The sequence below is a fragment of the Arachis ipaensis genome, chromosome B10 (assembly GCF_059453495.1).
Source record: "Arachis ipaensis isolate K30076 ecotype BB chromosome B10, ASM5945349v1, whole genome shotgun sequence".
Classification (NCBI taxonomy): domain Eukaryota; kingdom Viridiplantae; phylum Streptophyta; class Magnoliopsida; order Fabales; family Fabaceae; genus Arachis; species Arachis ipaensis.
Window position 1 is genome coordinate 11,072,781 of NC_142435.1, and position 134,137 is coordinate 11,206,917.

The 134,137-nt window shown below is 34.9% G+C and overlaps 15 protein-coding genes, 2 non-coding genes and 1 pseudogene across 18 annotated transcripts in view; 12 read left to right on the forward strand and 6 right to left on the reverse strand.

Moving 5' to 3' along the window:
• Positions 1 to 1,289, forward strand: part of LOC107623431 (WAT1-related protein At1g68170) — a 5,064-nt gene extending 3,775 nt beyond the window's left edge. Inside the window, exons 5-6 of the mRNA XM_088505773.1 lie at positions 31 to 600; positions 668 to 1,289. Coding sequence (XP_088361899.1) covers positions 31 to 600; positions 668 to 890 — 793 coding nt within the window. The 3' untranslated portion in view covers positions 891 to 1,289. The remainder of the gene's footprint in view (positions 1 to 30; positions 601 to 667) is intronic.
• A 20,262-nt stretch (positions 1,290 to 21,551) lies between these two features.
• Positions 21,552 to 23,432, forward strand: LOC107623524 (WAT1-related protein At1g68170). The gene is made up of 4 exons (XM_016325841.3): positions 21,552 to 22,035; positions 22,134 to 22,656; positions 22,733 to 22,884; positions 22,952 to 23,432. Exons 1-4 carry the CDS (start codon positions 21,779 to 21,781, stop codon positions 23,139 to 23,141), a joined length of 1,122 nt encoding a protein of 373 aa, XP_016181327.1. The 5' UTR covers positions 21,552 to 21,778; the 3' UTR covers positions 23,142 to 23,432.
• Positions 23,433 to 24,624: 1,192 nt separating this feature from the next.
• Positions 24,625 to 25,621, forward strand: LOC107623526 (thionin-like protein). The gene is made up of 3 exons (XM_088505812.1): positions 24,625 to 24,889; positions 25,003 to 25,053; positions 25,312 to 25,621. Exons 1-3 carry the CDS (start codon positions 24,751 to 24,753, stop codon positions 25,338 to 25,340), a joined length of 219 nt encoding a protein of 72 aa, XP_088361938.1. The 5' UTR covers positions 24,625 to 24,750; the 3' UTR covers positions 25,341 to 25,621.
• Positions 25,201 to 25,274, forward strand: TRNAV-CAC (transfer RNA valine (anticodon CAC)). The gene has a single exon. It is a non-coding gene; the product is annotated as a tRNA-Val (tRNA).
• Positions 25,622 to 39,052: 13,431 nt separating the features above from the next.
• On the forward strand, positions 39,053 to 42,871 carry TLP10 (tubby like protein 10). Its single transcript, XM_016324574.3, has 6 exons — positions 39,053 to 39,298; positions 39,608 to 39,661; positions 40,187 to 40,622; positions 40,793 to 40,880; positions 41,669 to 41,801; positions 41,917 to 42,871. Exons 3-6 carry the CDS (start codon positions 40,275 to 40,277, stop codon positions 42,635 to 42,637), a joined length of 1,290 nt encoding a protein of 429 aa, XP_016180060.1. The 5' UTR covers positions 39,053 to 39,298; positions 39,608 to 39,661; positions 40,187 to 40,274; the 3' UTR covers positions 42,638 to 42,871.
• Positions 42,872 to 55,758: 12,887 nt separating this feature from the next.
• LOC107620101 (protein BYPASS1-LIKE-like) lies at positions 55,759 to 57,274 on the forward strand (annotated as a pseudogene). The gene is made up of 2 exons (XR_015905258.1): positions 55,759 to 55,932; positions 56,228 to 57,274. The product of XR_015905258.1 is annotated as a protein BYPASS1-LIKE-like (transcript).
• A 382-nt stretch (positions 57,275 to 57,656) lies between these two features.
• Positions 57,657 to 62,239, reverse strand: LOC107622611 (uncharacterized). The gene is made up of 15 exons (XM_021113624.2): positions 62,045 to 62,239; positions 61,874 to 61,959; positions 61,195 to 61,349; positions 60,825 to 60,886; positions 60,494 to 60,668; positions 60,297 to 60,365; positions 59,958 to 60,131; positions 59,724 to 59,857; positions 59,418 to 59,610; positions 59,261 to 59,320; positions 58,948 to 59,172; positions 58,572 to 58,830; positions 58,262 to 58,467; positions 58,107 to 58,157; positions 57,657 to 58,013 (listed from the first exon to the last, which is right to left on the reverse strand). The coding sequence occupies exons 1-15, from the start codon at positions 62,221 to 62,223 to the stop codon at positions 57,726 to 57,728; spliced, it is 2,316 nt and encodes a 771-aa protein (XP_020969283.1). The 5' UTR covers positions 62,224 to 62,239; the 3' UTR covers positions 57,657 to 57,725.
• Positions 62,240 to 64,735: 2,496 nt separating this feature from the next.
• On the forward strand, positions 64,736 to 64,809 carry TRNAN-GUU (transfer RNA asparagine (anticodon GUU)). The gene has a single exon. It is a non-coding gene; the product is annotated as a tRNA-Asn (tRNA).
• Positions 64,810 to 68,703: 3,894 nt separating this feature from the next.
• Positions 68,704 to 70,729, forward strand: LOC107609380 (bidirectional sugar transporter N3-like). The gene is made up of 6 exons (XM_016311330.3): positions 68,704 to 68,899; positions 69,335 to 69,371; positions 69,461 to 69,671; positions 69,754 to 69,915; positions 70,005 to 70,124; positions 70,214 to 70,729. The coding sequence occupies exons 1-6, from the start codon at positions 68,851 to 68,853 to the stop codon at positions 70,511 to 70,513; spliced, it is 879 nt and encodes a 292-aa protein (XP_016166816.1). The 5' UTR covers positions 68,704 to 68,850; the 3' UTR covers positions 70,514 to 70,729.
• A 9,612-nt stretch (positions 70,730 to 80,341) lies between these two features.
• Positions 80,342 to 82,004, reverse strand: LOC107620102 (akuammiline synthase 1-like). The gene has a single exon (XM_088505786.1). The coding sequence runs from the start codon at positions 81,763 to 81,765 to the stop codon at positions 80,482 to 80,484; it is 1,284 nt and encodes a 427-aa protein (XP_088361912.1). The 5' UTR covers positions 81,766 to 82,004; the 3' UTR covers positions 80,342 to 80,481.
• Positions 82,005 to 82,123: 119 nt separating this feature from the next.
• On the reverse strand, positions 82,124 to 82,607 carry LOC107624324 (bZIP transcription factor 12). Its single transcript, XM_016326824.3, has one exon. The coding sequence runs from the start codon at positions 82,605 to 82,607 to the stop codon at positions 82,203 to 82,205; it is 405 nt and encodes a 134-aa protein (XP_016182310.1). The 3' UTR covers positions 82,124 to 82,202.
• Positions 82,608 to 83,955: 1,348 nt separating this feature from the next.
• LOC148579142 (uncharacterized) lies at positions 83,956 to 85,892 on the forward strand. The gene is made up of 6 exons (XM_088488869.1): positions 83,956 to 84,485; positions 84,647 to 84,680; positions 84,920 to 84,962; positions 85,182 to 85,573; positions 85,689 to 85,760; positions 85,833 to 85,892. The coding sequence occupies exons 1-6, from the start codon at positions 83,956 to 83,958 to the stop codon at positions 85,890 to 85,892; spliced, it is 1,131 nt and encodes a 376-aa protein (XP_088344995.1).
• Positions 85,893 to 94,519: 8,627 nt separating this feature from the next.
• LOC107620103 (uncharacterized) lies at positions 94,520 to 96,110 on the forward strand. Its single transcript, XM_016322319.3, has one exon. The coding sequence runs from the start codon at positions 94,740 to 94,742 to the stop codon at positions 95,910 to 95,912; it is 1,173 nt and encodes a 390-aa protein (XP_016177805.1). The 5' UTR covers positions 94,520 to 94,739; the 3' UTR covers positions 95,913 to 96,110.
• Positions 96,111 to 99,547: 3,437 nt separating this feature from the next.
• Positions 99,548 to 101,860, reverse strand: COP9 (COP9 signalosome, subunit CSN8). Its single transcript, XM_016326772.3, has 5 exons — positions 101,562 to 101,860; positions 101,396 to 101,475; positions 100,865 to 101,046; positions 100,234 to 100,341; positions 99,548 to 99,860 (listed from the first exon to the last, which is right to left on the reverse strand). The coding sequence occupies exons 1-5, from the start codon at positions 101,643 to 101,645 to the stop codon at positions 99,721 to 99,723; spliced, it is 594 nt and encodes a 197-aa protein (XP_016182258.1). The 5' UTR covers positions 101,646 to 101,860; the 3' UTR covers positions 99,548 to 99,720.
• Positions 101,861 to 103,476: 1,616 nt separating this feature from the next.
• LOC107623936 (uncharacterized) lies at positions 103,477 to 107,190 on the reverse strand. Its single transcript, XM_016326344.3, has 2 exons — positions 106,224 to 107,190; positions 103,477 to 103,980 (listed from the first exon to the last, which is right to left on the reverse strand). Exons 1-2 carry the CDS (start codon positions 106,881 to 106,883, stop codon positions 103,894 to 103,896), a joined length of 747 nt encoding a protein of 248 aa, XP_016181830.1. The 5' UTR covers positions 106,884 to 107,190; the 3' UTR covers positions 103,477 to 103,893.
• A 1,706-nt stretch (positions 107,191 to 108,896) lies between these two features.
• LOC107623538 (uncharacterized) lies at positions 108,897 to 112,280 on the reverse strand. The gene is made up of 10 exons (XM_016325858.3): positions 112,058 to 112,280; positions 111,865 to 111,966; positions 111,704 to 111,769; positions 111,441 to 111,584; positions 111,239 to 111,352; positions 110,893 to 110,964; positions 110,411 to 110,494; positions 110,208 to 110,308; positions 109,779 to 109,863; positions 108,897 to 109,547 (listed from the first exon to the last, which is right to left on the reverse strand). Exons 1-10 carry the CDS (start codon positions 112,151 to 112,153, stop codon positions 109,149 to 109,151), a joined length of 1,263 nt encoding a protein of 420 aa, XP_016181344.1. The 5' UTR covers positions 112,154 to 112,280; the 3' UTR covers positions 108,897 to 109,148.
• Positions 112,281 to 116,722: 4,442 nt separating this feature from the next.
• Positions 116,723 to 117,703, forward strand: LOC107620104 (uncharacterized). The gene has a single exon (XM_088488882.1). It carries the CDS (start codon positions 116,723 to 116,725, stop codon positions 117,701 to 117,703), a length of 981 nt encoding a protein of 326 aa, XP_088345008.1.
• A 660-nt stretch (positions 117,704 to 118,363) lies between these two features.
• LOC148579143 (uncharacterized) lies at positions 118,364 to 119,083 on the forward strand. Its single transcript, XM_088488889.1, has one exon. It carries the CDS (start codon positions 118,364 to 118,366, stop codon positions 119,081 to 119,083), a length of 720 nt encoding a protein of 239 aa, XP_088345015.1.
• The last annotated feature ends 15,054 nt before the right edge of the window (positions 119,084 to 134,137 follow it).

Consider the following 134,137-nt stretch of genomic DNA (forward strand, 5'->3'; position numbering starts at 1 on the left):
GGTTGCTTATAAAATGCGTTTGTTGATCAGAATGGAGAGGTTGAATCTAAGAAAAGCAGCAGGGAAGGCGAAGATAATAGGAACAATGATTGGAATTGGCGGGGCAATGTTGATGACATTCTATAGAGGCGTGGAAGTTAAGATGCTATCCTTCCACATTAACCTCTTCAATCAGCGAAATGGCGGCGGCGCCGTACACTCGTCACATGGTGGCGGAGGGTTGTTCTTGCTGGGTGCTGTGTCGTCGTTCTCCAGCAATGCGTCTTATGCGTTGTGGCTGATCATTCAGGCGAAGATGAGTAGAGCATATCCGTATCCATATTCAAGCACTGCACTCATGTGTGTAATGGGAGCAATTCTTTCTGTCACCTTCACATTTTGTGTTGAGAGGGATTTGAGTCAGTGGAAGTTGGGTTGGAATGTCAGGCTACTCACTGTAGCTTACGCGGGTATAGTGGTTTCAGGAGTGATGGTGGCTGTGATATCGTGGTGCGTACGCATGAGAGGTCCCTTGTTTGTCTCTGTTTTTAGTCCTCTCATGCTAGTGGTTGTTGCCTTTGCTGGATCCACCATTCTTGATGAGAAGCTATATCTTGGAAGGTACGTACATATATATTATTACTGCACCCTAATTGCACACTTGACTAATGATGTGTGTTAATTACAGCATAATTGGATCGTTGTTAATTGTGTGCGGCTTATACCTGGTTCTATGGGGTAAAAGCAAAGAGAAGGTGAAGAATCAATTAGTGCCATCAAAAAGCGACAAACTTGAAATAGTGGTCAAGCCTCAAGTACATGGCATCCATGGGGATGATGAAGATCAAGATTCATTCAAAAAAGGAGGTGACATGCACCACAATAGAGAAAAAGGAGGAGAACAACATTAAATAACTAATTAATGGATTCTTAATCATGTGCCTAACATAGCACCCCCAAATTAAGGCATTATGTATAACTTTTACAGCTTCTGCACATAGATGTATACATAGTATTATAATGTGCCACTTGATTAATTAATTGCTTTGCCTTCCTTTTCGAATCGTGCCAACATCTGATGTAACCAATTTTCCTAGCGCATTGGGCTCATATGAAACCATATAATCATGAGGGTTAATTACAGCATAGTTGGATCCTTGTTGAATCAATTAGAGGCAGCAAATTAAAGCATGAAGATGAACATGGCGTTGCCAGTGAAGACCATGCAACACAAGAAGGATAATAATATTAATTATAATGTTTTCTCGTACAGACCAAATGAAGGCATTATATGCACCTTTGCTTTGCCATCTTTTTCTTTAGGGAAAAGGGAAACCACTACTTTAATTTCTTATGTTCTCTTTCTCATTTTATTTATGTAGCATTTATCTCTGTACTATTATTACCATTATGTTCCTGCTCTTAAAACCCAAATTAAATGTACTATACCTAGCTAGCTATAAGAAATTGTAATTCAATTGGAACATATGTAGATGCTGTCTTTCTTTAAGAGGTCTTTTGTATTTTCAACAAAAAAAGGTTGCATAATGTTTTTGTTAAAAAAATGTTGAATTTCATTAAATATAGCACAAATATTGAAATATAAAGTAGTAATAAGGTTTCTTTTACGTTAAATTTAGTTTTTTTTTTCATAAATATTAATCGTATACACTTTTTGAAGATCGTCTGCCACCACGAGCCACTCAGCTTCCTTTATGCAAAAGTTGATGTGAGTTGGGAGTAGCGCCATGTGTAACAAAACTGGAATAACCATGCACCAGTCATGGGCATAGATCTTTTTAGCATCCAACTTAAATCTTAATTTACATGACTGACGCAGGAGCAAGTAAAGTTAGTAGGTTAATTATATTAGTTAATTGTAATAAAGGAATATAAGTCTCATATTGTTTAGGATAATGAATTTTGTGTTATGAATTAGTCCCACATCATCCAAGTTATGAAGGCTTTTTCTTCTCCTACTAGTATAAACAACTCATGTACCTTTTGTTTATGAAATAGAAGTTGAAGTTGATTTTTGAATATGAAATAAGCTGTGTGCTTATTTTCCTCTAGACTCTCTGAGAGTAAGAGGTGCATCCTTGACTTGGCCAATCAAGATAGGTTTATGACTATTTTCACTATAGTGGGGTTGTTAATCTCGCCAAGATTGGTGAATCTAAACTATGTCACCATGTCAAAATTAGTGGCCCACGCGACGTCCCGGCGTCGATAACTAAAGTTAATTAATTGTAAAAAAAAATTCAATACAGGAGAAAGTGCCTTCCAATCTATACTTGATCAAAACCAAAAAGTGAAAATAAGCACTAAAAGGAATAAAATTGAAAACGGAAAATGGAAATTAAATACAAATGAACTCAACTGGACTGTAAAAATGTTCGTATATATTATTGCACATTGAGAATGTTAGGTGTGGAAAATGAACCCGAAACAAAAACACTAAAACAGGAGGCTAATTAAGTCATTCACCAACAAGGTTAGTTGAATGGAAGTCCCCCAATTATATTTGTAGTGGGAATTGAACCAATGTTATTTGAAACTTTAATTTTTGAAGCTTCAATTGTTAGCTTTATTCTAAGTGGAAGCTATAGCAAAAGTCTGCTTCTTCCCATTTTGGTGTGTCGCTACTTCCGCTACTACACACTATTTTTGGTGAAATGGACTTCTTAAAAGACAAAATTAACACGTATTCCTAAAAGTATAGGAAACAATGTAGATAGTAAACAATAATGTATATTTCTAGGTGAATGCTATGGTAACTATCACTTTGTGCTTAAGTTATTAAAAAAAGTAAATAAATAATATTTAATAAATTTTACATGATTTATTTTTTATTTTAAACATTTTATTTTTCACTTTAAAAGGGAAGTTAGATAATTTAGGTACCATAACAAAGGTACCATAAAACTCATCATATTCCTAATACGTATTCGCTGCAGTATCAATATTTTCTCGACAAGACCACGCAGCACATGCTCTGTCGCTGGATTGGTTCTTTGATCATCACTTGTATTTACGTTTTGCGCGTATGTTTGATCTAAGACTTCTACATCATCTCCTACGGCTTCGGAATCTATATGCTCAACCTCCTCGTCGACTTCCTTTCCCCTCAGGTTGATTCCAAAATTCAAGAATTCTACGACCACTACAACAAATAAGGGCTTTCACAACGGTCAAAAACCGTTGCCGTAGATTGAAAAACCGTTCCCAAAATTTTAGGCAACGCTTTGGCAACGGTTTTTGACCTGTGGTATATGCGGCCGTTACCAATGCTCAAAGGCAACAGTTTTTTACCTAAGGCAATGGTAACAAAAAAATCGTTGCCAAAGTTACTGGTATAGACAACGGTTTTGATAGAAAATTTTAAACAACGGTTTCGAACCGTTACTCGATAAGGAACAGTTTTAAACCGTTCTCTTTCATGATCCAACAGTTTAAAACCATAACTGAATAGGCAACGGTTTTAAACTGTTGTAGTTTTATTATTCACAAAGACAACGGTTTTAAAGCGTTATCGTTAGTGTCATTTTTTGACAACAGTTTTAATACCATTGCCATTTAATAATCGTCTAAGACAACGGTTTTAAAGCGTTACCATTAGTTTCGTTTTTTGGCAACGGTTTTTTAAAATCATTCCTTTTGTGACTTTTGACAACGATTTTTTGTAGTTATATATTTTTTTATTTACAATAATTTTCTCATATTGCATATATTCCAACTATTTTTTTTTAATTTAGTGTCAATAAATAACCTTAACTATTTGAATCAAATTACTAAAGAAAACTAATTGAATATTTACCACCAAATTTAATTTTTAAAGTATTCTATAAGATTCATACATATTTGTGAATGTTAGAAGTCAAATAAACTAAGATACTTTAAAATATCAAATTTGATTTTTAAAGTATTCTATAAGATTCATACATATTTGTGAATCTTAGAAGTCAAATAAATTAAGATACTATCAAATAAACTAAGATACTTTAAAATTACATAATAAGAGTCTAAGTCATAACCATATCTAATCATAAAGAAAAGAGATTGATATATTACAATAGCAAATAGATTCCTCATCATCTTCACAAATTGGTGATTTTTACTCTCTAATATTTGATCTTCACAATTTGTGTGATTAAGTTTTTTTTCTACTTCATAATAATTTTTCTGTGAACAAAAAAATTAGCAAATTAAATATAATGTTAAGCCTAATGCTAATAATTGAAGGAATGGAAGTTTGATTTAGGCTTACCAATAGCAGTAGTTATGTTGGATGTGATTAGGATTATCACATTTGGAGATGATATTAACCTGAAATATTCATATTTAAGAATTACTAACACACTACGCAAATACTCAAGAAAATCCAACATCTCTCGGTTGTATTTTTTAAATGATATTTAACATTCTCACACACTATTTAAAAAAAAAAAAGAAAAAAAAAAGGAATAACAGGAAAGAAAAGAGGTATTTTCCTCCAGGAAGGACCAGAAAGATTGGTATACCCGAATAGAATCTGAAGGTTATGAACCGGATATAGCAGCTTTCCTCGCCGCAGCAAGGCTTTCAACTTCATCTGCATGACCACACACTTAACCCAAAGCACATGACAAGCATATAGCATTAAGTTAAATTTTGTTCTGCCTCACCAATCAAAACAAATACTAGATTGCTTTCTTCTTTATCATTTCTTGAATCTTTTGAAAAAGTTTTGCAACCTAAATAACAAGGAAACACAATTGTGCATTCAGTGCAACAATACAACATAATAACAGTTCATCTATCAATAACCTCTGAAGTGATAACAAATTGGAAATTCATCAACTACAAAACATTGGTACTTCTAATAACTATTGTACATGCATACCAGCTTGCCATTTTCAAAAAACCATTTATTGAATAAAGAATGTGCATTCACTTCAATAACCTGGCACTATGAGAATCTGAGAATGTGGCATTCACTTTAATTCTATTTTTCTAAATAGAACTCATTATTGTTTGTTAAGAATCTATCCAACAATTTTACTTGCATTAGTAAAACTAGATTCAAATAAATAAAGGTAAACATGATTAGCTTAAAACACATTCAAAATGATATTATTTGTGCGAGTTCTATGCCATTAGCTTTTAGTTCAATTCTAATCCGTTGCTTCTAAATTTTGGTGAGATTACAGTCAACATCCCTAAGTTTCAGAATCCACAAGTTTCAGGTTCATATCACTTCATTTGATTAATTAATTATCAATTGGAAGTGGAGCCATATTTTCATAAACCAGTTCAGAGTTTTCAGCAAACAACCAACCTTCCAAGTGACTTATCTAAGTCTACAAAATAGATATGAACATGAAACTTATACTCACTTAAAATAGACTGATAGATCTTTAAAATCCTTTTAAAATCAACTCAAAATTCTGTTTAAATTAAAAGTTATAGCGTCTGCAAGTTGGTACTGCAGAACCAAAAAATCAGAAAAAACTGCAGCAACCACTAAACTTCAAAAAAATCATATCTTCCAAACCACTTGGCCAAATTCCCTGAAATTTTTATGGAATTTTCAAGACACACTAAAGTTTTACAGAAAAATAATTTCATCTAAAAATTAGGTCTGGACTGCTCCCAAAAAGTCATTCGTTCTGCTGCCAATTATGCATATTTCTGCAGAAATTCTGCACAAAGTATTTCTAACAACCTCACATACCAAATCCTATATTCAAGCCTAGGATTCATCTAAAACCACATTTCTAACTTTCTTTTCACTAACCAAAGTTGCCCAAGAACTCTTAATTTAATATATCACAATTTCATATCATAGGTGCAACGTAACCATATTATCATAGCATCCATTCTTCAGCATCTCATCTATAACAACATATCTCATGTTCTGATTCATCAAATGAATTTTCAGCAATCATAGCAACATTCCATACACAAAATCATCATCAACAAGTACTAGCAACAAGTATAACTTCAAAATACACAACATCGTCAATAATCACTACATTAAATCATTAAACCAATCACCAACTACAGCCATGATTCAACTCAATTCCAACAATTATTCACACAAAGCAACCATAAACCATTTGCGGTTACTCATTTAATTTTATTGGCATTCATAACTTAAAATATTTATTTTTAAAACAAATCTCCTACCTCAATTAGTCGAGACCGCAGAATTTAAACGCGACAAATCCTTTTATTCTAAATTCACAGCAGCAGCGGCTTAGACCCAGTAGTAGCAACAGCAGTAACATTATCAATAATCATAGCTATAGGGACTGAAATAAAATAAAACGAGAATAGGGTAACCAATGAAATAGCAGTAGAGCAAGAATGGAAACAGAGCAAATTAGAGGAAGGGATCTAGACCATATCAGAGGTACTTCGACGGCATCCCCCTTTTTTTGAAACTGCAACGGTGATCATGGCAGCAGCGGTGGCGGCTGAACAGCCCTCTGCCTCTCGGCACAAGCCTCACACGACTCCTTTCCTTGTTCTCAAGGCTCCTCTCTCCTTTTGCACATGCAACAGATGATGGCGGCCATAGAAGTAGCGGCAGCGCTAGAGCCTTCGGTGGTGACGACGGGGTCACGACGTGGCGGCGGTGACGGAACACAACAGTAGTGACGGTTCTAACAGCGACTGGTCCCTCAGCGGTGGTAGAACGCGACGACTCTTCTCCTCCGACGCGGACTCCTCTCCTCCTCGCGACAACGCCGGCGACGACTCCCCATGGACGGCGCGATTCCTTCCTCCACCGCGGTCCTTTCTCGCCTCAGTTCTAATCCGTAATGAAGATGACTTCGCGGACAGCAGCGGCGGCAAGGCGCGGCTTCCCCTCCTCTCCTCTTCTCCCTTCGGTTCTCACTTTCAGATCTCTCTCTCCCTCTATGTATGTTTATGTGTCTATGCATGTTTGTTTATTTGGTGTGTGGTGTATGCTATGAGTGAGTAGCGGTGAGAAATGGTGAAGTGGCTCAGTGGAGAATGAACAGGTGGTAGGGAGAGGGGTACATGTGTGTGTGGGTTGGGTAGAAAGGGGTTAGGGTTAATGAATTAGGAATTTGGGTTTAGAATTGGGAATTTAGGATTTGAGTAGAGTTTTGAGATAAAACTCAATTTAATCATTTGAGAAAAGGACAATAGGTCCCTGATCTTTCCTCCGTCAGGGACTGATCCGTCCAAATGTCTCCGTCAGGGACTGATCCGTCCAAGTTTTGTGAAAGTGAGGGACTTAAAAGTATTTTTCAATGGTCAGGGACGAAAATGTCCGCGGGACAAAAGGTCAGGGACCTATTTGTCCTTTTCTCTAATCATTTTAATCAATATAATTAATTTTAAGAATACTAATTTATTCTTCAAATTATAAATTATTTGTAATTAAATACTTTAATATAAAATTATAGATAAATAAATAATTTTTTTTAGTTCATAATATTAATCAAAACTTTAAATTATTTCAATTTAAATTATATACAAAATTCTCTTTCATCTCCAATTACTAAAATTCTGAATTTTAATTAAGCAAAAATCATTAATTTTAGTAAATCAAAAATATCTAATTTATAATTGAAATTTATATAAAACCAAATTAATTTAAAACATGAAGTCTCATAACCTTTCTAAAAAGAAAATCATATATATAATTATAAATAATTCATTATTTATTTTCTAAAAATCTGGGACTTACAAAAATTATCAACAAATATGATAAATTATAAATAAATTATTATTTAATTTTCCAAAAATTTGGGTTGTTACAAGTTTGGTATTGTTCGATGATGGCTCTAATGATGAGTGGTGTCGGTTATGGAGCGCTAGGACTAGTAGAGGAAGGAAAAATTAACAAGTCTCTATGTTTTATTTTGAAAAGAGGTTGTTGAAACCAAAATATATCATTGTTATAAATTTATCTTAAACTTATTTCTTCTATAAAGAATATTTGTAATATATTTATAATAATAATTTTGAGTGTTCTAAAAATTTAATATTTATAGAGAAAATTATTTAAATTTGTATAATTATTTAAATAATATAAAAAAATTATTGTTTGATAAAAAATTGTTGTAATGGTTATAAAACCGTTCTTTAAAATAGTCAAAGAGAACGGTTTTATTTTGTTGCTATAACGTAATAAAAAATTGAACTTCAACAGTAACACTGTAAAAACCGTTGTCTAAGATCATCTAATAGAACAGTTTTAAAGTGTAGCATTTTGGCAATGATTTTTATGCGTTTCTTTTGTACAATTATTTAAACAACAACAAAAAATCGTGCTTAAAACCAAATCATGGTAACGGTTATAAAACCGTTCTTTAAAATAATCAAAGAGAATGGTTTTAATTTGTTGCTGTAAAATAATGAAAAATTGAATTCAACAGTAACACTATAAAAAACCGTTGTCTAAAACTATCTAAGAGAACGGTTTTAAGGCGTTGCAAAATTTGGCGTTGCTAAAGCCTATATTTGTTGTAGTGGACGGTGCCATTCTCTCCACCAGGGTTCGATCTGATGAGTTCCATTTTTTCGTTAGCCGTCTCCCTAAGTTCAAGTTCTGGTATTCAATCATGACTAGTTCAGATAGTCATTTTGGTAGGTATACGAATGGTAATTTTAATTATTATGTGGATGGTTATTTGATTGGATTGAATTTAGGTATATACAATTAAAATATGCAAGATGTTCAATTCACTAAATATGCGGGTAATTATTTTTATCCTTAAATGGATGGTTATTTTCACTAGGAGTGAGCAATGCCGGTGACAATGCATGGCAAGCCAAGCAACGACGGCGAGGAGGAGTCCGACGATGCTGTTCGTTTTCGGTTTGAAGGAGAGCAACGCCGATGAGGGTCTTTGTTGACAAACCAACGGTTATAAAGAGGATCCTCACGGAGACGATAAGGGCTAGTTGGAGATCAAACGGTGGTGACAACGACAACAAATTTAAAGAAAATGCGGGTGGTTTAGTAAATTATGGTATAATAAATGATTAAAAATTTTTAAATTATTGAATGAGATTTTTTTGTTGAATAATTTGAGTGGAATGTTTTTTTTTTAATTTCGTTAGACTAAAATTCTAATTTATTATTCACGTTGTTCAGCTCCGTTTTCTACCTATCGGAACCGTGTTCCTATTTCCCAGTAGCTTCTGATTAAGCCATTGAATTAAAAATATTTAGGATAAATAAGTAGTGTAACGTAACTAACTAATGTATCTTGAAATTAAGAAGATAGTAGGAGAATTGAATTTGTGCGTCTTTATTACATTATGAGGCCAGGTCATACATGACGATCAAGTTTAGAAAAAAGGTAGCCAGGAATAATGACAGGATGAAAGTCAAAGTAAAAAAAGGAATAGAGAGAGAGAGTAGTTATTTTTTTTCACAACTCTTATGTTGTTTTGACTATTAGCTAGTAGTTATGGTGTCCCGTGGTGTGAGTGAAAAAAGATAAAAAGCAGTTTATATGTTAAATTATTAAATTAATGGAATGGTTTTGAAATATTAGAAGATAGAAAATGAGACTCCAATGTACTAACCTGAATCAAAAGCTACATACATGCATGCTTGCATGCGGTCTCCATGTTTTGCTTTTGCTTATATAATGCACGCAGAATGCAACCTAGTTTCTCAATTGCTTCATGGAAACACTCACACTTTGGGGGTGGAAAGAAATAGGAAGGAGAGAAATTGAGTAAAAAAAAAATAGAAAAAAAAATTGAAGTAAAATTTAATTTTTATGGGTGTATTTGGATGGAAAAAAAAAGATAGAAAAATATTGAAAGATAAATAATTTATATTGTTTGTTTGAAAAGAAAAATAGAGAGAAAAAATGAATTAAGTTATATAATGACAATATTACCCTCCATATTATATAGTAATGTTATTATGTATATAATTATATAAATATTCATAAATATAATTAAATAATAACAACAAAATTTAATTATATTCATAATATAACAAGTTAGGAATATAAATTTTATATAATAATAATAATAATAATAATAACTAAGTTAGCGTGATCTAATTAGATAAAATATAAATTTTATTTTTGTTTACTACTCATCCCAATACATAAACTGAAAATAATTTCAACAAGAAGAAATATCTAAATCAACAATTACATGTACATGATTTTAAAGAGGCTAACCAATCATCACATTATATCATTTGATTAATATATTATGCCTTATATTACACTTACAAATACACATCAAAGAAGTCTTACATGATAACACGTTAAGGTCAGCTAAAAACAAAATATACATATGAAACTAACAAATTTAATACAAGGACCTCTTTGATCAAATCATTACTAATAGCATAGACTTCTTTGACTAACTCATTACTAATAGCATAGTTAACAATAGTTATAGTTATGAAAGTCACAGAATACAAAGACATGAGGTATTATCATTATAAGCCTTAATTAAGTCATAGATATGTTACCCACAAAAGATAAAGATACTTGTACGTATCTTAATCTTAAAGTTATATTTGTGCTAGTCTCAAAATATTAGCCACATTACTAGGACTATTGTTCCTAGAGTGCACCTACTTCTTTCATCAATTCATATAATGTGGCAAGACATACGTCAGACGGAACACCAAAAAATTCTCTCTTAGTTCTATCTTCTCTGCATAAAAAGCGGTAACATCCCATGCGCAATTCTGGCATCACACCTAAATTCTCTAACTCAGTTCACACGTTATTTTCAGAGTAAATTCGAGGCCTACTTTGCTCAAGAATCACAAGACCCCTTTCAGCTATTCGCACTTGTTGTTTAGCAATTTGAACTTGCTCCTTAGTTACCTGCACTTGTTCTTCAGCTGTTAACACTTGCTTTTCAGCAATATTAATTGATCTCTCATAAAAATGATTCCCATCTTTCATCATGTCAGTCAATGCAAGAATGCCTTGACTCATTCTTTCTATTTCTGATTTTAATTTATCATTCATGGTTGTTTTGCGTTTAGTACCTCTTGATGATGTTCCTTGAGAGCCAGTTGATTGGTTAGATAAACCAATTTCAGGACTATGATCCATTGTAAAACTAGTAACATGAGGAGTAATTGGATCCTCATTCCACTGCTCCTCCATATTTAAGAAACTATCATCATCATTCAAGTTAATTGTTTCTTTATGTTTCTCCCACCTTTTCACTTTTTCTTTGGCACTTTCAGCATGTTTTTCAGTTGTCCTGTATGTACCATATATCTCAAATAGTTTATCATAGTGTTAGATTGGAGTACGCATCCACTTTTTCACTTCTGGTTTTGCCTAAATCAAATAGAAGAATATTTACTATGAGTATGTCTATATGTAAATATATATTATTGAAATACTTCTTCAATATTTACTAGTGACATTTAAAACCAAAAAAGAGAGTAAATGCATAAAGTTTACCTTAATCAATTCTTCCCAAACTTCAGCTTCACCCTCAAACATCTTTGTAATTGGATTCTAAGAAAATCCACTAAGCCCATGAAAATTATCATAACAAACTCCAAAATAATCCTTTAAAGTCTTGAGTCTATTCTTAAGATTCTCTTTGCAAATGTGGTTACCATAGATAGATCTCAAAAGTGAAAGTATATTGTCATATGCCATTGTAGTAAATGTGCCATCCACTCTATTACCTTTGCGAGATTCTTCAATCAAAGCATCAATGAAGATTGTATATATCCATTTCGTCGGTCCATCTTAGGGTATCCCAACTAGTGGCCTCACCTTGGCATGATGCTCTCTTTGCCATTAACACTTGTAAATCTACAAAACAAGTGGATAGAAATAACATCCATAATCTTAAATCAAACTATTTGTAATGTGTCTTATCAGTTATTCAACAAATAAAGGTTCAATTCACTCCATAAGTCCTACATGTGACAAGGTGATTCAATAATTGCACACCAAAGTCTAGAATATGATAACACTTCAAGAGGTAACATGAATTCAATAATAACAAATCATAGTTATAATATCAACTCAGCGCACACATAATACAACTAATAACTTTATTTGCAAAATTTTTTAAATGAGTGATCAGAGCCTTAGTTGATAGTCAGCCCACATTTGAGTAGCTATTTCATCCCTTAATATGGCCCCACCTATAGTCTTCATCTTGTTCATGTCGAATTACTTCATCCTCTTTTGGATTATTTTCTTGTAGTTCTCGGTCAACTTGAGCTATGAGATGTGGATCAGGATCTACACCCATTAAAAAGTTATGTAATATGCAACAAGCTAGCACAATTTCAGTCATAGTTTCAAAGTCATAATGTGGTTCAGTGCCACTTGTGATTATTGCAAATCTTTTCTTTAAAACTCCAAATGACCTTTCGATAACATTTCTCAACGAAGCACGACGAAGATTAAATAATTTCCTTTTTATTTTCTGGGCCACGTCTTGCATACTCTTTTAAGTGATACTTTACACCTTGATATGGGGTAATTAATCCATGCTTCAGCATAAATCCAACATCCCCAAGGTAAAATTTTTCTACAGAATCCATCATTAAAAATGATTAATTTAGTATAATCACACAAATTACTAATCTTTACCTACTAATGAGACAATATAGTTTTATGTACATGCTAACCTCGTGGAAGTTTAAGATTATCATCCCTCGATAATGCATTCTTAAGAATTTTTGAGTCAGATGCTGTTTATTCCCAACCCGTTAATACATAAGTGAACTTCATATCAAAATCACATGCAGCTAATACATTCTGTGTCGGCCAGTCTTTTCTCCCTCGAAATTTGGGTTGATCCGCTTTGGGTACTTTGACACGAAAATACGTTCAATCTATAGCTCCAATACAGTCCTAAATAATAGTCCATTATTTAATAAAGTAACATGAAATTGTATATATCAATCAAAATTATTTATTCATGTAACTGTACATGTTCATACCTTAAAATAAGGATAAAATCTATGATTATGAATGATCGCCGGAGAAATAATGGATGCAGATGGTTGTCGAAGGAATTCATCTTCTAGTAAAATAATTGCCCGTAACACAGCATGGAAGTGGCGGCTAACAGTTTCTCCAGACCGGTGGTAGAAAAAAGAAACGGTTCTAGTTTTCACATTATGAGCTATTATATACAAGAACCTAGCAACTTGCTCCTCTACTGTAACATGTTTTGTATCCCTCATTTGACGTGTTGCTCTTAATTTCTCACACAATTGAAGAAATGCATCAGGGCCCATGCGTAGGATGTCACGACACCTATGAGTTTCTCTTAACTGTTGCATTAAAGTAGCTCGAATTTATTCTCGCCCAACCAATTTATGGGAGATGAATTTGTCAACCCGCGTAGACATAAATCTCAATAAATATAACATATGCACGATGTAACATATCAGTGTTATTGTGCATAATTTCTGTCGTCTTTTCCAATCCTCCCTCAAAACTGTTAATATATGTTCTTGGTTTTCAAGGGTTAACATATTTTTCGGATTATCGACCCCAAACTTAAATGAAAAGTTTAGTGGGAAATCACAATTAAAGATGTCTTCCATATTGGGGACCAAAAAACTTTCTTCATGATCAGCCTTATCCATTTAACAAGCACTTTGTAGTTTCAAATGTACATATCATAGATTTACAGCACCAACAAAAACAAAAAATGATAGCATCATATATTAAGCATAAGCAATGCAGTTAAATAACTAGTATTTATATATATATGACCTCCTAATCGAATAATATAATTAGTTGTAAAAAAATCTCAACCAATTGAAAGATAACAATTTTTTATACTTTTCGAAAAAATTTAACCATAAACTACATATGAAAGAAAAAATAAAAAAATAAAAAACACAGAAAACAAAAGCAAGTAATAGGTGCTAATGTGGTTTTGGGTATAAATTTACATTAAAAAAAACTATAGATATATAGAAAACAGTATTTTAGAAGAAAAGTATTAAACAAGAGACCATATTAAAGATCTTATCTTAGTGGAAAATAAACAAAAAAATCTAAGTTGAACTTGAATTTGGTCGGAAACGGCATATGCAAAGTGCCTTGCAACTTTTTAAAGTTATTTGTTGATCTTGAAACAGATAAAGTAATGAACTCTTTGATAGTCATGCCGAAGAAAGATAATTTTTTTTATATATAAAGGCTATTCACATGAAGATAGTAATTAATTTGTTATATGTTATATCATAAATTAATTTAATTAAATAACTTAGCTCCCAAATAATAATAATCTGTGTGTTCTACGAAATTAATTAGGTTACCTAAACCAAGTTTACTTTAGCAGTTATATTTCAATTGAAGCATTTTATCAAATAGTTTATATACATAAAAGTTAACAAACCATGAATCAGCATTTTTTCATTGGAGCATTTGATCAAACAGTTTACATACATGAAAATTAACAAAGTAATAAATCAAACCAAAATATAATCTCTGTCCATATACTTCAAAATTAAATCACAAACACAGATCTATCAATATATAGCGTCAAATGGGAAATAAGAGCAACATAAAAAACTTATCTATAGTCTATACACATCAATTCTTTCAACTCTCATTAACTTTGAAATCAGTACCTTTGCATGTTTTCATTGGAGTATTTTATCAAATAGGTTACAGGCATGAAATTTAACAAACTCATAATTCGAACTAAAATGTAATCTCTATTCCTATACTGTAAAATTGAATCTCAAACACACAAATCTATGAATCTAATAAAGAATGAAAGGTGAAATAAGAGCAACAAGTTTTATCTCCAGATGCAAGATGCTGTGACCAAAATGATTGAGAAGTGGTGGAGGAATGGACCGTTAGTAACAGTTGCACTGGTTGATAGTATTGGAAATGGATAGCATGCATAACTGAATCTCAGGTTAAAGAAGAGTCTTTAGAAAAAGAGAAGGGTAGAGTTTGAAAATAATGCAGTGGAATGAGTTTTCTTTCTATTTTCTCGCCTTAGTTGGAGAAAAAAGTTTTTGGTAAGTCCTTTCATTTTTTGTTATTGTTGTATTTTTCTCTTAACATTTTTTTTAAAACCAAATAAGTGAAACTTTATATTTCCTTCCTTTCTCTTTCCGTCGATGTTCAATTCCCTCCAATTTCTATCTAAACAAACACAGCGTCAAGGTGTTGAAGCCAGCAATGATGATGGTAATAGTGCAGATTGTACTTGCTTCGGTAAATGTGCTCTATAAACTTGCCATTAATAACGATGACATGAGTGTTAGACATTTTCGCTGCAGCTTCTACTATTCCTCTTGGTCTTTTTTTTTGAAAGGTGATTAATAATTAACTTCGTTACCACGCACTCTGCAACCTAAAAGTAATTCATTAGTAGCACTTAATATTTTAATTTTCACGGAAGAACAGGCCAAAGCTGACTTGGAGAGTTGCTTTCATGTCATTCTTTTGTGGCCTCTTTGGATAAGTTTTTTTTTTTTTAAAGCAAACAGTACAACACAATAGAAGTGGAGCAAACAGAAGTACACAAAAAAACTATCTTAACAAAAATCACAACACAAAGATGGTTCTCATGTTATTTTTGGCATAGCCATCAATAACTAATTAAAGAGATTCACACCACTTCACTCGTTAGCACTGTTCGACGTCATGTTGATAATTTTTTTAACATCTTTACTTGTGTGCTGGAAAATTCTCCTATTCCTTTCCAACCATATATTCTAAATTATCGCACAGAAACACCTCAACCGCTGATTACACTCCTCTCTCCTCCTCGGTTCTTTTATCCAACTAAGAAAATGGCCTTTCATCAATTTCGGATAAGACCATTGTCGGCCAAAAGCTGAAATTCAAGCACTCCACACCTGCCAAACAAAAGCACAGTCTAAAAATAAGTGATATACATGTTTCACATCATTATTACAAAAAACATAAATAATATCGTCCTGACTGATGATTCCAAACTGACTTAGCTTGTCCTTTGTATTCACTCTTCCTATCAGAACAAACTAGACAAACAGCCTCTTTGAATAAGTAATAATAATAATAATAATCATCCTTCGCTCATCACGTTTACTTATCAATTCTTCTTCCTCCTTTTCTTGTTAGGGGAAGCTTATTCCAAAATCTTTACTACGAGTCTTTGGCATCGATATCAGCAGTTTATAACCTTATTCCTGCTGTTACTTTTATCTTAGCTGTTACATGCGGGTAATTTATTAAATCCTCTGAATTAACGAACATTTCTCATTACTACTGCCTCTAATTAGTAATAGGGGTGTCCATGGATCGGATTGTATCCGCAGATCCGCGGTAAATATCCGCATCCGATCCGAAAATTGCGGATACGATCCAATTCGCAAATTGATCGGATCGGATCACCTTTTGCGGATCGGATCGCGGATATCTGCTCTACATCCGCGTATCCGATCCGCGGATTCGTAGATCCGCACTATAATAATTAAAAATAAATAAATAAATATATGTTTGGTATTATATTTACTTATTTGTATGTTTTAGTTAGTAATTATTATTCATATATTGTATTATTTTATTTTTGTTATTTAGAGAGAGTTTGATTAAAAATATTTTAGAAATAAATAAGTTTAAAAGTATGAAAGAAATATTTTTATCGAGTTCTTTTACATAAAAATATGATTAAAAAGAGAAGGTTTAATTATGCGGATATATCCGATATCCAATCCGATCCGCAAATGTGCGGATCGGATCGGATCGGATCCGGTACTAAAAAGTGCGGATATCATATCCGATCCGATCCGATGAAAATTGTGCGGATCGGATCGAATTTTCGGCCATATCCGATCCGATCCGATCTGCGGACACCCTAATTAGTAATTATTATTAGTTTGGAAAGATTAGGGTTGGGGAGTGCAGCGGGGAAGGCTAAGGTGTTAGGAACCATAACAGGAGGGGCAATGAGTTGAAATTAACATTTGGACCTTCCACATTAACATCTTGCATCATAATGGAAGTAAACCCACAAATTAGGAAGGTATATTAATACATCCTGAAATCTTTATAATGATACATAAATGAAGTGACATTTATTAATAATGATAGATAAATGATGATTGTGATTTGATAGTGTAATTGGAGCGGTGCTAATAGCGATGGGGTTCGTCGGAGACCGTCACTGGTGGTGGTGATGATGATGGATTATTTGAAGAAAATGATAGGGAAAGTGGTGGATGTAACTGTGACAAACAGGATAATGATGGCGATAATTCATAGTAGTCATCATTCATCTAAGAGAAAAGAATAATATCAAGAAACTAGGGTTCAGATGAAAAGTGCTCGTAATAATCATATAAGAAGAATGGATAACAGAATCCGAGTACAGTGGATGCATCACATATACTTCGCATTTCGTATAATTCCAAGTTACCCACATATTTCAAAATAAATATCTTATATCAATCATTTATTTATTGAATTAATACTCAAATTCATTTATAAAAAAAAATTATTTTTAAATATTTTATTAATCATATTAGTCTCTAAAAAAAATAAAATTATAAATCACATTAGTTCTTTTATCTACTAGACAATAATACATTACTTTAAATGTCCCGTATCATAATAATATCATAGGTTAAAATTATGTTATAAAATAATTAGTTCATATATTTATGGTTATAATTGATTGTTTGCTGGAAGATTAATTAATTTACGGTTATAATTTTTAGAGATATTTGTTAAAAAAAAAAATTTAGAGACTAATATAATTAATAAAATTTTTTGAAAATTAATTTAAAAGATAAATTATATTTCAAAAACATATTGAAGTATTAACTCTTTATTTATTCATATTAAGAAATGTTGGAGACCACTTTAATAATGACACTAAAAATGCTTTTTTTTAAAGAGGCTTATATGTGTCATGTTATTATTGGACATCTTTATTAAATCGGTTAATAATTTATTTTTTAATAAACCAGAATAAAATCGGTTTATAATTATTAGACCCGATTTGATCCGATCGAATTACACAATCTAAATCGAATATCTTTAAATTTTTTGATAAAAAAATAAATATATCTCTGACTTTTTGTTTTGTAGACATTTGAATCTCTTAAAAATTTAAAAATACAATTAGATCCCTAACAAAAAAATTGGGTTTATTATTATTGTTATAAAAAAAATCGATTTTATTCTAATTTGTTAAGAAATTCAAAAATAACAAATTTATTAATACGTCCAATAATAATGCGGCACGTAAACGTCTTTACAAAAAGACGTTTTAAGCGTGTTTATGGAAGCATCCCAAGAATGTTATATTATTATAGCTACATTTGTGTATTTATGTGGTACGGTCTGTTATGTGTTCTAACTTTTCTACCTTTTTACGTTACCTCAAATTTTATTCCTTCTCTTCTCCTTTTAATTCAGCTATGGAATTATTCTTGGTAATTTTTTTTTCTTCCATAGTTGTTGTACTACTAAGTAACAGTACATGAGATATCTTTATCAATTATGATCGTGAATAGTTGACGAATCCTGGAACATTAGTTTATTAGGTTGGTTGATTAAATGAACCTGCACAATCTTCATTCCATAATAATTCCATTTGAATTTGGTATAGAACATAATGCCAAAATAGAAATAAGAAACATTAATATAACACGAGAAATGAACCTAGGGTAGTAGGCTAGGCTACTGTATTAGTTCTGTGTATATATGCTCACATAGAGTTGGCACAATATGGAGCTTACATTGTGCTGCATGCTTACCAAGAATCATTCAAAAATGCCCCAGCAGACCGCCATGCCCATAACATATGGAACTTAGAATATTTTTTTTTTTTAATTTTATTTTTGGCTTTCAATCAAACAAGATAAGTATTCTGTATTATTCCAGCATTTCATTTAATTTGGCTTACCCCGGACACAGCGAACGGTTTAGAATTCTTTTCTAAGAATAATATGCAATCTACCTGAAATATTCATTATTAGATTTAATGGGTCATAGCATGATGGCCCCTCCTTCATATTTGGGTTTGGGCCATACATGCTATACTTTATGCTCTCTTTTTTTTCTTTCTAAATTATAAGTTTTTTGTTTAATTTAAGTTAGTCGAGTGATCACTTTATTTATCTGTTTAATTAAGTGTTGAAAGTTTAAATTTTATTTTATATATGTAGCAATTTATTGGCTAATAGCAGATTCTTACGTAAAACTCAGATCTGCGATGAATTAGTTTTTAAACTGTCGGATTAAAAAATACTGCGAGCAAGTGAGCAAGCAAAAAACAATTATAGGTCTTCTCTAAGGAAGTGGAACCATGTTGTGACTTTGATGAACCTTGTACATTGAATAATGGCTTTCTACTTTTCACGGTGATAACAAGTTATAATTAACTCATTAGTTTCTTACTTTTTCTTTTTCTTTTTCTTTTTAATTTGGATCGTAAATAGTTAATGCCTACTATTACAATATATATATATATATGAATTTTGTCATGGACAAAAATTAGTCGTTGATGAAATTAAGAAAACTATGGAGATCACTTCTCGTAATTGACTTTGCAAAATACAGATAATAATACGTACTATAATATGTCGCGGCGGTTTGTTCAATGTCACATTCATGCTTCTGTTTCCATCCACCTTAGCTTCAGTATTATTTCTTTGAATGCACTTAAGGAATAAGGTTTTATATATATAAATATAATTAGATCGATTATTGTCAACTATATATTATGTATTTATTTGCTTGCTTAGAGTGTAATCATCCGATCCACACTCTAGCTAACTAATTACACCTCTTATATATATATATCATCATTCAACACTTAATTAATAATAATTTGACCTTTTATTCTGTGATATCTTCGCTGATTGTCGATCTCACTACACTTTTTCAATAGCAATTTGGTGGAGACATAGAGTTTGCACTTGAGGAGATTTGCCTAGCTAGGAAGGATACACGTAAATGTGACACCACTAGTACATCTTTCTATGATTTGTAGGTAGCAACAACAACAATAGTGGCACCTTTTGTTATAATGAGTTGTTTTGTGGCCACCAAAAGTGATTCCCTAGTTAGATAATTTGGATAACAACTAAAAGTATTCATCAGTTTGATTCATTGAATCAATGGTAGCTAGGTACATCCTATCATATCTCCCTTTTTGTTTTCTGAATTTTCTTCGGAAAAAAAAAATCAAACAAAGTTGATATACATACACACAATTATATTGCCTGTCTTGATGATGATTGATTAGGCCCTTTAATTAATTTGTTATATTTAATGTAATGTCTAAGAGAAAAGCATAAGATAAAGCAAATGCCTTCTTAATCACATGAATTTGAGTTGCTTTGGATCAACAATCAAATCAAAAATAATGTAGTTGAATTTCTTTCAATAAGTAAGCAAATAATCATAATAATAATAAAAAGAAAACGGATTTTGTGATACTTTTTGAAGACTTTAATTGGTTTGGCTGCGATTTTGTGAGAAGTTGTCGATAAGAAAGCGAGATTTTAGGATGTGGGTGGCTCCACCGGAGGAGGCTCTTTGAGTAGGTGGAGACGTGGAGTTAAATGTAGCACATGCTAGTGTATCATCATCAAATTCTTCTGTTTCTATGGGGATCACAACATGGAAATAAAAATAATATATCAAAAGGTGAACTCGTTCCCTGTACCAAAAAGTTATTTGTTCATTATTACCACGTTCTTTCAATTACTATTAAACTAACTTCAAATAATTGACATTTTCGCAGAGGCTCTTCTCAATTTGAAGTTGGACGTGCTTTATTTTTATATATATTTAAGCTCAATGATTATCCAAGTTGCTATTGAATTCTTGTATCTTTTTAAATTACCAATGTTTAAAAGTTCTAGCATCAAAATTGCATTCTTTTGCCAATATTACTTATTATAAGTTATTACCAAGAGTTCCTTACATTATATTCGACTATCTAAAAACCAAGTAAAAAAAAAAGAAAGAAAGAAAGAAATAGAGATATATATGATGGTCTAGTCACAAACAAGAAAGATAATAAAAAAGGAAAATACTAGACCGCTAGAATTTTATGCTGAGAATCATGTGCTACTAAGTCATAAGGTAAACCTTAGAATTAAGAAATGGTAGTTACTTTTTTTAATCAAATGTCGCGTCCAATCACCTCTTTAAATAAAATGTGGAGAAAATTCTGATAATACTTTTAGCAAATATAGAAATGAAGAATGGCAATTTCGATGAAGGACATGCAAACATAACACAAAAATACCAAAAGAGTTTTGATGCGAAATTGTGAATGGAGGGTCCTACAATAATATAAGTAGTGATGAGATGAGTCCACTAATTGATCGAAAATAAATAAAAGACATGTTCCAAGTACCTTACCGGAAAAAACATAAGGGGTCTAATTTGTCTAGCAATATCGTCCAATGTCTAAGTCTTTGTCTGAGAAAAGCACATGAATTAATTAACTTGAATTAAAGTTCAAAAAATTAAAGCCTAATGTCTAATTGGCAAGACGTCCTCATTGACCCTGCACAAAAATTAAAAATAAATAATAATACGCATATTTATACATAAATATATGTTAAAATGATTTTAGTATAGAAATAACATTTTTATTTGATTTGATAAGACGCACATGTGAAAAATAATTGAAAGCGTGCATGCCTCTTAGCTGTGTGTTACGTTTACGTACGTGAAAACAATTATTATAACGACTTGTAAAATTAAAACATACTCTTTTTTGGGAATCTGAATCTTTTTGAATAGTGCTATAGCTATAAATACCCCCTTATGTTGCTGCTCTTGTTGCAATGCAATCAAGCAAGTAGTGAGTAGTGAAGATGAAGGGTATGGCGAACGTATTGAGCGGGTTGAAACCCGTGATTCTAATGGTGTTGGTGCAGGTTGCATTCACTGCTGTCAATGTCTTCTACAAGCTTGCCATCAATGATGGGATGAGTGTTAAAGTTCTCACTGCTTATCGTCTCGCTTTTGGTGCTGCTTTCACTGTTCCACTTGCTCTTGTTTCTGAAAGGAACAAGAGACCAAAGATGACTTGGAGGGTGCTTTTCATGTCATTTCTTTGCGGCTTCTTTGGGTACGTATAAATGTTAGACGAACATCAGAATTTATTATTATTTTTTTTTATAGTTTTTATACATACATATAAGATTAATAGATCATATATTTTTACAGGGCAAGTTTGTTTCAGAACCTTTTCTATGAGGCACTGGCTTTGACGTCAGCAACGTTTGTGTCTGCCATCTACAACCTCATACCAGGCATCACTTTTGTGTTGGCCATAACCTTCGGTTTTGAGAAACTGAAACTGAGGGGAGCAGCTGGAAAGGCCAAGGTGTTTGGAACCCTGATTGGAATTGGTGGGGCAATGGTGTTGACTTTTGTCAAAGGGGTTCAAATTAATATATGGCCTTTCCATGTCAACCTTTTGAAGAACCCATCACATCATCATAATACGCATACAAGTAGTAACGACTTGTTGGGGGTTGTGTGCGCCATTGCTAGCTGCTTCTCTTATGCTTCTTGGCTCATCATTCAGGCTAAGATGACCAAGGAATACCCAAGTCATAACTCAAGCACAGCTTTGATGCTTACAGCAGCAGCTATTCAAGCCACTGTTTTTGCTTTTTGCACTGAGAGGGATCTCCATCAATGGAAGCTTGGTTGGAATATCAGGCTTTTGGCTTCTGCTTATTCGGTACATACATACATTATATTGTATTATTACTCTTAACTTAGCTTCTTTTTAATTAATTGGTTTGTTATTGGTGCAGGGAATTGTGGGGTCTGGAGTAGTGTTTCTCATCATAGCATGGTGCATACAAATGAGAGGGCCATTATTTGCCTCCATTTTCAACCCTCTCATGCTTGTGCTTGTGGCTGTTGCGGCTTCTTTCATGTTGGATGAGCAATTGTATCTTGGAAGGTACATATATAATAGATTATTATTGGTTTTGGTATTAGTATAGATATATGATTTGGTATATATGCAGTGTGATTGGAGCAGTGGTGATAGTGTGTGGACTATACATGGTTCTATGGGGAAAGAACAAAGAGATGAAAAAGGTAACTCAGTTGCTGCCATCTGAAATCATGCAATTACAGCAGCAGCAGGATCAACAACAGACTATACAAGTTGTTGTTACGTCCACGCCAGTTGTCAAATGTGAGCAACAACAATAATAAGGGAAAATTAGTGTCCAGCAAGAGAATAAAGATGAACATCTATTATTAAATATTCTAAATATAAAGTGTTGTGGACTAAGATAATGATGATGTTGTATATATTGGCATATGTGTCCTTGTCCATTGCTTGTGTTCCATAAATTAAATTCTTTTATCCACTAGCCGTAGCCGCCACTGATTACTGATTAGTGATTAGATTAGACAGATTTGCATCTATGATTCTATGTATTGGAGATATATGATATGGGCTTCTTAATAAACCAAACAACAAAAACCCTTCCTTATAAACTCATGTCTAGCTACTTGGACCCTAATAAAATCCCCGGCCCAAGTAAGAGAAACTAATATAACGGAATGATTGTCTATTAATACACACGGGACAAAATAAGTTGAGTGAGTCTAATAGTTAGTTTATTAATCTGTTTGAGGAAGTGTTGGAATTCGAATTCTATTTTTTATATGCAGTAAATTCATAGTTGTCAGAACCGAATCGGGTGATCGAACTAGTCAGGTCACTGGATCACTGGTTCAACCAATGGATTACTGGTTGAACTGGTTGACCTGGTCCTATGTAAATAAAAAATAAAAAATAATCAAAAGTTTAAAATTAAAATTTAAAATACACATTTTTACTAACATTAATATCAAGTTATTTTAAAACAATATGGAATATGAACAATAAATATTTTATTATTTTTACACTATCATAAATATTTTTATTTTGTTTTTATATTAAAATAACTATTATTTTTAAATTTTAATGATTTATTAATTAGTTTATATCTATTATACTATTATATACTACAAGTATTTATTAAAAAATAATATTAATAGATATTATATAATTATAAAAAAATAAGTGAGTTTATAATTAAAATAAAAATAAATTATTTGATAAAAAAATATCTATATATATTATAATTTGCATAAATTTTAATTAGAAGTATAGTGGCCTGGTAGTTGTAGAGTGCTTTTGTTTTCTTGAGGGCAAGAGTTTGAATCCTACTAGCATTTTGAAAATATTTTCACTCTCAAGTGGTTTGGTCGAACCAGTCTCATCGAGTTTAATCGGTTCACACTGGTTCATATTGGATTTGACTGGTTTGTACTAGTTCGATTTTTTGTACGGTCCAAACATTATATTGGATTGATATAGGGTTTGGTTTATTAATTTTTTGGTTGAACCGGTCGATCCGGTCTGATTTTTACAACAATGAATAAATTATTGATTAATGATAAAATTTTAAATAAAACGATGAATTAGTTATTCACCTATGGAGTTGAAGGATAATGTGGAAAAAAAAATTAATAATACACAGGGGACGATAAAGTTGAAAATATGAACATTGGATAAAAGAAGCATTAAATGGCACTCGATTACTTGAAACATACATTGGACGGAGGATAAGTGGGCACGATTGAAAAATTCAATAGTGGTGGCTGACAGGTACAAATGTATGTAGATGCAGTCAACAGCTGTAGGCACACATGCATGTGCTGGCTACTACTATACAGATAGAGATAATAACATCAATCCTGTTCCCTTTAATTAACTACATATAGAGATCATAGAGATCCCACCCTTGCTAATAAACTAAGGAAGAAGATGAAGATGAAGATGAAGATGAAGATGGGTGCAGTGGTGATGCTTTTGTTTATCATTTGTTCCCAAATGGAGAGCGTTCAGTCTGATGCTTTCGATTGCCTTGATGCTTGTCAAACTGGCTGTGTTACTCCAGGCGACTGTTAGTCTTCTCTTTCTCTTCAATTCTTCATATCTCTACCTTAATTAGCTTCTTCTATTATTGTACTACTTTAAATACACGACTTTATATTATGGTTTGGATGCATGATGCAGTAAGGCTTCAGCAAAGGTGTGAGCGCAAATGTCAGATTAAATGCGGACCAGGTAACCTATACCTACATATATTGCTTCTTAATACATGTATACAGTCTCAACAATTCTCAAAAACAACATGAAATTAATGTATAGGATATGCACTTTTCTTGTATTATATATTGTTTTATAAGAACTAGGGAAATTCATTAACATGTGGTCTGGGTGGTGTAGTTGGTTATCACGCTAGTCTCACACACTAGAGGTCCCCGGTTCGAACCCGGGCTCAGACATTGATTTTAACGGTTTTTTCCATGTCAAATTTTGCAGACTCCACAGTGGAGGAGGACAGGGGTTGAATGCAAGCAACCAATTGACCATGTCAAATTTTACACCCTCTTACTACTTCATTTCGTATCTGGTATCTGTAATAAATAATAATAATAACATTTTGATGTTTCTTCGTAGCTGTAGTGGTAGGACAATATAATTAATTAAATAAGGCATTGGTGAGAGGGTGGTTGTTGTTGAAGATAAACTCATTAAAGTTTGTTCATGTTTCGTGATTTCAAGGAACGTATGATGTATACTGAAAAATTTATTATTGGTTAATAATAAGAAGCAGAAACTTAGAGATTAATTACGAAAAGCAAATTAAATTCATCAGTAATTAGTATTAGTATTACCAACTTTCTTTACCGGCATTATTGCTTATGCTTAAGGCGTAATTCACCACATTCAAGGTCATCACTCATCAGTAAACTTCACTTTACTTCATTCACTGACCTCTGAAAATATGTTGTGACAACTGACACGACCAACATCAATACGCATGTGAGGTGTTTGGTACTAGCTAGTGCAAAATTTTAATTCAAAGATTAGTGCACAAATTAAAAGCAAGGAAAACAAACACGACACGAGTGGATCCTCGTGATTTAAGGCTCTGACTTTGAACATCACAATATTTTGACCAACACAAGAGATAAGTTGAATTCTTAGACTAGAAAATTGATAAAGAGGGCATGCGTGCTATTTGGTGCTTTGTGCCTTGACCTAGGAAATGGGGACCCCAAACCTCTTCATGAACAGATAAGTTTGGCTCCATAAACAAACAAAATAAAATTTTTAAATATTTAAATCGTATATTCTATTTTAATGTCCCAACATAGATTAGATTAGAGTAGTAGTTAGTTGAATAGAAAGGCATGCTTTTCCTAAGCGACAACTACTTCATTTCAACCAACATAAAACCGAACAACCTAAGGAGCAATGCATGTTGTGCCACGAAGGCTCAATAATAATGATGAAAGGATTAAGAGTCTAAGAGGGTTGTCAACGTTAGACTTTAACGATATAGCTCCAACAACTACCCCTCCAAAAAAAAGCAATCAATCAATTAATCAATTTAATCAAAGTTATGAGCAACGAACAAAGTAGAAACAAAGCAGCGGAAAGAAGGCTTGATCACAAGACAAAAATCTCTGAAGTCTCAAGTTGAATATCATTGTCAACGTCGAATCTGAGCAGCACATGCGTAATTCCGGGGTTTCTACCTCATATAATTCCCTGCTTTTAAGCATGTTTTACTTTACTATAGCATCTATATTCAACAATCTATTACTATTAATAAAGTCTAACATATTTAAAAAAAATTAAATTAATTCAAATAAAATTGACATTTGACCATCCTTTATATGAGTTTTTTTTTTCACGAACTTTATGAGCTTTAAGCAATGCTACCGGTAAGTTCAATTTGTTGTTTTTGCTCAACAGTTAATTAATAATATATAAAAATATTAATTAAAGTATAATAATAAATTAAAAAAGTATTGGGTTATTAGCTGAAATAAATTAAAACTGCTGATACTTAAATTTTTTTTTAAATTGTCTTTTTTTAAAAAAAGAACACCTTGCCCCGGGCCATACCAATTCGGAAAAGGATAAATTCAGATTGTATCCTCAAATGATCTTGGGCATATCCTGCATGATTTATTCTCGATCCCCAACAAATTTACCACCAAATATTATAAAGAGGTAAATACAAAATTCGTACTCTAAAAAATTTTGGAGCTAAAATGTATCTGATTTTTATTATTAATAAAATAATTTTTAAAAAATTTTAAAATTTGATAAAAATGTTATGTCAGTTAATAATTGTTATAATTATAAAAATTATCTATTTTTAATTTTTATAATTTTAAAAGCACTCTAATTTCAAATCACAAAAGTGAATAACTTTTGTAATTATAATACTTGTTAACTAATACGTCACCTTCTAAATTATAACTCCAGGTAACATAATTGATGGTTTCTCACTTTTATCAAATTTTAAAATTTTTTTGGGATTATTTTGTCAATAACAAAGATCAGATAAATTTTGTCAGCGCCAAAATCTTTTAATTATCGATTTGGTATTTACCTCTATTTTGAATAACAATAATGCTCCTCATACAAGTTATATTAGCAACCAAGTCCAACCAAGTAATTTACATACACGCGCGCACGTTTTTTTCTGCGCTCCTCTTGCCGCTTCTTTTTCTTATTCTTCTTTTTCTTCTTTTTCTTCTTCCAAATTCGTGCATGCAAGTTCCTCCTCTGATGATGTTGCATCTTCTTCTTCTTCTTTTCCTTTTTTGTTATCTTTCTCTTTTGTTATCGTCATCACTAACAACACCAATATTTTGCTAACATCTTTATTGTTGATTATTGAGTATTTTTACTGTTTGTTCAAATCTAAACTAATTTTGGTTCATTTGTGAATTAATTGACGTTCAATTGATGTTGCTGAAAAGTATTGACAAAGATTTTTATTCCTAAAGTAATTTATGTTTATTCTTTAGTTTAATTGAGGTTCATTTGGATCCAGAAATGAATTCGACGTGTTTTTATTGATGATAGAGTCTTTTTGACTGCTTGTTCAAATCTGAACTAATTTCGGTTCATTTGTGTATTAATTGAAGTTCACTCGATGATACTGATAAGTATTGATTAAATTTGTTATTCTTTAATTAATTTCAATTCATTTCTTAATTTAATTGAGGTTCATTTGGGTTCAAAAATAAATTTGATGTGTTTTTGTTGATAATTTAGTCTTTTTTTTAGCAAAGAAGAATGAAATTCTTTATTATCACTTTATTTAATTGTATTGGATTTCATTTCAGTCCATTCAATTTGTCTTGAAAGTTATCCCAACCATTGGGACAAATTGTTCATCGACAATACATTTGGACTGCAAATGAATCGAAATATTATTATAACAACATTATTGTGTAATAACAAATGAATCGAAAATTGTGCATTTTATAAACTCAGAAACTCCTGCATTCTATTCAAATTCAAATTCATACACAACATTAATTTTATCAAAGAATGATAAAATTATTCATTATCACTTTATTCAATTGTATTAGATTCCATTTCATTCAGAATTGTTGAAGATGACGATAACGAAGGAGAAACATAACGAAAAAGGAAAAGAAAAAGAAGACGCATCATCATCATCATCATCATCATCATCATCATCATCATCATCATCATCATCATCATCATCATCATCATCATCATCATCATCATCATCATCATCATCATCATCATCATCATCATCATCATCATCATCATCATCATCATCATCATCATCATCATCATCATCATCATCATCATCGGAGGAGGACGAACTTGCGTGTGCGAATTTGGAAGAAGAAGAAGAAAAAAATAAGCGTGAAGAGTAACGTTAGGGATTTTGAGCGTGTGTACACACTCTTTTAATAAGAGTGATTTTTGTTGATGTTGGACCTACTTAGTTGAACTTAAATGACAATAAAACTTAAATGTATAGCAAATCTGTATAAATAAAAGACTTAATATAAGTCCAAGGTATGTTATTTAAGCTTAAAGTCTTTGTCTTTGATTTTAGATCATTCTTAAGGTTTTGGTCTAAAATTGGGAAGAAAGAATTTAATTTGTGAATTATCCCCTTTAACAATGTCATCAAAGATAAGAACAAATTAAATAAAATACACATCATACTAAAATAGTCTTAAAAACTAATAACCAAGACATAGTTAACCAAATCTTGAAATAAATAATAAGTAAAATTATATGACAAAATATAAATAAATATCTTCTTGTTCGTTGTTAAGTAATCTAAATATTGTGTTTACCTTATTTTAATTTTTTCTCAAATGATTTCACTATGTTAATTATTCATATCATTCTAATTTCATAGATTTGTCTCATTCATCACACCTTCATTATTATGCGCTTATATCTATCTAATCTACTTCATTCAATAGTTATTCTTTGTCATAACTACATTCTCTCATTCTTTTCTTGCCTTAAAATCACCGATTCACCTATATTTTTAAATTTAACCTCAATATTTTGGGCCAAATATTTTATTTCATGAGCTTTATTTTTTAGGTTTTATTACTCCCAAAACGTACCTTTTTTTCATTTAACTATTTTATTATCCTCTTGTTATCAATAAAGATCACCATATCTTTTTTTTTACCTTTAATTCCTCCAATAAAAATTAAAGCACTAATTTGTACTTAATTTCGTACTTGTAATAATAACTTCACCCTCATATTTTTCAAGAATATTATTCTACTTCGTAAAATACTTTATTATACTATGAAAATCTTCAAAATATCTACCAACAACAAAATTACTATAACTAGGAGCATATATTTTATATACCCACCAAGCTCACTTTTCATTAATTTTCTCCATTCTTGCTAACCTAAATCCATCATCTTTCTTCTCTTTTACTACATCACATTGATTTATAAATGCATTAACTGCCAACTACTATTAACTTCAGGCTAAATAATCTAAATAATAACAAATAATAATCTATGCTACTTATTGTGTTATTATTCATAGCAATCAATCAATTCGAAGAGCGCAATTTGTGGAGGTCCTCCCTCACTCAATATTCCGTTCAGATGACTTAATTAAAGCCATTGATGTAGTATTTTTGTAATTTGATGTTTAGGGTTATTATTTTCTTAACATAAGAATTATGATATTTTTGTATGCAAATTTTTGTTATATTTTGTCTGATGATTATTAAATTATTATATGCACAAGTGGTATTTAAATTTTTAATACTTATTTAAGTAGATGAATATCAAATCAGTTGCAAACATTATTTAGATGCAGCTTACTGAAAGAATTCTTGGCCTTTCATATATTAACAAGTAGATAATACTCTCACGATCATTAGGGATGCACATGAACCCGATCCGGCTCGAAGGTCCGATCCGGTCTCGAACACTTTAGAAGCTAATTTGGTGTGATTTTATTGGGTTTAAAATCGGGTAAGGGTCTCAAAAATAGACCCGGTCATTATTTTGGGTCGGGTCCGGACCATAGCTCGAGTCATCCGAAGTCGACCCGGTGGCCCAGTCATCATGCACAGTTAATATTTTGTGTTATTAGTGATGGATCATGACTATTCTTATGTGAAATTTAAGTATTGTAAACCTTAATATTTTGTGTTATTAGTCATTATAAGACTATAAGTTAATGTTTTATGTTTAGAATGCATAAGACTTTAGACTAATGCATAATATTGTGTTATTTGTATTGATTTAAATATTTGGTATTATTAGACAATATTAGTATTGATTGTGGTTATACTTTAGTATTGATTGTGGTTATGCTTTAATTTTAAAGAAGGGTTAGTTTTTGTTATATTTTTCTAAGTGAATTTTACCATGTTAAATAATGGTTAGAGTCTTGAAAATTTGGATATTTTTACATGCTAGTTTACAAGAAAGTATCAACGTAATGTAATGTTAGCGGTCCGATTTTCACCCAGTATAATTGTGGTCCGAAAATGTATTGGTTTCATCGGGTTTAGGATCGAGTTTGGGTCTAATAAATAGACCCGATGTATATTTCAAGTTGGGTCTGTATCACATTAAACTCGTCTTCACCCCGCTCATGTGCACTCCTATCCTAACAATCATGATCTTTAATGTCATTGTTATGTGACCTAATTAATTAGGCATAATAAATAAATTAAATAGAGGAATATATATTGAGATAATTGCAATCCAGCAGCAAGAATTGATGACGAAGGATTCCATGTTCGCTGCCTAGACAGTACAACGTGTAGATGCTTCAATAATCCACCATGAGTGATTACGTTCGTTATCTTTTTTTTTTCTTTTATTAGAAAAAAAAAATAACTTTGATTGCCAAGTGCGGTGTTATCATGCAATATTTCGATATATACAATAGTTATTTAGAAGATACGATATATACAATAGTTATTGAGAAGGTAAATATATAATAACATTAAGGATAAAAAATTTATGGTTTAATTTGTGAAAGAATCTTAAAAAAATTAGAAGCAAAATATTTCTACGAAAAGAATTTTAAGTCTTAGAGTTTAAAGTTTAAGTTTTAATAAGAAAAGCATTAATATCTTTACTTTTTTTATATTTAGCTAAAAAGTAATATCTCAAATAGATTTCAAAAAATTTATGATTTAACAGGTTTCTTAAAAAAAATTTAATTAAAATTTTAGGCCTAATTTTTTTTATTATACATCATATACATCCCGAATCCAGTTTGAATCGGTTAAGATTAACGATGACGTCTTACATGTCGATTAATTGGCTGACGCGTTACGCGCAGGACAATTTAATCTCTGGCCACATAGACAAAACGACGTCGTACCATATGAAAATAGAACGACATCGTTTTGAAGTGGACAAATTAGTAAGAGTTTAGAAGTTAAAAGAATGAAACGACACCATTTTAAAGGGAGAGAAACTCCTTTAACGAAAAATCCATCATGATGGCGGAGAAGACGAAAACCACGGTAGAAAACTTAGCTCCGAATGAGCGATTGGCGCCAAGCTCATTTCCTATCCCGGGTGGAGACCGTGAGCCCTAAGGAGGAAGAGAATACGTAGATAAAGAAAGTGAGTTGGATGAGCACGTGAGATAGTGCAGACCGAAGAGCCATATGCGTCCGACGAGGGAGAGGAGGATGAAGAGGTTAGAGGCAGCGAAGGCAGCGACAACACTGACAATGCCGAGGCAGAGGTGCGTGACAAAGATGTAGTTGAAGGAGAAGTGAAGGAGAATGCCAACGAGAGAGGCTTGCAGGAGAGGGTGGATGATGCCCTTCGTGCGAAGGTAAATACGGATTGAGTGGAAGAATGAGTTTGTTACGGGGTTCGTGAGAAAGAAGATGAGGTAGTGTGTGCTATAGTGGCAGTGTCAAGGTGCTGGTGAAGGGCACGAAGGATGGCTAAGATATTGAGTCAGGGAGATTGGTATGGATCGGAGGAGAAGAGGAGGAGAAGATGATGCTGTGATGGAGTGTTGGTTACTCTAGGAATTAATTTGTCCATTTTGAAATGGCTAGAGATCAAACTGTTGACACGTCTCACTTAACAGGACACGTAAGTCAATTAATTGATACAGAAAACGTCGTTATCAGTCTTAACCAGTTTAAACTGGGTTGGAAACGTATCTGGCGTATAATAAAGAAAATCAAACCTAAAATTCTAATTAAATTTTTTTAAAGACAAATTCGTCGAATTGTAAATTTTTTGGAAACCTATCTTAAAATCTAGGAGATCAATACTTTTATTAAAATTTAACTAATATTTAATTAATAAAAAAAAGTAAATAATTTCATATAAATTTTATATCATTAAAAATACTAATAATAATTAATTAATAATTATAAATTACAAAACTTATTGATACTTAACACTCTTCTTTTTAAGATATTACTCTAACTAAAAGAAGTGAAACATTTTAACTCATTTGCTAATAGAATATAAAAACGCATGATAACAATATAATGATGGATTGGTTTTTTTTGTCAAACCTTAGACTAAATTTTAACCACTAATTTGATATTGTAGGATCTATTAATTTAATTTCTATATAAGATTGATAGTTGAAATTTAGTGCTTTAAACTTTGACCATATATAGAAAAAAAAAAAAAACGAGTCATTATTGGCATGATAATAATATAGTGTGTTGATAAGTTGCAACACAACACTATTTTAGCAGGGAAGTCAGTCACATGAATGGCATAAGGAAAAAGCAGGGAGTGAATCTTTTTTAGGGGGAAAAAAATTGAATGATGTCTAGTGTTTAATCTCATTTTTTATTATTCTTTCTCTTTTTTTTGTTTTTGATCTCATTTATAAAATTAATAATAAAAAACACATTTTATTTTTTCTAAGTATTAAAAAAAATGAGAAAGATCCATTTCCAAAAAACAGCTGGTATCTGGCCATTCTTGGTCATGGATACCAAAGGGGTATACTTTAATTATATATTAAGGATTAGATAGGGTAATTATTTTTTTTTTGTGAAATATCATTTAAATTTATGGATAAAAGATGAAATATTAAAATAAATGTAAATAGGTGGACAGCATAACTTAACTAATGCTACTAGATTAGTGTATAAAAATGAATGAAACACCAATTTAAGTGAAGTTATATCATTCTCCTGATTTTAATTCCTCCATAATAGAGTTTAATAATAATAATAATAATACATTACCAAAGTACAGGTAGCAAGTACCAACATAAGGAATATAGATACTAAACACACAAAATAAAAGTATAGACCAATTATTAAATAGGAAAAATAGACAAAAGTACACCCGGATTTTCACACGGAGTACAAATGTACTCCTCAATTTTTTAATGAGTCATTTGTACACATGAATATAAAACTCTGTTGTCAATTCTACCCTTCCGTGACCTGAGTAAATTTTCCGGCGGTGGTGGAGGCCAGGTGGCACAGTATTGTATGATGTGGCTAATTTGAGGTGACACTGTGTAAAATAGAAATATTAATTATGAAATTTGTTGAATTTTTTTTTTAAAAAAGGAAAATTTTTTACAAATCTCTTCATTATCTTTGTTTTCATATTTCAGTGTTGAATGAAAACATGCCCTAGCAGAGAGTAAGCATAGTGAATTTCTGAGCACTTCACAGTCGTTCATTGCAGTTCGTCATTTGCTTTACATTCTGAAGACAAAAGCGGTAGGGCAAGAAGCGTGGAAGTCCAAACGCAAGCTTGTGCGAAGGAGGAGAGTTCAGAATCAGACGCGATCAAAAGGTAATGCTTCCGTCCTTCACATGTATCTGTGTTATGATATGAAAATGCATCAATTTAGTTATTCTATAGTTTGATAGAGGAATTTTTGATAAACAGATGGCAAATCATATAACCTTTGTGTATCATCACAAAGGAAGATTTGAGAGAAATATGAATGGGGTTCTAAAATATGTTGGAGGGGAGGTTGCTGTAATTCCTAGGGTGAATGTGGAAACTCTGAATACATTTTTTATGGTGGGTTATTTAAGGATTTGGGGTATGTCTTGTTCAAAGATTTTTACTGGGCTGAAAATGAGGTATCGAATGGTTTGCATTTAATTAGGCTTGACAGTGATGTAGTCCGAATGTATGAATTTGGTATTCAGAATGGAAGAATATGCCATGTTTATTGGGATCATATTGTTGATGTACCTGAGGAAGTTGAAGTGGTAGACGTTGTAGATGATGAGCCATGTCCAACTACAGATACCGTTGAACAATCTACACCACAAGAAACCCCAAGACGAAGAAGTAAGAAGGCAGTCCACAAAAAGCCTACCCCAAAAAAGTTGTATGTTAAGAAGGCCAATAAGAAAAACGAAATCAACCAAAGTTGCAATGAAACTCAAAACCCAGCATCTCCCAATCCTTCTCCTACAACCCAACCAACGTCACATTCCGAAATCCCAAATGTCAACCGAAACACGACCCAGCAGCAAAGTGAAGCAGAAGTCCCACCTCCTAATAATTCACAGCAAGAAGGTCAGAATGAAGTGCCCACCCAACAATCTAAGAACAGTCAGAAGAATAGAAGAGCATCGTATAAGAGGCCAGCACCGACTGGTCAAAGGTTTGTTCAAGGAGGAAGGAATGAGGCACCAAAGATATTTGTTCCTCATGTGGAGCCTGATTCCTCTAATTCAGATGATGATAGTGACTCCGACCCTGACTACTATCAGTATGAATCTGAAGATTTACACAGTCCAATGTCATCTGATTGTGAGGATGATTATGATAGTGAACAAGGTGTGTGGCCTCAGGGAAATCCAACAGCACCATTTGGCCAAGTTCATCTGGAGCTTGGGATGGAGTTTGCTACCATGGATGAGTTTAAGAGATCCGTGAGGAAGTACAATATTCAAATAGGAAGAAGCATCAAGTTCAGCAGGGTTGAGCCAACCAAATGTAAGGCGATTTGTTGGGATGAGAATTGTCCCTGGAACATTTACTGCTCTAGGTCAAACGAGCCGAGGAGTTATCAGGTGAAGACATTTGTGGATCAGCACGTCTGTGCTAGAAGACATAATAATAAATCTGCAGATAGGGTGTGGGTTACTGAGATGCTAGAAGAAAAAATTAGAGACCAAAGGGAAATCACTTGTGCGGAGGCCGAAACTTGGTTTAAAAAAGAGTTTAATGTAGCAATTAATTATAAGAAGATCCAGAGAGCCATGAAAAAGGCAAGGGAAAATATAGAAGGATCGGAGAGAGAACAATATGCTGAGTTGAGGGACTATCTTAACCAAATACTACTGTCAAATCCAGGCTCAACAGTGCACTTGGATACCACCCCAATGCCTGACTCGTTGCCCTTGTTCAAGAGAGTCTACATTTCTTTTGAGGCATGTAAGAAGGGTTTTGTCTTAGGGTGTAGACCTTTCATTGGCCTTGATGGCACATTCTTAAAGGGCTTCTATGGAGGACAGCTACTCACTGCAATAGGTCAAGATGCGAACAACCAGATTTTCCCAATTGCTTATGCCGTGGTGGATTCAGAAACTAGAGATAACTGGAAATGGTTCTTGGAGCATTTACATAATGACTTGGGCAACTACAAGGTTTATGGTTGGAACTTCATTAGTGACCAACAAAAGGTATGCAGTTAGTTGTTGTTAACATGGTTGGAACTTCAATTGTATTAACCATTGACATATTAATTGAATAGGGTCTGATTCCGGCTATGCAACAAGTTATGCCTGGAGTTCATCATCGCTTCTGTGCTATGCATATTTGGAATAATTTCACAAAGAGATGGAAGGACAAACAACTCAAAGGGGCAGTGTGGGAGTGTTGTCGAGCCACTACAACTCAAGAATTTGATGCTGCAATGTTGAGGCTACAACGGATCAATACTGGAGCATGGGAGTATCTGAACAAGCTTGATCCGAAGCAGTGGACAAAGGCTCACTTCAGTGAGTGGCCCAAGGTTGACAACGTTACTAACAACAACTGCGAGACATTCAATGGTAAGATTGTGAAATATAGAGGTAAACCCATTATCACTATGTTAGAGGAAGTAAGGACATATGTAATGAGAATCATGGCTAGAAATAAAAAAAGTCTATCTGGATATATTGGAACGGTTGCTCCAAGACAGTTAAGTAGGCTTGAGAGAGAGAAGGAGGAGAGCAACAAGTGGACTCCCACCTGGTCTGGAGACGATGCTGAAGATATATATGAGGTTGAGAAGCATCCAACTAAAGTAACTGTTGATTTGGGTAACCAGAAATGTACTTGCAGATTCTGGCAGCTTACCGGCTTACCTTGTAGGCATGCTTGTGCTGCACTCGCTCTTAGAGGTCGCAAGCCAGAGGAGCAAATCCACAACTGGCTTGGAATGCATGCATACAGCACAGCTTATCAAATGAATATTAATCCTGTGCCAAGCAGAGAATTCTGGAATAAAGCTGATGGCTACCCTCCTCTGCCTCCCCACTATAAAAAGCCAATTGGAAGGCCCACCAAAAAAAGAAGAAGAGATAAGAATGAACAAAGACCAAACTCCAACCCTCACAAACTTAAGAGAAATTATGGTGTAACTATATGTAATTACTGTGGACAGGTATGACTATAGCCCAATAATTAATGTTCTCACTTTAGTGACTATTAATTGACAATTTAGAATTAGTTATACTCACTTAAACTTGTTTTTATAGTCCGGTCATAACAGCAGGACTTGTCAACAAAAGAAGGATGATACTCTGGATGAAGAAGTTGCTCTAGCAGCAGAGGCAGCAGCTACAGCAGCAAAATCAAAAAACCAACCAGAACAGGTGAGGTGGTAGCTCATATTAGAATAAACAAAATCTGAATTACATGTTACCTTACCACTTGAGTTTGTCTTTTTTTTTTCCAGAACACTGGAGAGCCAACATCAGAAGTCAATGTTGCCCAGCCTCCATCTAACAATTCTGGTTCAAGTGTTAGGGTTCAGCCAATAGTCAGCTCTGAGACAATGAATGCTGCAAGTCCTTCTTTGAGAGAAAGGTTCCAGCAATTTATGCCCACACCAGGCCTGACCCGACAACCCATGAGTGGCCCAAGACCCTCACCACTAGCCCCTAGTTTGAGTGGCCCAAATGCAAGTAGTCCAAGTGCAAAATGTGGTCCAGCTGCTAAAAATGTTCCAAGTGCAAAAGTGGTAAAAGGTGGCTCAGGTGCAAAGGGTGTAACCAGTACACAACCAATAGGTGGAAAAAAAATCAGCAAGTAGAACTGGAACAATGGCTGCAACTCAAATGTAGTTGCTTTGGACAAAGGAGTTTTTTGGCTTTGGTTTTCTCATTTGGACCTGTAGATTTCTGATTGGAGTTTAAAAGATTGTTGTTATCATTTAAGACTATGTTTATGGTATTGTAATTTAGATATGTACTCCTGTGGTTTGGATTTAGCTGATTAATATTTTGATGTAGACATCTGTTTTGATGCCTATAGGCATAGACATGTTTGCTATTTTGCAAGGTGAAATTGTAGTTTGCTGTTTAAGCCTCTGGCTTCATGACTTGTGTTTCAATTTGTTGTTAATGATAGATTATCATAGTTATGCTTACTTATTGTTCATAATGAATTAGATCTTCAGTTTGTTTTGTTGCCGGAATTGTACTAGAAATAAAATTGAACCAACCATTTGTATTAATAACCTTGAAAAAACCCTTTGTATTCAGATACTAGTAAAAATGAAATTGACAACACAGCCTTCTACTTAGAGGAAATTACAACTACTGATTAAATGTCTTAATGAATAAACACAGAATACATATACTTATCCCTAAGCATACATACTGCATCCATTTTCTAATGTTCTGTAACTCTTGATTAATCCCATCAATTGTCTGCAACATCTTCTTCATTTCTTCTTCTACCTTCCAGTTGCTTTCTTCTGCAAACCTCCATTTGCTTTCTTCACTCTGTTCCTGAATTCCACAATCTCTTCCAGCATCAACAACTTCATCAGCCCAAATGAAATAGTCACACCTCAATTCAACCTTCTGCATCATGAATTCGACGACAAATTTTAACCATTTTGCAGAAAATTAACATTTGTCATCATAAACAAAATCAGAATTCACATACCTCCCATAATGGACAACGAAGAAACAATCTTCCAGGGTTCCACTCTGTAGCAGACTCTGTAGCAGACTCAAGCATCACTGCGTCAAGTCCATGCAGGCACTTGCCATTGTTGTAGTCAAACTTCTTCTTCTTCCTATTTTTTGGCGTAAAAGACGAGCATGAAGTATATTCTTCCTTCGTTGAGACTGTGACATTTTCATACATTATAGTTTACAAACCCTTGTTACAACAGAAAGGACGAAGATGTACAAAGAAAAATGAAGAGGGTGAAGGAAGATTTTTTTAGGGTTCATATGGTTCGAAGAAGGGAGAGGATGAAGAGTGATTTGATTATTCCCTTTTCTTATATTTATTTCAACAAATTTCATAATTAATATTTCTATTTTCCACAGTGTCACCTCAAATTGGCCACATCATACAATACCGTGCCACCTGGTCTCCACCACCGCCGGAAAATTTACTCAGGTCACGGAATGGTAGAATTGACAACGGAATTTTATATTCATGTGTACAAATGACTCATTAAAAAATTGAGGAGTACATTTGTACTCCGTGTGAAAATCCGGGTGTACTTTTGTCTATTTTTCCTATTAAATAAATAAAATAATTGAGGTTGGTTGCTTTTTAAGCTTTACTTCATCAACTACATTTAAGGCAGCTTTGGAGTCCGGTTAGAGAGAGAGAGAGTGAGAAGCTGTAAGAGAGAGAGAGAGAGAGAGAGAGAGAGAGCATTCTCTGACCTAAAAGCCTCTGTCTTTCAGCTTCCTTGTTTGTCTCTGATTCATAAAAAACGTCACTTTTCTCATAGATTTCATATCTGAAAACTGTCCCTGCCAATGCTTCAGCTATGGATCTCTCCTATTTCAATCTGGGTACATTCCTCTCTTTCTCAAATCCATTGTTTTCAACTTCTCCTCTCTTTTTTCGTCATCGGGTTCACTTCAAAACTGGACTTTTTTTTTTGCCCCGTTATATGGATTCATGTTCATAATGCTGAGAAAAACTCATGAGTTTTCAGCTTCTCAAATCTGTGTTTACAACCTTTTTGGGAAGGGAAATGGGTGGTAATGTGATGATTAGCTTCCTGTGTTTATAAGAGGCAAACTTTTAAGGATATTGTGGGATTTCAAATTCAGTGGGCTTTTAGTTAATCATGTTTAACATTTTCTTCTGGTTTTCAGGTAAAGGGTGGTGATGTTCTGATCTAGCTTGGTACCAAATCCAACGCTTATGAGGTACTATTTCAGTATTTCTTGCTCCCTTCCTTTTCTTTTGGTTCATCATCTTTGTGTTAGCAAAAATAGCCAAAAGAAAATGAGAGTGGAAATATTTTTTATTTTTAAATTCATATAATCCCAAAAATTAGCTGGTGAATTGGTGATAGCTCTGCCATATTTATTTACTTATTTATTATATATAATTGATAATTGATTTTTTACCTAATAAGATTAGATTATAAGACCCAGTTATGATTTAAGTAAGAAAACTATTATATTCCTATACCTGCATTTGCAACAATATCATCATGATAATGCTGTTTGAGTATTCCTTCCTGAAGGGGGTAGCCAAATATCTAATCTTGAACCACTGCTTCGTTTTGACATTTCATCATCTACTTTAAAGACTTAAAATTGTATAGTTTGAAGAAGTTGATCTAAATATCCATTGATATCACATGTGTCTGAGTCTTTATTGGTGGGAAAGATGAAGATATATATACAGTCTTGAGCTGAAAGACTGAAACTCTCCTGTTTTGGCAGCCATATGCATGCTGTGCTTGGATACAGTTCTTTTCAACTTCAAAGAAGATACATACATTCATAGTTATTCTTGAGATTGACCAGAACAATGTCATTCCGAAGCATAGTTCGGGATGTGAGGGATAGTATTGGGAGCTTATCTAGGCGCAGTTTTGATGTTAGGCTGACCGGCCATCATAGAGGAAAATCTCATGGATCGGTACAGGATTTGCATGACCAGCCTCTAGTAATTCAAAATAGTCGCTGGGCAAGCTTACCCCCAGAACTACTGTATGATGTCATTAGACGGCTGGAGGAGAGTGAGAACACATGGCCTGCTCGAAAGCACGTTGTTGCATGTTCTGCAGTTTGCCAGTCTTGGAGGAGGATGTGCAAGGAAATTGTTAAGAGCCCTGAGTTCTGTGGCAAACTTACATTTCCTGTGTCCCTGAAGCAGGTTAGCTTTGTCATTTCCATGTAGCTGGTGCTCTATTCTCTCTATTAAATATTAACTAACATATTACATTTCTCATATGTGTGGAGGATCTGGAACTAACATTGATACTTGATTCGGTTATTTGAAGCAATACCTTGACTTCTTTTGTTTTTAATTCTTTTTGTTTTCAGCCTGGGCCACGAGATGGAATTATTCAGTGTTTCATCAAAAGAGATAAATCTAATTCAACATATCACCTATTCCTCTGTCTCAGCCCTGGTAAAATTTCTTTCCATTTGTTGTACACGTGGACTACATATTGCTTGCGTTTATGCCTTTTTTGTGATCGGATGCTTCTAGTGTGACTATGTAAATTTTGACTTCAGTTCAAATAGTTCAGGCTGTTGAAGCTTCTGATTTTGACTTCAGACTTCTGATTTTGTATATGTTTGCATTGATACATGATCTATATGCTTACAATATGAAATTATAAATTACTAGTAAGAGAGTGCTGGACATGGTTGATCAAGGTCAAAATTTCCATATTTTTTTTTCTTTGTTTAAATCGGCATTTACTTAGTGTTCTGAGTATGAAACTCGGATAGTTTCATAATTTTAGTTCCCATATGTTATTTGTTTCCCTTCCCCATTAGGAGTCTAGGATCTTATTATCTGATAATTGTTTACTTGGGGGGGCACACTTAACCAGGTTTCTTTGCCACTTAAATAAACATTATAAATTTTTGGATGTTGATCAGGTGAAATAAGTTTAGGTATCTGCACTACTTGGGGTTGAAAACTATTACACATTTATATATTTGGAAATATTTTTCATTCTATTAAATTATAATTTCTGATGTCAGTTTCTCCAGTGTTTGCATATCTTCTCAATTCATCATTAATTGCTTTCTTGATTTGTTGAAATGGCTTGAATATGTGTTTATGATCATGTTACATACTAAATTGAAACCTTAAGAACAGTATATTGTCTGCCATATTTTGGTCTATAATACTGAACCCATTCCATTTTTTCTTTTCCTTTTTTTGGTTTCCTTGGACTTTTGCAGCTTTGTTAGTTGAAAATGGAAAATTCCTCCTTTCTGCTAAGAGGATGCGGAGAACTACTTACACAGAGTATGTTATTTCTATGGATGCTGACAACATCTCAAGATCAAGTAACACATACATTGGAAAGCTGCGGTGAGTTTACTGCTTATTGTTATTTTCTTTGATTATGTAATATGTTATTTTATCTTCTTTTTTGTGTATTTCTTCCTTTTAACTCGAGAAACTTTCTTGTAATTTCATACACCAGATCAAACTTCATTGGAACGAAATTCATTATATTCGATACACAGCCTCCATATTCCTCTGCCCATATATGCCCTCCTGAAGGAACTGGGAGAACGAGCCGCAGATTTTATTCCAAAAAGGTCTCTCCAAAGGTTCCATCTGGAAGTTACAACATAGCTCAGGTAACATATGAATTAAATGTCCTTGGGACACGGGGCCCAAGGAAGATGCACTGCATCATGCATTCAATACCGGCCGCAGCACTTGACGCCGGCGGCAGTGTTCCTGGCCAACCAGAGCTGCTCCCCCGTTCCCTGGAGGACTCATTTCGGAGCATCTCATTTTCCAAGTCTCTAGATCACTCTATTGAGTTCAGCAGCTCACGATTTTCTGATATCGGTGGATCTGTTGCCAATGAGGATGATGAGGGCAAGATAAGACCCTTGGTTCTTAAAAACAAGCCTCCAAGATGGCATGAACAATTACAATGTTGGTGCCTCAATTTCCGGGGAAGGGTGACAGTTGCATCTGTTAAGAACTTTCAGTTGATTGCCGCCACCCAGCCTGCTGCCGGTGTGCCCACGCCATCTCAACCAACTCCACCGGATCACGACAAGATTATCCTGCAGTTCGGCAAAGTTGGGAAAGATATGTTCACCATGGATTACCGGTATCCCCTATCAGCATTCCAAGCTTTTGCAATATGCTTGAGCAGCTTTGACACCAAATTGGCCTGTGAATAGTTGAATCATGAAGATATCTCTAAGAAAAAGCTAATCAAATTATCATTTCTCTTATTACCAGTGTATGACACAATTGTAATTCTAGTGTATCCCGCTGTAACATGGTTTTAGAGCATTTTTAACTTGCTGTGTTTCATTCCCCAGTTGATTCATGCGTGTCAACGCCATGTTATCCTTTCTACCAACAGATTATTATCATTTTAACACATTTTTAGGTTCTGTTTCCTTCCAAAATGTATGCTGGTGTTTTCTGAGGTGTATCACGGGGTGCTGCTTGTGGTTATATATTACAAACAGGGCACTGAATAAAAAGTGATATCAAAGTTGTTTGCGAATCATGGGTACTCGGGTGATATGTAATTAGAATTTTGTTTTTTTTTTATAAATACCCTGAAGTTGTTAAATATTGTAAGGGCAGTACGAGGTGCCGGGGCCGGGGGAAAGGAGGACTAAAGAGAGAGAATATGCTAACAACGAGTCCAAATTTGGACAATGCATTTGTTAGTGTGTTTTCAGAGTCCAAAGTTTAGTTTTCATTGGTGACCAATTCTGATTTTAGTTGAGCGTAAAGTTTAACAGTCAAATGTCTAATGTAGGTGGAAACTCAGGTACAGTAAAGTTGATAGCTGAAAGTCGTTACATGATTTAACTAAATTTTCATCTGACAGTTCTCAACTATCAACTTCACGTGACTGTACCTGAGTTTTCACCTCTTATGTATTTGGTGAAAAATATATGTATTTTAAATAACAACAATGCATTGAAATTCTTCAGAATATATTATCTATCGTTTAATAATAATAATTATTATTAATAACATATATAATTTATTTAATAGTTGTTTATTTTTACTTTTAAATTGATATTTTTCACACTCAAAAAAAAGTATCTCTGTTCAAAGAAACGGTTTTGCTGAAAATTTAACTCCTTTTTTTCCACCAACAATTTCTCTATTCTAGATTTGATATCATGGGTGATGTTGGTTAGAAATGGAATCTAATTCAATATAAAATATAAATAATTAAGATTTTGATTAGTTCTAGTTTAAATTGGATAAGATTGGAAGACAATTTTTTATTAAATTGATTTGAATTTAAACATTTCGATACATACGATTTTAAACTGAGTAAAGATATATCTACCAAAATAAAAAGTTAAAAATCGATCAAATATATTTAGTGTGTTTTGGGGCTATTAAATCGCTAAAAAAATATATTTTTCAATTAAAAAAATATTTTTTTTTTATTTTTTAGTGTGTTTGACAAATTAATAGAAATAAAAGCATTAGAAAAAACAAAAAAAAATATTTTTTTGAAAAGTTACAATTTATATTTTAAAAAAAGAAAGATATTTTTCATATAATAAATAAATAAATAAATACTTTAATCTTATTTTCTCCCAACATAATTAATAAATAAAAAAATCTTTTTACATAAGATATCCAAACATAAAATCACTTTTACTTTCATAAAAGATCTTTTAAAAAAAATATTTAAAATAAAATCTTTTCTAAAAATAGTTTCCAAACACACCCTTAAATACTATATATAATCAGCTCGAAGTTTAGGGCTAGCGTCATTCTTTTCTTTTTGTTGTTTGAATTTTTCCTTGTGACTTATATGGCCGAAATTGATCGATGGTCGAACCTGCATCCTGATCTTCTGTATCAAATTACAGAGCATCTGTATTCCTATCATGATTCCATTCGACTTTGATTGGTTTGTAAGGAATGGAACTCTAAATTTTCAAGCATTCCAAATCATAAAAGAAACTCGTGGCTGTTGTTACCTGGCACTACTCACGACTCTTGTTTGAGCCATATTTTTGAAAAAGAGTAGATCTACCATGTTATGTTGCCCATATCCTGATATACCTTAATTGCAGCAAGAACAAGTATATGATTGGTTGTGTTGACGGCAATTTGTTAATGATAGTTAAACATGATTCTGAGGCTATGGAATTGCTCCATATGTGCAATAAATTTGATGTGTTCAAGAATTTAAAGGAATGGTCAAGAATACATAGTTTAGAGGATTATGCAGTAATGATTGGATATAATTCCTCTATTTAAATGTTTCCTGGCAATTCCCCTTATTGCAAGGGAAATCATGTATACTCCACAGACAACCAAGTGGAGTTGCACACTCTTGGCAAACCCAGCCTGCGAGATATGGGCATCTTAAACTTGGAAGATACAAACATCAACAAAATATCACCAAATGTGGAATGGTTGTATCCTCCAACTTGGTTGTTACTCTAATGGAGTACTACTTTTTTTTTTGTGGCTATTATCTACCAGAATTTGTTAGTGTTTTTTCTTGCACTTATAAAGTTACGGGAAAAGGATAGATAGGTCCCTGACTTTTTAAATTTTTGACAAATACATCCCTAATAAAATTTAAGTACAAAAAAGTCACTGACTTTAACAAACGGAGGACAATTTAATCATTCCGTCTATTTGCCTCTCATACACCAAACGGAACTAGCTGACGTGGTTGAAACGGTGTCCAGGTGTCCGTTACGGTACCACGCTGGAAGGGAAATAAAGTTCGAAGGACAAATAAGTCCTTGACGTCGTTTTACAAATAAAGTTCGAAGGACAAATAGGTCCTTGAAAATTTAGTTCATTATGCTTCTATTATGAGAATTTAGTTTATAAAATTATGCTTGTATTTTGAAATCTAGTTAACTTGTTGAATTCTGCAATTTAGATTAGTTGTATTAAAATTGAAGAAATTGGGCTTGTTCTGTTTCTACTTTTTTTTCTTAAATTGCATTAGTTCAGTTTTCTCACATTAGTTAGCATTAGTTAGAATTAGTGTATTTGTGTATTTTATTAGAATTTGTTAAATTGCATTAGTTCAGTTTTCATCGTACCAGTGGCATTAGTTAGCATCAGTTCATTTATGCATGAAGTTAGCATTAGTTCACTTGTGCATCATTCATGTATTAAGTTAGCATTAGTGTATTTGTGTATTATATTAGAACTAGTATTTTCATCTGTAATAAATAATTCTGATTTTCAGCAGTTGAGCCTAAAGTTTAACAGTCAAGTATCTTATGTATTTGGTAAAAAATATCTGTATTTTAAATAACAACAATGCATTGAAATTCTTCAAAATACATTATCTATCGTTTAATAACAATAATTATTAATACTAATAGATATAATTTATTTAATAGTTGTTTATTTTTACTTTTAAAATGATATTTTTCACTCTCAAAAAAAAAGTATCTCTGTTCAAAAAAACGGTTTTGCTGAAAATTTAACTCATTTTTTTCACCAACAATTTCTCTATTTTAGATTTGATATCATGGGTGATGTTGGTTAGAAATGGAATCTAATTCAATATAAAATATAAATAATTAAGATTTTGATTAGTTCTAGTTAGAATTGGATAAGATTGGAAGACAATTTTTTATTAAATTGATTTGAATTTAAACACTCTGATACATACGATTTTAAACTGAGTAAAGATATATCTACCAAAATAAAAAGTTAAAAATCGATTAAAGATATTTAGTGTGTTTGACAAATTAATAGAAGTAAAAGCATTAGAAAAAATAAAAAAAAATATTTTTTTTTGAAAAGTTATAATTTATATTTTTTTGAAAATATTTTTTTATAAAAAAAAGATATTTTTCATGTAATAAATAAATAAATAAATACTTTTATCTTATTTTCCCCAAACATAAATTAATAGATAAAAAAATCTTTTTACATAAGATATCCAAATATAAAATTATTTTTACTTTCATAAAAGATCTTTTAAAAAAATATTTAAAATAAAATCTTTTCTAAAAATGGTTTCCAAACACACCCTTAAATACTATATATAAATATAATCAGCTCGAAGTTGAGGGCTAGCGTCATTCTTTTCTTTTTGTTGTTTGAATTTTTCCTTGTGACTTATATGGCCAAAATTGATCGATGATCGAACCTACATCCTGATCTTTTGTATCAAATTACAGAGCATCTGTATTCCTACCATGATTCCATTCGACTTCGATTGGTTTGTAAGGAATGGAACTCTAAACTTTCAAGTATTCCAAATCATAAAAGAAACCCGTGGCTGTTATTACCTAACACTACTCACGACTCTTGTTTGAGCCATATTCTTGAAAAGGAACAGATCTACCACGTTATGTTGCCCATATCCTGCCTACCTTAATTGCAACAGGAACAAGTATATAATTGATTGTGTTGACGGCAGTTTGTTAATGATAGTTAAACATGATTCGGAGGCTATGGAAATGCTCCACATGTGCATTAAATTTGATGTGTTCAAGAATTCAAAGAAATGGTCAAGAATACATAGTTTAGAGGATTATGCAGTAATGATTAGATATAATTCCTCTATTCAAATGTTTCCTGGAAATTCCCCCTTATTGCAAGGGAATCATATATACTACATAGACAACCAAGTGGAGTTATACACTCCTGACAAACCCAGCCTGCGAAATACGGGAATCTTAAACTTGGAAGATACAAACACCAACAAAATACTACCAAATGTGGAATGGTTGTGTCCTCCAATTTGGTTGTTACTCTATTGGAGTACTCCTTTTTTTTATGACTATTATCTACCAGAGTTTTTTAGTATTTTTTCTTGCACTTATAAGGTTATGGGAAAAGGACAGATAGGTTCCTGACTTTTTAAATTTGTGACAAATACATCCCTGACAAAATTTAAATACAAAAAAATTCATAACTTTAACAAACGGAGGACAATTTAATCCTTCTGTCTATTTGCCTCTCATACACCAAACGGAACTGGCTGACGTGGTTGAAAGAGTGTCCATGTGTCCGTTACGATGCCACGCTAGAAGGGGAATAAAGTTCGAAGGACAAATAGGTCCTTGAGAATTTAGTTCATTATACTTCTATTATGAGAATTTAGTTTATAAAATTATGCTTGTATTTTGAAATCTAGTTAACTTGTTGTATTCTGTAATTTAGATTATTTGTATTAAAATTGCAGAAACTGGATTTGTTCTGTTTCTATTTTTTTTCTTAAATTGCATTTGTTCAGTTTTCTCACATTAGTTAGCATTAGTGCATTTATGTATTCTATTAGAATTTGTTAAATTGCATTAGTTCAGTTTTCATCGTACCAGTGGCATTAGTTAGCATCAGTTCATTTATACATAAAGTTAGTATTAGCTCACTTGTGCATCATTCATGTATTAAGTTAGCATTAATACATTTGTGTATTATATTAGAACTAGTATTTTTATCCGTAATAAACAATTCTAATTTTTAGTAGTTGAGCCTAAAGTTTAACAGTCAAGTGTCTTATGTATTTGGTGAAAAATATCTGTATTTTAAATAACAACAACGCATTAAAATTCTTCAGAATATATTATCTATCGTTTAATAACAATAATTATTATTAATAATAGATATAATTTATTTAATAGTTGTTTATTTTTACTTTTAAATTGATATTTTTCACACTAAAAAAAAGTATCTCTGTTCAAAGAAACGATTTTGCTGAAAATTTAACTCATTTTTTTCCACCAACAATTTCTCTATTCTAGATTTGATATCATGGGTGATGTTGGTTAGAAATGGAATCTAATTCAATATAAAATATAAATAATTAAGATTTTAATTAGTTCTAGTTTGAATTGGATAAGATTGGAAGACAATTTTTTATTAAATTGATTTGAATTTAAACACTCCGATACATATGATTTTAAACTGAATAAAGATATATCTACCAAAATAAAAAGTTAAAAATTGATCAAAGATATTTAGTGTGTTTTGGGGTTATTAAATTGCTAAAAAAGATATATTTTTTTAATAATTTTTTTTATTTTTTAGTGTGTTTGACAAATTAATAGAAATAAAAGCATTAGAAAAAACAAAAAAAATATTTTTTTTGAAAAGTTATAATTTATATTTTTTTTTAAATTAAAAAAAAAGATATTTTTCATATAATAAATAAATAAATAAATAAATATTTTAGTCTTATTTTCTCAAAACATAATTAATAGATAAAAAATCTTTTTACATAAGATATCCAAATATAAAATTATTTTTACTTTCATAAAAGATCTTTTAAAAAAATATTTAAAATAAAATTTTTTCTAAAGATAGTTTCCAAACACACCCTTAAATACTATATATAATCAGCTCGAAGTTAAGGACTAGCGTCATTCTTTTCTTTTTGTTGTTTGAATTTTCCTTTGTGACTTATATGGCCGAAATTGATCGATGGTCGAACCTGTATCCTGATCTTCTGTATCAAATCACAGAGTATCTGTATTCCTACTATAATTCCATTCGACTTCGATTGGTTTGTAAGGAATGGAACTCTAAACTTTAAGCATTCCAAATCATAAAAGAAATCCGTGGCTGTTGTTACCTGACACTACTCACGATTCTTGTTTGAGCCATATTCTTGAAAAGGAGCAGATCTACCACGTTATGTTGCCTATATCCTTATCTACCTTAATTACAGCAGGAACAAGTATATAATTGGTTGTGTTGACGGCAGTTTGTTAATGATAGTTAAACATGATTCTGAGGCTATGGAAATGCTCCACATGTGTAATAAATTTGGTGTTCAAGAATTCAAAGGAATGGTCAAGAATTATGCAAATGATCGGATATATGCAGTAATGATCGGATATAATTCCTTTATTCAAATGTTTCCTGGCAATTCCCCTTATTACAAGAAAAATCATATATACTACACAGACAACCAAGTGGAGTTGCACACTCCTGGCAAACCCAGCCTGTGAGATATAGGCATTTTAAACTTGGAAGATACAAACACTAACAAAATACTACCAAATGTGGAATGGTTGTGTCCTCCAACTTGGTTGTTACTCTAATGGAGTACTCATTTTTTTTGTGACTATTATCTACCAGAATTTTTTTAGTGTTTTTTCTTGCACTTATAAAGTTATGGAAAAAGGACAGATAGGTCCCTGACTTTTTAAATTTTTGACAAATACATTCCTAACAAAATTTAAATAGAAAAAAGTTCCTGCCTTTAATAAATGGAGGACAATTTAATCCTTCCGTCTATTTGCCTCTGATACACTAGACGGAACTGGCTGACGTGGTTGAAACGGTGTCCATGTGTCTATTACGGTGCCACGCTGAAAGGGGAATAAAGCTTGAAGGAAATATAAGTCCTTGACGTCATTTTCCAAATAAAGTTCGAACCAGTGGCATTAGTTAGTATCAGTTCATTTATGCATCAAGTTAGCATTAGTTCACTTGTGTATCATTCATGTATTAAGTTAGCATTAGTGCATTTGTGTATTATATTAGAACTAGTATTTTTATCTGTAATAAACAATTCTGATTTTCAGTAGTTGAGCCTAAAGTTTAAAAGTCAAGTATCTTATGTATTTGGTAAAAAACATCTGTATTTTAAATAACAACGCATTGAAATTCTTCAAAATAAATTATCTATCGTTTAATAACAATAATTATTATTAATAACAAATATAATTTATTTAATATTTGTTTATTTTTACTTTTAAATTGATATTTTTCACACTAAAAAAAAGTATCTCTATTCAAAGAAACGGTTTTGCTGAAAATTTAACTCATTTTTTTTCACCAACAATTTCTCTTTTCTAGATTTGATATCATGGGTGATGTTAGTTAGAAATGGAATCTAATTCAATATAAAATATAAATAATTAAGATTTTGATTAGTTCTAGTTTGAATTGGATAAGATTGGAAGACAATTTTTTATTAAATTGATTTGAATTTAAACACTCTGATACATACGATTTTAAACTGAGTAAAAATATATCTACCAAAATAAAAAGTTAAAAATCGATCAAAGATATTTAGTGTGTTTTGGGCTATTAAATCGCTAAAAAAATATATTTTTTAATAAAAAATATTTTTTATTTTTAAGTGTGTTTGACAAATTAATAGAAGTAAAAGCATTAGAAAAAACAAAAAATTTTTTTGAAAAGTTACAATTTATATTTTTTTAAAAGATCTTTTTTTATAAAAAAAAAAGATATTTTTCATATAATAAATAAATAAATAAATACTATTATCTTATTTTCTCCAAACATAATTAATAGATAAATTTTTTTTTTTACATAAGATATCCAAACATAAAATCACTTTTACTTTCATAAAAGATCTTTTAAAAAAATATTTAAAATAAAATTTTCTCAAAAAATGGTTTCCAAACACACCCTTAAATACTATATATAATCAGCTCGAAGTTGAGGGCTAGCGTCATTCTTTTCTTTTCTTTTTGTTGTTTGAATTTTCCTTTGTGACTTATATGGCCAAAGTTGAACGATGGTCGAACCTACATCCTGATCTTCTGTATCAAATCATAGAGCATCTGTATTCCTACCATGATTTCATTCGACTTTGATTGGTTTGCAAGGAATGGAACTCTAAACTTTCAAGCATTCCAAATCATAAAAGAAATCCGTGACTGTTGTTACCTGGCACTACTCACGACTCATGTTTGAGCCATATTATTGAAAAAGAGCAGATCTACCACGTTATGTTGCCTATATCCTGATCTACCTTAATTGCAGCAAGAACAAGTATATAATTGGTTGTGTTGACGGCAGTTTGTTAATGATAGTTAAATATGATTCTGAGGCTATGAAAATACTCCACATGTGTAATAAATTTGATGTGTTCAAGAATTTAAAGGAATGGTCAAGAATACATAGTTTAGAGGATTATGCAGTAATGATTGGATATAATTCCTCTATTCAAATGTTTTCTGGCAATTTCCCTTATTGCAAGAGAAATCATATATACTACACAGACAACCAAGTGGAGTTGCACACTCCTGACAAATCCAGGGAGATATGGGTGATGACAAGTCATCTTAGCCTAGTTTCACTAGCCTTTTTCTTTTGTTTTCAATAGAATTATGCACTTTCTTGAGCCATAAGCAAGCCAATTGGGTAGATTTTCATGCTTCCTTTGATTTAATCAACCATGTATGGATTCATGCTATTTCATGAGGTTTTATGCTATAATTGTCACATATTATGAAAGAATGAATATCTCATGGTTTTGAGCATAGCTTTGATGTGTTTGGTTGATTAATGATAGGTGAAGAAAGCTTGGAGAAAGGTTGAAAGAAGAAGGAATGGCTAGGAGGAAGAGAGGACAAAAAGTTTGAGCAAAAGTTTGCCTCAAACTTTAGCTCAAACTTTTGGATTAATTGAAAATGAACCAGGAAGCAAAAAGCTGGACCAAAAGTTAGCCTCAAACTTTTTGGCTAACTTTTGGGCAAAAAGCTGGAGCAAAAGTTAGCCTCAAACTTTTTGGCTAACTTTTGGGCAAAAGCTGGAGCAAAAGTTAGCCTCAAACTTTTTGGCTAACTTTTGGCATCACAAATCAACACCCTGGAGAGCAAAAGTTTGCGCCAACGTTAGCCCCTAACTTTTTGGCTAACGTTGGCGCATGAAAAACACACCCTGGATGAGCAAAAGTTTGCGCCAACGTTAGCCCCTAACTTTTTGGCTAACGTTGGCGCCATGAGTGTGCTAGGGGAGGCCAACGTTGGAGCAAAAGTTTGACCCCTAACTTTTTCCCCAACGTTGGTATCAGCAAAGAAGGGTGGCTGATGTGAAAAGTTGGAGTAAAAGTTAGCCTCAAACTTTTACTCCAACTTTTACTCAAGCTTTCATGATTCCAAACCCGGTTCAATTCGGTTCTTCTCCAAACTCCAAGAGCAATCAACCAAGGCCTCTATCAACCCAATTCCATCAAGAGCAAAGGCCCAATTGAAGGCTTGAAGACCATTTGAAGAAAGTGTATAAATAGCATAGGATTTAAGTTTTTAGGAGAGCTTTTCCTTTTAGTTTTCATAGAGAGTTTTCGGAGAGCTATTGGTATTGAGTGAATTTTAATTTCTAAGTCTCGGGGAAGGAGAATTGAATTCCCTTCCTCTTAGTTTTCTTGCTTTCAATTTCAATTACAATTGTCTTGGATCTTGGGTTGGAGAATTGAAGGAATTCTGTTTCAGTCTCATCCTAAGATCTCTCTATTTCATTTTACTGCACAATTGAATTTCCATTTCTATTAATTGCTTCTGTTTCTACTCTTTCTGCACTTTACATTTCTTTAATATCTTTGCAATTGCTCTTGTTGGATCTAGGAAGGCATTGAGATCTAGACTTGGTTATCTAGTCTCTTGGGTCCTGAGATCTGGATTCTCATTTTCAATTCTCTGTTTAATGCTTTTCATGCTCATTTATATTTCTGTTTTAAGATCCGGTTCAATCCAAGTTATTTTCTACTCCTCTGCTTGTTGAATTTTACTTTCCTTTGTTTAATTTCTGCAAATCCAATTCCCAATTCCCTTTACAATTCAAGCCATTTACATTTCTTGCACTTTAAGATTCTGCAATTTACATTTCTTGCGTTCTAAGTTTCTGCCATTTAATTTCTTGTTCTTTAAGATTCAGCACTTTAAATTTCAGTTCTCTTTAATTTCATGCAATTTACCCATTCCCTTTACTTCCCATGTAATTTAATTTCTGCAAATCACAATTCACTCAACCAAATCTTGATTCGCTTGACTAAATCAACCACTAAACTAAAATTGCTCAATCCTTCAATCCCTGTGGGATCGACCTCACTCCCGTGAGTTATTATTACTTGATGCGACCCGGTGCACTTGCCGGTGAGTTTTGTGTCGGATCGTTTTCCGCACATCAATGGGCACCTTAAACTTGGAAGGAGTTGAAACCCATTTTGGCCCCTCAAATTTGGAATCGGCCTTAATTTTGACCCCAAATTTTTAGTTACCTAATTAACACCCCCAAATATTGGATCGTGCCTCACGTTTGTCCCTGTAGTTATCTCCATTAACGGAGAGCTGATGTGGCACATTAAGTTGACACGGTATGCATCTACGTAGCACCCAACTTACCAGAATAAATGCATGATGAGTGAATTATGTGGCAAAAAATTATTTTCACTTAATTTGACTTCTACGTAGATGTTAAAACCTAATTTGCATGGACTCATATTGAGTGAAAACAACTTTTACCACATCATTCACTCATTACACATCCATTCTGGCAAGTTGGGTGCCACGTAAATACACATCGTGTCAACTTAACGTGTCACATCAGCTTTTCGTTAACGGAAATAATTATAGGGACAAACATGAGGCACGATCCAATATTTGGAGGTGTTAATTGGATAACTAAAAATTTGAAAGTTAAAATTAAGGCCAACTTCAAATTTCAGGAGTCAAAATAGGTTTCAACTCAACTTAAAAAATACAAACACCAACAAAATACTACAAAATGTGAAATAATTGTGTCCTCCAATTTAGTTGTTACCTTAATGGAGTACTCCTTTTTTTTTGTGATTATTATCTACCAAAATTTTTTAGTATTTTTTCTTGCACTTATAAAATTATTTTTTAGTCTTACTATTTTATAGGATTTAGCTAAAAATAGTTAAAATTAAAACTTCAGGATTTTTTTAACGTATTGAAAATTTAAAAAGTTTGTATAATTTATTTGGATTTCTTACTTATAATATCTTTATCACATTTGTTTTTAGGTTGATAATAAAAAAATAAATTCTTATAAATATTAGAGTCGAACGTGTATTTCTGTGTAGATTTAAAAAATAATAATTTAGAATTGTTTTCTTTTTATTCGTTAAAATTTTTTATAATGGAATATGATGCTTCTTTGCATCATAGAGGATACTTATTTTATTTTTTAAATTTTTAACTATCATTTAGTTTTCTATAAATATTTTTTTATATATAAAAAATATTAGTGATTGATTTTTTTTATCTATAGTTTTTTTATATAAAATATCAATTTATCCACGGTCATCACCATCACCAGCCAAGTTAGTGGCTCATTTGTTTGGACATGGATTCTTTGAATGTTGTTTATAGTTATGAAAATTTTGTGTGTTTTTAATTAATACGGAGTGATTTTTTTTTTAAATTCCAAAACATAAATTGGAGGAAAAAAAATGATGGTCCAATTTGAGGAGAGTTAAATTTAAATTTTGGAAGATTGGTTTTGTATTTTAAAAATTTTAAAAAATTAAAGTTTATAAATAAAAGGATTGGTTTTGTTAAAGTTCATAAATCAAAAGATCGATTTTGTATTTAAAAAAAAGTTAAACTTCATAAATTAGAGGGCTAGATTTGTAATTTCTATATAAAAAAAATATACCAAATCTTACACATTGTTAAAAAATATTACTATAAATCTAATATTAAAAATTAAGAAGTACAAGTTAGTAATCACTCATATATAAAATTTGATTCTTAAGTTAAAATTGGAGTTAAATCTCATTTTGACCCTTAAAATTTGGTTAGATACTCAATTTAACTTTTACAATTTTGTTAACTTCAATTAGAACCCCCCAAATTTATAACAGTGGCTCTCGATTGCCCTTACAATAATCTTCGTAGTCGGAATACTGATAAGATACATTTACTTAACACATAGGGTTAATCACCAAAAACGCCATCGAATTATTCAAACGCCGACAAAAATGCACTCGAATTTTACTATCGACGAAAATACCTTTAAATAATTTAAAAACATAACAATACTCAACACTAAATATATATTTTCAAAAAATGTCTTAGAGATTAAATTTTAATGTAATTTTTTACAAACATAATTAAAAAATGAGATATTATTATTCTTAAAATTTGATAATTTTTTTCTACGTATATATTTTTTTTGTAATTTTTTAAAAGTATTATTAGTTGTTAACAAAACAATTACAAAAAAAATATATATACTCAACGAAAAATCACCAAATTTTAATGATAATAATATCTCATTTTTTTAATCATGCTTGCAAAAAATTGTATCAAAATTCAATCTCTAATGTATTTTTTGAGAAATACATATTTAATGTTAGATAATTTTACAAAAAAATTAATATTAAATATGTATTTTTCAAAAAATACATTAAAAATTAAATTTTGATGTAATTTTTTTCAAGTATGATTAGAAAAATGAGATATTATTATTCTTAAAATTTGATATTTTTTGTTAAGTATATATTATTTTGTAATTTTTAAAAGTATTATTAATTGTTAAAAAAAATTATAAAAAAGATATATACTTAACAAAAAAGGACAGAGGCATAGAGAGAGGCAGAAAGAGAGAGAAGCAGAAGAGGAGGCAAAGTTGTTGTACCATCACGCACCAACGATTTGAGCGATGTCAATGTTGTTGCAGTTGCGGCGGGACTTTGTGTTGAAGGGGAGGGGACCGAAACGACGCCATTTTTTTCTTGGGAAGAAAATAGATCTTCTCAGTCGATTATCAAGTATGATATATTTAAAATTACAGCAAATCCTGGTAGATTTTGTTTTCTATTGTTTTAGTACGAGGTTTACTTGTGGATGCAAGTTATAATCACGTTATGGGCAAATACTATATTAAGCTATTTTAATGTTGTTGAAGTTAACAATAACATAAACATATAGAGTATGAAATTGAAGTCAAATATTCGTCATCTTGAGTTCGTTGCTTCTACCCTTTTCTCCGTTTTCTTCACATCATTTCAGTTTATATATATCCTGCACTTCTTAAGTAATCTGAAGCATGGAAGGTCGTTGCAGCTGTTTTTGATGGGTTTATTTTAGGCAATGTATGTGCTTATTGTGTGTACTTTCGGAGGAGGGATTCTCTCAAGGGTAGTGACAGACTGACAGTGCCATCTACTGATAATCAGGCTCCTTCTTCGCCATTTTCCTCCTTTGGCCGGTCCATGTTTGGCATCAGGAAGGGACAGGCTCACTCCTTGGGAGCAAATCATGAATCTAGTTTCCGGGATTCAGAGCTTGAATCATTTCAAAAGCATGTAACTGATCGATTTCAGGACCTATCTGGGGATTTGCTCTCCATTGGTTGGATGCATTTATCTTCTGTCATGAAGAATTCAGAGCCATTCTATTGAAGAATAAAGATCAGGTGTCAAAATCCCCTCTAGATCAGTCTATTTCTGAATTCCTTGAGAGGTCAGTGAAGGCATTTGACATTTGTAATGCGAGTCGCAATGGAATTGAGAAGATTCACACTTGGCTAAAGCATGTGGAAATTGTCTTGTGCTCCTTGGGTTCTAACCAGAGAGCATTTAAGGAAGGCCAGTTTCTAAGGGCTAGAAAGGCACTGATGGATTTAGCATTGGCAATGGTTGATGGGAAAGAATCCGGATCAGCCTTTTCTCACAGAAACAGATCTTTTGGGAGAAATGGCACCAGCAAGGATCATCATTGCCAATCGAAAGGGCATTCTTGGTCGCATTCGTGGAGCGTATCGCCATCATGGTCTGCAGCCAAGCAGCTTCAGTCCATTGCAAGCAACCTGGTTCCTCCTGGTGCAAATGAGATTATTGCAACAAGAGGGATGGCAGTTCCTATGTATGCAATGAATTCTGTTCTCTTGTTTGTTTTGATAGATGGATTGCAACCATTGGAGCACCAAGTAAAGAAGGCATTCCGCAAGATTATGACTTGCCGGATTGAGATGCTTGATCTTCTAGGTACTTGATATTGGTGGAAGTGTTACTTAAAATTGAGATTATGACTAGCTGAGCATTATGACTTACCAGCATTTTAGAAAGAGGAAGATTGCGTTAACAGATAAATCATCTAGCTATTGCTATCTGATATTGTATTTATTTATTTATTTCAGTATACTTGTGTTTAAAAAGGAAACTGATGGCATGGTTACTAGTCCAAAAAAAAATCTTCTAATTTCAATTGTCAGTATACATCATCTTGTCCTTGTTCCAATGATCCTAGTCCTACAGAACTAACAACTTGTCAAAGACTTTTCAACTTCTAGATAAAATCTACATGTACTTTTATTGCTTTTACATGGCATGCAAGGAATGGAAAACATATTTGCCTCAGTTAACTTACATGTTATAACTCATGTCCTAGTTTTGGACTTTGGTCACCATGCATTGCTTTTAATAATTCCAGTTATGGATTGGAAGTACTGTATGAACCTTAACATCTTTTTTTTAATTATTATTATTATTTCTTTTTTTTTTTCTCTGTGTCTCTAAATCAACATGGTGTGAATTCCATGCAAATTCAACTCCCTTGTTTGCTAACTAAAAATCTCTGGGAAAGACCACATTATGAACTTGATAAAGATGTCACGCTCCAAGAAGTCGATATGAGCAGCTCGTCCGAGGAATGAATTCAAATTCCTTCCATAGGATGAGGTGTCAAAGTTGATGTCGAAACGCATGACCACACGACGGTCAGAGTGAGTTCGGAGTTGGTCCAAGCAGTTATTTAACATCTGGAGGAAGACTTTTCCTTGTTTGGAGGAATCCAAAGAAGCTCCTGGACACGATTCTATTCTGGCAGAATGATATGGAACATAACCATCCTGAAATGCATGGAAGTTTAGAAATATATCATTGCCTAATCATCAAGTTCAAGAAGAAGATCTTTCTAGACAGTTCATGCCTTCTTAGGTTACCTGAGGTGAGGCTAGAAGAATCACATTCCTGAAGTTTATCAATGTCATCTTCTGTAGTACAAACAAACATAATTTTACATTGGTATACAATGAAATCAAATATAAAGGGGTGAACCAGTTCCTGTGAATAGAAACCACTTATATGAATTCAATACCTTGGAAAGATTGTAGATGAAGGTATTCTCAAGATCATTATCATCTGAGAAAGTTAGTTGATGCATGCATTGCATGTCTGTCATCTTCTTCAAGAGCCACAACCCCGAATTGAATATAGGGTTCGAACTATACATATAACCCAAGTGCGGACCAGACATAGAAACATATGTATACAAGTATCTTGTATATGGCTCCATGATGCTTTCTGAAATTCAATAAATAAATAAATGCAGATTATTACTTCTCCTTGTTTAAACATCAATGAGTATATATTATGCTTCATTCCTTAGAAATCTTGTGCACAAGTACCTGTTAAAGCAGTTCTAATAATGAGATTCCCCATAGAATGGCCAACAAAGCTAAGATGGATGTCCTTTAAGCGTCCACTCCTTGAAGCTTTGACGATTTTCTTCTTCAAGTATTTGTCGACTTCCTTGGCGAGTCGTGATCCCATTTCTCTTATGTCACCAGATGTATTGTCTTCATTTGCTTCTGACATAAGAAACTTTACTTTGGGGTCTATTATAACCCATTGATTCCGAACAAGCCGTAAATCCAAATGATGTCCCTGTTAATGTTTCATGTTTGAGTGAAGAGGGATCACATTAACTTCAAACTAAAAGGGGATGAAGGAAAATAGAGTACTATAATAAATTATGAGTGAACTTAAGAATGTGAAACATGCCTGAAACCCATGAACAAAAACAACTACTCTCAGAACATCCTCATTTTGAAACAGGTTACTCTCAGACAACTCGCATGTTGTAGATCCATTTTCCACGTCCAAAGGAGTGAGATAAGAATTCACACTCACGGACCTTGTGATGTTTGCTAAGCGCTCTACAATAACAATAGGAACTTGCGAAGGATCTCCGAACATGAACATGTCTTGAAGTGACCGGCTGTTAATCTGCATTGAGTTCAATGTCACAAATTCCAATCAACAGGAAACAAAAGGAATGTTGTGATGATCTGCATATGTCAAAAAAAGGACTTACCCTCATTTGTGCTATACCTTGTCTATGGAGTTCAGCTCGCATTATTGATGTCTGAACAGGCTGAAAATGAAAATAGGGATAGATGCACATTATATCTATTTGGTTATGCTGATTCATATAAAGACCATCTAATGATTAGTTTAAACTAGATAATTACATCATCTGATAACCTCCTTGTACTTAGTGATCTTCTTAGTAATCCATAGAAACGTGAAGTCCCCTCAACATCATTATTCATGTACTGGTGAGGCATCTCAACCTTTGAGTACACCATCCATATTGAACATTCAGTTTTTCGATCATTAGCCCATGAGTTAAACAGAAACTCCAGTATCTTTGTTTTATTTTCCCTGGATGAAAGTATAATATAATTAAAATCCAAAGAAAAAGCATGTCATGGACTAGAAGGAATGCTGAATATTATTAAGATGCGAAATTACTCTGATAATAATTTTGAATATACCTGTGAAAGCTAAGAAATGCATTCCAGATATTTAAGAGTTGACTCCCCATAGACTGGAAAGAGTTTAACATATCATCCCATGAAAAATGTTGAATTGATTCCTCATTAAGACGGCTCATATCATTATCGGCTTTCTGTTGAAGGGAGGAATAATGTATTACACAGATGTTAAATTTTAAAGCAACGGGAAGAGAAAACGTATAATGAAGTATCCACAATGTTGGAGTTAAGGACCTCAGCATCAGCTTTTGGCTTCATTGAAGATTGAGGTGACAATTTACCCTCAGCAATATCTTGTTTCAAAGTAATTCCATTCAAATCAATATCTTGGTTGATTCCTTTGCTTATTCTTCTCAGGTCTTCAAGAAGGAAATCATGGGCAGCCATCATTGATTTGATAAGCACAACCTGATCTTAAATAAAGAGATTTAATAGTAAGCAAAAATAAATAGATTAAATATATGGAATTAATAATCCTGGAAAGTAATGTAAATAAAATGACAACTGAAACTCCTTAACAAAAAGAAGCATTGGTATGAAGTTGTAAAAGATTGTTACAGTGACAATGCATACCGTGTTTGATCTAACATAATCTTCATCATAAGTGTCTTCAGATGTCTGAGAAGCACTGCTATAATTAAACTAACGATATTACTCAAATTAGAATAGTATGTAGCAAACATAGGAACATATATAAGTGATGGCAATGCAACAGTTACCATGGCATCTAATTCAACAGTGAAAACATAAATGCTGACAAGCTTTGGTACCTTCTGTCGGGCTGTTCGATAACTAGGTTTTAGTAAAGTGATATGAACACTTGTATCAACAAGGACAGCATGGAAAGAATCAAAATAAACAGGACAATATGAATGTGATCCCAGAAGAGCTTTTGGGGGAATTCTGTACTCATGAACTGAACCACAAGAATCCAGCAACCCAGTCCTGGATATTGATGCAAACAATAACAGAATTGACAACTTCAAATTGATATGGTAGTAATGAATAAATCTTAATCTAACACCAGGTCAATCAATATCTTTGCATTTAACTTTCTCTTCTTCAATAAATCAAGGACAGAGAAAAGCTTCATTAGCTAACCGAAATTCAGGTGTTGGAGAGTGCACGAGTTCAAATTTCAATATAACAGCAGAAGTTTTCTCCTGTAGATAAAATCAACTAGTTAGCCTATAGAGCTTTTGTTCTCTTTTGAAAAATATACAAAGTTAAGGCTATATGTGTTGTGTGCACACCAAGAAGTTAGTAAGTTGCTACAACCTTTTCTTGCTACCACACAGGAAACCTCAAATGATCAAATGCTATTCTAAATTTGTCCGCTTATGATAACATGTTTCTAATGTTTTTGTTGCTGAGCTAGTTAGTTTGCTAAATAGAGAAAATAAATTCCTCAATTGCCAACAGATACTATAAATTACAAAAAAATAATTAACAAATAGATATAAACACTGACCTCATATCCACGGAATGATACATAGAATGAGATCATGATAGAAAGGAATACATCCTGCCTTGCATATGATATTTGAAATGGCGGTGTTGAAAAACTATGGTCTGTATCATCAATCATCCAAACTCTAGATGAACTGTTAGCACCCACTTCAGGAGCTGCAGCTCAAAGAAATAATGGATTCTCATTGTTCATTCAATCTGAAGTGCAACCATTAGGAAACAGAGAAAACTAGTAGAAAAAATGTAACTACTCAGAATAACAATCATGCTAGTGCGAATCTTAGAACAAATCAAAAGCTAGACTAGTTCAAAATACAGGGCATAGATAATTGAGAATGTGTGTCAATCTAGGCTAACATGAGATTTATTGAAGATGAAATTGGATGAAACATGCAGAAAAATACAGAGACATTTGACTTTTGTTTTGCATGAAGGCATCCTTGTTAGAAAATTCATTGAATGAAAATGGGAACTCAATCTAGAAACTAAAAGAGCACAAGTTATTTTGAGATAAAATAAATAACCATGAGAAGTTCAAGCCTTGTTTGGTACAAGGGTCAAATTGTTAAAACAGAAAGCAACAAATAATGGAAACATGGGATAAGTTTTGTTTTTCCTGGTGGGGAAAAAAAAACTTCTAAACTCATTTTTAAAAAAAAAATGTAACTTGAAATCCTCACCTTCATATTGTACAACCCTTGCAGGAATCCCAGGATAGGAGTCTTCACCATCCTCCCATCTCATGGTAATTTTGATTTTGTACCATCTACACAACAACAAAAGAATCATGATTCACCAAACAATGTTATTGAATGATAAACTTTATTGGTAGAGATTGCATTTGAGCTTACCCTTCTTCAAAAAGGTCGAGATTATGAAACCTGTGAATGTAAATGGCAATTTCATGAACAGCATTGAGCTGCTTCTGAATTGGTCTTGCAGGGGTGCCGGGTTGCTCCACATTCTGCGACCTTTTTGCTGCCAAAAGCCTTTGATTCAGACTCACAAACCATCCTATTCTCCGCAACATATGTATCTAGAAGCACAATGATCCACAATAACACCCAATTCCAGAACGATCATCCCTTAGCTTCTCAATACAATTATTTCAGCTGTAAAGGAACCAACTTTCTCACACCCCATAACAGTTTGACATGAAAAAAGCTTCAAAGTCTTAAGCTTTAGACGACATTGGCATAAATGCAGGCGTGCGTTGATGCGATTGATCAGTGGTCGGAGATAGGAAAAGTTGGGACGAAAATGGAAAAAAGTGGCATAATGATTCTTAATCATAACTTGTTGTTTGTCATTTTAATTCATAATTCATAATGATTAATGATAATAATTTGGGTAGCACGTAGATGGCAATGGTACATGAAGATAGAAGAGCATGATTTTAGCATTCTACAACCCTTTTTTGTCGCAGGTCTGGTGACATTTCTTTTGTTTTATGTAATCAACAAAAATATACATGCACATCAACATGTGTTATTTTATATATAATTTCAATCTATATTTTATATAAAGAAAAATAATGATGAAAAAGTTGGGCGTACATAATGTTATATTGTTATCTTCATCATATTCAATTATTCATACATAGTGATAGAGGTGCATGCTGTTTGCTGATTTTCATGCATGCTGTATCTCTATGTTTCCTATTCTGTTGTAGTTTGTGAACTTGTGATTAAGAATTGATTCACTGAAAAAAATGAGAGTAATTATCCAAATCAATCCAATTTTAAAATCAGATATTTTAGTCTTAAAAAAAAATTAATACACAGATCAATTTCTAATGTTTTATTCTGACAGACAAATTAATCTCCAGTTCATTTTTCGGCAGAGTAATTACCCAGATCAGTCCTAAAGATTTTAAAAACGGACATTTTAGTCCCCAAGAAAAACTAATATACAAATCAATCTCCAACGTTTCTCTCTATTAGACATAATAGTCCTCCGTCCAAAAATAAAATAAAATAAAATAAAATAATAATTATTATTAATTGCACAATAATATTGTACTATATTTTTTGTATTTTTTGGACAAAAATAATGATAAATTTATTCATTAAATATATATATATATATATATATATATATATATATATATATATATATATATATATATATAGTCACTCAATAATAATAATAATAAAATTATTAGAGATTATTTTGTAAAAAATTCAAGGTTAAAACCATTTGATATTTTTGTATTTAATATAATCAAAAGACGTCCTATGTAAAAAAAAAATATATGTTTGTATTAAAAAATATGTATTAAAAGAAAATATTTTAATTTGAATTTATATTAAATACATATTTTTTTTAATACAAACATATTTTTTAAAATAATACATCTTTTGATTATATTAAATACAAAAATATCAAATGGTTTTAACCTTGAATTTCTTGTAAAATAATCTTTAATAATTTTATTAATTATTATTATTATTATTATTATTATTATTATTATTGAGTGATATTATATATATATATATATATATATATATATATAAGATTCTAATGAATAAATTTATCATTATTTTACAAAAAAGTATGGTACAATATTATTATGTAAATAATAATAATAATAATAATAATAATAATAATAATAATAATAATAATAATAATAATAATCAATAAAATTATTAGAGATTATTTTACAAGAAATTCAAGGTTAAAACCATTTGATATTTTTGAATTTAATATAATCAAAAGATGTATTATTTTAAAAAATATGTTTGTATTAAAAAAAGATGTATTTAATATAAATCTAAATTAAAATATTTTCTTTTAATACATATTTTTTAATACAAACATATTTTTTTTACATAACACATCTTTTAATTATATTAAATACAAAAATATCAAATAGTTTTAACCTTGAATTTCTTGTAGAATAATATCTAATAATTTTATTATTATTATTATTATTATTATTGAGTGACAATATATATATATATATATAAAAGAATCTAATGAATAAATTTATTATTATTTTTGTCCAAAAAATGCAAAAAAAAATATAGTACAGTATTATTGTATAATTAATAATAATAATAATTTTATTTTATTTTATTTTTTGACGGAGGACTGCTATGTCTAACAGAGAGAAATATTGGGGATTGATTTGTACATTAATTTTTCTTGGGAACTAAAATGTCCATTTTTAAAATATTCGGGACTGATCTGGATGATTACTGTGCCAAAAAATGAACTGGGGACTGATTTATCTGCCGGAGTAAAACTTTGAGAATTGATGTGTGTATTAACTTTTTTTTAGGGACTAAAATGTCCGATTTTAAAATCTTTGAGACTGATTTGAGTAATTACTCCAAAAATTATCATATCATTTCTCCATGGATTTCTTTGGGCTTCTTATAATTTCTTACCGTCTAGGTAAAGCCTAAAATTTTTTATAACAAAGTCTCGATAATGGTCATAGGAAAAAAAAGGGTAATATGTAATATCCGAATATTGTTTCTTTATTTGCATAGTTTGTCTGCTGTTTTATTATATTTATCAAAATATATTAATAATTAGCTGGAATAGCTCAGTTGGTTAGAGCGTGTGGCTGTTAACCACAAGGTCGGAGGTTCAAGCCCTCCTTCTAGCGTTTTGGCATTTTCGGAAATGAAAACTTTAGAAAATCAAGCCTTTTAAAACATTTGACAACACTGATTTTGTACTAAGCCCTATGCTGTTTCAATAATTTCTACCATTTTATTTTAGAGGGGACTTTTCCATAGCTATTGAATCGCCCTGTTATGCTGTGGCACTAATCCTACTGTTAAATAAATAAAGCAGATTCCTTAATCTCCTCTTCATTATTCTTTCCTTATCTAAATCCCAACCTTATCTCCATAAGCTAGCTGAATTGGCTTAGTTACTTAATTGTGGCACTTAATCCATTTCTATACAAAACCATCAGTCCATCACCAACCCACCAAGTTTTTCTTATATGATTCAGCAGCCACTTCTACCAGAAATAGAACCAAAAATGAAACAAGAAAACAAAAGTTTCATTGTTATGATGTTATCCACTCAAAAAGATTAGACTAGCATTAACTCCCCATTATTCTCTTCTAATTTCATGCACTAATCACAAATTGCAAGCTCCTAATCAATTCTTCCTGTAGGTTGTACTTGGTGCAGGCATTTAGATTCCAAATTCCTTCGTATTTTAATTTGTTACACCATCAATCATACGATTTTTAAAATTGAATTGGTTACTCAATCTTTTTGTTAGTATATATTGGTCATCAATTTTAATAAAAACACATACACATTCTAATTATGAAAATATCTAAATATTTAATTACACTAAACTAAACAAAATATTAGAAGATACTTAAAATTAAACCAAACAACTGACTTATATTATTCAAGCTAACAAGATTTTAGATTAAAAAAAAATAGTGACCTGAATGATTAGCTAATGTGATCTAATAATAATTGAAGTAGCTAGGTGCTTAGGTACGTATATAACAGCATGCATTACGAATAAGTATAAAACTACAATTAATATAGTGAGTAGAGTACATTTTATCTTATATGAGGGTAGCTTAGAGCTACTAATTAATGATAGCTTATTGTAGATCATTTTGTGTGGGACAGTGTTAATAGCTACGTAAGATTCCTAGAAACCATAACCCTTTTCTCATTTTTCTGTGGACACTTTTTGAGTTTTTTTCTACCTATTATTCCCACAACAGAAAGAATAATTGGTCACCCCATATCTTTATTTGTTCTTTAAATTGAGTTTGAAGACACAGACGTTTGACTTCGACCAAGATATGAAAACTAATTAAACTACATATATATAACCGCATGTTACTCGTACGTAGGCTCCTAAATCTTTAGAGGGGAATTGTTTTTATATTCACATGATCGATAACCATGCTTTTGATTGAATTGGAAATTATACAGATGATCAAGTAACCAAGGCAATCCCAATCATTTATGAAATGGATTGTTTGAATATGGAAAATGAATGCGGCATGACAATATATAAGGGATATGATATATGGCTATGGACCTAATAGGTAGTTTATTGGATTAATACTCCACTAATTAAAACAATTATAGTTGATTGGGAGAAGTAGTTCTTATTTTGTCCTACTCCTAACTTTTGCATAGCTTCAAGAATAAAATAAATAGTCCCATCGATGCCCTCTTACACACGAAAATTCTTCAATTTGCACACATACACACTACAGCTAGCCCTCACCTATACACAAATATTTACATTATTTTAGAAGAAACATATTATGGATATTCAACAATGAATCCTCTAAAAATTGAGAGAAAACCAACTCAAATTAGTCGAGTGATTAATTCAGCTATTTATTAAGTGTAGAGTTTTAAATTATGTTTTGTATTTATAACGATCTATTAGTCACGATAAATTTTTAAATGGAATTTACATCTGCGACGAATTATTTTTTTTGTTGAATACCATAAAAAAAAGACCGCACGTATATGTTCTCAATACACATGTTAAATAATGTTACTAGCTTGCATAAAGTGCAAGTAGTTCTACTATGATGCAATGGGAACAACAGAAATGGATCTTGCGAGTTGTAATCTATTTGAACACACCTTCCCCATATCTCAGTAGTTTCGTGCAGTGAATCATCATAGATTTTTCCAGCTTTGTTTTTGTTTTATTTAAGCCAATATCTTCTTATAATCATAACATATTAGAAATTACACCAATTAGACAAAAAGCCACTTGGAGGACCAATTGCATCATTCAGAATTCCCAAGAACTAACATTGCATAAATAATAATAGGAAAAATATAGGTAACCAACAATATTTTTGAACAATGTGAATTAATAGGATTAAAAGAGTAAATTTAATTAGTAGCATTAAATTAGAGTGTAGTATATTTTCATTTGATTGATAGTTGTTCATGTTGTTCAAAATTTTCATTGTTTACTTAGCATTTCTCACGAAAAAGTTTGGTAACCAAAGAAAATCAGCCAAAAATAGCCATAACTTGTCTTATTTAGCATTCATTAATAGTTACGACAATTAATGAATGCTAAATAAGACGGCTAGTTCTTATAATTATTAGAGTGGTGGGCGTGTTTTGGTTATATAATTAAAAGAAAAAGTCGTTTTAATGTAATAATAATTTAAGAAGTTTTTGAACGAAAATAAATCAAGTTTATGTTGGCATTTAATCATATTCATAGTAAAAAAATATTTAACTATCTTCTCGCTCTCATAGTATAAAATTTTATCTCTCATTTATATTGATATCTCTTGTTATTTATAATTATAACTATCTCTTTTTAAAATAATGAAATGTGGTTAACTAATGCAGTGCTTTGTAATACATCACATCAAAAGCTATTTTCCATATTAATTATACCTATATCAACACTAGAGAAGAAAAGAATAAAATAACATGACTTAATTATTCATGCAAAAACACTTTATATAATATTAAAATTTAATCACCAAATCAACTATTTTATCATGGTAAGAATTTTTCATTATCAGAAATCGTATTTACTTTATTTATATATTAATTCGTATATTTTTTAAAATTAAATAATTAGTCATTATAATAATTAAATTTACTATAATAAAATAACTAAATCTATATTAGACAAATAATTAAATTATTTATAGTAATATAATAAAAAATTAAAAAATATTTTTCTATATACAATAATTAACTAGCCAATGAGTTATAACTTAAATGACAATCTTTTTATATTCACTTTAAAGGTTGCGAGTTCCAACTTGGTCAAAAAATACAATAACTAAATAATTATTGATATTTTTTTAAGAAAAAATATAGGGAGCCAATACATGTTCCGTACAATGCATACAATGGAGGTTAATTTTAAATTAAAATTAAAGTATTGGATGTTTATTTAAAGTTATTCAGTAGGATATCAGATGTTTATTATCTCTAGTATTTGGATGGTTATTCCATATAATATGAGTGTATTGTGTTTGATAAATTAATAGTATTTTACCCTGGATGTTCAAACCTGTCGTACAGATGGTTACTTCTTTTTATTGGGTCAAAGAATCAGTCAATTGTACACATTGTATACTTATTCTATTGGCTCCCGCGGGATTAATATACACGTAAGATTGTTAGTATTTAATAGTTAGAAATAAATAATTGATTTGTGATGATCGAAAAATGAATATTATTCATGTGACATCATAGTTTCAAATAAATATTTATAAAATAAACTCTCACCGTCAAATATTTTCCACTTTTGTTTTGTTGGAAAGGGATTTAAGGAGTTGTGTTTTGGTGAAGCAGAAAATTGAAAAAATCAATTGGCAAGCATATATAGATACATAATGGTGACATGGGAAGGCAAATGGTTTTGTGCTACGCTACCTACTAAATAAGTTTAATCCTTCATCAAACCTGAATGACTTCATTGACACATGCACCCCCACCTCAAACTATAATATTCTTCCATTAATTCCTTTTTCCCATTTCTCTTCTTTTTCTTATATATACCACTTGTTGCTCAACACAAATTCCTCATTCCATTTCATTCATCACAACTTTGAGGGGTTGCTTTTGGAAACAATAAAAACCCACCTAAGGTTTTTTTTGCAACCCCCAAAATCTTGTGCTAATAGCTTCAAATTTCTCTCTAGAGATTGTGGCTATGACGACCAATCATCCCAGTTCTTTGGCCTTTACATTTGGCATACTTGGTAACACATTCATAATTAATATCATCTTCTTTTAGATCCTCATCAATTTCTTTCTTTCTTTCTTATATTCTTTATTTTCATTTAATTTGTTCTTGTTTCTTGTTCAAGAGTGGAATGCATGTATACATAAAAAGTGAAATTTTCTAACTTGTTTTCTATATCCATTTTTGCATCATTCTTGTCTCTTGCCTCAATTAAGAATCCACTCACAACTTCAAATTAATTACGATATGGTTCTGATCTTAAGCTTTTATTTTCTTTAGAAGTAGTTAATATTTTCTTTCTCTATCTTTTGGAAGTATTATTAATATTGTATCATAAAGTTTATTAATTAGTTGAGTGATAGCCATGGTAGCTAGCTTGCTAGGTTGATCACAAAATTGCAATTTTAATTATTTTCTGTTCTTAACTTTGAAATTGATTCATTATTCATAGGTAACGTGATATCGTTCCTGGTGTACTTGGCTCCGCTGTAAGTAGTGAACTAATAACAAATAATTAGTGTTAATTACGAGAATTAATTACTGAAACAAAGCATGGTGAATATTATATAATTTTCAGGCCAACATTTTACCGGATATACAAGAAGAAAACAACAGAAGGATTCCAATCACTACCTTACTTGGTAGCATTATTCAGTTGTATGCTATGGTTGTACTACGCTTTTCTCAAAACAGATGCTGTTCTTCTCATCACTATTAACTCTGTTGGATGTGTCATTGAGATTATTTACATCACCATCTTCATAATCTATGCTACCAATGATGCCAGGGTATGTATACTACTTCTACTCTTACTGCCACTATTCAATAATTCAATAATTCTAAGCATGCATGCATGTTATTGGGGTGCAGAAATTAACAGTAAAACTATTTGCTGGAATGAACATGGGTTTATTCGGGGTGATCCTGTTTGTGACGCATTTTGCACTAAATGGTATTCTCCGAGTTCAAGTTCTTGGATGGATTTGTGTCTCCATTTCGGTCACTGTTTTTGCAGCACCTCTAAGCATTGTGGTCAGTGATTAATTCTTACCATTTAATTTCTTTCTTAATATCATAGTTTTTATTAGCTTTGTGATTAGTTATTATTGTACGTGATGCAGGCACAGGTTATAAGAACAAAGAGTGTTCAATTTATGCCATTCAATTTGTCGTTTTTCCTCACATTAAGTGCGGTTATGTGGTTTGCATATGGTTTATTTCTCAGGGATATCTGTATTGCTGTAAGTACACCAACTTTATCATCAGTTTGAATATAAAGTTAAAGAATTTGAAAGTGACCTAATGACTTAATTGAGTAATTAATTGTCAGCTACCAAACGTGTTGGGTTTTGCACTTGGGGTACTTCAGATGCTGCTATATGCCATATACAGAAATGGTGGTGGTGATGTTGTTGTGAAGACACAAGAGAAAGAGAAGGAGAAGGAGAAGGAGAAAGGATTGGATCTGGGAATTAAGAACATACTTGTGGTGAATCCATTGGGGGGTTGTGAAGTGTTCCCAATACCAATAGTGGATGCTGCAAAGTGTGTTAATATTGTTGTTAATGATGATGTCAATGATCAACAACTACAACAAGATCAGAAGAATCACCACAAATCCCCAGTGTGATCTGATATATCAGTGATGTAGCTCATGCCATCCATGTTATATAAGTGGATACTATCATGAAAATTTTATAATTGTCTTTATATAAAAATGTTTTTTTTTTATCTTTGGACGATGGATTGTACGGTTAGATTTTAATATGATATAAAAGTATTGTCTTTGTTTAAAATGTGACTAAATAAATAAGTCACATTTTTAAACAAAGCATTTTCATGAAAAGTTATTTCTGTCATCTTCGTTTCAGTAGTTACCTATTATACATGCTTCATACATCATCTATATGCTTTTATTTTACTCTATGTTGGTGTTTGTATTTCTTGCTACTTGCTAGAAATTAAATACCTTTTTTAATTTTTTCATGGGCAATCATGTTTTCAAATCAAATACAGAGCATGTATTGAAAAGAAAGGAAATATGAGTTTTATTAACTAATTGTGGTGGAGTGCATACAATTTTTGAAGGAAATGATAAAGCATTAGGTACAATAATAGATGAGTTTATAAATTTCTTTTTGTAGTGGAGTTTGACAAGTCTATATATAATCAGAAGAAACTAAAAGTTATAACTTCTTACTTAGTTGAAACTTCTAGTATTATCACTTAGCTTCTTTTCCTTTTTTTTTTTTTTCTTGTTAGGAGAAAAATAACTACTACGCATCCAACCTAACACATCTTAAATGAAAAATATGATATCTAAGTATTGTTCATTTATTCCTTTCATTTAACATCAAAGTAATTTAATTATTCTGTATGCTCGAATAGGTCCTGGTAGATAGAGTTTTAATTCCAAACAAAACAATGAGCTCTCATTTAGTAGTTTTCCTCGTGATGTTTGCGTGGCTTCTGGATACTATTTTGCTAGGACACAACCTTAATTTCTGGTGAATATATATTAAAAAAAAGGACATAACATACATTCAATTAGGTTTTGATGAAATTTTATTTCAATCCCTTATCTCAATTATCAAATAAGAGGATATAGTTTATCAAAGGAATCCCTTAAAATTTTCTTTTATTATAAAAAGGGAGTGCTAGGTAAACAATGAAAATTTTGAACAACATGAACAATCACCAATCAAATAAAAATATATTACACCCTAATTTAATGCTATTAATTAAATTTACTCTTTTAACCCTATTAATTCACATTATTTACACATTATTCAAAAATCTTGTTGGTTACCTATACTTTTCCTTATAAAAAAAGAAAAAATCATTTTGAATGTGTATACTAAATTTATTTAGAGAAATTATAAGACACTATCAGAATTTATTATTTTTTGCCATTACTTAATGATCAATTCTATTTTTTTAGTTTAATAATTCAACAACATATTTTATCTCACACTTTTAAACATTGATGACTAATTAATAAGTGATGACCTAATAAATTTTAATAGCCATCTAGCATTTTTCATTTACTTATAGTCTATTTGTTTTTAATTTTTTATGGTATTTTCTAACTTAGCAAACCAATAACTAATTTTATCGTGGATTTGAGTTTTATTTAAAAATTTATTATTAATCAATAAACTACTACATACACAGACGAAAATTAAATTTTATATACTTATTTAAACAGACGAATAAATTAATCACTTGACTAATTCGAATTAGTTTAACTATAAACTGCTATCTTAAAAAGTAAGAATTGGCCCGAAATTATTTTAAAATTATTATATATCTTTCTCATCATGGCTATCTTTATTGGTAGTGATAATTATGATTGAGTTTGAAATCTTTCAATATATAGTATATATAATATATCAGCAATGATCTAAGTATAACAAACGCTACTATATCTAAATTCCTAACTAGATATATAATGCTAATATATAGTTGCGTTTATTACTTTTATTATATATAAGGAAAAGTTTAGGAGCAGCAACTTTATTAAATTTTGGCCAGAATGTAACCAGTAAAGAAAAGTGAGTCATTGGATGAAATTTCACACTAATCTCACACCATTAAAATCATCATTAATGACTACAAATCACAAAAATTGTTGGCCTCCTAGCATTCCTCGTGTTGCTATTAAACGCTTTTAATTAAGGTATGTCATTTTCCAGAAAATTAAATAAAAAGATCAATTCCACTTATTGTTTTCAGCTTTTAAATGATGAAGAAATTAAACGAGATGTATATATATCCTAAGATTAAGTCAGTTTGGCCCAGATTCTTTCTTTCTTTGCTTTGTATTCAAAGTTTGCTCAATTAATTTGTATGATTAAATAACTGTGATAATATAAGCATCAGAGCAACGCGTTAGAATATACTCTCTAATCTCTTTTGTGTTCAAACTTCAGAGTTCAAACTCTCGTTGGCCCCTTCATATTTATGCAATAACATGGTATATGTTATTTAGAAAAAATAACACTCTCTTGTATGTCTCTACTCTCTTCCGTTATGAAATACTTAATTAAAATGATACTTATCACATAATATATAACTTTTTAACTTGTTTCAAAATTATGTAATTTAAATTTTATTATATATTTCATGATTATTAATGGTAAAATATTAAAAATAAATATAATTATTGACAATTATTTTAATCACTAAAGAGTAAGTTACTTTAATTTTACAGAAAAAAAAAATATATATATATATATACATATATTATAAAAAAAGTAAATATGTAATATAAAAAAATACTACATAATCAATAAAATTTATTTATTTAAATTAATATTTAACCAATTTTAAATACTAAAGACTATATAAATTATAAATTTTAATAATATAAAATAAAGTGTTAGATTAAAATATTAGTTAATATTAATAAAAGGGATTAGTTGTTAATATCTTTTAACAGAGATATGTACAAGAATGACATTATGAATAGCTTCTAAAAATAGAAATTAAAACTCCATGCATGCATTGGCATTAACAAACTATGTATGGTTGACGTCAGAAGCGAAGGAGATGAAAACTCAACGCTTTTAATATGCTCCGGCGCCACAGCAATTAAGTAACCGCTTCACATTTTGCTTACCTAAGGAAGATCAAAATTCAACGCTTTTAATATGACACCTCACACTCTCACATCATATTGCATGCAGACTTTACATGTACCACATATAAAATGTTATTAGCAGTCAAGGAGATTAATTATGCAAAGTTTAAAAATATTATGTGTAAAATACGTTTAGTAAGTGTTGTGCTCGCCCAGTGCTTGCTTTATTACCTAACGCTGAAGATGAAGAAGAAAGTTACCCGTGAAATAATCAACTTTTTGTCTATTTTCCAAGTATATCGTCCTGTAGTGTTGAACTTTTGCTTGTGCCAATTAATAAAATAATCAATCATGGTGTAAGTGTTGGGTTTTTCTCTCCTTTGTGAGGCCCAAGCCCAACATTTTGAGGGTGTCTCTTGCACCCATTGTGCCACAACCCTAGTTCAGATTTTTGGGGTCATTGAGAGTGAGTGAGAGTAGCCACCAAGTGAGAGAGAAGGGGAAAAACAAAATTCCCGTTTTTGCCCAAAGCAGTAAATTTCAAATATCAGTTTCTCAGTTGTTCACCGTTGGATCGGCTTGAAATTTAAACTGCATGTTCTTATCATCTTGTTCTTCATTCTGGTCGGTGGAGATGTTGATTGGAGATTTGCAGTGAGAGAAATTGGCTTCGCAAGAGAGAAATTAGGTTTCCCGTTTTTACACAGAGCAGCAATTTTGGAACGGCAGTTTCTTATTCTTTCACCGTTGGATCGACGTGAAATTTGAACTGTAGATTCTTCACATCTTGTTCTTCATTCTGGACGGTGGAGATTTTAATTGGAGGTCTACAGAGGGAGAAATTGGCTTCGACAGCAGCTCTGTTTTTTGGGTATATTTCATCTTCTTGCTTTTCATTTGTGAGCTTTGGTGCTTTGATGTTTTGGCTGGTTATATGCACATTTTTGTGCTTTGTTTGAGACTCTCTTGTACCTCATTTGATTATAGTGGAGCTATTTCATTGGTCTGGACGACTCGTGGTTTTTACCTCTTACCTTGAGGGGGTTTTCCACGTTAAAATCTCGGTGTGTTCTTATTATTGCTTTACTTGCTATATTTGCTTGTTATAGTTGCTGCCATATTGTGTTGTGAGTGCTTCCATATTGTTTTTGTGTTGGACATTTGTGTCGTTTCCGCTGCTAGGCTCTTTCATACTGGTATCAGAGCTTGTTGGTATTTTTCTGGGCTTGTGAGTTTGTGAACAATGGAAGCTAATACTAATACTAGTAGGATGATCACTCTTAATGGTCCTAATTATGATTTGTGGAAGTCAAAAATGGAAGATTTGCTTTATGTCAAGAATTTTTATCAACCAGTTTTTGGTACAGAGAAGCCTAATGATAAATCTGATGATGATTGGACTTTGTTGCATAGACAAGTCTGTGGATATATTAGGCAGTGGGTTGACGATAATGTGTTGAACCATATTATTGGAGAGACACATGCTCGGACTCTTTGGATTAAACTTGAACAGTTGTATGCTCGAAAAACTGGGAATAACAAGATGTTTTTGATCAAGCAGTTGTTGGCTTTGAAGTATACAGATGGGACATCAATGACAGATCACTTGAATAATTTCCAAGGAATTATGAATCAGTTATCTTCCATGGGTATCAAGTTTGATGAAGAGGTTCAAGGATTGTTACTTCTTGGCTCCTTACCAGACTCGTGGGAAATTCTCAGAATGTCATTGTCCAATTCTGCTCCTGATGGTGTAATCTCTATGGATCTTGCCAAGAGCAGTGTTTTGAATGAAGAGATGAGAAGAAAGTCACAAGGTACATCGACTACACATTCAGATGTTCTTGTTTCTGAGTCTAAGGGGAGAAGCAAAAGTCGAGGTCCTAAAGGTAGAGATCAAAGTAGAAGCAAGTCTCGAGGAAAGTATAAGAATATTGAGTGTCATCATTGTGGTCAAAAGGGACATGTGAAGAAATTTTGTTGGCAGCTAAAGAAGGAGAAAGCCAAGGCAAGTAAAGATAAGAGCACAAATAAAGATGATGGTAGCAAGGAAGACAAGGTTAATGTAACTCATGATGATTTTCTTGTTGTTGAAGAGTTTGAATCTGTTAACCTTGTTGATAATAGCACTAGTTGGGTGATTGATAGCGGTGCTTCTATTCATGTTACATCTAGGAGGGATTTGTTTACGTCCTATACTCCTGGTGATTTTGGTGATGTAAAAATGGCTCATCAAGGTGTTGCAAAATGTGCCGGTGTTGGACAGGTTTGCTTGGAAACCTCCAACGGTACCAAGTTGACTTTGAAGCGTGTGAAGCATGTTCCAGATATTCGGTTGAACTTACTTTCTGTTGGTAAGTTGTGTGATGAAGACTTGGATAGCTCATTCTCTCGTGATAGTTGGAAGCTCACCAAGGGTTCCATGGTTGTTGCTAGAGGTACTCGACACTCTACTCTTTATTTAACTCAAGCAAAGATTGTGAAAGATGTTGTTAATGCTGCTGAGTTTGTTGATGAAACTGATTTATGGCATAAGAGATTATGTCATATGAGTGAGAAGGGTATGAATATGTTATCCAAGAGAAATCTTTTATCTGGTTGTAAGGTTGCTTTGCAAAAGTGCAACCATTGCTTTGCTGGGAAACAAAACAGGGTTTTTTTTAAGAGCCATCCACCTTCAAGGAAGCCGGAGATACTTGACTTGGTACATTCTGATGTATGTGGGCCGATGAAGACAAGAACACTTGGAGGGTCTATCTATTTTGTAACCTTTATTGATGATCATTCTAGAAAATTATGGGTTTACACTTTGAAGACCAAAGATCAAGTTTTGAATGTGTTCAAGCAATTTCAAGCTTCTGTTGAAAGAGAAACTGGGAAGAAGTTGAAATGCATTCGTACTGACAATGGTGGTGAGTACTCAGGTCCATTTGATGCTTATTGTAAAGAGCATGGTATAAGACATCAGAAGACTCCTCCGAAGACTCCTCAGTTGAATGGCTTGGCTGAAAGAATGAACAGAACACTGGTTGAAAGAGTTAGGTGCTTATTGTCGCAGTCTGGATTGGCAAAATCCTTTTGGGGTGAAGCTTTGAGCACTGTTGTTCATGTCTTGAACCGGACACCATGTGTTCCTTTGCAATTTGAAGTGCCAGAGAAGGTATGGTCAGGTAAAGATGTTTTTTATGATCATTTAAGAGTCTTTGGATGTAAAGCTTTTGTTCATATTCCTAAAGATGAGAGATCTAAGCTTGATGTAAAGACTAGGCAATGTATTTTTATTGGCTATGGCATGGATGAGTTTGGTTACAGGTTTTATGATCCTGTTAACAAGAAGGTGATTCGGAGTAGAGATGTTGTCTTTGTTGAAGACCAAACATTGAAGGATGTTGATAATGCGGAAAAGCCAATGGTTCAGCCTAGTGATGATTTTTCTGACTTGGATATTACTCCCTCTATGCCTATGGTAGAAGATGGTAGAGTTGAAGCTCAAAATAATGAGCATGATACAAGTGCAGGTGAAGATGGAACAGTTGATCCAATACTTGATGAAGTTGGTGATGATGATCAAGATGAAGAACCAGCTTTAGAAATTCCTGCAAATGCACTTAGAAGGTCTACAAGAGAGAGAAAGCCTTCGTCAAGGTATTCTCCACATGAGTTTGTTTTGTTGACTGATGGGGGAGAACCTGAATGCTTTGGAGAGGCTGTTGAAGATGAAAGCAAAGCTCAATGGCTTGAAGCTATGCAAGAAGAAATGAAGTCCTTGCTTGAGAATGATACCTATGAGTTGGTGAAGCTATCGAAGGGTATGCGAGTTTTGAAGAACAAATGGGTATTCAGAATCAAGAATGAAGAACACAATTCTAAGCCTCGGTATAAGGCTAGATTGGTTGTTAGAGGCTTTAGCCAGAGAAAAGGTGTTGATTATGAGGAGATCTTTTCTCCTGTTGTGAGGATGTCATCCATTCGTGCTGTGCTTGGATTAGCAGCGTCTCTTGATTTGGAGATTGAGCAAATGGATGTGAAGACAGCTTTTCTTCATGGTGATTTAGACAAGGAGATCTACATGGAGCAACCGGAGGGCTTTGTTGTTAAAGGAAAGGAAGATTTTGTGTGCAAGCTTAAGAAGAGTCTTTATGGGTTGAAGCAAGCTCCAAGACAGTGGTACAAGAAGTTTGAATCTGTTATGGGGAAGCATGGTTACCGTAAGACAACTTCAGATCATTGTGTATTTGTGCAAAAATTTTCTGATGATGATTTTATCATTCTTTTGCTTTATGTGGATGATATTTTGATTGTGGGCAAGAATGCTTTGAGGATTAATGAGTTGAAGAAACAGTTGAGTAAGTTCTTTGCTATGAAGGACTTGGGTCCTGCCAAACAAATTTTGGGCATGACTATTACTCGTTATAGAGATTCCAAGAAGCTTTATTTGTCACAGGAGAAGTACATAAAGAAGGTGCTTCAAAGGTTTGGCATGAATGATGCCAAATGTGTTGCTAGTTCTTTTGCTCCTCATTTTAAGTTAAGTACCAAGCAGTGTCCAACCACTGATGAGGAGAAACAAGCAATGGATGAAATTCCTTATGCCTCAGCTGTTGGAAGCTTGATGTATGCTATGGTGTGTACTAGACCAGACATTGCTCATGCAGTTGGTACTGTGAGTCGTTTTCTCTCTAATCCAGGTAAAGAACATTGGAATGCTGTTAAATGGATTATGAGATATCTCAAAGGTACAACTAACTTGAGTTTGAGTTTTGGTGGTGAGAAACCTTTGCTAGTTGGCTTTACTGATGCAGACATGGCAGGAGATATTGATTCTCGAAAGTCTACTTCAGGTTATTTGGTCAAGTTTGCAGGGGGAGCTATTTCATGGCAGTCAAGGCTACAAAAGTGTGTTGCACTTTCTACCACAGAGGCAGAGTTTATTGCAGCAACTGAAGCATGTAAAGAGTTGTTGTGGATGAAGAAGTTTCTTGCAGCACTTGGTTTCAAGCAAGACCGTTATGTGTTGTTGTGTGATAGCCAAAGTGCTATTCATCTTGCCAAGAATTCTACTTTTCATCCAAGATCTAAACACATTGATGTTAGGTATCACTGGATACGGGATGTGTTAGATTCAAAGTTGTTGGAACTTGAGAAAGTTCACACTGATGACAATGGTGCTGATATGATGACAAAAGCATTGTCAAGAGAAAAGTTTGAAACATGTTGTTTGATCGCCGGAATGGCGAGAGCCTCCACCTAGTCGAGAAGGGGGAGATTTGTTGGGTTTTTCTCTCCTTTGTGAGGCCCAAGCCCAACATTTTGAGGGTGTCTCTTGCACCCATTGTGCCACAACCCTAGTTCAGATTTTTGGGGTCATTGAGAGTGAGTGAGAGTAGCCACCAAGTGAGAGAGAAGGGGAAAAACAAAATTCCCGTTTTTGCCCAAAGCAGTAAATTTCAAATATCAGTTTCTCAGTTGTTCACCGTTGGATCGGCTTGAAATTTAAACTGCATGTTCTTATCATCTTGTTCTTCATTCTGGTCGGTGGAGATGTTGATTGGAGATTTGCAGTGAGAGAAATTGGCTTCGCAAGAGAGAAATTAGGTTTCCCGTTTTTACACAGAGCAGCAATTTTGGAACGGCAGTTTCTTATTCTTTCACCGTTGGATCGACGTGAAATTTGAACTGTAGATTCTTCACATCTTGTTCTTCATTCTGGACGGTGGAGATTTTAATTGGAGGTCTACAGAGGGAGAAATTGGCTTCGACAGCAGCTCTGTTTTTTGGGTATATTTCATCTTCTTGCTTTTCATTTGTGAGCTTTGGTGCTTTGATGTTTTGGCTGGTTATATGCACATTTTTGTGCTTTGTTTGAGACTCTCTTGTACCTCATTTGATTATAGTGGAGCTATTTCATTGGTCTGGACGACTCGTGGTTTTTACCTCTTACCTTGAGGGGGTTTTCCACGTTAAAATCTCGGTGTGTTCTTATTATTGCTTTACTTGCTATATTTGCTTGTTATAGTTGCTGCCATATTGTGTTGTGAGTGCTTCCATATTGTTTTTGTGTTGGACATTTGTGTCGTTTCCGCTGCTAGGCTCTTTCAGTAAGGTGGTAACTAAGTAACTAACACTACCAAACTTTATGAGAAATTGACAAACAATAATTAAAGGTTAAAGCTGATGAATATTTAATGAAGGTAAATGCATATTTTTATCTATTTTTTTAATTTTTAAAATTTAAATCTTAAATTTTAAATTTTAAATTTTAAACTTTAAACTCTAAATATAAATTCTAAATTATAAACTATAAATTTTATGAACTTTTTGTTTTTGATATTAGAGTGATAATGGTGTTTTTTTAAAATATAAATTGTTGGAGTGTTATTCTCAATTGTGAAACGGTTTAATTAGAAAAGTAGAAATTGGACCATTCGATTTGTAGAAATAAAGAAATCGGACTGTCTAATTTGTGAGAGATACAGAAATTAAATCGTCTGATTTGTATTAAAAAAAATTAAAAATTTTGAAGTATAGAAATCGGACTGTTAAATTTGTATACTTTTAACTATTTTAAAAAATACTAAAAATTATAATATTAAGATCATTACTTTTATTTTTATACAAAAAAAAGTCAAATTTTGCATTTTAAATTATAAATTGTAAATTCTAGATTCTAAATTATAAATTATAAATTTAAATTATTAATATAAAATATAATAAATAAAAAATAAAAAATTTATTTAATTAACGAGACTTCTTACTTAATAAAGAGTATTTAAAGATAAACCAAATATGATTGTATTGGCCTTATTTACTTTAGATTTGTGAAAAAATTAGTATCGTAATATAATAATAAAATATCAAAATTTCGGAGACTTAAAATTTTAAAATTCAATCTTCATGTAATTTATTTTATAATTATATTAGATATACACTAAAATTAGTGACTAATTAATTTTAGTACGAAAATAACATCTTTGATTTGTTCATCATATTATTTTAAACTTGGGATAGAGGCATGATTACAGAAGAGGGGGATTAAGCAAAGCATAGTGAAGGAGTTCCTGAGATTGTTGAAAGGAATCCATGTGTTGATGATCCAAGGTGACAAAAGCTTCGACGCCATGCCCATCCCTTGTATCCATCAAAGCAACGGTGTTACTCACTATGTTGTTCACGCTGCACATCCAAAGCGGCTTCCCCCACCCAAAATCAACCTCATACAGTGATGATCCAACTTTGCACCAACTCGAACACTTATACACCACATTACCACTCTTCTTCAACATCTCACCCCTCTCCTTCAAATCCTCCATCACCACCTCACACCTACCTTCTGAATTATTCAACCTTTCGCCTTTCCTCTCCATGAATTCCTTCAAAGAATCCCTCATCTTCTTTACTACCACCTGCAACTCTACCTCACACTCCTCCTCCACAGTCACTGCAAACGCCCACACCAAGTTCCCCAACGCCGTCTCTGGAATCGGAGGTTCCATTCGTCGTCGCAGGTTCACTGCCTGGAACAAGGTTGAAGGCGTTTTACGTTTTGAAGTAGTTAACAATGCGCATCTCCAAATGAGACCAAGCACCACCTCAACCCTCGACGCCTCAAACTGAAGCTCGCTTTTCACCCTCTTCTTCAGCTCTTCTACCTTCGAAGACTCGAAAATCAGCCTCCTCGTCGTGAACTTCTCCGCCGCGATGTTCACGGAGCCTGATATCCCGGCGGGAAGAATCTCTCTCGGAGGGAAGAGAGCAGATCCGATGGCGAGTTCGGGGACCACCGGCTGGGTGTCTCCGCCAATGCAGGCGGCGGTCCATGCCTTGAGGAGAGTGATCAAGGCTGCGAAGTCAGCGATCTTGTGAGTAAGGGAGATGGTGATGGCGGTGGCGCCGCAACCGAACAAGGTAAAGCGGACAAGGAGCAAGGAGTCGGAGTGGGTGGTAGGGAGAAGATTCTGGATGATATCGAAGTTAGGGGGGGAGAGGATCTGAGAGAGAGGTGTTTGGGTTCGTGATTGGATGAAGAAGGCTCCTTGGTCGTTGCAGTGGATGGTGGCGGCGTCTCGGAGGCGGGCGGCGAGAGGATAGAAGAGCGTCAAGATTTGAGAGAGTGAGTCCTGAAGGAGTTGGGATTTGGCGGAGAATTCCTGAGCAGAAGTTTTGTGAGGGTAGAAGAAGGTGATGTTGCCATGGATGTTAGGGGAAAGCTGGTCCAGAAGAGACATGTTGAAGATTTGAAGGTTTGGAGGCGTTGGTGATGATGGCTTTATGCATTTTCTGGATATGCACTCCAAATTCATTTTGTTTCTGCTCGTTGAAGACGGCCAAGTTCTTAATTAGTTATATATACTGATTGTTTTTGTTTTTGTTAAGACAAGTATTAGTTAAGAGAAGTTTTTTAATGATATTTTTCAGGCAAATCCATAATTAATTAGGTATTAAAGTGTGGTACAGCTGGAGTGAATAAGACCTGGTTATGGAAGTCGTCAAATGTTTATAAGGTCCAAGGCGCGAAACACAGAGAGAAAACGTCAAAGCATTCGTCAAGTGCTTGACAGAGGCGTAGACAATGCGTATCGCATTGACTCCTCTTTCAGTCTTTCATATTCATGCACTATTGCCACGTCACGGTATCAAAAGTTATTAATAAAGAGGTGCTTGGTTAACATATAATATTTGATTATTGATTTGAGGCAGTACAATAAATGGATGAAGATTGAAGAGGGGTATTGAGCAATCACCAGGGGAGGGAATTGAGTCTGCGAAGCATTGGTCTTGGTTTACGCTTGTGGATAACTGGAATGATGGTGTGGAGGAGGTGGTTGTACCTCTGCCTCTTGATTTGTGCCTGTTCCTCTAATAATCGGGTATTCTCAGCCTCAAGTTGAAGAACCAAACATTCTAGCTCAAGGGTGTAAGCTTGTTTGCGTTCCCTGGATCTGGCCGCAGACTCTCTGTTCTTGATCATCCTCCTCTGTTTCTGAAGGCTCGCCTTGTCAGCAGTGCTCTTCGTGTCGTTGGACGAGTAGATGTTGTTCAGAAACTCCTCCATGGCCTTGTTATTGGAAGCTTCTTCTTCTGCTTCTTCTGCAAGAGAACACACCCATGAGTCACGTGGCAGATCCGGATCAGTCGACGCCATCGATCTCACAACTCAATTATTCACTTCAATGCATTCAATCAATATATAGTTACTTATATACCTTGCCTCCCCCTACTTCCTTCTTTTATTAAAGCCGCCCTCCCTTATATTCATCTATTTATTTACTATTTCTTTCATAATAATAATAATAATACTAATAATATTCCTACACAACATTAAATTTTTTTTATATAATAAATTATGAGTAATAAATTCTTTAAAGATGACCTAAATTATTTAAAGATAAAATATTTTTTTTAACAAAACGTTAATAATATTTTATACTATTATCATAACACGATAAAACACTAAAATAATAAAATATTTTTATATTTTACATTAAAATTATTCGTATATAAAAATTTTAGCCACAACATTACGTTACCTATATCTTCTTTAATTTCGCCTCTCACTCAATTTCATAAGTTTTTTATGCTGCAAATTTTCCTTTCTCATGTAAAGCATATTAAAAGTGCTCCTATTGGACAGAGTTAGGTATCAAATAAACAACACATTCGGCAAATGCCAACTTAAAAGCAAATTTTAGGTTTCTTCATCATTCGTACCTAAAATGCTAAGGTTTGGGCGCATTTATTTATTTCAACAAAGATTAAAGATCCACCCCTGGGCAAGAATTATAGTTTAAGTAAAGTAAAATAGCAATCATGCTACTAACACTATAAAAAAATATTAAATATTATCGAAATTATCATTAAATTTAGTAGTATTTATTATCATTTAGCGTCGATTCAATTTTATCGAAATGGAACCTATATCAATATGTGTGCTTTTTTTGGATATGGAAGCATGGGGGACTAGACATATATGTGAGACAGCTTTTTGGCAGTGTGAGGGAGAAGAATTCGGACCGTGCGTTTTCTTTGGTTATGAACTTTTGCATGTCAATTCGCACGGTCCGTTTTGTATGCAAGTGAGAAATAAAGTTTGGGGTGCTGTAAACCGGACCCTCCGTGTTACCTTAGGTTGGTTTTTTAATAGCCGATGGTACTATAAGTCGCATGGTCCGAGTTCCATGCTTAGAAATTGAATTGAACTCGGACCCTCCGTTTTGAGTGCGGATGGAATATTTGTTTGATGAACTCAGACCCTCCGATTTCATTTCTTAATATTTTTTTGAATCATCTTAACCTAGTCGAAGGGTGCGAGTTCGTTAAAGTGGCCTATATAAAAGTGTGAAGTGAACTGGTAGCTTACTCGCGTCTTCTTCCCCAAACTTGAACGGCTGTGTCTTCTGTTTCTTCTTCCTGGTTTCTTTATTATTTGCTGTTTTGAGCCATTGAGAATTTAGTAGCTAAAGTTATGCTTTTTTTTTTTGTGATTGAGAGAAATGAGTGACAGAGTGTTACTAAAAGTGTATTATTTTGGTCAGATTTTACTACAAACGTCTGAAGGAGTAAAATTTATCTGTGAAAATCCACTAGATGTTGTTATTTCTTTTATCATCTCATTTGAAGAGTTTAAAGGTGTGATCTGTGAAAAGATTGATTCTGAGAGGGCAAGAAAGATATCATGTATTCTATACAGATATCCCATACAGGTGTTTGGTGGATTTGTCCAGTTTCAGACCAAATATGTGACGGACGAAGCGAGCATGCAAGAGATGTTTTCAATGTATATTGAAAACCGGGGTCAGATCTCATTCATCGAGTTGTATGTTGAGTTTGAACAGTTTGAGGCCGACCGGAATATTCTACGGGAAGATTATAATAGTGACAGTGAAAAAGAGTTCGAAAGTAACTACAAGTTTGTTGGTCCAGATGGAGATGAAGATCAAGGTGATGGAACTACGGCTCCAGATGTGACAGAGGTGGCAAATGCACTCGCAAACGAAGTGCCGTTTGAGGAGCCATCATTCATGTGAGTTTTGGACTTGGAAGCCATGCATGTTCCGGAGTTTCCGGAATATATGACTGCATGTATGTAATACGTCGTATTAGTTTTTTTTAATCAGTTATTGATTTAGTTATGAATAAGTTAGTATTTATTTACCATTATTTAATCATGCGTTGATGTCATAGTTCTCAGGATCGAACCGGTGGTCGAGCGGTTCAGGTGACTGAGTCACTGGTTTAACTGCTGGGTTAGTGGAAAAAATCGGTTCGACCCGGTCTTATGTAAAAAAAAATAGCACGACTGTTATATGCCAAAGTTGAAAATGTATATATTTTATAAGAATAAATATTTTATTTTTTCACTTTTATATATATACTATAAGTACTTATTAGGTAATAATAAAATTCACTCGAATCTGAATAGTAAATATTACGTGAGTTTCTAATTATCATTCACAGTTGATCGATCCCTTTTACGGTTCAAATCCAGTGAACCGGACCGGTTAGCAACCGGTTCATTTGGTTTGACGGTCGAACCGACCGGTCCGGTTCATTTTTACATCTTCTGCTGTTGTTCTTTTCTTAATTAGAGTGACATAATAACATGTCAGATTTGGATTTATGTCATACTAGAGGCAGTGACTGTAGATTTACCGTTATGATCGGTTTTGAAATATCTGTGTATTTATTTGATTTTTTCTATGGTGGTTGTCAATTGCAGAGATTTCTATTGTCGCAGATGGTGAATTTGCTGTTGGTATGGAGTTCAGTTCCAGGGAAGCTGCTATTAAGGCGATAAAAGAGTATACCATACGACGAAGCGTAGACTACCGGGTGTATGAGTCTGAGCCGTTGACATTTTATGCCAAGTGTACGCAGTATGGGTCAAGGTGTGATTGGCTTATCAGGGTTAGCATGATCAGCAGGAAGTACTGTTGGGTTATAAGGAGGTATAATGGTAGTCACACCTGTACCAGAGCCACCATTTCACAAGATCATTCGAAGCTGGATTCTATCACAATTGCAGAAGCGATAAAGCCATTGATTGAGGCTGACCCCTCCTTAAAGGTAAAATCGGTTATAGCAGAAGTGCAAGCGAGGTTCAACTACACCGTTAGTTATCGGAAAGCATGGTTGGCTAAGCAAAGGGCAGTAGAAAAAAATATTTGGAGGTTGGGAAGCATCGTTTGAAGCGTTGCCTATATGGTTTGAGGCCATGTGTCATAAGGAGCCATCAGCTGTTGTCCATTTTGAGACTATGCCTGCATATCAAGGCGATGACTTGGTGGGTGATATTCGGGTACTACATCGAGTATTTTGGAGTTATTACCCCTGTATTAGGGCATTCAGACATTGTAAGCCAATTGTCCAGGTGGATGGGACTCACTTGTACGGAAAGTATAAGAATAAACAGCAATGGGTCTCCTTCTGAGCCATCCAAGGTCAAAAATTTTTTTCTATTTTTGACGAGTCCTTCCTTGATTTCAAGAATTTCTTTTTCATAGTCCGAGCTGTAGAGGGTCATCATCCCTTCTTTTTAAATGAGAGTAATGAGCCCTGTTTCCCTCTGTACTGGATAGAGACAACCCCTGTCGAGAAATATAATTTGGTATATTTGGATGAGGTCGAGGAGGCTGTAGTTGAGTTTTTTCGAGAGGTTTGGGGACGGGCTCCAAACTTTGACACCAAAAAATTTCTACTCGAAACTCCGAGTTATATCCAAACCGAGTTAGATAGCTTTTATTTTTATTTTGTAGATAATTGTTTATTCCTCCGACTTGCTTGTTGATGTCCCTTTAATTTTCTTGTAGAAAAAATGAAAAATGGTTCTAAGGCATACCAGAAAGTCCAGGAGGCTAAGAGGAACACCCGAGCCCGAGTTGCTCAATTACAAGAAGGCGGGACGTCGGCGACCCCTTCTCCTCAGAAGTCTAATTCGGGGACCTCCTCTTTTTCTTTGGGCAAGTCGGTAAATTCTCTCCCTCCTACTCCTACTCCTCTTCCTCCTGTTCTAATCCCTACTCCACCTATTCTTCCCTTCTCAGAGTCAAGTTACAATAAGAGGAAAACCTCGAAATCCGGTGTTTCCAACATTGGTGACACTGGATTTGATGGAGTGAAGTTCTATGAGAGGCACATTCTTTCTCATAGCTTTATTTCTATGGATGATGCTTCGATCAGAAATCATCTCCAAGTCTTGATCCAGGTAGGGATAAGGTCTGCTGGGGTTTGTTCTTCCCTCTTGAAAGAGTTGGATAAAACTCCCTTGAACACTACTCAGCGTTCTCTGGAGGCCCTTCAAGCCGAGGCGGCCGCTCTTCAGGGGGAAGAAAAGGAGTTGGAGGAGGAGAAAGTAACCCTTTAGGCCGAGCTCTAGAAAGCTCAGGAGGCAGAGAGATAGTTCCTTGCTTCTCGTGCTATGGCCAAGGGGTTGACAAAAGGCTGAACAAAGTTATGCAAGAATTTTTGGGGACAACTTGGATTTGAAGGAGCAAATGGAGCGGCTTAGGGAGAGTTATATGGATTTGGAGGAGTCTGTTGCTGAAGGTACTGAGGAGGTGTTTGAGGTGCTCAAGCAACAAGTCTGGGTTCTTGCTCCCGACTTGGATTTGTCACCTCTTCACCCTGATAAAGTCGTAATTGACGGAAAGATCATCTCTCCTCCTCGTCCTCTCACTGACTCTAAACTGAAAACTACTGAACAGCGCTTGGTGGAATCTCCTCCCCGAGAAGTCGCTACTTCCTCGGAGGTTCCTCCGAGTTTTTCAAGTCAGCCCGAGGTCGTACCATCCGAAAAGGTTCCTCCGACCCCTCCGACTTTCACTGCCGATCCGACCTCCTATCTTGATGATGACCTGAATCCTCTCCTTGGTCCTATTTGATATTTCTGTTAAGCCCCGACTTGTGGGACCTTTTTTATGAACACTTTTATGTATATTTTGAATATTTTCTTTGGTATATTTGCTGCTGACTTTGATCCTTTGGAAAGGATCTTTAACAACCGTTATTATCTTTATGAATGTTGATCATTTTTAATAGGATTTTTCAACTATCCCTTTGCCTTATAGGTATTTTGAAAGGATTTTTGTATGAATTTTTCTTCAAAGATCTTGTTGTATTGGCCTTAGTCGTATAGCTGCTACTCGAGCTATTCTAATGACTGTTGATAAGGTTCTTCACGAAGCCTTTTGACTTTTTATCCTTTATGTTTAAGATTTTGTTAAGCTCGTCTTCGTAGCGTAACTCGTCTGTTACTGTCTGTGGGATTTTGACATAAACTTGTGTTAAGTACCTTAAATTTGTCAAGGTTTGGAGGAGTGACTTTTTCCATTACTTAGCACGAACGACTCATTTTCTTTACTATTGAACTGCTTTCTTAGGTTATTTTTGCGACGCATTTTGGTCTGCTTGGAGGCTTTCCAACTTATAAATTGGTTGCCATCTTATTTACGAGTTGTTATGATCTTCATTTATAATCTTTTTACACCGACTTGTTATGATCTTCATTTATAATCTTTTTTCGAGCTTAAGTCGGTGTGTATAGTAGGAATAATAATAGAATTTAAGAAAATGAAATATTGTCATTAATAAAACCTGTGTTACAAAAATGCTTTTGCTACTGAGGGAATCAAATTCTTGCCCCTTACTCCCGCTTTAATGCTTTGTTAAAATCCCCTTTAGGAAAAACCCTTCTTGGAAAAAAACTATGAAGTCGGGAAAAAGAGTACATCAGGGAATGAGGTACGCTTCTAGCTATAATATCTCTTTGGATTGCAAGCATGCCACGACCTTGGGAGCTCGTCTCCATTCAAGTCGGACACTTTATAGTAATAATTTCCCAAGACTTCAGTTGTCTTCAATGTTCTGAAAATCGATTCGAACCAGCCGGTCGGACCGGTCGAACCATGAACCAGACCGAAAAATGGATCGGTCAATCATCAAAACCGTGAAATTAAAAAATTGGAATTAAACCGGCAAACCGGTCGGTCGAACTGAACCGTGACCCGGCCGATTTTTAAGTTAGCAACAAAACGCTGCCGTTTTTGAGTTTTTTCCCTCTGAAGTCTGAATCCATAAATCACGAAAACTCCCAAGGCTGAGATTGAGATCCCTAATTGGTTTCGCTGCTCTCTCTGCTTCAGTGGTTCCCATTGTTGATGATTCTTCTTCAAGCAAGCTTGCTTCACTGAAGTCACGGGCGTCATCGCGTCACACAGGTCGAGGGTTCACCGTCGAGACACCGCCATCATGCCACCTAGAGCCATCGAGAACTGAGAAGTGAGAACGCCTCACTCTCACACGAGTCGAGCCACCACCGTCGAGCCACCGCAGTAGCCGTGGAGAACTGAGAAGGTGCCTTCGCTGTCTCCCACCGCCTCACTCTCACTCTCCCTTCCCCCATATCTGCTTCTTCTCTGTCTTCCAGATCTCTGCCCTTCCCCTGTTCTATTCATTTTGTTGCTATAGCTAGTTAATTTTGATTAGCTTAGTTAGTTAGAAATACATGTTAGTTGATTAGGTGGTTAGAGAATCTAAGCTGGATAGTGGATTTAGGTTTGTTTTGAATAATGATGATGACTGAAAGTGTTACTGTTTCATTGATTTTCTTGCTTTGTTTGTGCTGTATGGTTTGCTCCTGTGCCAATTTGGCTTGATTGATGTTGTTGCATACTGATTTATTGCTGCCTTGTCCTGCTTGTTGATGCTGAGTCTTGTTTTAATTTGAGCGTAATCACTGGATTCAGTTAGGAGCATTTGTGTGGATGCATGTTGCTTGCTTATGCAGTGAGGATTTTTGCTGAATTCCTGTTTCATTTTGTTCTGATGCTGTGTTGTAAGCCAGTATTTCTGTACATAGTTTAAAGAAGGAATGTTGTTTATTGCTGGATGGTTCGGTCTAAATTGCTTTGTGATGTTTAGTTGCTGAAGGATTGGCTTGTTTCTTTGGATTCATATGCATTCAGACATGATTTTTGTGTTTCTACTAGTTAATGAATTCATATGACATCTGGGAGACATGATTTTTGTGTTTCTCACTCTCACTCGCACCTGTGAACTTTGAAATTCTGTCTCCCTGTTTAATTTTTCTTTGAACTGTGTAGTGTGAAACTGTGAACTGATTCAAGATTCAATATGAAACTGAAATGTGATTCTCCCTGTACTGTGATTATTGACTAGTGAGTGATTAGTGAAACTGATTACTGAAACTGAACTGTGATTCATTCAACATGATGAACTGTGAACTTTGGTTAATAATTGTTGTTTATTGATTAGTGATTAACTGATTACTTAAACATGAACTGATTTTGGTTTGTTTACTAAACTGGATTTTATTGTTTGTTGGATAATTGTGAATAATTTTGAATAATTTTGGATGTTGTTTGTTGTGAACTTGAGATTTGAGATTATTGGGTTGGATTGTTGGTAATGTTTAGTACTTTTGAATAATTTTGAATAATTCTGGTTTATGTAGTACTTTTAATTTGAATGATATTTTGAAGTTTAGATTAGACTATAATTATATTTTCATGTGTTTATTTATATTTTATTTATTATTTTATTATAAAACGATTTTTCGGTTCAACTACGATCGAACCGGTTGAATCTATGAACCAATGAACCAGTAGCTAGAGCGGTTTGATGACCGGTTCGGTTTTCAGAACCTTGGTTGTCTTGAATGACTTTTTTTTATTGTATCTAGCTGTCTTCCTTCGAGCTGTAGTCGGAGTTCTTCTCTTCCTCAGGCTCCTCCGAATTAAATGGAATTGACCTCTTTGCCCTTACCTCGTAGGTTTAGGCTCTCATTGTAACATTTTCTTACCAGCTTCTGATCTCCTCTAATGGTGGCAATTCCGTCTTCTGTAGGAAATTTCAGCAAAGATGAGGAGTGGAGACGACTGCTCCCAACCGATTTAGGGTTGTCCTACCGATCAGGGCATTATAAGTTGAAGTTACATCGACGACAATGAAGTCGATGTTTAAGGTTTTGGACTTCAGTCCCTTTCCAAAAGTCGTGTATAGAGAGATGAAGCCTAGTGGTTTAATAGGAGCATCTCCTAACCCAAAGAGAGTATTCGGATAGGCTTTTGACACCTTTTCTTTCAACCCCAGCTTATCGAATGACGGCTTAAATAATATGTCGGCTGAGCTGCCTTGGTCTATCAGGGTTCTGTGCAAGTGAGCATTGACAAGGATCATTATGATTACTACCAGGTTGTCATGCCCGGGTGCAATGCCCTGTCTATCTTCTTTGGTGAAAGAGATGGTCGGGAGATCGGGTCCGTTATTCCCGACTTGGTAGATTTCTTTTAAATGTCTCTTCCGAGATGACTTGGTTAGCCCCCTCCCGCGAATCCTCTCGATATCATGTGAACGTGTCGTTCTGGAGTCTACGAGGGAGGACCTCTTCGGTTGACGTCTTTGTCATCTCTTTTCCTTTTTTCATGATTGTCCGACTTTTCCATGAGATATCTGTCTAACCGAATTTTCTTGGCCAGTTTCTCTATCACATTTTTTAGGTCATAACAATCATTCGTTGAATGCTCGTACAGCTTATGGTACTCACAATACTCATTACGGCTTCCACCCTTTTGGTTTTTTATTTGGCGCGGGGGAGGGAGCTTCTCGGTGTGACAAATTTTTCTGTAGACGTCCACGAGAGAAACTCGTAACGGAGTATAATTATGGTACCTTCTGGGCTTGTTGGATCCTACTTCTTCTTTCTTCTTGGGCTCCTCTTTTTCTTTTGACTGATGAGGGTGCCCAAGTCGCCAACTCGGCTCTCGTAGCTTGGCGTTTTCTTCCATATTGATGTATTTTTCAGCTCGCTTTTGTACATCGTTTAAAGAAGTCAGGTGTCTTTTTGAGATAGACTGGGAGAAGGGTCCTTCTCAGAGACCATTGACTAATTCCATTATTACCGCCTCAGTAGGCAAGTCTTGGATTTCCAAGCATGCTTTGTTGAACCTCTCCATGTAGTCTCTTAGGGGTTCTCTGATCTCTTAATTCACTTCGGGTAGGCTGGGTGCATGTTTGACCTTGTCTTTTTGAATTGAAAATCGTGTAAAGAACTTGTGCGCGAGGTCGTCGAAACTGGTGACCGATCTAGGGGCAGGCTGTCAAACCACTTCATGGCCGCTTTTGTTAAAGTTGTAGGGAAGGCCTTGCAGCGAGTAGCATCCGAGGCGTCGGCCAAATATATCTGACTTTTAAAATTGCTGAGGTGGTGCTTCGGGTCAGTTGTCCCATCGTATAGATTCATGTCGGGGCTTTTAAAGTTTCTAGGAACTCTTGCCCACATGATATCCTCAGTGAAAGGATCTTCTCCCCCCAATGGGGAATCTTTCCGAGCCGTACGAGAATTCTTGTTTGGAAGATTGAATTCTAGCTTTGAGAGCTTTTTTTCTAGCTCTCTTTGCCGTTTGATCTCCTTCCTCAAGCTCTTCTCTGCTTCGCGCTGTCGCACTAATTTCTGCTCCAATTGTTTAAGTTGACCATGATGCACATGCAGTAATCCCATGAAGTCGGTGCTGTGAGGTTGTTCTTCCGCTTCGGGGAGACAAACCTCGGATGGGATTCTCCTCTGGTGTGGGTCACCGGAAGGGCCTTCACCATGTGGTTCCTCCGTTCTTGGAGGAGGTATCACTAGACCTTGGTCGTTGTTGACCATGTCTTGGTATTCTTGATCTGATTCAAACGCTATACGTCCGTCTTTATACTGATCGTCTGCCATGGAGTGTTGGATTCCAGGTCCCCGGCAACGGCGCCAATATGTCGAGTGTTACCTGAAACCGGATGATGTTTGGGCTTGTATGCGAGGCCCAAGCGTTCAATGCAGTGGTCTCCGACTTGTCCTGGGTTAGAGAACCACCGTCCGAGTTGTGTGTTTGAAAAGGTGGAGGGTGGTACTTGCAAGACACTCCAATGCCTAAATCAGCAAGGGGTTAAGCAGGTTTTTTATATATTAGAACTTGAGTATACCTGAGTGTGCCAGCATATTTATAGGAAATGAGCCAACAACCACCGTTGGAATAGTTCCACTTCTGGTAATGGATAACCGTCCCTTTATCTTAGAGTTGTTGAGATCTCTTTTCTAGAGATGGATGAGAGATATTAGGGGAAGTTACAACTCCTTCGAGAGAGTTGTCATCTGTAACGCTATTATCCGACCTCTTAAGAGGCCAGTTGTACAATGAATGTCTTTTGGACTTTTTTGTACACTTTTTGGACCTGGCTTATAATTTGAGTCAAAGTATGAACAATTTTAAATTTAATTTTTCAATTTAATAATTTATTTTATTTTATATTTATAAATATTAATAATTAATTAATAATAAAAAATAACAAATTCTTAATGATTCTCTAATATGTCACAATATGGGTTCGTTTGACACATAAGGTTTCCATTTTACCCGTTTCGGCTGCGCCGCCCGGACACAAAAGAACGCGCTTTTAAAAGTGATTGCCCTCCCAAATCAGATCATGATTCATGATATTGATCTCAACACTATGTATGCTACATTAATGTAAGTGGCCGTATGCAGCGGAGGCCTAGCACAGATGACATACTTATGTGCCTTTTGCAAGCTGCATTTGAGTTTAAATTTCACTTGAGATGTACTCATGTAGTGTATGTGAATGTGAGTGTGTTGTGTGAGTGTGTGAAGTATGGATGTAATGTTTAAAATTGGCCACTTGACAAAAAAAAATTATTAAAATTAATTATTAATATATAATATTATTAAATATAAAATATATATTAAAAATAAATTAAATTATATATATTTATATAAAAATATATAATAACTAATTTTAGTATATAAATAATTTTTTTATATATTATATTATGATCATTATTATAGTATTTAAAAATAGTATCTAATTTGTTAAAAAGAATTAAAAATTAATATTAAATTAAAAATATATAAAAATAAAAATATTTAAATTTATTATAGATAATAAATTAGACAAAACTTAAACACCAAATAACAATTACAATAAAATTCACCTTATATTATAATCTTTTGTTATAGACTATAGTTTCTCGTAGCGGTATTTCAAAAGGATTGCAGCTTGTATATTGTCGTTTTGTTGACAACATTGACATATGTGTGTTGAATAGTGAAGCCGTCCAATTACGGCAATATAATCACATTCCATTTCTTGTCCTTTTGCATTAGTCTTTTTCATTGTTACAGTTTAACTCTTCTTGTTTTCTCCTTCCTCCGTTTCCTTTTCATTACACCAATACTTCTGTCTATGTTTTAAGCAAAGCAAATCAATATGTGCGTATAGCACCCTTTCAGTCACTCATACATTCACAAATCACAACACACACCACACATACACACACCACCTCTAGTATAGATTCTATAACTTCCTGAACTTACTTCGGATTCGAATCTTTTGAGGAAGCATATTCTACCGCTGATTCCAATTTTGCTTAATACTTTCTAGTTTCTTTGGTTCTCACGTTTGCTTTGAGGGGCCCAATTTTACTTTCGTCAAGAATCCGTGGCTGATTCTAGGAACTGTATGTCTTAGCGCGCATAAAACTTTATGTCAAAACAAATGGCCTAACGTTTTCAATCATATATCATATATAAACAACACAAATGTCCACATACACTTTTGGTTAGGATCGGATCATAACAACTTTTTTAACAAGCACAACAATAAAATCTAGCTTACATATTTTACAAGATCCACCTAAATTCAATGCCCTGCTTGAAATGTCACTCTCTCTTGCTATTTAATTATTGTTTTTTAATCAACTGTTTGAAAAGTACCAATGTTGCCGACTTCCCGCGAGAAAGTGATCATACAAGGGCGCATATATTATGGGATCGAAAGATTTACGCATACTGTTACTTCTCCAACACACTCATTTTGATCGTATATAAAATGTCCTTATCCACTCAATTTATTTGTAGAGTAAAAATGTAAAATCGACCACCAATTATTTATTGGAATAATTGCTGTATTTTTTGTGTTTTTATTTTACATTTCTCGTCTTTTCAGTTTTTGGTTAATTCTTTTTATTTTTGGGTCAGGATTTGGTTTACTTCTTTATGGACAATGTAGAAAACCATCACCCATAAACGGGCCTATTGGGCCTTGGGATGTAAGGTGTATGGCAATTTGGTAATAAAAGCAGTTCGGAGATCGAGAGCGAATTTTCATTTGTAAACGTTAAAGGAAAAAAAAAGCCGCGAAAGCAACGAGCACCAAAGCATTGGTATTCTTGACTCTTGAGAAGAATCTTGGAGAATCTCCGTCAATGGCGTGGACCCTCCGTCCATTCACCGTGATGTGCATCGTAACCTTGCTGATGAACGCCGTGAGCTGCATTCCGAGCATAGAGTTCGATTCAATGCTGGAGAGTCTACGGGAGCGAGGGTACGACCTCTTCTGCAACGCAATCGTGACCTCTGATCTGCAATTCGACATTTTTGCTTACCAGAATCAGAGACGGCAAGAAGAAGAAGAAGAAGAAGAAGGAAACAGCACAAGAACTAACAGCCATGCGCGCAACACCTTCACGTTTTTCGCGCCAACCGATGCTTCCCTTTTTGCCCTCGATATGACGCAAACGGCGTCGTCTTACACAGATACACTCCGATTCCACGTCGTACCTCGCCGCCTCTCCGTCACCGAGCTCCGCCGCCTCCCTGAAGGCTACGGCCTCCCCACTCTCCTCTCCAAGCGCCGCCTCGAGGTCACTCGCAGCCCCGCCTATGCCTTCGGCATCTCCGTCGGCGGCGTTGAGATCGCCTTCCCCGGCCTCTTTTACGGCCGATACGTCGCCGTTCACGGCCTCTCCGGGATCCTAAGCCTCCGCTCGAACGCTGTCTCTGGTGTTTCCTCTGTTCCCCCTTCTCCGCCGCCGGTGGTACCTCCTTCTCAGGAACGGGGGCCCGTGGGGGTTCCTCCGGTTGCTTCCTCCGGTCGCCGGTGGAGAAATAATCCTAACAGGCCGGACAAAAGAACGTTTCTTGCTCCTAATTCTCCTCCTGCGCGTCCGGTGCCGAAGGGGATTTCGTTCAACATCACGGACCAGCGGCGACATCATCCTCCGGTTGAAGTTCCAGCGCCTGCACCCAACGCCGTCAGTAGGCGAGCTCCTCCGCCTACTTCTCCAGTAATGGGAAGGATTAATGCTCCACTTCCCGGACCTGCAGCTGACTCTCCTACGAGTCTTGATATTGCTCCCGTCATGACGCCGGTGGTTGCGACTCCGATATATCCACCGGAAGGGTTTTCAGACGCGCCGATTGAAGAGAAACCTAGTGTTTCGGTTGTGGAAAGTTGGGGTGGTGAATTGGAAGGAGTAGTAGAAATGCCGAAGAATACGTTATTAGACGAAAACATCACCAGAAATTGTGACTTAGAAGGGAGTGGTCCCATGGATAATGCTGATCAGCCTCGCATCATGCAGTGTTACGCTTCCTAGAATCTTGCACAGAGTGAGTGACCTTCAATGCAACTTTTGTGTTTCTTCTCTCTGTTTCTTTGTTTCTTTCCCTAGAAACATTCATTTTTGTAGCACTTACACTTGTAAATTCCAGTGGTACTTGTTTGTTAAGATCATCCCAACTGAAGAAATATGTTGTAATTGTGACATGCTTGCTGTCAATGAATAATCTTACTTGCTCAATACATGGAAAATTGATTACCACTACCATTATTAATTTATTATCATAGTTATTAAGTTCTCTGATGTAGCATTTTCAAGTGGTACATCATTGTCTACTCTAAGAACAGCTCTTGTCACGTGAGACTACTATTTCATCTCTGTGTTCATCACAGAAAAGTGTGGGGAATGACTTTTCATTTGGAAACTTTCAGATGAAAATTATTTAGTCAGTCTTAGGCTTATGTAGCTATCAAGAACTGAATTATTTTGGCCCACACTAGGTACCAATAATGGATGCAATCAGGATCATTAAGCACATACAGAATAATAATGTAATCACTGATCACACTTTGAATGATACTCCAAGCTAGGGAGAAAATGAATGTGGATAAATAATAGGTGTTCAGATACAATAGCATATATTACTAAACACTATGTCCACAACTTTTTCTAATGAGTGGCAAGTGCTGCATTTGGAAGAGGTTGACTTGGTTACCTGCCTGATAAGGTTAGAGAAGTTTCTATTCCTGTTTGAAGAAGGACAAAACAGATGTGGTCCACATTAATCCATGAACCAATTTTAGATGGCTAAGCCTCCTTCTTTCATCAAAGAAGGAAAATGGTTCAAAGCAGTAGTAACTAGTAACTTTGCCATTCCTCCTCTCTCCCTTAAATTTGACATCGTTCCTTCTTCCAAGCCCCAGCACATGGCATGTCCATAAAAGTTCATTGTGGGAAACCTTATTCAGAAAGCTTGCTCTCTTCTTTGTTATAATATTATGCAATAAAATCCTTATTATTATATATCATACATGATGCATAAGCCTGGTTTGTTATGATTTTCTCCTCCTCCTTCCAATTAATTACATATCTATTGCGTGGAAGTAGCTTCCCTTTACTTGTTGGCATAAGCATTAACAAAGAAGGATTCAAAGATGATGGAGTGGGAAAAACATTATCTTTTTGCTATATATGTATATATATTCGAGCATAGTACCAGGGTCTGGCTCCTTGTTTTTATGAAAGTAGAAACTAGAAAGAGTACGTATATGCCTACATCAATTATTGAGTGTTCCAAATAATAAGTATTAAGTGTTAATTTTAAAGTCTCAACACAACAAATTTTGCCTGTCTTTTTTCTCTAAAAAATAAATCCCAAGATTTGAATAGTTCAAAGCATTGAATTATTGGAATGTTACTTACTTATAACTTACTTACACGAATGGATCATTGTAATGTGATGCTGAAAACATCAACTGTTAACTGAAATATTATAAAAGATTTGAGTTTTAAATTTATTTCGGTACGGATTGTAAAAAATTACAAGTATAATAGCTGTATAGACTATATATGGATCATTAATAATCATTGTTTTTTATTTAAACACGAATAAATTACAATTTTTATTCATGTAATATAAAATGCTAGAAAATTTATTTTTGGATGAATAAAATTGACTTTATATTTATGAAAAATAATTTTCTTGTAAACGTAAGTAGATTTGTTAGAATTTTAAAATTTTTATTGGTAGAACGTTAATTTATTCCTTTTTTGTAAGTACAAAATTAGTTATTTATTCCTAATTTATCATATTTCAAATTTTTATGAGTAGAAGTAATAATTTATTTTATATATTATTTATACAGAAAAAAATGCTAATTTTTCATGGGAAAATTTTTGTTGGAACTATCTCCTAAGGACAGTATGGAATAAAAGAAATTGAAATTATAACCTGTCTCTCTCGTTAGCTAATATTGGTCACTAGCTCACAGCAAAGACTTAAAGAATCCTGAATCCTGGACCAAAAGCACATGACTAGACCCAAACAAATTAATAAGGATAAGAAGGAGACGAAAAATAGTTCTTTTATTCTGTTATTGGTATATAAAACGAATCAATATTTGTATTTTGAAACCTCAAATTTTGGTATCCTTAATAAAGAAGCCACAGAGAGTCCTTATCAACGAAGGATTAGTAGTTCAGTATCAGATAAGTTGCGCCAAGGGAACGTTTAGAAGGCAACACGTTAACGTGTGGCTCCAACATACAAAGCATTGATTTTTGATGGAGAGACCCATGTACATAGATGGTATTCCATTCTATTATATTAAATTGAATAAGGAATTAGAAAAAGTAAAAGTAAAAGAGAATAACTAACAAAAGAAAAAAACAGTCACATATAAATAATTATATTAGAGAGATATAAGTGTAATTAAGCGTAGCGAAGAGACCCTACCTATATATGTAAGAGAGGACGATATATGTGGTCCTCTTTCTCTCTCTTCTCTCGTCAATGGAATGCGAAAACAACGAAACCCAGAAGGGGAACAATAGTACCCTAACCCAAGTTGAAGCAGCGTGGATTCTCACGTACATCAAGAACCACACCATCACCACTACCACCACCACCGAAGAAGAAGAAGAAGAAGAAGAAGAAGAAGATCAACAGCACCATAGCATCAGCAGCAACAATAGCTGCAGCTACGGCAACAGCGTGCAGGAATGGAAAGCGGTTGATGAGGTGTCCGTGTCATCCTTCAGCATGGAAATAGAGGATGTGTTGGCGGACATAGAAGAAGATGAAAGCTTAAGGAGAAGGAATAAGAGGTATCGCTACGTTGATGAATTATATAGCACTACACAGCCTCTTTCACATGTTTATGTACCTGCAGAAGCTGCGGTTGAAGCCAACAACAACATCATGTTTATAAAGTTACATTATTAATGTATTTTGACTAGTTTCTATTATGCTATAGGTTACATGGACTACAATTTTCCGTTAAAATGTTCATAATCGTCGTTGCTATATTAGATTATAAGTTTCATGGGATTTGTGTAGATATGATATATATAATAAACATATTATCAAACCAAGATTGTTAGTTAGCCTAATCTCTTCTTGCAGATCAGAGTAGGAATGAGTATTTAGTCAAACAAAATTTGGGCACTGCATATAAGGTTCTGGTTTTTACGGTCCCTACTCCCAACTGTCGAATTGAGGAATTTGAGAGCCAGCCTTTGTTCTCTTAATTATCGTCTCTTTCTTATTCGGGTTATAGACTGATTTTCGAGGATATTCTACCATTAGAAGATTTGAACCTCAATTGCAAACACGGTGTGTGTATCGGTCTACATAAATCGTAATGAATTCACATCTCCAAATGCAGACTATATGTCAGCCAAATCAATAATGTCAATATAATTATGCTCCTTGTTAATTTTATCAAATAATGTCTCAGTTCTTTAACGTGAAATATGAATATTCCGTCCAAAACGGAAAAAGGGTAGGAATCCAAACAATAGTAGCAAATGAATAATATTAGCATCAACCTCCTATGAAAAAGGGTCTAATTTTGCCTGGGTCTAGTTTATCGTCTCTCGATTTCAATTCAAAAGCATGTCTAATATGAATCATTCTTATTCTTGAAAAAAAAAAAAAAAAAAAAAGGCGGTTCTTGAAAATCCCTATTGATGAATTAAGTGTACATGTTCAACCTTGTTCACCAAAATTATCGACAAGATCTTTACATTCGAGAAAAACACCTATGATCGGTTAAATCGAGAACTGCGTTGATAAAATATGTCGTAATTTTCTATCTTCTATTTCTTCACAAGATTAAAGGCTTCAATGCTCTAGATGGAAGACATATTCTGTCAGCCGCTGTAATTTACTAGGATCAAGTTTCTGCTCTGTCACAATAGGTTGCTTCTTCACAGTAAACATTTGCGATGCAGGGTCCACAGTCCAACCATGCTGTAATACATCTGCAATTTTATAACCAGAAAATGAGAGGGGGAAACTCAACAATAATAATAGAGTAGGGAAGAAGAGATAGCTGATAGAACATAGAAAAGCCAGCTAAACTTCATGTTTCATGGATAGCTCATTGATTATGATAAGCAAATTATCATGACCATCCTTAGCAGTAAAACTAATCAACATATGTAATAATTTTTTTTGTCATGGACTTCAACCATATTGTTGATAGTTCTAATATGATATAGCCTACCTACAACTTGTGTTTGTTTAAGTATAGTAGAAAACAGTTTGAGAAGGTCAACCAACCAAATTGATTCAGAAGCATTGGCACTAAAAAGTAGACTTGTAATTTAATCAAAACATAGACAAAATACTTACAGTTTGTAGCATCATCCTCATTCATTCCCAAAAATGAAGCAGTATCTTGAATGCTTATTGTTGAATAAGCAGAGAGAAGCAGCTGAAACATCTTCTTTGTGTAAAGTTCTGCAAATAATTATTGGTAGTTAATGTATACTTCTTGGTATTAACAAGATTAAACCAAAATCAATTTTGTTTCAATTGTACTAATGCTAACATTAGCCAATCAATTTCTCATGATATACTAAAGTAAGGCATATGTAAATAACTAAATATAACTTATGATGCTTCATCAATCAATAGTACTTGATAAAGATAGAATGATTAATGAATAACAAATCCTCCCTTTAATTGATTTTCCCACACAAAAAATGACCAAATTAGTTGCTTGATGACGGTAATATAATACTGACATTCACCAAGTTAACAAGTAACGTTAACAAAAATGCATCTAGCATTCCATAGTGCAAGAGAATATGATTATGATAATAGCTTCAATCACAGACACTATTTAGTATTTAAATACATAGATTGTGAAGAAGAAATCCAAATCTGAATAGAATTAAGCCCTTATTGTAGTGAAAATACAAGAGTTTCAAGATAATTCAGATACTCTATTTCAAAGAGGGGAAAGATAGTAAAAGCTTGCCTGAGAAAGCAGCAACTAGTCCTTGGAGGTCCTGGCTCCATTCATAGCCACGGATTGCCTCGTGCACTCCAGCATAGTCGCGTAACCAAAGGCGTTGACCAATTTTCCATACCGCGGTGACTTCAGGCTGGCCTTCTTTGACTGAAGAAGGTATCGATTTCCAAAGGAAGCGAGCACTATTGCTGTGACATTACAACAACAAATATCAGGACAACAAAGAAACACAACCGAGCCAAGCTCTCACCAAAATGGCAATTGAAAGAACAACACAATTGAAAAGCAATAATCCAGAAAAATAAAGGGTAAGTGTGTTTCAACCTTCCAAAAAAGTGATTACAGCTCAAATCTTCTATATAATCGAAAAACAAAACCCTAAAAAAGTAAAAACGGATAACAGATGCTCGGGCGAAACTACTATTTCCAACTTCTGAATCTGGAGAAACACATCCAAAGTTACACCGACATATAATATGATCGTTGCTCAAAACATATTCAAAATAGTAATAATAATAAGGAATATGATGGAATTACATGTCATGAACATAAATGTGAGCGAGAAGATGAATGGAGTAGGGCCAGTCGTCGTGATAAGCAATGCCGTCGGAAGCAACCTGAACATTCAGCAACCAAAATCAAAACCCTAACAACGCAAATCAAACAAAGAGAAAGAGAAAGAGAAAGGGATGATCGGAAATACCTGAAGCATAAGATTGTCGCAGAGATCGGCTACCTTGTCGTACGATTTGGATTCCAACAACTCTCTCACCCTGGACAAATCCATGCCTCTCTTTTTTCTCTCTGCAACTCACTCACTCCTCAGCTTTACAGCTCCACTATCATCCCTGCTAACTGCTAACGCCTCCTTTTTTTTTTTTTGGACTGGCTAACACCTCCTAGGCTCCTGAGTATTGGTCCCAAATCAGGCCCAATACAAGGCCCAACATGTATACTGATATCGTTCATGTTTCTAAATTTTTGTGCGATATGAAATGGATCCAACTAGATGATACATTGATACATTAGCATGTCTCTACACGTCCAAAAAAAAAAAAGCATGTCTCTTAATATGCTACATTCGGATGTAAATATTAGCAATGCCAAGTGGTGATAAGAATTGAAAATTTGTGATGTAATACTTAAAATTAGGAGTTGTCCAAAAAAAAAAAATTTATACAATATGATTATTTAGTTTATTTTACTTTTTGGTAGATTGATTATAGGTTTATTTAAATCAATTAATTTGATTTTGTCTCTATTTTTTTTTTCTTTTCCGTTTAGTCATAAAAAAAAAAAAACGAAGGATTAATTTGCACATACTATTTGAATTTTTTTTAAGTTGTCATCCAATATTATATTAACACATAAATTAATATGCTTAACATTCCACACACACAAATTTTCCCAATGTTATTTTTCCGTTGTCAAGTTAATTGAAAAAATCTAATGCTTATTGTACCAAAATGATCTCTCTAGAAAGGATAAAAGAAACTTAATTTGAAAAGAATGGAAAATTTCATGAAACGGAGAAGTGGACAACTAAGTCTAAATGCAATTATAAATACTATGTGATAGTAATAAGGTAAATTTTTAAATGAAGTAGAATATATTATTTTATGATAAAATAGTATAATTAAATCAACAGTAAAGTGATATTTTAATTGATATTTAAATAAATTTAACTAATTAAAAAATAACATTCCGTGTTTATGCCTTGGTATCCAATCATAGTAGTGAAATTGCTCAATACCTTATTCCTTAGAACATTCAAGTTTCGTTAGGGTTTGTTTTCAAATCACCTAGCCAACTAAACATTGCTTTGTTTTATTTATTTATTGAATTTAAATCTTCTAAAACAAAAAAGTTAGTAAAATGAATTATTAATCGCTATTGATTTTATAAATTTATTGAAAAGTATAATTTATTATCTTAATTTTGGAATTACTTTATTATTTTACTAATTTTTTTACTTTAAAAGATCTTGAGCTTTATTTATTTATTATTACTATCGTCATATTTAACTAACTCTTTTTGCATATTAAGGAGATTATTGAGAGTAATAAAATTCTTAAAAGAGAATTGTTTGTTATTTAGAGAGGATATCTCTTAGCTTAGGATATGGGTCAACGAGATGTTATTTGTGAGATGGATTGTGTAGAAGTATTTAATTTTATTACTAATCACTAACATGATTTTGGGTTTATTAATTTGTTGGTGCTCAAAATAAGGGATATCATGCATTGGAATTGGCATGTTGACTTTAGTTTGATTATAAGAGAATTGATAAAGATAGCGATGACAACTTCATCATGTAGAACTTCCTTCTCCTTGAGAAGAGTTTAAAAGTAGTCTTAAACAAGACTGTCCTCTTATTTAAGTAATTTCTTTAATTTTTTTTTTTTTTTTTTAATTTATTTAAGTCACAAAAAAAAAAAAAAAAACTCTTTTTGCATATTATAGTCTCATTTTAAAAAGGGAACGATGACTATAAATGAAAACGATAAACAGGTTGATCACCATGTCTAAATAAGCTAGCTTCATGCCTTCTAATTTTCATTTTTCTCGAAATTGAGACTCAACAAAACAAGCTTGAATTTTAATGGAGCACAACTATATATTAATTGTTAATAGATACCTCTCAATAATAATCAAACGGAACAAATATATATAGTTGAGCAGAAAAAAGGGAGGGAGAAGAACATAAATACCTCTCACCCACTCATTGGATTTACTTTACAGATTACAGTTTGCAACTTGTTTTTGTTGTCTTCTGACTGAAGTAACCAATTAAATTAAATAATTTCTGCAAAATTCTTTTTGAGAGTAAAAAAAAAAATGAAAAAGATGGCTGGCCTTGCAATTTAGCAACTTCCTTGTGATCAATTGATAACCATTCTCTTCTATTCTAAACTCACTCCTCCAAATCCAATGCCTTTACTTTCCCATCCTCATTTCTTTACTTAGATTACTTAAAGAAATGAGAGACATTAATTAGTAGCATCAACAAGTGAATGATACCTCCTCATTAATCATTAAACACTCAATCCATCGAATCCACACTGCTTGTAAGTCAGAGATTGCTTTCTTGGACTGATCGCTATTGCACAATCCACCGACACCTGTGCAGTTCAGTTCAACATCATCAACCAAATGATTGTTATTACCCAGATAAAGTGACGAAATTTTTTGACTTGGGAGTCTTATTATTGTTACCCACAAACATATGATTTGAACAATGTTAATAAGAATTGGGAAGGAGTTAAAATGTGAACACAATCTATCCCATGCCATGCCATGTGCCCCACCACAACCCGGAGAGTCACATGCTCAATACTTTTCTTGGCCTAAAAAGAAAACAAATGCCAACATACACTTTGACATTTGTATGCTCTATGATTCTAGATTGATTTTTTAAACTAATTTATAATGCTTAGTATATTGTAGCATCTAACATCATGACCATAGTGGAAGAGACAAGGTAACTATTTATATATAGTTGTCTTTATGTAAAAATAATAATAATAATTTATTAAATGATTTGACATATTTAATTAAACTATTTAATATAATACTGTTAGAAAAGTTATTAGGTGTATCCGAAAATACCGGTATTCCAGTTGTTTTAACCGTTGATTTTAATTAATATATATTATATATATTTTTTATAATTCAGATCAACGGTTAAAACAACTAGAACACTGGTATTCCCGATACACTTGATAACCTTCTACATGTTAATATCTTAACTATTATCTTTACAGGAAAAAATCTTATTTTAAGTAGCCACTAAAAATTACATCCTTGGCATTGGAACAAATGTTAAAATGAACATTATTGAGCATCAACTGACAGACACCATAATCCATGATCAGTTGTTGGTACTATGGACTCTGAATCCGGCGACTTAGGTTCAACTTTGGTGGGGCCTAATAATTTTATCATTTTCTTTACTCTTTCTAATCATATTGTTACTGGCCAAAGTAGGGCCCTAAGTAACAATAAGTTTTTCCAATGGCAAAATCTACAGTAACTTTTGCATCCTGAATTCATTCCCATTCTACCCCCATTAAAGCAGCACATTGATAAAGGATAGTAAGTTAGTAACTACTACTAGAGAAAATAATTGCATATTTGAAAAAGCACTTGGGTGAATTATGCTCCATCTATAAATAAATGTAATTTTAAATAATCTTATCATACAAATTGTTCTATTTTACTATATCAATAAATAAAATACAATACAATGTCTCACCACGGCAGAATCAATGGCTCAAAAAGTTTTAAACTATACTTAAACAATTATAAATAAAAATAATTGATTTTTCTGTAAGATAAATAGAATTGATAGTGAGGAATACATGAGTGCAGCATTTTAATGGTTGGATTAAGCCATGAGTGGCCATGTAAAACTATAAAGGATAAAGAAAAAAAAGAAAAGATAAGAGGCAGAAACCCCACACATTAGAAATATTCCATTAACCAAGAAGAGCCATGGGCACACAGTGACAAAGAGGTACATAAATTGAAGATGAAGCCAAAGACCAAAAGGAGCGCAACCAAGATCAAAAGTGGAAAATGACTAAAGGAGTATAGCCCGAAAGATGTACCAAAAAATATGTGTAATTAAATCACCCAAAAATTTAAATAGTAATAAAACAAAAGAGGGAAATACATGTGCATATGATGCAATGGTGTTAGGCAGAAACTGCAGAGATTTACACACCCAACAGAAAAAAGCATCAAATCAGACGAGATAGAAGTTTAAGAAGGCATAAAGCTATACAAGAGAAGAAGTGGTCAAGTGTTGGTACCCCTATAAAATACAAATTAGCTCGTTAAATAATATGATACCATAGTTTATATAAACCGATAACTGATACAAAATAACTTTCGGCGCACGTTATCATGGTGGCCAATGTGGTACTAATTAGTAATTACCAACTAGATTTCTGAAACACCAAGCCACCACCCACGTCCTCATCAGCGCATGTTAGCAAGATTTTTAAAAGAAGGAAAAAAAGAAGAGAGAAATAAAGAAAAAGGCAGAGGGTAGTGGAATTCGTAGCTACACCACCGTCCCTCTTCCCCTCCGGCCTCCGCCACTCTCATTCTCTCTCCATCTCTCCCTAAACTACAATCACATTTAAGAATTAAAATCGAAACCACCAACAAGGAATCTTAATCCATAAGCCAAAAACAAAAAAGGTAAAGAAACGAAAAAAAGCGAAGCTAAATTGGGAAAGTTGTATTATAAACGGTAAGCTGTAACTAGAGGCAAGCATGGCAAGATTCGTGAACTACCGAGTAGGAAAAATGGAAAAATTGGAAGAGAAAAAGGGAATGGGCATAAGAAATTAGGCACCTGAACACCAGGGGTATCGAAGTTCATGACTCGGATCTTGGCACCAACGTCACCCAGAATTCGGAGCTCCACTCGGTCGTTGAGCGAGGCGTCACGCATCAAATTAGCGGCGTCAGCCTGAAGAAGATTAACCCGATCAACGGCGATGGTGGCCACAACTGACCTTACGCTGTGAGCATCCTGGTAGAAGCCCGGAACAGAGGCTCTCCCCAATGGGATTCCACGGTACATAACGGTGAACCTGGACTCGCCGTACTTGATCCCTACCTTGTTGGGGTTGACGGCGGTGAAGAGGAGCCTGATGGTGAGTGAGAATGAGGCGGCCGTGGTGGTTGGGTCGGCCACGGCGGACGGCGTTATGCCCACGTACTGTACACCTACCTGCTGTAGATCGAACTGTGGCTTCTTGGGTTTGACGGCGAGGAGGACGACGAGGACGACGGCGAGGACCAAGAGGGCGATGAATGAGAAGAGAAGGAAGAGGCAGCAGCAGCATCCTTTGAGAGATGCTGCGGAAGAAGAGCGTGCGGGTGTTGTTGGGTAGAAGTATGGACGGCTCTGATTGTAACCGTTTGCATACGATGATGATGAAGCTGCTGCTTCTTCCTGTCTTCCTCTCTGCTCTCCATTTTGGTATGCTGGGTTCGCTCTATTGCTCATTTTCCTATCTTTATCTCTCTCTCTCTCTCTCTCGCTATATTGTCGTCTTGGGTTTGTTGTTACAGTGCGTGTCTGTGTCTTGACTCAGAGAGAGAGAGAGAGAGAGAGTGTGTGTGTAAGTGAGGGAATGACAAATGAGGGTGGCTTGCCTTTTGATGACGATGACGATGGACTCACACTTTTTAATTTTTTGGTTGCTAGTTGTTTTGGTAGACAAAGTAATTAGTGAACTATGGAATGGATAAATAAAAATAAAATAAAATAATAATAACAATGATGGTTATGTTGATGATGATGACATTATGGAAAACATGGTGAGGATGGATGTTGATTAGTAACTAGTAACTACTACAATAAATTAGAAAAGTTCATGTTTCTTCTTATGAACAACATATCTTACTTGAAATTGAAAAAACCATTGAATCACGTTGGAATTAGGAAACACAACAACAACAATTTTCTTCGACCAAATAATGCTACTGTAGTTTATAGATAATGCTACTTCAGTTTTGGTTGTTGAGCTTTGATGCTAATTCGGTTGCTCCTACCCTATTAAAAGTTTTCATAATTTTTCTTTTTCAAGTTACATGAGAAGAGGTTCGAATCTGAGACCTCTATGCAAAAACCGGGACAAATGCCGGAGCCAAGATTCTTCAGATTTGCCGGGGCCAAGCATTTTGGGCTAAAATATGAAACTGGGCTTCTTATGCTTTCTTTTTTAAAGCCTTTTATTGGTTCTCCCTCCAATCCAAGGTAACGTATCGTAACGTATATTCGTATTCTACGGTGGCAGAACCTACAAATATATAACATCAAAAAAGTGAAAAACAAAATTTGGCACTCATAAGTCATAAAACGTATCATTCTCTTTCTATGCAAAAATTGAAGGAACAACCCTAACTGACTAACTATCAAAATATGCAAATAAATTATTTTAACAAAAAAGGTTAAATAAATAAAATTTAAATACCTCTAAAATATAGCATTCTCAAAACACACTCACGAAGATCAAAGTTCCCCCATGTGGGTCACATTATTAACTGAAAAAGCCAACTCCATCGATTCAAGACATAGTGAGTAGTACTGTAGTAGACCCAACCAGTCAACCACATCTCTTGTTTCTTTCGCATTAAGAAAACCCTTCAGTAGATTCCTTACCTATTCATTGTCCAACCTTTTTATACGTACCATGAATCAACAAGGATTAGGCAGATCCAAATTAGCGCAGCGCAGCTGCTAAATGCTAATGATTGGAACATCAAACATGGATGTTTATTTTATACTAACGACCCACAAACAAAATGAGAATGGATGCATCAAAAAGAGAATATTTTTGTCATCAAACCTTTGATTAAATAACGTTAAAACAACTCATTTTAAATGCTTGAACAAAAGCGTTACCACATTAGTTTTTCTGCACTACACAATAGAGATATCACTTTAACCAAAGTTATAAATAATGCAACAATGCATCCAGTTATTACCAATTAAATGGCAAGTAGGTTGTGAATGTGAAAGTGAAGCAAAAAATTTAGAGTCTTTTAATCAAACACTTTTCTGGCTATTCTTTCTCATCTCACCGAAAAAAGAAAAATGATGGAGCCATGTAGCAGATTGAGATTATCAAATAAAATGGTAGAAGATAAATAACACGTAAAGTATCCATTAAACGACAGTTACCAGCTTGGTACGCTCATTTGAAACTAGAGGGTTGGAAACTTCCTTGGAGTTCTTTATTGTCTCGAACCTCGTTGGAAAGTTCTCTCTTTTGTGTGTTCTAAAAAGCAGAATTGCTCGGCACTTGATTGGATAATATCCTAAATTACCAATAATGTTTGTATTTTATTTTATTTTTTTCTCATATGCAATCAAAAGAGGCTAGTATCTGCTATCCCAATTGCAAATGCCTTCTTTCTTAAGACAGCTGCTTGCATATTTACAGGGCACGTGTGAAGGTAATATGACAATTACCAAGTACCAATAGTGAGGGACATGGGACTAATCAGTAACTAATTAGCACACAATATAAAATAAATATATTTAAATTTCCAATACATTAAATACATCATTAATTTTGAAGTTCTGTATGCTAAGTTTGATGCTAAAGAGAACAATCCCAAACATACTGCAAAAACATGTGAACAAAGTTAATTTGAATACAGAAAACACAAAGGCAACAAGTTTTCTAATACATAGCTAAGAAAAAAATTACTACTAAACACGAATATCTCAGAATCCTCTAAAGTAGACAGCCCTGGACAGCCATTACTGCTTCTCAACATTTTCGGCATCAGCTGCAGAATCTGCATTGTTGTTATCCGCTTCTGTTTCAATTGTTTCCTCAACCCTTCTCCCAGAATCATCCTCTAATTCGTCGTCCATCATGTCATCCTCTCCAACATTTATATCTTCCACATCATCGTCATCGTCATTAGTGCTTCCGCCTGGGATCTTTCTTTTCTTGGGACCATGCTCAAGCCTATGTGTGTCCAGTTCTTTGTCCATAGTCTCCTGCAAATTCTGATCATTGTTTGCTTTCTTTGCATTCCTTGCATTCTGCCATCTCTGTAGCTCCTTCTCAACATTGGCAAGATACTGCTCCCCAATCTGTTTCTGATACTCAGAGACTTCCTCTCTTCTAACATTCTTCCATGCTAAGAAATCCTGCAAATTTAAAAGAAAGATATCACATGAATAAAATATTAATTATATGTTTTGAGATTCAATTAAGATTTGGGTGGCTTAATGCTACACTGTGATATTCATAATTGTCAAAATTCAAAATATATACAATATGAAGACTTAACACAAAAAAAAAAAAAGAAAAAAGAAAAAAAGGGGGGGGGGGGGGTTGTAAGTTCGACACCCTGTTTCCTCAAGTTCAAAAGATCAAACCTCTTCTTTGCGTTTCTCAATTGACTCAGTGTCTTCCTCCAAGGGCTTGTTAGGCAAATAGTATATTGGAGGCTCTGCTTTAGTCCTGGAAAAATGCATGCCACATTCAATCAAAGAAAAGCCAAAAATGATCAAAGAAAAATTCATATGTCTACCTAAAATCCTGCAATTAGCAGGAAACATCTGGTCCTCAACTTGCTTCAAAACTACAAAGCACATGAACAGAAACTTATCTTCGTCTCAATAAAATGTGAATATGGACACTTGGACCAAAATTAAAAATAACCTGCAAAGCATCACATAACATGATATGATATCAGATATTAAGGCATGAAGTAACAAAAAAGATTTGTCATGAGAAGCTTCACGTCTTCAATGGTTAGTGTTACTTCAAGATTTGTCATAAAATATCTGAAAATAAAAAATAACCTTATAAAATTGCTTAGTCTTTTATGATGCTCACTCCATCGAAGAAATAGCAACTCCAATCTTTTTTCTTCTGTCTTAGCAGCCACACGTGCCCTAAGAGTCTGAAAATAAAAATAAGAAGAGTAAAATCAAAAAGGGGAAATTGATGAAAGTGTTAGTGTGGATAAATACACAGAACACACTACTTTAAACTGAAAACCAACCAAGTCTCTCCTCCATTTTTCAGCTATCTGTTCACGCTCTTCTTTCCTAAGCCTTTCACTTTCCTCCCGTGCTCTTTGCTCAGCCTAGGAAAGAATTTCAATGAATATTATTGTATGAGGTCTTAGATAATACAATGAAAAAAACCAAAAGGGGTGGGTTGGATGAGTTATAAATTCAAGCTAATTCAGTGCTTGACATGGAGGTGCTCACGTAACATGCAAGCATCATAACAAACAGGGAACATTGCACTTCACCACATTCATCTTTAGTTTAAAACGACACATTTCACCCTAGTCTAATCAATATTCCATCAATTATTCAATTTTCACCTAGCCTATGGCAATGAACGTAAGTCTATTATCTATAAGTGTTATGCATACTTGCATGGTGAGTTGATTGGAGTTTGGACCATTATTTAAGAGTATCTAAGTATATTGGGAGAATGAGAGTTGGTGGCTATAGTGACTAGACATTAACTTACTCTTTGCAAAGAATTAGATCTTCGCATATATGCCTCTGTTCCTGAGAGTTGCTTGTCTTCCTTTCTGAATTTCTGGAACAGTTCATACCAAAAACAACATATAAAAATATAGAAACCAAGTAAGCGCTAGCAATAGTTATGAAATCAAAGGAACCTGCTTATAGAAGAGAAGAAAAATAACTTGTAAGAATAGAAGAAGTAGCAGTAAACATGTAGACAGAAACATCAAGAGAACCTATCAATGAGAGAAAGCTAAAATGTATTCAGTAAATCCAGACTTTATAGATTATAACATTCTATTTCCATTGCTTCTAAAAGCAAAACAAAGTAACTAGTCTTAACATACCTCCAGAGTTCCCAAAAGCTGTCCCAGCATTCTTTTATTTCTATTAACCAAGCTTGGATCCTCGTTCTTCGGCAATAGCCTTGGTACATGTTCTGTAGTAGGAATCTCAGAAGCCTTACATGAACAAAAAATGATAAAGCATTATATTTACAACCTTAAACCAAACACTGATGGAAGAAGGCAATACATTTGCATTCACCACCTTTGAAATTCTTTGATCATCTCTCCTAGACCATCCACTTTGATGAGAATTAAAAGGCTTCCTATCACTGTGGCCTTCAGAAGCAGTTCCACTCCCACCATCCACCTTAGTCTCAGCATCTTCAGTCAACTCCCCACCATCCACCTTCATTCCCAAATGAATAATAATTAGTCAATAGCATGCTCCTATGTTGCCATAACCCTCTATCAAGGAGTGAACTTCAATAGATAAAAAATGCATAGAGATTATGCATGAAATGGTACCTTAACGACAGCAGATGATAGACGACGTTTGGGAGGGGGTTGATCTTCGGAGTGATTCCTATCTCCCTGAATAACAAACATAGAAGAATGAATATCCTACATTGAATGCTGATTACTAAAGCCTAAAGGCATGGAGAACCCTAATCAGAAAAGAAACAAACCGGTCGAAGAAAAGGTCGTTGGCGAATTCCGTTGGAAGAGAAGTTGCGGGGAGCAGCAGCGCCTCTGCGAAGGCCTCGAGGATCTCGAAGCCTTTCCGTAATCTACAGTTTTCAAAAAGAGAACAAAAACTGAAGAACACATAATAGAAATGTAGATGTAGAAAGAAAGAGTGAGTGAGTGAGTGAGAGTGACCTCGCGCTGTTGGCGAAGAAGCTCGCCGATCTCGTGGCGGAGTTGGTCCTCGGTTTTGTCCACCGCCGTGCTTGCCATTGCGTTGGTTTCAGCCATTTTTCTCCACCGCGCTGCACTCTGTCTCTCTGCCCTTATAAAACCCTCATCCTCTCTTTTTTTCTTACCTTAACTATACTTGTTTACATGCTTATTAGCAATGCATAATTAAGCAACACTGTCCACTATAATAGTTATTTAATGATTCATTTATATTTATTTATTTATTTTGATACTAATTTGTATTTTAGTTTACTATTAATTGTATAGTATTTAACAGAGTTAAACCCCAAAATGGATTCAAATTTAGCGGGATTTGGGTGTATTATTAGAGATTCTAAGGGAGATTGGATCTCGGGCTGCTCTGGAAGCATTCTCCTTTGGTCTATAATCAGATGTGAATTATTTGCTGCTTGGAGGGGGCTAGTTTTAGCTTGGGATTGCGGTTTGAGGGATATTATATGTGAAACGGATTGCCTTGACATTCTGCCCATCATGCATGAGCTTACAAGTGGGTATTCATCTGAAGTAACATATTTGGTTCACAAGATTCAGGAGCTTTTATCTCGTCCTTAGCTTGTTCACGTTGAATGGGTGTCCCGAGAAGCAAATAGAGCTGCGGATTGGATGGATAAATATGGTGCCAAGAGTAACTCTAATCATGTTATTTGGTCTGAGCCTGGTGTTGATCTCCAACGAATCATCCGCTCGGATTTAGGATAGTTTTTGCTTTGTTTCTTTCCTTGTTTAGACACAAAAAAAAATCCCAAAATGGTCCCTAAGATTGGTGTCGTCCACTAAAATCGTCTCTGAGATTCCAATTGCACCAAGATTGAAAAAAGTGCACCATATTAGTCCCTGACCTATTTTCCATTAACGACGTGATGACATGGCATGATGATGTGGACTGTAAGTGACACGTGTCACTTCATAATTTGGCCACGTGTAATCGTATGATGATTTGGTGACCAGTGACACGTGGCATGCTAACGTGGATGGTTGTGCCACGTGTCACAATGTTTTTTGGCCACGTGTCCGTTTGTGCCACGTGTCGCAACAGTATTCGTCCACGTGTTATCTATTATGTCATCGTTGTATATGCACCAAATTAGTCCCTCACTTTGCATTAAGTGACTCATTTTAGTCCCTGAAATTGAATGTCGTGCACCAAATTAGTCCCTTCACTAGTTTTTTCTCATTTTTTTCTATAAATTCAAAATTCTCAATATTTTTGAATGCATTAATTTCAATTCTATTTTTTCACATGTTCTTCAAATAAAAGTATTTTTATAAAATATTTTTTCTCTTGCGAATACCCTAACCGCTAACTTAGAGTTGACGTGAAGGCTTTTCAAGCACCTTCACTACCATCTCCGACCTCTTTCAATACTTTTATAAAATATTTTTTTCTTGCGGATACCCTTAATAACCGCCGTCTTGGAGTTGACGTGAAGGCATTTCAAGCTTCCCTCCCTCATTATCATCTCCGACCTCTTTCTTCTAGACTGCAGAGGTCAAAGATGGTAGTGAGGGTGTTTGAAGTGGCTTCAATCTAGCTCATTTACACATAACGAAAACGTGTATTTTATAAGAAAAAAATGTTTATTTTAATTATTAATTTATTGTCAAAAACACATATTTTTTAATGAAAAAAATGTGTCTAATCAATTATATAATTATTTTTTTTAATAACATACTTATATATTATAAATTTACCAATGTTAAATTATTAAAAAAATATATAATTAAAGCTAAAAAGTAAAATCTTAAAATTTTTTATGAAAGTACTTGTATTTAAACGATATATGAAAAAATAGAATTGGAATTAGTGTATCCAAAATATTAAAATTTTAAATTTAAAAAAAATGAGAAAAATTGGTGAAGGGACTAGTTTGGTGCACGACATTCAATTTCAGGGACTAAAATGAGTCACTTAATGCAAAGTGAAGGACTAATTTGGTGCATATACAACGATGACATAATAGATAACACGTGAACAAATACTGTTGCGATACGTGGCACAAACGGACACGTGGCCAAATAACATTGTGACACGTGTCACAACCATCCATATGTCACTTACAGTCCACGTCATCATGCCATGTCATCACGTCGTTAATGAAAAATAGGTCAGGGACTAATATGGTGCATTTTTTCAATCTCAGGGACGATTTTAGTGCATGATGCCAATCTCAGAAACCATTTTGGGTTTAACTCTATTTAACATTATGTGAAAAGCATATTAGAAAAAGAATGTTAAAGAAAAATATTTTAATAGAAAAAAATATAGAATTAATTCATATTAATTTAAATGTAAAATAAATGTTAAAAAAATATCATTCACCTTAAATTTCTCATTTAAAAAATCTACAAAAATATTAAATTGAATTTTTTTATTTTTGGGTCTTAAAACATCATCACCGTCAAATATTAAAGATGGTTAAATGATGTAAGGAGTACATACTCCTTCAACTTGCTCTACTAGAATTTTTTCCAAAACAGAAATTTTGTGCCGTCTAGGTCAATGTTTGATTTTGTCAATTCTTTTCTTTAATCCTTTCTTTATTCCTGATGTGTACCCTAAAACGTGGTATAGATCCTAACCGACCAAAAAAGGCGGAGATATCAATGCAAGAGAATTCAACACAACTTGAAAGCAAGTCAAAACACCATCTCTAGTCCGTTAACAATAACGGCACTCACCTCACGACCACAAAAATCGGAACTAACGATGAAAGGATAACACTCAACTCGCCTATATAAACAAACCAAGTAACCCAGAAGAAGACGGGTTATAAAATACATTTCATTATCTCATTCACATTATTCTCTTATTATCTTGCACTGACTTGAGCGTCGGAGTGCTTTTTGCAGGTGCTCCCGCCGCCGTGTTTCGTATTGCCGAGGTTTTCCACCACCCTCTCCAAGACGACGTATAACTTATCCCAAGACCGAGCAGTCGCGAAAGGAGCCTTATACTTCGGTTGGACTCGGACGGAACATTTGGCGCCCACCGTGGGGCCCGAACAAACTCATCTAACCCCACTATTTTTTTTTACCTAGTTTTTTATTTCTTTTCTTTTACAGGATCTCCGATCCTCAACCATGGCTGAAAATGGGGTTCATCAACCCACGCAAGCAGAGCTCTTAGCTCAAATTGTTGAACTTCAAGCAAAAGTTCGAAGGATAGCCAAACTTACCGTCAACAACAATGCCGGAAAGCATGAGGAAGGAAACTCCAAAGGCTCAACTCAAGGCAATACCAATCCATTATGCCTCAATCCGCCAAAAGAGAAGCTGACCTTGGACAACCCATTCTTTAAAGAGATCACCAGCTTCCAGATGCCAAAAAATTTCGTGCTACCCACTACTCTTGAGCCGTATAAGGGGATTGGTGACCCTCGTGCTCATGTTAAAAAATTCCAATCCATGATGTTTTTTAATGGCGCTAACAATGAACCTGTACTCTGTCGAGCCTTTCCTACTTATTTTGATGGTGCTACATTACTTTGATTTTCTAAGTTGTCTGCAGGATCGATCTCTTCATTTGAAGAGGTGGCAAGGTCCTTCATCGACTACTTCGCAGCTTCAAGGATATACGTACACGGATCGGATTACCTTGGTACCATCCGGCAAGGACAACACGAAAGCTTAAAGGAGTACATGACCAGATTTGCTGAAGGAACCATGGAAATACCAGATCTGGACCCAGCTGTCCACCTGCACGCCCTTAAGGTCGGCCTTAGACCTAGTAAGTTCCGGGAGACAATCGCGGTGACTAAACCGAAGACACTGGAGGAGTTCCGAGAAAGAGCAGCCGGACAAATGGAGATTGAAGAAGATAAGGCCATAAGATCGCAAAACAACAAGGAACCAAGAAAGCCATTCAAGCTCAGCCCAAAATTTGACAATTACACCAGATTCAACACAAAGAAAGAAAAATAATCAAAGAGATCTTCAACGCCAAAATAATAAAACCTCCAGCCCGAGCAGGAAGTTACCAGGATCAAGGATTTGTAGACAAAAGCAAACACTGTGCTTTCCATCAGAAGTATGGGCACACGACGGACGAATGTGTGATCGCCAAAGACTTACTAGAGAGGTTAGCCCGGCAAGGCCTCTTGGACAAGTATGTTGAAGGAAGCAGAAATAAGGAAGACATTCAAAACCGAGAAGAGCGCCGACAAACTTTGGAAGGAAAAGACGACAATAGATGGTCTAACCCTAATCCACCAAAAGGGATCATAAACTGCATATCCGGAGGATTTACCGGGGGAGGCAAAACAAACTCGGCACGCAAACGAAGCTACCGAGCAATGCTGGCAATCGAAGGAACAGTACCACCAAGCAACAAAAATACAACCGGTCTCAAAATCACTTTCAGCCAGGCAGACATGTCTTTGGCCATCCCGAACTTAGACGATCCAGTGGTGATTTTCATCCAAACAGGATAACTATTGGTAAGAAAAGTCCTTTTGGACCCAAGTAGTAGCGCAGACGTACTTTTTTTATTCTACATTCCAAAAAATGAAACTTTCTAAAAGAACCATGCAACCTTCATCCAGAGAACTGGTAGGGTTCTCCGGAGAAAGGGTCCCAATTAAAGGCTATATATGGCTAAAAACGACAATGGGGGATACCCCATTATCACAGACCATTGATATCCAATATCTTATAGTCGACTGTCCCAGTCCTTACAATATTATCCTCGGAAGACCTGCTTTGAACATGTTCAGGGCAGTAGTGTCTACCTTACATTTATGTGTTAAGTTTCAAGCACAGGACGGCAAGATAGCAACACTCTACTCGGACCGCCAACAAGCTCGGCAGTGTTACAATGCAAGCCTGAAAAACATCGGCACAAGACAAAAAAACCAACAAGAGGTCAAGGCCATCCACAGCACGAACGAAGTACTAACCCTAGCAGAGCTCGACCCTCGAGAGGACACCCAAGAAAGACCTCAACTAGCGGACGAGCTCCAAAAAGTTCCCCTAACATCGAAACCAGAACAATTCACCTACATCGGCCGAGCCTTTCAAGGACAAGAACAATTGGAGCTTATAAATGTACTACAAGACAACGCCGATCTATTTGCCTGGACCCCGACAAATATGCCAGGAATAGACCCAAACATCATTTGCCACAAGCTCACCATCGACAGAACAATCCGACCTATAGCTCAAAAGAAGAGGAATCTCGGGGCGGAAAAAGCAAAGGCAGAGCTAGAAAAAACTAAGAAGTTACTTAGTGCCGACTTCATCAAGGAAATTCGCTTCACCACGTGGCTCTCGAACGTGGTAATGGTAAGAAAAAATTCAGGTAAATGGCGCATGTGCGTCGACTTTACAAACCTCAACAAGGCATGTCCGAAAGATGCCTACCCACTGCCATGTATCGACAAACTGGTAGATAATGTGTCAGGATTTAAAAGCTTAAGCTTCATGGATGCATACTCTGGTTACAACCAGATCCTTATGCATCCAGAAGACCAGAGTAAAACAGCTTTCATAACTGAACATGAGAATTTTTGTTATAGAGTAATGCCATTTGGTCTAAAGAATGCAGGTGCAACATATCAGCGACTAACGGATAAGGTATTCCATCAATAGATAGGTCGGAATATGGAAATCTACATGGACGATATGGTCACCAAGAACACACAAAAAAGATCGCACTGTGAAGACCTCAAAGAAATATTCAGTTAGATCCGAGCATATAACATGAGACTCAATCCAGAGAAATGCGCTTTTGGGGTACAAGGAGGCAAGTTCCTTGGTTTCATGCTGACTTCACGGGGAATCGAAGCAAATCCTGATAAATGTGAGGCAATACTTAATATGGCAAGTCCAAAAATAATAAAGGAAGTACAACAACAAGCAGGGAGAGTAGCCGCCTTGTCAAGATTTTTTCCAGCGGTATCAAACCGATTATATCACTTTTTCCAGACGATACCAAAAGGTAAAAAATTCGAGTGGACAAAGGAATGCGAGACGGCATTCACCGAACTTAAAGCCACCCTGTCTTCACTGCCAGTACTACAAAGCCTAGAAGTCAGTAAGCCCTTATATTTATATTTATCTGTTTCCAATTAAACTATAAGCTCGGTTCTTGTCACTGAGGCAGGAAAAACACAAAGCCAGTATACTTCGTCAGCAGAGTCATGCAGCCAACAGAAAGAAGATACCCCAGAATAGAACAACTAGCCCTAGCACTAGTAACAACAGCAAGGAGACTAAGGCACTACTTCCAGAGCCACAATAATTGTAAGGATGAACCAACCACTAAGGCAAATATTAACAAAGCCAGAATTAGCAGGACGATTGACCAAGCGGTCCATCGAACTTTCTGAGTTTGATATTCAGTTTCAATCAAGACCAGCCCTGAAGTCACAAATCCTGGCGGACTTCGTTTCCGAGCTCACACCTGATGAGCAACACTATGAGAAGACTTGGGAATTACAAGTAGATGGCGCATCAAACCGAGAAGGAAGTGGAGCCAGGATAGTATTAAAGGAGGGAGAAACAGTAATGGCCGAGCAATCACTTCAATTCTACTTCTCAGCAAGCAATAACCAAGCCGAATACGAGGCGCTAATGGCAGGTCTCAAGCTCACCCCCAGCTTCCAAGTACAAAGCCTGGTAGTATATTGCGACTCCCTCTTAGTGGTTCAACTAATCAAAGGATACTTCCAGGTAAAAGATCTTTTGTTAGAGCAGTATTGGCTCATAGCAAAGGATCTTATTTCAAATTTCGATAAATTTATCATATCACACGTGCATAGAGAGAACAACACTAGGGTAGATATATTATCTAAGCTCACCGCCACTAGAGCAAGCACACAAACATCGGCACTATCACAACTTACACTAGAAAAACCTACCAACGAATCATTATACATGATAAACACCATTCATACAAACGACTGGAGATTACATTTTCTTGAATACATTAATGCAGGAATCATACCCAGCAAAGAGACCAACCCTTAAAACTTCAGATGAAAAGCAAGTCTTTTTACAATAGTAGCGGGAGAGCTATACAGGCGTGGTTTCCCACACCCATTACTGAAATGTCTCGGCAAAGATGAAGCAAATGAAGAAATGAACGAGGTCCATGAGGGCGTATGTGGAAATCACATAAGTGGACGAGCTCTGGCAGCAAAGATTATCCGAACAGGATATTACTGGCCGACCATAAAGAGAGACTGCATAACAAAGGTCAAAACCTGCGACAACTGTCAAAAGCATGCCGCTATCTCCATGAAGCCCGCCGAGGTAATGCACAGTATGGAAGTAAGCTGGCCTTTCTACAGATGGGGGTTCAATATCCTCAGCCCATTTCCAATAGCGCCGGGTCAGGTAAAATTTCTTTTAGTTTCAATAGATTATTTCTCAAAATGGATAGAAGCACAACCATTGGCAAGAATAACGGCTGAGAAGGTATGATCTTTCATATGGAAATACATTATACGCCAATTGTAACACCCTAATTAGCCTAAGATTTACCTCACGCGTAAAGCAAAGATTAATCAAAGGTTACGACAGTTCTAAGCTCATACGTATAATATATAGAAAGAATTAATATAATCTAGAAACCTGATAGAGGACATAGCTCAAAAACAGGATTTAAAAAGCGCAAATATACTAACGAAGCTTCTAACTTAAAACACAAGATACAGATAAGATATATCAAAATATAATAGTATAATATCATAAGAATCTAGCCACAGCTCACGGAGTTTAAGCCGGCTAACCATATACAGACCATACATGAAACCAGACAGTAAAATCAGCTTATACAATTTTTCTCTCTCAATACAAGCCACTAGGAAAAAACAAAATACAAAAGTGAGATATGTATAACAAAATAAATCAAAAGACTCCAAGAGTAACAGGATCCTCCGCTTCTGTCACCATCCAAGCAACTCACCGTGGCGGGTTGCGACCTGCATTTGAAAAACCCAACAGAAACATGGTATGATAACCGGAGATTCTCAATATGGTAACAGTGCCCAGTGATGTAGGATATAAGATCCCGGGACGCCAAAGGCAATCCTAGACTTCATATCCATCACAAGATTTCAATCTTAAGGCATACTAAAACAGATAAGCATAATTATATAAATCTTAACATAAATAAACAAGGTACTCTATCTTAAGGGATTTCTATTCTAACCAAACACTGCTGTCCCACAGCCTTCACCAGCCTATCCTCCATGCGATCCCAACGCCACCGCCTTCCAAACCTCCTCAATCTCAGTAGAAATCACAATTAATTGCAATGGAAGTAAATCACAAGTAGAAGCATATAAGGCAAGTAAGTCAAGTAAGCAAATAGGCATGTTATTCAATTAGGCATACAATTACAAGTCGGCAAAACAAACAAACAGATAGAAAATGCATATGATGAATGCCTGTCCTACTGGCTGTGATATCACATTATCGGTTCAACTGCCAACCCGACACATCTCCATGGAGATGTCGCCCTTCAGAATCATCATTGGGAACCCCTGAGATATAGTGCTTGGATCACTGTCTAGGGTTTTGCGCTTGCACGCTCTATAGATCCGAAGGGATGCGAGCGGGATACTCTTGCCACAGACCTCACATCTCAACACAAGCGGGACGAACCACCGCCCTTACGCTGCCGCCGCTACCTCGACAGGCAGGATCTAACCGCCGTCCCTGCCGGGCGCATAGCGTCTCATAATCTCAATTTAAAACAGTAGTTCAGTGGTTTTTCATAAAACATTTTCAATACAACAATGATTCATCATTGCACATTCGAGTCCTCGACTCATCTCAACCACTGTCACATCAAAATTTCCATTTCCGAGTCCTCGACTCATCACAACTACTGTCAATTCACATTTCGATTCCGAACTTAACAATTCATCAGTTCTCATCTCATATATCAATCATTCTTCACATACCGTCAAACACATCCTCAATACACCCGAAACCTAAATCTCCATTTTCTAATTTTTCATAATAATCATCAACTAAAACCCTCAAGTTATTTCCCATGTTCTCATGCCCAAAATTAAGCATAAAAGCCTTAAAATGGTGTCACAAAAGCTTACAATCTTGTTGGGAAGGTGAAATAGTTGAAAACAAAGTTTAAATTTGAGAAACAGGGCGTGTGCGTGCGCACGCCCTAGAGAAGTTTTAAAACGTGTGCGTATACATAGAGGTGTACGTACGCATAGGTACCAAAATTCACAATGTCTGTTCACTCGCACAACCTGTGCTAGCTCCCTCAACAGACTCCCCTTCCCAACTTGTGCGTGCGCACAGGTTGTAAATTCTCATTGGTGTGTGCGCGCACAAGCTGTGCTAGCGCTGTGAACAGATTGCCTGCCTCTGCGTGTGCGTACGCACAGGTCTGTGCGTGCGCACAGGTTAAATTTTTCGCAAAGGCTGTGCGTGCGCACATACCAAAAATCATAAAATTCTGCAACTTTGCAGAATTTCAGATTTTAACACCAAACTTTGATTGATCATAACTTCCTCTACAAAATTCCAAATTTTACAAACTTTATATCGATTTGAAGGGATTTCAATAAGCTTTAATTTCAAAGAAATATCAATCAATTTTGAAAACTGAGGCATGAGTTATGATCAGACAAAGTTTACCCAAAACCAACTTTTGCCAAAATCCCCAATTTCTTGTAAAACACAACCAAAACCATACCAACCCCTCCCAAACTCCATTTTTCATCAGAATTTACCCTTTGTGTCATATCACACCAAATATACCATATTTTTCTTCACATATTATTCTCAACCTCAATATCACATATCACATTATAATCAATCCTCTTTCACATTTTCCAACCACATTACCATTTCATCGATATCAACATCACACGTATTATCACCATTCACTTTTCAATTCACACAATCAATCATCATCATCATATCATCATCAATCCATAATAAATCATCATACATCAATATTCAACAACTCATCAACCATTATAATTCAAACCTATCCTATAAGTCACTAGCCTAAGTGTCTATGAATATTATATATTACATAGAGGAAACCGAAACCATACCTTGGTTGATTCCCAATATGAACCAAAACTCCAAATTTTGCACAATCAAGCCCTCAACCACACTCCAAGCTTTCAATTCTACTTCAACAAGCACCAACAAGTTCCAATAGCTCCCAAACTCACAATAATCAAGCTATATATGCATAAATCATCACAAGTCAACCTAGGGCTCAATTTAATCATAATCTCACAAGGGTTTCAAAAGCTCTTACCTTGCCCAACTGTTATGGATGCCAAATCCAATGCTAACCAAAGGCCAAAGTGCACTTAAACACCCAAAATCACAAAATCTCACTTAATCAAAAGTCCTAAATTTTCGAAATTTTAAAGAGAAGAACTGGGAAGATTTCGTGGTTACCTTTCCAATTTCTTGTACGGGTCTTGTAGAGCTCTTCACAAGGAACGCGTAGCCGCAAACGGTGCAACAATCGGAGCTCTATATCTCAAGATATGAGCTTGAGGAGAAGAAGATGGTGAATAGTGCTCATGGGATTCTCTTCTCAGCTGATGATGTTATGTTTTGAGAGTGTTATAGCTGATTGGGTTCATTAATGGACCCTTTTATATGTTGGGCTTGGACCCAACTTGAGCCCGGTCCAAACCTTTAAAATTAACGCCCGGTTTTTGACTTCTATTATTTTTCTAAGGTTTTTTACTGTTTTCACTTTTCCTCGCACAGTACCGGGTAGACTTGAACCAGTTCAACCGGTTCGTGGTTTTTCGCAGAAAACACATTTTCTAACTCAGAAAAACCTACTGAGTCCAAAAATCATATTTAAATCCTCAAATTCTCACTCTAACTTTTTGGAACTTAATTTAGGCAATTAATTATCTAATTAGGCGGTTAATTAGTCGCGGTTCTTACATTCTCCCCACCAAATAAGAAATTTTGCCCTCAAAATTAGTGATTACCTGAGAAAAGCTCGGGATAATCTTTTCGCATCTCGGACTCCAATTCTCAAGTATGCTCTTCAACTCCTGCTCGCTCCCAAGCAACTTTAACCAATGAGACTTTCTTTCCTCGCAGTTTCTTCACACTAGTGTCGTCGATACGCCCCGGTGTTACTTGAAAAGTCAAGTTCTCCCTCAACTCGACCGATTCAGGCTCTAACACATGAGCCGCATCTGACGTGTACTTGCGAAGTTGAGACACGTGGAATACGTCATGTAAGTTAGACAGGTGAGGTGGCAAGGCTACTTGATACGCCACCGGCTCGAATCGCCTCAGAATCTCAAACGGTCCTATATACCTCGGATTCAACTTCTTGGTTTTGATTGCTCTTCCGATTCCAGTAGTCGGTGTAACCCTCAGAAATACATGTTCTCCCACTTCAAACTCCAATAGTTTCCTTCTCTGATCAGCATAACTCTTTTATCGACTATGTGCCGTTAGAATTCTCCCCCGAATCTTCTTAATCTTCTCAGTAGTCTCTGCTATCAAATCAGGACCCAAAATACTTACTTCACCAGATTCATACCAACAAAGTGGAGATTGGCACTTCCGTCCATACAAGGCCTCATACGGAGCCATCCCAATGCTCGCATGAAAGCTATTGTTGTACGCAAACTCCACCAATGGCTTGTAACGGTCCCAACTTCCGGGTTGATCCAATACACATGCTCTCAGCATATCCTCCAACGTCTGAATAGTCCTTTCCGACTGTCCATCTGTTTGCGGATGATATGCCGTGCTGAGACATAGCTTCGTACCGAAAGCTCTTTGGAAAGCTCCCCAAAACCTTGATGTGAATCGGGGATCACGATCCGATACTATGCTCGATGGTACACCGTGCAACCTTACGATCTCCTTGATGTACAACCTCGCTAACTCCTCCATAGAACAATTCACTCGGATAGGGAGAAAATGAGCAGATTTGGTTAAGCGATCCACGATCAACCAAACCGCATCAAATCCCAACCTAGTCCTTGGTAATCCGGTCACAAAACCCATTGCAATTCCTTCCCACTTCCACTGAGGAATCTCAAGTGGTTGTAGCATTCCCGACGATTTCTGATGCTCTATCTTCACCTTCTGACACGTTAGGCACTTGGATACCACTGTTGCTATATCACCTTTCATCCCAGGCCACCAGAACATCTTTTTTAAGACATAATACATCTTTGTACTTCCGGGATGAATAGAAAACCCACTGTTGTGAGCTTCTGACAACAATTCTTGCCTCAAACTCCCGACATCCGGTATGTAAATTCTTACCTTATATCTCCATAACCCTTCATCATCCTTGGTGAATTCTCCACGCCTCTTATCACCAACTGGTTGAAACAATTGTTGAAACTTTTGCTCATCTTGCTGAGCCTTCTGAATCTCTGTTTTAAATGTACTCGAGATTTGCAACTAATTCAAGCAATCTCTTCCGGCAACTTCACCAATATCTAGCTTAAGATCCACAAACTTATCCACTAGCTCTTCTTCCTTAATCCCTATCCAAGCTATTGTCAAGGGCTTCCGACTCAAAGCGTCTGCTACCACATTCGCCCGTCCAGGATGATAAATTAGTTCAAAATTATAATCTTTTAACAATTCCATCCACCTCCTCTGACGCATGTTATGCTCTTTCTGATCAAAGATGTACTTGAGGCTCTTATGATTTGAAAAGACGCTATAGCTCACTCCATACAAGTGGTGTATCTAAATCTTTAAGGCAAACACAATCGCCGCTAATTCCAAATCATGAATGGGGTAATTCACTTCATGCGGTCTCAGCTGACGCGATGCGTAAGCCACCACATTCCGGTGTTGCATCAACACGCAACCCAAACCTTTCAGTGACGCATCACAATATACTTCAAACGGTTCATGCGGTTCCGGTAAGATTAGAACAGGTGCTGAAGTTAACTTCTCCTTCAAAGCTTGAAAATTCTCTTCACACTCCGACGTCCACACAAAAGGCACATCCTTCCTTGTCAACTTAGTCATCGGTAGTACTATCCGGGAAAATCCTTCAATAAATCTTCGGTAATATACAGCTAAGCCCAAGAAGCTTCAAACTTCCATCACCGTCATTGGTCTTTCCCATTCCATTACCGCTTCTACCTTCGAAGGGTCTACGGCTATTCCTCCTTTGCTCACCACATGACCTAAAAACTTTACTTCCTCCTTCCAGAACTCACACTTTGACAACTTAGCATACAACTTTCGCTCCTTTAAGATTTGCAATACAATCCTCAAGTGTTCCTTATGCTCCTTTGCCGTCTTAGAGTAAACTAAGATGTCGTCTATGAAAACCACCACGAATTTGTCCAAAAAGGGACGAAAGACTCTGTTCATGTAATCCATGAAAATAGCAGGTGCACTTGTTAACCCAAAGGACATCACCACAAATTCGTAGTGTCTATAGCGCGTCCTAAACGCAGTTTTAGGGATATCATCCTCCTTCACCCTTATCTGATGGTAACTGGATCTCAAGTCAATCTTGGAAAACACTCCGGCTCCTTGCAATTGATCCATCAAGTCGTCGATCCTAGGTAACGGATACTTGTTCTTCACAATTACTTTGTTCAACTGTCGGTAATCCACACACAGTCGCATTCCTCCATCCTTCTTCTTCACCAATAAAACTGGCGCTCCCCACTGTGATACACTCGGTCGAATAAACCTCTTGTTCAAAAGCTCTTCCAACTGAGTCTTTAAGTCTGTCAGCTCTATCGGAGCCATTCTATACAGCACAATCGATACTGGTCCAGCTCCTGGCACCAATTCAATCATAAATTCAATCTCCCTTTGAGGTGGGAACTCAGGGATATCTTCCGGGAATACCTCCAGAAAATCTCTAACTATCGGGATTTGATCTAAGTTCTGGGCATCGCCCGAAGCATTAGCAGTTAACAAGATGTAACCCTGACACCCTTCCCTACCACAGTGCACCATTACAGAGTTCAGGTAATAACCCTCAGCTACCACTGCTCCATTTTCTCCTTCCGGCATAAATTGAATTGTCCGTTCAAAGTAATCCAACAAAATCCGATTCTTCGACAACCAATCAAACCCCAAAATCATCTCCAATCCAACCATTGACAAATAGATCAAATCATGTACAAAATCTCTACCCTCTAGTTTAAATCCTACTTGCCTATAACCTGACCTAGTCATAACCGTCTGATGCGAAGTATGTACATGCAGATCAAATGCTAACTCTGACACTTTCAAACCTAGTTCATCAACTTTAGCAAATGAAATAAACGAATGTGAAGCTCCAGTATCATACAATGAAACTAAGGATTTATCACCAATTAGACATATACCTCTCATCAACGGATCTGCCTTACAAGCATCCTTGGCGTTCACAGCAAAAACTCGACCATGATGCTGACTCTGACCCGCATTTGGGTTCCTCCCACGAGTGAAATCCCTCGCAATGTGGCCAGGCAATCCACAGTTGAAGCAACCACCTAAACCAACCTTGCATGAGTCATATGGATGAAAATGCCCACAACGTACACAAGTCAAATCCAGAGAATTCTTACTTTGATTTCCTCTCCCTTTGCCACGTTGAAACTGATCCTGAGTGTTCTTTATAAAGCCTCCTTGACCTTGAGGCGCATATCCTCCTCTCTTGAAACTTTGACCCCTCGGATGGAAATACTTGCCATGTCTTAAAACTTCCTTCGTGAGTTTCCTTGGACGAAGCTACCGTCTTGGCATACTCTTCCACCACTCTCGCCTTGTTCACCAAGTCAGAAAAAGTACGAATCTCCATTGGAGCCACAGCAGTCATAATGTTGTCCTTCAAGCCTCTTTGGTACTTGATACACTTCCAACTTTCATAGGTTTCCGGGGAACCCTGACATACCCTAGAAAACTTACAAAGCTCCTCAAACTTGCTTGTGTAGTCTGCCACTAACAAGGAACCTTGCTTCAGCTGCATCAATTCCATCTCCTTCGCTTCCCTTGTAGACTCAAGAAAGTACTTCTTGTAGAAGGCCGTCTGGAATACATCCCAAGGTACGTCGACATTCTGGAGCTGTAGCAATCGACACTCTACTTGCCACCAGGCTGAGCCTCTCCTCCCAGCTGATAAGCAGCAAATTCAACATATTGGTTATTCAGAACGTGCTGCGCCTGTAAGGCACGTTCCATGGCCTGAAACCAGTTGTCCGCTTCAGTAGGATTAGTTGATTCTCGGAAAATTGGCGGATGAACTTTGAGAAAAGTCGCCAAGATCATCGGGGCACCTCCCGCATTATCTCCATTTCCCTCAACATTATCATTCACATTCCCTTCACCATTTCCGTTGCCATTTTCGGCCGGTTGGCCTAACCTCTGCACAACTTGTAGAGTCGCAGCAGCATTAGCCTCCATAGTATTCGCAAGGTTTGCCATGGCCGCCATGAATTCGGCATGGTTGTCCGCCGGTTGCGCATTCCTACTTTCTTGTGAACGGGCTCGACCTCGTCCGCTTCCTGTCTACACCAAACAATCGATATCAAGGTGATCAGTCTCAATATCAAAAGCCTAGTGCTTCAATTATCCCAAACAGGCATTCACAAACAAGCATGCTATGCAATATCAGACAGATAACTTAATAGCATCAAAGAAAAGACACACAGAGTATGCAATGAAGCACAATCGGTCCATCCCTCAGGCTCACTAGGATGAACCGCTCTGATACCACTAAATGTAACACCCTAATTAGCCTAAGATTTACTTCGCATCGTAAAGCAAAGGTTAATCAAAGGTTAAGACAGTTCTAAGCTCATACGTATAATATATAGAAAGAATTAATATAATCTAGAAACCTGATAAAGGATATAGCTCAAAAACAGGATTTAAAAAGCGCAAACGTACTAACAAAGCTTCTAACTTAAAACACAAGATACAGATAAGATATATCAAAATATAATAATATAATATCATAAGAATCTAGCCATGACTCGTGGAGTTTAAGCCGGCTAGCTATATACAGACCATACATGAAACCAGACAGTAAAATCAGCTTATACAGTTTTTCTCTCTCAATACAAGCCTCTAGGCAAAAACAAAATACAAAAGTGAGAGATGTATAACAAAATAAATCAAAAGACTCCAAGAGTAATATGATCCTCCGCTTCTGTCACCATCCAAGCAACTCACCGAGGTGGGTTGCGACCTGCATCTGAAAAATCCAACAGAAATATGGCATGAGAACCAGAGGTTCTCAGTATGGTAACAGTGCCCAGTGATGTAGGATATAAGATCTCGGGACGCCAAAGGCAATCCTAGACTTCATATCCATCACAAGATTTCAATCTTAAGGCATACTAAAATAGATAAGCATAATTATATAAATCTTAACATAAATAAACAGGGTACTCTATCTTAAGGGATTTCTATTCTAACCAAACACCGCTGTCCCACAGCCTTCACCAACCTATCCTCCAAGCGATCCCATCGCCACCGCCTTCTGAACCTCCGCAATCCCAGTAGAAATTACAATTAATTGCAATGGAAGTAAATCACAAGTAGAAGCATATAAGGCAAGTCAAGTAAGCAAATAGGCATGTTATTCAATTAGGCATACAATTACAAGTCGGTAAAACAAACAAACAGATATAAAATGCATATGATGAATACCTGTCCTACTGGCTGTGATATCACATTGTCGGTTTAACTGCCAACCCGACACATCTCCATGGAAATGTCGCCATTCGAAATCATCATTAGGAACCCCCGAGATATAGTACTCGGATCACTGTCCAGGGTTTTGCGCCTGCACGCTCTATTGATCCGAATGGATGCGAGCGGGATACTCTTACCACAGACCTTACATCTCAACGCAAGCGGAACGAACCACCGCCCTTACGCCGACGCCGCTACCTCGACAGGTGGGATCCAACCGTCGTCCCTGTCGGGCGCATAGCGTCTCATAATCTAAATTTAAAACAGTAGTTCAGTGGTTTTTCATAAAACAATTTTAATACAGCAATGATTCATCATTGCACATTTGAGTCCTCGACTCATCTTAACCACTGTCACATCAACATTTCCATTTCCGAGTTGACTCATCACAACTACTGTCAATTCACATTTCAATTCCGAACTTAACAATTCATCAGTCCTCATCTCATATATCAGTCATTCTTCACATACCGTCAAACACATCCTCAGTACACCCGAAATATAAATCTCTATTTTCTAATTTTTCATAATAATCATCAACTAAAACCCTCAGGTTATTTCCCATGTTCTCATGCCCAAAATTAAGACTAAAAGCATAAAATGGTGTCACAAAAGCTTACAATCTTGTTGGAAAGGTAAAATAGTTGAAAACAAAGTTTAAATTTGAGAAACAGGGCGTGTGCGTACGCATAGGGGTGTGCGTGCGCACGCCCTAGAGAAGTTTTAAAACGTGTGCATCGCATAGAGGTGTGCGTACGCATAGGTAACAGAATTCACAATGTCTGTTCGCTCGCAAAACCTGTGCTAGCGCCCTCAACAAACTCCCCTTCCCAACTTGTGCGTACGCACAGGGCTGCACGTGCGCACAGGTTGTAAATTCTCATTAGTGTGTGCGCGCACAAGCTGTGCTAGCGCTGTGAATAGATTGCCTGCCTCTGTGTGTGCGTACGCACATGTTTGTACGTGCGCACAGGTTAAAATTTTCACAGAGGCTGTGCGTGCACACATACCAGAAATCATAAAATTCTGCAACTTTGCAAAATTTCAGATTTTAACACCTAACTTTGATTGATCATAACTTCCTCTAAAAAATTCCAAATTTTACAAACTTTATATCGATTCGAAGGGTTTTCAATAAGCTTTAATTTCAAACAAATATCATTCAATTTTGAAAATTGAGACATGAGTTATGATCAGACAAAGTTCACCAAAAACTAACTTTTGCCAAAATCCCCAATTTCTTGTAAAACACAACCAAAACCATACCAACCCCTCCCAAACTCCATTTTTCATCAAAATTTACCCTTTGTGTCATATCACACCAAACTTACCATATTTTTCTTCACATATTATTCTCAACCTCAATATCACATATCACATTATAATCAATCCTCTTTCACATTTTCCAACCACATTACCATTTCATCGTTATCAACATCACACATATTATCACCATTCACTTTTCAATTCACACAATCAATCATCATCATCATCATATCATCATCAATCCATAATAAATCATCATACATTAATATTCAACAACTCATCAACCATTATAATTCAAACTTATCCTATAAGTCACTAGCCTAAGTGTCCATGAATATTATATACTACATAGAGGAAACCAAAACCATACCTTAGCCGATTTCTAAAATGAATCAAAACTCCAAATTTTGCACAATCAATCCCTCAACCACACTCCAAGCTTTCAATTCCACTTCAACAAGCACCAACAAGTTCCAATAGCTCCCAAACTCACAATAATCAAGCTATATATGCATAAATCATCACAAGTCAACCTAGGGCTCAATTTAATCATAATCTCACAAGGGTTTCAAAAGCTCTTACCTTGCCCAACTGTTATGGATACCAAATCCAATGCTAACCAAAGGATAGAGTGCACCTAAACACCCAAAATCACAAAATCTCACTTAATCAAAAGCCCTAAATTTTCGAAATTTTGAAGAGAAGAACTGGGAAAATTTCGTGGTTACCTTTCTAGTTTCTTGTATGGGTCTTGTAGAGCTCTTCACAAGGAACGCGTAGCCGCAAACGGTGTGGCAATCGGAGCTCTATAGCTCAACATATGAGCTTGAGAAGAAGATGGTGAATAGTGCTCATGGGGTTCTCTTCTCCTTCTCTTCTTAGCTGGTGATGTTATGTTTTGAGAGTGTTATGGCTGATTGGGTTCATTAATGGACCCTTTTATATGTTGGGCTTGAGCCCAACTTGGGCTCAATCCAACCCTTTAGCGTTTTTAGCCCGTTTGGCCCAACTTCAGGCCAAACCTTTAAAATTAACGCCCGATTTTCGACTTCTATCATTTTTCTAAGGTTTTTGACTGTTTTCACTTTTTCCCACGCAGTACCGGGCAGACTTGAACTGGTTCAACCGGTTCAACTGTTGGTTCGCGGTTTTTTGCAGTTTTTTGCAGAAAACACATTTTCTAACTCAGAAAAACATACTGAGTCCAAAAATCATATTTAAATCCTCAAATTCTCACTCTAACTTTTTGGAACCTAATTTGGGCAATTAATTATCTAATTAGGCGGTTAATTTGTCACGGTTCTTACACCGATTCAGAATACCATGGGAAATAATATCGGATAATGGTAGACAATTTACAGATAACAAACTTGCATCATTTTTGAAAAATTTTGACATACAACACCATTTTAGCTCGGTTGAACTCCCACAAACAAATGGGCAGGCCGAAGCTACTAACCGAGTAATATTGCAGGCAATGAGAAAAAAGCTCAGCAATGCAAAAGGTGAATGGGAAGATCTGATCCCAGAAATACTATGGATCTATAACACGATGATACAAACTACAACAGGCGAAACCCCATTGAAACTAGTCTATGGAACAGAGGCCCTTATACCAATCGAGGTTGGCATCCCCACACTAAGGTTCGAGCTATACCATCACAATAAAAATATAGATACAAGAAGGGCCGAGCTAGACCTCGTGGAGGAAGATAGAGACATCGCTGCTATTAAACAAAGAGCAATGAAACAGCTAACAGAGAGAAGACACAACAAAAAAGTAGTACCCAGGACATTCAACGAAGGCGACCTGGTCCTCCAGAAAACCGAGGCATGACGACCCCCATCTTGCAGGAAACTTGCCGCAAATTGGGAAGGATCATTTCAGATTTCAAAAGTGCTCATAATGGGGGCTTACCAACTCCAAACACTGCAAGGCGACCCATTATCAGGAAATTGGAATATATCTTCACTAAAGTTGTATAGATCCTAACTTGTACAAATCCGCGAAGGAAGGTAATATTTTTCCCCCTTAGAGGTTTTTTCCCATATAAGGGTTTTACCTCAGGAGGGTTTTAACGAGGCCGGACGCCCAACTTGTCAAATTGTCGAATTTAGAGAAACGCAATATGAATACACGATTTATTCCTATTTTTTTCTATCCTACTTCTGAATACAAAAGTATCAAACCAAGCAGTCATAACTATATATTATCCAAATACCAAATTGTCAAATTGACCAGACCTTGGTAAGCTCAAATAAAGGTTACTTAAGTTCAAAACGACAAACAAACATCAAAATACACAAGTCACAGTCACAGAAATATACAAATACATAAATCAAGAAGGTGGGACATTCTCGTCGTGATCCTCCACAGTCCCGTCCACAACAAGCTTCCCATCAATGACTATTTTGGTCACATCCAGCCGGCCACAATCAAACTCAAGGGCTAAAACAGCAACCTGACTGACAGCTTAATCAAACCCAGAGGAAAACATCTCCATTCCCTCCTCTTCCAACTCATGGACTCTGGAAGTCAGCTATCCTTTAGTCTTATCGCTATCTTTTATCTCTGTTTGTATAAGTCGAATCTGATATCTAAGACGAACAACCTCGTCCTCAGACTCTTTTATCTTCGCTGTGACATCCACAATAACGTCGTCTTTCTCCTTCAACAACTTCTCCATTTCAGTATCCTTGTCCTTAATCAATTTCTCCAGCTCAGCAACCCTTTCCATGGAAACCTGCTGCTCAGCCCCGACCAGCTCAGTAGTACGACCAACACACATCAACCGCGAGGCAATGATCTACGATAGTAACACACAAACATGAATAAAGAACAAACAAGAAAGAAAGAAAATTACACATATGCATATGCAAACCGACCTGGATAAACTTCCCCATACCCTCCATATCAACACGACGAGTCATGAGCATATAACCAGGATACTGAGAAACCCTATCCGAAAGCTCGGCAATGGGAAATTGCTCGCTCCACAAAGAGTGAGGACTCGTACCAGAGATAAAACCGTGAAGCCTTTTTTGTCGATCAAATATGGACTTACTACTACCAACGGCCTCTCTGTCACCTTCAGAAATAACCTCCAAAGACTTCTCAGTGTCATCTTTTTTCCTCTTATACGAAGATGCCGACTAAGCAGTAGATTGAGCAGCCTCACCACCGCCCTCCTTCAGAATCCCTGAGCCACCTGCATCTCCCTGAGCCACAAAGACTGGAACCGAGAAGGATCAAGATGGGGAACTCGTCCACCTACAGGCGCAAAGCAGGTATAATAGAAAGAAATACAACATTAACACAACCAATAGCAAACAAAATATTACCTATGTAAGTTTTCAAACCCTCACTATCACCAGAGTCATACAAACGCAAGAGCTCGGGAATAGATAAACACTCCCTGACAGCAAAGCTTTCTATCAGAAAATCTAAAAAAGACTCTTCCTCTTCAATCCGCTCAGTAGCTTCAAGGATTTGGCTCGGTTCAGAACACCAATAAAGAGGAAACCTTTCAATAAGCTCATCATCTAAGTAAAACGGATACTCGGCCTCAACCGACCGAACTTTAACAAAAAAGGATTTAAAGTTCTTAAAAGAAGACTTGTAAAGCAAAAAAAGGGAGTGGCCAGGAAAGCTGCTAAGGCAAACCTTTCTGTACCCCTTTGGACTGAAACAACGAGAAGAATACCGACAAAGAGCAAAGAAAAGAAAGAAACTCCATCAAACATTGAAAGGCGCAAAGAAATGCCCAAGAGTTTGGATGCAACTGCGAAGGCGCACAGTTAAGTTGGGTCAAGACATTACACTCAAAATCAGAAAAGGGAAAACTTACGCGCAGTTCAGTTAGACAGGGAGTATACATGTAAAAATACTTCCAATCACCCCTCCTCTCACAAACCCTATCCTCGCCAGAACAGGGGAAAAGCTCAACTGACACACCAGAACCATTTTTCACAAATTTCAAACCCCCCAGTTCACGCATTGACTCGACACTCGTATAAGACGACAAACGGGTCCTAACATTATCATGTACCCAATGATAAGGGTCATCTTTCTTTACCTCAACCACTTTCAGTTTTTCTTTC

Excerpts from the sequence above, each read along its gene's own strand:
- LOC107623524 (XM_016325841.3), top strand. The coding sequence starts at position 21,779 with ATGAAGGGTATGGCGAACGTATTGAGCGGGTTGAAACCCGTGATTCTA. Across the intron at positions 22,036-22,133 it reads TTTCTTTGCGGCTTCTTTGG|GGCAAGTTTGTTTCAGAACC; the intron begins GTACGTATAAAT and ends ATATTTTTACAG. Across the intron at positions 22,657-22,732 it reads TTTTGGCTTCTGCTTATTCG|GGAATTGTGGGGTCTGGAGT; the intron begins GTACATACATAC and ends TTATTGGTGCAG.
- LOC107623526 (XM_088505812.1), top strand. The coding sequence starts at position 24,751 with ATGAAGATGAAGATGAAGATGAAGATGGGTGCAGTGGTGATGCTTTTG. Across the intron at positions 24,890-25,002 it reads CTGTGTTACTCCAGGCGACT|TAAGGCTTCAGCAAAGGTGT; the intron begins GTTAGTCTTCTC and ends TGCATGATGCAG. Across the intron at positions 25,054-25,311 it reads TCAGATTAAATGCGGACCAG|ACTCCACAGTGGAGGAGGAC; the intron begins GTAACCTATACC and ends CAAATTTTGCAG.
- TLP10 (XM_016324574.3), top strand. The coding sequence starts at position 40,275 with ATGTCATTCCGAAGCATAGTTCGGGATGTGAGGGATAGTATTGGGAGC. Across the intron at positions 40,623-40,792 it reads TTCCTGTGTCCCTGAAGCAG|CCTGGGCCACGAGATGGAAT; the intron begins GTTAGCTTTGTC and ends TTTTGTTTTCAG. Across the intron at positions 41,802-41,916 it reads ACATACATTGGAAAGCTGCG|ATCAAACTTCATTGGAACGA; the intron begins GTGAGTTTACTG and ends TTCATACACCAG.
- LOC107622611 (XM_021113624.2), bottom strand. The coding sequence starts at position 62,223 with ATGTTGCGGAGAATAGGATGGTTTGTGAGTCTGAATCAAAGGCTTTTG. Across the intron at positions 59,321-59,417 it reads CAAGGAGGTTATCAGATGAT|CCTGTTCAGACATCAATAAT; the intron begins GTAATTATCTAG and ends TTTCATTTTCAG. Across the intron at positions 58,014-58,106 it reads TTCTTCTAGCCTCACCTCAG|GATGGTTATGTTCCATATCA; the intron begins GTAACCTAAGAA and ends CATGCATTTCAG.
- LOC107609380 (XM_016311330.3), top strand. The coding sequence starts at position 68,851 with ATGACGACCAATCATCCCAGTTCTTTGGCCTTTACATTTGGCATACTT. Across the intron at positions 69,372-69,460 it reads CTGGTGTACTTGGCTCCGCT|GCCAACATTTTACCGGATAT; the intron begins GTAAGTAGTGAA and ends TATAATTTTCAG. Across the intron at positions 69,916-70,004 it reads CAGCACCTCTAAGCATTGTG|GCACAGGTTATAAGAACAAA; the intron begins GTCAGTGATTAA and ends TACGTGATGCAG.
- LOC107620102 (XM_088505786.1), bottom strand. The coding sequence starts at position 81,765 with ATGAATTTGGAGTGCATATCCAGAAAATGCATAAAGCCATCATCACCA.
- LOC107624324 (XM_016326824.3), bottom strand. The coding sequence starts at position 82,607 with ATGGCGTCGACTGATCCGGATCTGCCACGTGACTCATGGGTGTGTTCT.
- LOC148579142 (XM_088488869.1), top strand. The coding sequence starts at position 83,956 with ATGAGTGACAGAGTGTTACTAAAAGTGTATTATTTTGGTCAGATTTTA. Across the intron at positions 84,681-84,919 it reads CCGGTGGTCGAGCGGTTCAG|TTGATCGATCCCTTTTACGG; the intron begins GTGACTGAGTCA and ends TATCATTCACAG. Across the intron at positions 84,963-85,181 it reads AAATCCAGTGAACCGGACCG|AGATTTCTATTGTCGCAGAT; the intron begins GTTAGCAACCGG and ends TGTCAATTGCAG.
- LOC107620103 (XM_016322319.3), top strand. The coding sequence starts at position 94,740 with ATGGCGTGGACCCTCCGTCCATTCACCGTGATGTGCATCGTAACCTTG.
- COP9 (XM_016326772.3), bottom strand. The coding sequence starts at position 101,645 with ATGGATTTGTCCAGGGTGAGAGAGTTGTTGGAATCCAAATCGTACGAC. Across the intron at positions 100,342-100,864 it reads ACTAGTTGCTGCTTTCTCAG|AACTTTACACAAAGAAGATG; the intron begins GCAAGCTTTTAC and ends AATTATTTGCAG. Across the intron at positions 99,861-100,233 it reads TGAGGATGATGCTACAAACT|ATGTATTACAGCATGGTTGG; the intron begins GTAAGTATTTTG and ends ATAAAATTGCAG.
- LOC107623936 (XM_016326344.3), bottom strand. The coding sequence starts at position 106,883 with ATGAGCAATAGAGCGAACCCAGCATACCAAAATGGAGAGCAGAGAGGA. Across the intron at positions 103,981-106,223 it reads TCGATACCCCTGGTGTTCAG|GTGTCGGTGGATTGTGCAAT; the intron begins GTGCCTAATTTC and ends TGAACTGCACAG.
- LOC107623538 (XM_016325858.3), bottom strand. The coding sequence starts at position 112,153 with ATGGCTGAAACCAACGCAATGGCAAGCACGGCGGTGGACAAAACCGAG. Across the intron at positions 111,967-112,057 it reads TTCTTCGCCAACAGCGCGAG|ATTACGGAAAGGCTTCGAGA; the intron begins GTCACTCTCACT and ends TGAAAACTGTAG. Across the intron at positions 109,864-110,207 it reads AGACTAAGCAATTTTATAAG|GACTAAAGCAGAGCCTCCAA; the intron begins GTTATTTTTTAT and ends GCATTTTTCCAG.
- LOC107620104 (XM_088488882.1), top strand. The coding sequence starts at position 116,723 with ATGGGGGATACCCCATTATCACAGACCATTGATATCCAATATCTTATA.
- LOC148579143 (XM_088488889.1), top strand. The coding sequence starts at position 118,364 with ATGAACCAACCACTAAGGCAAATATTAACAAAGCCAGAATTAGCAGGA.